A 144,179-nucleotide genomic window follows, 5' to 3' on the forward strand; every position below is an offset into this window, starting at 1 on the left:
ACCATCTGCAACTGAGAAAAAAACAAATACATACAAATTTTCATTCCCCTTTTCCCAGAAATGCATTTTCATTTGTTAGTCACCACGTTTGCAAGCACCTGCGCACAAATGAAAAGTACCTTCGTAATGAGATTTTAATGGTTTCGATATCATAGAGCCGGTAAAAAATCTCTTTATTTTCACACGATCATTATACAAAATGTTTACCATGCAGATAATTATTTACATAGTACGCAGTACTTACATACGGCACAAAAATGAATTAATCGATAATCCGAACAAAATTGATTTAAGCACGTGTGTGTCTGATTACAGTAATTTGTTTTTTTCATATTCCGCAAGACTATATTTCTAAAAATGTTAATAATAATTTAGATAATAATTATAATGTGTCAATTAACGGAAGATGAATTAAGTGTGTATGACCAAGATGTTAATAACAATTCATAATACATATTAACTATATTAAAGTGGAAACTCATATTTTTTCTAACTAAAAATTCCACGCACCTAATAAAAGAATGTTTACATTATTACTATATTATATTGTGTAATAATTTAAATAACTAAAAGCTGCTTTGAATTCTTACGGTAAATATCAATTTATATTACCGAATATGGTATAAAAGTTCAATGAAATTAACAGAATTGTAAATTGACTTTTGTTTGAAAGGATGCTGTTAAAAAATCATAGTTATACAAATTATTTACTACATATTTTCTTTTTTATTTTATAGTATTAAATGCATTGTATTATTAAGTGCAATAAGACTTAATAGTATATTAATAATTCCAATCATATTAAATTAACATGGTAGGTTTCGTCCGCCTCAGAGTTCACTAAGGCCTCTAAGGCGGACGAAACCGGATTTAATATTTTTAATGACAATAGTATTTAAATCAATAATATGTACTTGAGTATTCTTTCATCAAACTGTTTAAAAAATAGATCATGTTCAAAAATCAATGATACTATTAATTTAACTTACTAGTAACTAGAGTCTCATGAATAGCCAACGGATTAGTTGGTTGAAAACTTTGAGGCCTTCTAATGTGGACGAAACAGGTCCAGTTATATAATAACAGCCAAATTTGTATAATAAAATTGCATTTAATTTAAATCAATGATACAATGAATTTCTGCCATAAATTATTGACGATTAACACTAGTGAATACAATCCCGAGCCAAAATCTTGATCCCGGAATTTCGGGATTACGATTTGACGATCTCGGGATTGGCATTTTTTTTCAATAATTAATATAAAATTTCTAAATAGGTATACAAATAACGTTGATAAAATCGGCAAAAAATAAATTTAGTATAATTTATACCATTGACATTTATTGTTAATATAGTGTACGTTCAATCTTGGAAATACATAGGTTTAATGGAGTAAATTATATTGAAAATGTATAAATAATAAGGTGAAAGTAAAACAGTTTTATTTATTTATGAAAAGATAACAAATACAAGTTCAATTAAAATAAAAAAAAATGACAAATGCATTAAAAAACATGGTGGAATCACTTTGTTAAAAGTACGAAGCATTGTTTTTTCCAATCTTTCTCATTTTTATTAATTTATGTGAAAAAATAAAATGAATTGGCAACACATGGGTAATAAATCAAACTTCATTCAAACTCAGTTTATTTCTAATGTATTTGTATGTTATTAAAAGTATTTTTTCTGTTATATTTTATTTTCTATAAAAATTGATAAAAAACTCAATCCCGAAAGTTTCGGGATTATGTTTACCAATCCCGGGATTCATAGGTATCGAAAATAGTTCAGGATCCGGGGATTGGAACCCTAATTAACGCCATAAAAGAATATATATGCACCCGGTAGCTTAATATTATTGTCCAAACTGATATATATGAAAATATCGTGAAAAACTTTTCACTTAAGTAAAAGTTGAACAATTAATATTCGTTGCGTTTTGTAATTAATCACTAAGTAATTTGGTCTCTTTTAGTTTATACATTATAATAATAAAACTAATACGCAACCATATTATTTAACCGAGTTGATCAGGTGTATAACAATTACTTGTAAAATAAATTTCGTTATACATGTTCTATCTCAGAAAAGTTCTGGGACTGTTAATATACTTACAGGTATTAATTATTAAATCATAATAATACTACAAAACTTAAAAAAATTAAATGGGATATATGTACCTACATAATACGAGCTTTGTACTTGGTTTTGCAGAGAAAAGTATCATATATTTCCAACTTAAACTTTTTATTTGTTTTTTCACTGATTCATATTTACACAATTATTTTATTTGAACTAAGATAGAGTCGTACTTTTCAAATTTTACAAAAAATCCGCTAGAGAAAATAATATACATTCTTCATTCATAGATGCTAATTCGATATTTTACTACAAAGCTAGGTATTGTATGTCCAGTTTTGTATGTTTTGATAAAATAATTAAGATGTGAGATGCATGAGAAATGGATATTTTATAATGTATTTGAAAGATACAATATCATCTAAAATATCCTATTTGGACGTACAGTATTTTAATAGCATAAAGATACGATGCAGACGACGTTTGTGTATGTTAACCCGATTTCGAGAACAAATGGATACACAATATCTTTGCACTAAGCCATTGATTGAATGTACATATTTAAAAATCAGAGTTATCAGAATGCATAATAATAATATTATATTATATAGATTTGAAAACTTAAATTTCGCGTGATATATATATCGATTAAATTTTATAAAATAATCTAATAAATTATTCATTGAAATTGACATGGACCACTCTCAGTTAAAGTGTTCAGAAATTATTCATTTTGATATTCGAATGTCATTTTCGGGGCAAAATTTTACGTATTTTTAGACGCAAAACCTTTTCAGCGGAATGACAATGATAATTACATTTTCATAATTTGACACGATGTACCATAAAAAGGGAGCGGGAGTAGTAAAAGTGTATGGGACGACCTCTGTAAGGAGAGTTTTAATATTTTTAAGAAATATGAATGAATTGTTATTATTTATCATGAGTTGCTAAAAAAAAATATATCTATGTTCATTGTTTTCAGATTTATTGGTTTAAAGTGGATACATATAGATAATTAAGAGAAATTTTTTTAAAAGAATAAAATTTATTCTATTAAAAAACCTTTTCTAAATAATTCTAAATAATTTATTTATATTATATCCATACTAACATATAATATAATTTTGTGTTGTACTAAAAATTATTCAAAAATAACTGAAACTGTGTTGGTGTTTTATCGAATGATGAATGAAAGATATGTGTACCAAACGAGTGCAAAATAATTATAAAATGTTTTTCAAAATAATAACAAATAACTAAAAGCCAAGCTTACATATAAGGCCATGATGGTATCAATAAATTAAACTGACGCTACTGGTAATATTATAATTAGAAAACACAATAGTAAAATAAGGTAGAAATAGCTATTTTAAAACAAATAGATTGTCATTTTTTGAGTTGCTTAGTAGAAGTCTATTTGATAAAATTAAATTAAATTCAATAGGTTTTTTAATTAATCGGTAGCTATTTTGGTTGTAACACATTCGTTTAGACAGTTAGTTGTCGAACACAAAACAAGTAAGGTGACTGTTTTCGTATTCCCTGATTTCGACTTATAAACCAATCCGAGAACCGAGTTTATGTGAAGTAAATTGTTTATTATAATAATTGTTCCTCATTTCACCCATACCTACTACAGCAATATTAAAATACTTTATTTATGAAATAATTGAAAAAATGGGTAAAATAATATAAATAATCCATAATTTTGTCGACGTTTATGCGAAAAGAAAAACTTCTACCTTTACTATAATTTACCTAATAAAATTTCATCGAAATCTTACAAAAAAAGTATCGTTTACTCAATAAATTATCTTTGTTCATTGTAAATACTTTTATTATTACAATATAAATATGATTCCGAATAAGTAGAAGAAAATATTTACTGGTATGAATGACGACGTGTGATTTTTTAAACCAAACAAAAAAATCAAGAAATTATGTCATGACGTAAAAAAGTGAAAAGGACGACGTGCGTATGTTCTCATACATCATTGCAAAGATATCGAATAGTAAAGTTTATGGCTGAAGCAAATTTATAAAACCACCGGATTTAGTAGGGAAAATGGAAAGAAGGGAGGAAGCTCATCCATTGTGAATCTACTCATAGAGTTTGGATGGAATTGTAAATTGAATGACGAAGCAATAAAGTCGTTATGCGTGTTCCAATGATCAACCTAATTCCATATCACGCGCTTTAATAAAACCGCTTGTGCAAGCCCACTATTATAAAATATGTCAAATAATAATGTGTAATATTAAATATCAATTTGAGGAAATATACATATTTTGTTCATAATATAATATGCGGTCACATGGTAATATGTTCATATTCAATAATGTGACTTAGTATGTATTCACGTTATATCAATATTTCGATAATATTATATTATATTACACGGGCAATCATTTCGCTGTAAATTAGTTATATTGCGTACCCTTTAAAAAGTTACACGGTATCGAAATTAAAGTGCTTCTTATCATTATGAGGATTTTATTAATAACTAGCTGACCCGGCGAACTTTGTACCGCCTCAGAATCAATAATCTTGTGTTAACTTATTAGCTGAATTAAATTCAGTTTTTTATTAAGTTAAAATGAATACTCAAAATGAATAAGTTCAATAAATGTGCAAAAATCAAATTAAAATGAAAAGTATTTTAATTACAATGAACTGTACACCTACGATGGCCGCGTGGACTAAGCGCCGGTCTATAGTGTCGAGGGTCCCAGGTTCGAATCCTGGGTCTGGCAAGTTCACATATTGTTTTTCAATTTGTGTATGAGTCAGCGTATGGTCCTAATACGTTGAGCAAGTGGCTGACATCCATTTCTCGTAAAAATAAAATCTGTTAATACAAACCTCCACTCTGTGGAGGCCCATATGATTCTATTAGGATCGGACATGGTCAAAAGAAAAAAAAGAATGTAATTCACGTGGCAGCAAGGCATTTGCTTTATTGAAGCGAATCGAAATGATTTGCGTAGCAATTGTTGCACTACTTTCTGTTAAACTATTTGCTGGATGGGTTGCACTCTGGTGGATTCCGTTCATTGAAGCATCTTGTGATATACGACAATTTTTGTTTTGTTGTCAGGTACGAAAACAAATAAAGCAGATGGTTTGCCGACACATGACCATGCTACGTATAACCTTCAGTTGTAAATTGTGCGGTGGCAAGCCAGGCAGATCCAATGAGTTTAAAAATTCAGTTGGATAGTTGGTTGCTTCGTCTTCATTTGTTACACAGTCGATCTATTTGAAGGAATGCAGTGGACCAACGATTTGATTTTGAATTGTGAAGTTTAAGTGATCCACATCTTTGTTCTTTGCCGCAAGAATGCTCGTTTACTCAACCAATTGTGATTTGTGTGGTTAGCAATGATGTTTGGTAACACATTGTTGATGAGTTCGTTATTAGTTGAGACGAAATTGCAAAAATCCAGCGGAAATGAAATCAATCCGTTCGATTGATCGGCCGTTACCGATAGTCAGCAATTGCTTGGAGAAATTTTCGGCAGATGGATCGTTTAGCAATGCAACTCGCATGTTTGTCGTCAGCTGAAGTTTCTTCACATAGCACCACAGAGTCGATGATTTGAGGCAAGCATTTATTTCATCGGCAGCGGTCGATCTAGGAATGACTGGTAGTATTTGGCGGAAATCGCCAGATAGTAGAATCACTGCGCCTCCAAAACTTCTTGAGTCATTGCGCAGATCTTTCATAGTTCGATTGAGTGCTTTCAATGCGCGTTTGTGCGCCATTGTGCATTCATCCTAGGTGATGATTTTACTTGCTAACAAAACTTTGGCCATTACTGAGTGTTTCGTTTGCACGTTGTTTCTTCGCACTTGCACGTTGCTTCGTTGGCAGATTTAAGAGCAATTTCAACTTTGAATGAGGCGTTCAGCATCCTTCTAGCAACGTGGCCGCTATCCCAGAAGAAGCAACTGCTACAGCATTTTCGGATCTCGTACGCCAAAATCAATGACATGAGGAATGTCTTCCCAGTTCCACCGGGCGCGTCGAGGAAAAATAAGCCACCATTTTCATCATTAATTGCCTTAATTAATGTATCGTATACTTCTTTCTGTTAGGGGTTCAACAGTGGTACATTCGTTCGAGCTGATTGGTTCAATGCATCTCGATAATATTCACGTTCACGTTCCAATTCTCGATTGAAAGCGTCGTTCATTCCACGATCTGGCGTTGGCATTCCTAAATTGACTAACAAACTGCCGCACATGAGGTAACACATTTATTATATTCGATCAAAAGCAAAGCCTGGTTATGTATCTCCTCATTCACCTTGAGATCGGGATTCCCTGAACTGACACGAATTCGATGTAAAATGTCTTCTGACATGGCATCCTTGTACTTGTTTCACAGTTCAGGTGGATTCGATGGGAAGCATGTCGAAATAATGATAGCAAATAATGTGCGTATCTGATTTGGAGATGTAGAAACAATTGCTTCAGCGATTGTCATATCCCAATGAGTATCGTTTTCAAGCAAATTGAGCTGTTGACATGAAGCACGAAATGTTGGACACACTACACTATTGACAGTTAGGCATTTCGACTATCATTATTTCTTTTGTTTGTTTGTTTCTTGTTTATTGTTTCAGTAATGTATCAGAGATGGCGTTGTATATGGATTTAAATTTTTTGTGATTTTCTTTTATTTTCGAATGCGCGAGGTTCATTGTTCAAATGTCAAAATGTATGAGAAAATTAATTTTCTTTATAATTTATTTTTTCCGTGATTTATCCGATATTTTAATAGTTATTCTGCTATTCCGGGCAGAGACAAATCCAACAAAACAAAGATTATAAAAATCTGTCCAGCCGTTCTTGAGTTATAAATGGTGTAACTAACCCGACTTTGTTTTATATTTATACTAGCTGACCCGGCGAACTTCGTACCGCCTTAGAATCAATAATCTTGTGTTAACTTATTAGCTGAATTAAAATACTCAAAATGAATTAAGTTCAATAAATGTGCAAAAATCAAATCAAAATGAAATAGATTACATAATTTTGGTTGGTTCAGATTTCGAAGCATGATAAATACCAAGTCAATCTTCAGATGTAAATTGTGCGGTGGCAAGCCAGGCAGATCCAATAAGTTTAAAAATTCAGTTGGATAGTTGGTTGCTTCGTCTTCGTTTATTACACAATCGATAGATTTGAAAGAATGCATTGGACCAACGATTTGATTTTGAATTGTGAAGTTTAAGTGATCCACATCTTTGTTCTTTGCCGCAAAAATTGCTCGTTCACTCAACCAATTGTAATTTTTGTGGTTAGCAATGACGTTTGGGAATACTTTGTTGATGAGGTCGTCCTTCGCTGAGACGAAATTTCAAAAATTCAGCGGAAACGAAATCAATCCATTCGATTCGTCGACAGGAACACGGCAGTTACCGATAGTCAGCAATTGCTTAGAGAAATCTTCGGCAGATGGATCGTTTAGCAATGCAACTCGCATGTTTGTCGTCAGCTGAAGTTTCTTCACATAGCGCCACAGAGTCTATGATTTGAGGCAAGCGTTCATTTCATCGGCAGCGGTTGATCTTGGAATGACTGGTAGTGTTTGGCGGAAATTGCCAGATAGTAGAATCATTGCGCCACCAAAACTTCTTGAGTAATTGCGCAGATTTTTCATAGTTCGATTGAGTGCTGCTAATGCGTATTTGTGCGCCATTGTGCATTCATCCCGAGTGATGATTTTACTTGCTACCAAAACTTTGGCCATTGCTGAGTGTTTCGCAATACTGTTTGTCAGTGTTTCAGTCGTTTGAAGGTTTAACGGCAATTTCAACGCTGAATGAGCCGTTCGGCATCCTTCTAACAACGTGGCCGCTATCCCAGAAGAAGCAACTGCTACAGAAATTTCGGATCTCGCACGAACAGTGGCCAAAATCAATGACATGAAAAATGTCTACCCAGTTCCACCAGGCGCATTGAGGATAAATAAACCACCATTTTCATCATCTAGTGCCTGCATTAACGTATCTTACACTTCCTTTTGTTGGGGGTTCAACATTGGTACATTCGATCGAACCGATCGGTTCAATGCATCTCGATCATATTCACGTTCACGTCCCAATTTTCGATTAAAAGCGTCATTCATTCCACGATGTGGCGTTGGCATTCCTAACTTGACTAACAAACTGCCGCACATGAGATAACACATGTCGTCGATCAAAAGCAAAGCCTGGTCATGTATTTCCTCATTCACTTCGAGATCGGGATTCTCTGAACTGACACGAATTCGATGTAAAATGGCTTTTGACATGCCATCCTTGTACTTGTTCCACAGTTCAGGTGGATTTGATGGGAAGCATGTCGAAATAATGTGCGTATCTGACTTGGAGATGCAGAAACAATTGCTACAGCGATTTTCATGTCTCAATGAATATCGTTTTCAAGCAAATTGAGCTGTTGACATGCAGCACGAAATGTTGGACACACTACACCATTGACAGTTCGAAGTGATTCAAATTATGTCGGCCCACAAACATTTACCATCAACAACTGCAAGTAGCAGCATTCGTCATTCTTCGGATGAACTGTGTAAATGCGACCAAGAGTATCATTAGAATGCACATCCGGATGATCAGGAACCGCATTGCCTTGCTTCCGACGTTAAATTTTCTTCGATGAAGCGTTCCAAGTGTAATAACGTGGCATCTCAGAGTAGAGCAACGTTCGTGCAAACGGATCGCTTTAACAAATTGAAATGAAACTGGTCAATGTTGTCGCTGGCGTTGACCATTCTCCAGATGCACGCCAAATGTACAGCAGTGGGATGACGTTCATGAATGGGGATTGAGAAAATACGGCAAATTGCTTCATTGCAGCTCACATATCGACAAACTTGATAGTGCGTGATTTCATCGTTGGTATTGGGAGTTTGAACGCCAAAAACCACAATATCGCTGCCTTTGGTGACATATTTGCACATGTATTTGATGTACTTTACTGAATTGCAATACTTATGTATCAGAGATGGCGGTGTATACGGATTTTTTTTAGTGATTTTCTTACTTTTCCAATGCGCGAGGAAGCTTCTCGAAGCTGAGACGAACAAAAAAAATTATCAAAATCAGTCAATCAGTTCTATATCATCAATAGACATCATCAAAAAAGCCGTTCCATACAAAATGTATAAGAAAATTAATGTTCTTCATAATTTCTTTTTCCGTAAATTTTCCGATGATTTAATAGTTATTCTGATATTCAGGCAGAGACAAATCCAACAAATTAAAGATCATAAAAATCGGTCCAGCCGTTTTTGAGTTATAAAATAAATGGTGTAATTAACCTGACTTTGTTTTATATAGATTAGATCTTCTGGCTCGCGGCATTGTAAATAACACTGGAAAATTAATCACACAATTCAAAATTACATAATGAAGCAATTATCGATACGCGCACATTCAAAAATTTGATAACCTCACAAAGTGAACATTTTAGAAGGCAACTTATCGTTTGAAAATCACGATCAAAATCGCTATTTGTCTACAAAAAAGTCTTTTGGTATTATCTGAGGCTGAACTGAATCAACTGTCAAAAACGCCATGTTCATACTTTCTTTTGTTTGTTTGTTTCTTGTTTATTGTTTCTGTCATGTATCAGAGATGGCGTTGTATACGGATTTAATTTTTGTGTGATTTTCTTTTGTTCTCGTATGCGCGAGCTCCATCGTTTAAATTCATCGATATCAGTCAAAATCCGCTCGATACAAAATGTATGAGAAAATGATTTTTCTTCATAATTTATTTTTTCCGTGATTTATCCGATGTTTTAATAGTTATTCTGCTATTCAGAGCTGAGATAAATCCAACAAATTAAAGATCGTGAAAATCGGTCCAGCCGTTCACGAGTTATAAATGGTGTAACTAACCCGACTTTCTTTTATATATATAGATATATAGGTATATATATATATATTAGTGTTTGGTATAATATGAAGTTTGACCAAGAGACGCTGTTGAATACTGGCTGTTGGATGGAGGTAAATCATAGGTATGCCAAATGAAAAGAATAACAATATATTTATTTAAAAATCAAAATTATATTTTTTGAACTATTGGATTTGTTCAAACGGATATTTTCGATTTGTTCGTAGCAAATATTTTTTGAAACAGTGTATATATTTATAAAAAAAAGTTCACGTACAACTAACTATACATGACATGTAGGTAATAATTATCTATAGTAATGCACATGCATAACCGAACAAAGATGAAGCAATTAAATCAGTTTAATTCACCCTCAGGAAGGCTAATAACATAAAGTTACACAAATAAATATCGTGATAACAATTAATACACAGTGACCAATTTATAGGTACCTATTTGCTATATCCATAGTAGGTACCTACTATCATCTATAGCGCGGCGATTTCTTCAATATTATTTGATTTAACTTAATTAAAAAATAATCTGAGGTAAGTACTTATACCTATTTCAAATACATTTTTTTGGGTAGATAATTTTAAACTTTTCTTATTTCTCCAGTTTCATTAGCTATATTTTTGAGTATACAAAATATTAATATGTTTACATAACATTCCAATAATTTCATATTATTAGTTCCTCAGCTTGTATTATCATTACTAACTAATTTTACGATTGATATTATCGGTTTTCGTAACCCTGAAAAAAGCTCATGTATGTCCATAGTTTTTAACACTTTTTATGGTTATTTTACAATATTTAACGTATTAATTGTTCCAATCATTATGACGAGAGGCAGTGAATGATATAAGTCTATGATATTTTACTTAGCTCAACTTTGGTCATAAACACAAAATTATAAAAAAAAAACAGTTAACATCAAAGAAGTATCGCTAAAGCCTCAAACTATTCTAGCTGGTTTTTAAATTCTCTGTAAATAGCAGAACGTTCTTCAGAGAAGGCAGACAGAGTGCGTCTTAACAACATGCTCAGTGGTTTGGGTTTGTCCGCAAGTATAGAATAGAGAAATTTAATCCCGGCATATCGGCAGTGTATGCATTTTAGGATTATGATGTAATTGCGAAGAAGTTGCTATTTTGAGAGATGTACCGTTGGGTATCTATGGAGTTATTCATCCCATACGCCCGCCATTCACTGCGCCAAAGTTTTATTGGTTCGTCATTATTTTGAATCAGCTCCAAAGCTATCTTGATTTTAGCCTACATATTATGGACGGAGAGATCGCGTTAGGTATTTCTTAAATATATAATTGTGCACCTTAGAGAAATCCTGCGATGCTGGAGTACGAATTATTAGTCAAAGTAATTGATAAATAATGATGATTCACATTAAAAAATATGTACAATAATTTATGGCCCGAATAATGAAGACTGAATTATATTTAAATATAGCCCAATATTAACGCTGGAGCAGGTTTGGTTATTTTTTTAACTGATATGCCGCATTGGAAATTTAAATATTATAAAGTACTGATATAATTTATTGCTATAATACTTACCATAAAATAATATAAAAAGTCAGATAGTATAATAATAGTACCCAATCAATGAGATGAATGCAATATTAATTATTGTAAACTACTTTCATTTTTATAAGGAATTGATATTTATTGTATTATTTATAATTCAATATTATAATATATATATTTATTAATTCTGGTATATTTTTCACATTTCCCGTAGATAGATAAATTTATCTTGCTGGTCATACAAAAATACATACCCATGCCTGCCCTACAGTAATCGATTACACTCCATTCCCCTTAGGAACTTCAAAGTTTAGTTAGGGATATCAAACTTACAAAATACATGTGCGTAGCGTGGTATTATCACAAATAAAAGTTGTAAAATACAAACATTATTAGTGATATTTGTGTTAACATTAAAGGTGACATTTTAAAATAAAGTAGTTTTCTCGCTTTAAGGAGCCAATTGGAGAGCGATAGTCGAGCTGTGAGCACGTCAATTTGTTTTGTGATGGCGTCGGAGGAATATATTCTTAAATCATGACTAAAAAAATGCCGTGCGGCCCACGGTGGCCGCGCGGCATAAGCGTTGGACTATCACGCCGTGGGTCCCAGGTTCGAATCCTGGGTCTGACAAGTACACATATTGTTTTTCAATTTGTGTGTGTCAGGGTATGAACCTAATAGGTTGAGCAAGTGGCTGACATCCATTTCTCGTAAAAAACAAAATTTGTCAATACAAACCTCTACTCTGCGGAGGCCCATATGATCTTATTAGGATCGGACATGGTCGAAAGAAAAAAGAAAAAACGTTACGCATTTAATCGAAAAAGAAAACATGTCAATGAATATATTATTATTATTAATAATATAACAATAAACATAAAATTAAATGGAGGCATGTTGAATTTTTATGACAACCTACGTTTTGTTCGTCACGCGTCGTTTGCACAATCTGCGCGTCGCGTAGTCACGATATTTTTAGACTATGCCTCAGTTGAAGTATAGCCTTAAGATTTAGTTTTAGACTCATATTATAATATTATAATATGTGCTCATTAATGGAAATAAAAGTATTGAAGTACCTATCAGTCAAAAATTATCGATAATATAAACAGATGTTGTCGATTAAGTATAAAAATATTGTATCTTCTGAACGAATTCATAGTGTGAGATAGCTAGATAATATAAACTGATTTTGAAATGTCATTTAATTCGTAATTGACATCTAAATCTCTTCGAGATCGAGATAGGGTCTTGTGTCGCGACAAGAAATACTGCACTCGGAACATCGCTTATCTGCCATCGCCACTCTGTCATAACTCAACTTTCTTTCTTATCCTGGCCTCTACTCTGTGTGTCCTCGGGCATCTTAACTATTTGAATCTGGCGTGATTTAAATATGGAAACTTTCATTTGAAATAGAAAAAATCATCATCATATGAGCAGTACCTACATTAAATTTAGAAAACTATCCGAAAATAAAATATTATTTGTGAAAATAACTATTAATAATAAATAACCTGAAGATAAAAAATAGTTTTAGAAAATATATGAAAATATCGTCAATGTTATGGCAGAAGACACTAATTCGAAAAAATGACATATTGAGTTAGTTATACCAAAATATTCCTTATACCAAACTTTACCATCTGGAAATCTTCTTAATAAATAAACAGTCTTTATTTTAAAGTCACTCTTTTTACGATTACTTAATAAACTCACATGATAGACCATTTCAAACATTTTAACAACTTCAAAGTCAAATTACTCAAAACTAGTATTCTCCAGTTAGTGTGTTCTGCCAGAACAGAGACGATATCGCACCCCTAGTTTTAAAGTATGACAAGTCAAAAAACAGCATTCTGAGATAATTGGATTCAAAGATTCAAACCCTCTCAACTAAATCTAAAAATGTATGTACAAAACCGATTTTCTTGCTCAATGTGTATCAGGGCTTGTATTTTTGTATGAAATAATTATTATATTGAAAAATCATACAGAAAACATATTTTTAGTAGTATTTTTGAAATGTCATAGTCTAAAATTGGACTATTTTGATAAATTTTGAAATAACCCACCATGCACACAATACAAACTAATATGAAACAAAATAAAATCTCTTCAATATATTATGCATATCAAGTAAAATAATAAACAAAATGGTTATTTGAAATTTGTATTTCATAATAAAATAACTGGGACAGATAAACCATCACATATCCACCGATTTTTTAAAATATATAATTGTATAAGATTATCATTACCTATTCAAGATTCTTGACATTATGTAATGAAAATTATTATATAATTTAGAATTAATCAGAGTAATTTCCATCACTCTCTTCGTGAACCAAGTCATTTCTTGCCACTAGAGTACTATTAGCGACTTTCAAATTATTGTAAAAAACGTGGTACGTCATCGGTATCAATTTTTCTGCATGGTTATTCCTGGTGGCTCATTATAAGCTTTCAGTATAATTATCATATTCATGGGAACCGGACGACCCGTCATGCGATGCCTTATATTAATTTCCTTGTAGGAAGAATCATTAAAATTGGTTTTAATGAAAAAACTATACAGTAATTATTTTTTTAAATGCATGACTTTGATTGCTTGCCATGTTACAATCGTACCTATGGTAGTTATAACATAATTTTGTCTCAGCTCATTGGAATTTCAAGTCAAATATTATTATATATATCAGTTGCCATTGAATTTACTCTATAAGGTTCACCATTCTTTTCAGCCATGGTTATAATGGGTATCCATTGAGCTGGTATGAAGACTGGAGCACTTTTAGTTTTCTCTTTTTTTCTTTTTCAATGAGTGAGTGCATCGCTATCCAGTATCCACTGATTTTGGGTGTGACCCGTGATCAAATATTTTTGCGTTATAGACTTTATATTTACTGTTTCCAATAATAAATACAACGCAACTAAATATTTATTCTTATTTTGTCCAGCACAGTTATCGGACCAAAAATGCCCATTCTATTTTAGAATTCCCTTTTCAAGTAATTGTATATAAATACAACTACCAATTTCATTAGAACCTCTTTTAGCAGTCACTTCGTTCCAGATACAACAAAACCCTTTTTCTCAGCAATATCAAAGAGAATAAAATATGTTGCAAGTATTTTGGTGTAATAGAAGTTTGAGACTTCACCACAGGGTTATGAAAGAACTGCTTGCAAATCGAAGCATGAAACTATTATATCTGGATCAGGCATAGCTCCATTTTTCACGTATTTTTTTCTCCTCTCGTGGTTTTTCTTTGTTTGGGATATGATTATTGAACGAAGTTAATTGCTTTGTTTTTGTGTATCATTTAAATTTGTATATGCTGTGCTGACCATTGATCTTTTTTTGACTGAAAGCGCCCAATTTTAAATTCTGTGTTAGAGATCGTAGAATACTGAGATAACTTCACGAAAGGTCAATCATTTTGTTGGCACTTTCCTTTGTATAGCCTATAGTGTTGCTAAATTTAAAAAGCCATCAATAAATTGTCTTTGAAGTTAGTCTGGTGTAAGCGTCGGACTATAGCGTCGTGGGTCATAGGTTCAAATCCTGGGTCTGGCAAGTACACATATTGTTTTTCAATTTGTGTATGAGTCCGAGTATGGACCTAATAGGTTGAGCAAGTGGCTGACATCCATATCTCGTAAAAAATGAAAATCTGTAAAATACAAACCTCCACACCGTGGAGGCCCATATGATCTTATTAGATCGGACATGGTTGAAAGTTTGAGCTCTCAGGAAGTGGGATTCTACCCTAGGAATGCAATTGATGTGATCTCTAACATATTGTTTTAATTCGGTATCAATTTTCTTATGATTTTCATGTGTTCCTCTGAGATCCATTTCTATGATTCCATCACTGTTTGTTTTATTTATTACTGTATTTATCAACAAACTACCGTCAAATTGTCAATGTTTTCAGAATGACCAGTCACCAGTGTGACCACAACACAAGTTTTATTTACTTTGTCCATTCCTGACCTATGATAATTCAAGATGTCATAGTCTTAAACTCACTGAAATTTTGAATCTTAATTTAAGACTATAACAACTCAAAATAGCATAGTCTTCAAATATCACACCATACTATTTATAAAAATTATAGACTATTCTTTCTGTCCTGTATTTATGTAGAATTTATTTAGACTTGTGATAGTCTTTGACCAGATAAATAATGATATTTTGAACCTTTCTGCATTAATAACTCAAAATGTCAATTTTTTGACTTGTAATAGTTTAAAACTAGGGGTGCGATATATTGCATGGAAGATTTGTAAAATTTGGCTATCGTCGATGAGTATGAGTAGTTGGTATTATAATCACTGAACAGCATCATAGGCTACGGGTCTCAGCCTTATCAAGTAATTAATAATTGCAATGGTTCTAAACTGCTTTTATAAACTTGTTTATACGGCTCGCGGTCATCCATATGATATATGTACGTGTCCTGACCGCAGAAGTCGTCTAATCGAGACATTATGTTTGTATTAATTATTGCTCTTATTATTTTGCGATGTAATTATTTGTATCACTATTTTTATATATTAAAAGTATAATCAAGTAATTTGATTCTGTTTACGGGTTGTATGATAACTATAATTAGGTTAGATAAAATAAATTAGATATACCCACCTACTTAAATTGTTATTATTTTACATAGTAATCAAATGAAAAATTGTCATAAAGTAAAAATATTTCCTTGTTTTCAGTTTTGTTTACTCGACGTTGTTTATGAAACACTTAAATAATTAAAATAATCTATAGCTTATAGTGAGATAAAAATATTATAAAAATCTTGTTAACATAGAAAAATGATATTTATTTAATAATAATATGAATTGCCGTCCAATGTGTACTAAAGACAGTGGTGGCGATCAATTATAAATTTCGATACAATCCATGCCGAACTATTACGGATTGCAATCTCGAACAGAATTTTTAATCCTGGCTTTGACGAAAATATGATTTTTCAATAATATAAAGAAAATACCATTTACATAGATTATAATAAATTATAAATGACATGTATTAATTATTATACTGCCCTGCTAAGTAAAAAGTTATTAGACTAGAAAAACACAGGTGTACATGGTATTTTTTACTAAACTTGTAACTAGAATGAATTACGTGTTTTAATTGTCTAAATATTATATAATAAGGATATGCTATACCTATCCATTAAGGTTTTAAATGGTTGGATTATAAATAGTATTTATAATTATATTATAATCTCTATGCAAATGTCACATGATATTGTATTAACTTCGAAAGTGTTTAAACCACAATTTCGTCTTGTTTATTATAGGCCTAGTTGCACTTCTTTGATTTAAAAAAAGAAATTATTTCTAGAATATATAGAGAGCATGTTGGGCATAACGAACAGATATCCAGAAATATAAAGATCAATAAGTGGGCGAATAAAAGTCATAGTCATAACAAAGTCTAAATATCTTGAAATGTAAATGGGAAGCCACATCACTCAAAGAAAAGAGCATCGCTGGACAAATATCAACGTGCATGGTACCCAAAAGATACCAAAAAACTAACAGGCGACAAACAGGTTGCTGGTTTGATAGCATAATTGACTCAGAGAAAATAGGTGCGTGACAAGGAAAGTGTAAATAATGAGAATAGTGGATACATCACTAATAAACCTTCACCCAGCAGTGAATCGAGAAAAACTGGCATAATGAAATGAATCGAGATATCAAGATTGTAAATATTACCACAGAATTAAATACCATAATGAGTAATATTTAAGTAGGCAATCGTCATAGTAATCCAATATGTCCCAATTAAAACGTAAATATTCACACAATGTATACATATATTGGGAATACATACTGTTTCTTTCTGCCTTTTAAGGGTGTGCGATTAATAAGTTTGGAGACAAATGTTTCGAAAGAAAATTCACTCAGCATAGCATAGCGACATTTTCCTTAAAAAAACACATAGGTAAGTAAATTTATTTTTGCATTTCACATTTCACTAGATACGAGTATATTATAAATTTGCAAAATTAACAATGTTATATTAAATAAATAATACTAATCGCATAAAATATGTTTACCTTTTTAATATGTAAATATACAATAATTACGTAAACAGCAACGGAGATACCCAAAATTCAATAATAAAAACGGAAATTGAATTGGTCAACTTATTATCCCTACCCTTTTGTCAAAAAACAAGGACGCGCGCCGGTCTCTTAGTGTTATTAAAAAGTTGCGCAAAACAGCCTACTTTTTTGGCGTCGCAACCTACGCTTAAAGTCGCCCATAAAACGTGTTAGCAATAAATATTGCCGAGAGGCACATTTATTCAATTTACAGCAGCCGATAGGACGATGGCAGGTGAGCTTAAGGAAGCTTTATAACCAAATTCATAAACAAGTAATGGTTTTTTTATGCAATGGAACCTTATTGTAAACAATGGAAAACACTCTGAGTTTTTCGAACGCAATTCGATTTTTATTATGGGCACATTTATAGTAAACGATTTTTTTATTATGGATATTGGTGCCTAAAATGATCGAACGCAATATTGAAATATAGAAGATGTATATTTTTTAATGAAATAACCTTTTTATGCCATTTCATTAAAAATCTTTTGGAAAGACACGTTTTTTACAACCAATATTTTTAAGGTCTTAAAAATAATGTTCAAAATAGGTAAGTTGGTATGTAAACTGTATATAAACAGTTTAAAATAATAATACATGTGTTACTATGACGTACGTACGATTATCTATTGAAAAAATATTGCTACAATAGAATCAATCAATATCCTGGCTTTAAATCTTATTTATAAAACTTCGCAGATTTTTTTTTCCTAAATTAGTGTTCTTGGAATACGTGTAGTAAAGTAGAGATTCCTTTTAATATTCATGTACATACGTTTGAGGTCATGACAATTTTGTTTTCCTATTTATAATAGACCGACTTCGAATGGAGTGAAATAAAGTTGTGCAATATATATGTAGGTATACTACAAAATTACATCGAATATAAACCATTTCATAGTTTTTGGATTTTTATTGAATATTCCTATACTCACATTCTACGCTTCGACTCAAAAATATGAAAAGTTTGATATTGCACTGCATTGAATATTATTTAATAATTATATAACTATTTTACAATACCTACACATTTTATTTATTTACTCGATTATATTACAGCCATAGTTTCAGGGCTCGAAATGGATCGGAACGCACCGGAGCGCCGTTCCTGTTCGTGAAATCGGTACAATTATCGCTCCGTCTCGTGGAATAAATAATTTGACCGTCTGAGCTGAATTGGCCATATAATAGAAAATCTAACACACTTATTTTTATGAAAAAAAAAACACATAGACTTTGATAACTTTACTATGTAAAAATCTTCAGAAAACTGTCGAGCGCTCCGGTTCGTAAATTTTTCCATTTCGAGCGCTGCATAGTTTATTTATGTTGGAGCCAATTAATATCCTATTCACCTTATCTATCGACAACCTACCTAACCGTGGACACAGAGAAGTAACTCAATAGAATCGGACTGGGTGTCATTCATAATATGGTACAACATTTATAACCAAACACCTATTTCACGTAATAACTTTTTGCGACCGATAATGTATGCACACATATACAGTACAGATCATTGCAATTTTATCGTATAAGACGCTATAAAATAGATTAAATAAATAATATATGTCATAATGAAATAACAAATATCTTCTGTATATAGTATTTTACATATTGAGGTGTCAATATGTAAAATATATCACCCTGTGCCACTGATACCTCATATTAGTAATAAATAATACACAACTGAAAACCTATCGTAAGCACTGGTATAAATATTAAAGCAAACATGGTAATTCATTATTAATTAAATGCTGTAATACAGTGCTTCCCAATGTTTATCCATGATGATGCTGTTACTCAAAATCAATTACCTAGTTAGGTGAAAGAATATTTTTAAATATGGCAAGATCATGATCTTTGACATTCCGTTTATTATAGTACGCATTGACAGTAGCTTCACAAGCGATGTTCAGATAATAAATAAAATCGTAAGAATCAAGAGATAATAATATGTATACGTTTAATTTATAATATAGGTATTGGAGAAAGCTGAATAAAAGTATATGTGTATAAGTATATGAAATAGTGGCGAATAATCTTTTATAAACATTTAGCATCTGCCAAAATTAAAATTGTTAGTTTATTGTTTGATGGTTTTTGTTTATCTCAATTTCATGATGTATATCTACAATTATTTCAAATAGTTTGCACATATTCAGGGTTGATTTTGTACATTACTATTATACTATAAATATATTTATCATTACTTAAATGTTATGTAAGTATCGAAGGGTACCTACTATTGCATACGAGAATTAATTACAGATTGATACATATGATATCGGATTCACTACATGACACATTGTTAATGTCTATAATGTAATACTTTGTTACCTATGAAAGATGCCTATTACATTCATGAATAATTTTAGTGTCAACATACATTATAGTGAGGGTGTGGCATTTGAGTAATTTATTCACAGTACAGACACACCGGGATTAGAAGTATCTACTCAACGCGGTTTTTTTAATTACATCTCAAATTATATGCATTACGTATGTGTCATGATAGTTTTATCTTGGTATCATTGTTTTTATCTGAACTGGGTTGAGGTGCATCATGTCTTAAGGTAAGTATGCTGATATTATAAGTTTGGGAAACACTAAGTCACTATTGTGTAATAATCCCACCAGACTATTTCCAGAAAGCGCCAGATAATGCACCGAATTCCGCGCATATTTTGTCATACAATAATTTATATTCGATACCTGTTGTATGGGTTTATATATAAAATACGCAAGGAATTATTGATCTTATGTTAGAACAATGTTTACGAGAGATAAATGTTATGAATATTATCAGGATGATCATAATATTGACTCATGCAATTAGAATGGAAATTAGGTAAATTACTAATTATTAGTAGCAATTACAGCTATCATTAATTAATATTACAATATTTCATCAAATTTTTGGAATTGTTACGAAAAGCTCTTTGACTAATATAGTGTCTTTTGAAAACAGAATTATTTATAGATATAAAACACTCATTATGATCTAATCACTATTTATATATATTTTTGAAATCTCACAATATTTATTATTTTATTAATTTTATATAAATTTATTTGAAATATTTTTTGAATATAAGCTACATTAAATATACTAAAAGCCTAGGGTTTGAATATAATTTAAAGAAATACATATTAAATTAAGGCAGGTATATACGATGTATCTATACAATATAGTATATTATACATATATTTATACATTAGAGTTCGCCAGCGAGATATATTACCAATTATTTGGAAACAGTACATTATAAAACATGCAAACACCAATGTAACATCATCGATATTTCGGTGGAAAAGGCGGAAAGCATACTAAAAATTTAACGAAAATTTATTACCAAATTTCCAGAGAAGCCTATTCCCATGACAGTAAGTCTCACGGAGCTCAGCTAACACCTCAATACGAAAAAATTACAAAACTCTACAAATCACGAGAGCTTTTGGTCCGGCAAGTGCGAGCGGGAAATCGGGGAACTTTTCCGCTGGCAAAGAGGGAAGGGGCGGGGGCAGCGGGAAATGCCGAAAGGCGCTAGCGCCAGTCTCGTCCCGGCGGCGACGCGGGAAACTTCTCGCGAGTGACGGACGTCGTGCAGTATAACCTCTCACCCTTCAAGCCAACTTTACTCACACTGTGAAAGTCCGGCAATGCGTCACACGCACTGTGCGCGCTCTGAATTTTTATGTGGACTTAAGACTTATTAATGGAATAACCCTTTCAAGTATAGAGTGGTGAATTAATGATCGGGGTGAATGCGTGCCTCTACTATTGAGCGGCGCATGCCACCGTCAGTGATAATGATAATTTTTCAATTTGCCTAATCGATGTTTGATGATTTAAACTGGAGATTTATCGAGTACGTTCAAAACATATCAGTGTTGTGAAAAGTGTCAGTGCGTGTTAAGTGTGACATTTATATGGATAATCAATAACTTATAATGTGGTAATTATTTGACATAATAAAATTTAACTTTTCAATTATACATCACCTTAAAAAATTATATTGAAATTTTTCTAAAAGATTTTTTATTGCATTTGAACAAAAAACCGTTAAAAATATTCTAATTAATCATGCAATTTGTTAAAATCTTTAAATTTTATATTAAAAAATAAATAATTTTTCTGAATAGTCATCATAAATTAAGAATTAAATTGATTTGAAATTATGAATAATTTCATAAAAAAAATTCAACACAACGTTTCCGCCACAACTTTTGTACAAAAACACCAAACGATCCAATTTATTTTTATTACTATTTAAAACTGATAACTCAATTTCCAAGCCAACAAACTCATTATGATAATGGCCCAGTTAAAAATAATGCCGCATGTTAATGTAACGGCAAATTTGCAGTCGTTCTGCTCACTTTTGTGGTCTCTGAATAAATGCTAAAATTTAAATATAACTGTGATAACAACACCCTTGAAATAAAACATCACACGAATTTCACATAAAAATTTAGATAAAGCCATTTTATATAAGATGTAATGGTTTATAATTTATAAAATACACTTTGAACCGAAATTCATGATATCAATGCCGATAGAATAATAAAAAAAACAAGATTCATTCAATATATTAAACTTCACCGTACGCGTAGAATCTTCTATCGAGATATCTTATAACAAATTATCTTAATATGATTATGGCTGCAAAATATCAGAAACACATACCTATTAATAATTTATATAATATTTTTCATTGCTATAGAGGAGGTAAATGTTATTAAATGTTAGAGCGAATTTAAAATATAGACACGTATATGAATAAAACCGATTGGTAAATACTTCATAGATATGACGTTATGAAATGAGTGAACATTTTAAATGAAAAAAATATTACAAAATCAGTCATGTTATATGAAAATAAAATAAACATACCTACATATCTTAATGTATTTATCTTTATAATGACGTTCAAGATTCCCAAAAATATGCACGCCAATCTCAGATTAATGTTACATTATTAGATTTTAATATCCATAATGCATCATAATATTGAAGATTTATGAGTGAATATGAGTAAATATAAATGTGTTTAATATTAAAATGTAGGTAGGTATACAAATAATCAATGAAGGTTCATTGTTCATTATTTTAATTACCTATATGTGATATGCAGACGGTATGGTATATTTTTTCAGTCTGATTGGTATAAAAAGGGTTATTATAATATTCTAATATTATATTAAACTTAGCTAAAAAATTACCAAAAACTCTTTTCTCTTAGAATTTGAAATTTTCACGATTAATTTCATTATTTTTATTTCACGGATATAATAAGAAAAAAGCGCTTCCTCAAAATGCTCGCATTGAGTAGAAACCTTAATGAAAGCGATAAAGCGGCGAGCTTCTTTTGTAGGTCGCCAGCGAAGCTTTTTTGTTCTCCAAAATTTTTGTGGTTTTCACATTAAACTTATCGCCAAAGGTTAAAAAAACCTTTATTTATTATGAGAGGAAACTTTTACTATATATTTCTATGAATATTTCACGAATATAAAAGTAATGATAATTTTTAAATTTTTTGCCGCGGGATCCACAATATTTCAGCGCTATTTTAACAGTCATTGGACATGAAAAATTTAGTAAAGAAGAATTTTTTAACAAAGAAAGAATTCTTTAATATCAAATTACCAAATAAAGTGGCTGAGGTTTGTTTATTAAAGGCAATTAACATAATACCCTTCAATCAAAAAGAATTTATTTTCATGCTTATAACAAAGTCTTTATTTTTTTATAAATAACCTGGAATCATATATTTAATATAAAAAAGAGTAAGTAATGAGTATAATATAATATAGTTAAATTGCACTAAAAAGCATTGTATTGACCGTTATATTAAAAAATAATTTTGAAAGATTTTTCTGTTTCATATAGAGTTATACTTATTAACTGTTTAAAACAAATAAACTATAAAATTTCAGTACCTACGTCAACAGAAAAAGGCTTTTTAACTTTACCTTAATTTTGAGATATGTACATATAAACAACGAGCTTTTTTGAATATTGTTTAAATTAAATACAACCTATAGTTATTAAGTATAATTTGAAGAATCCAAATAATGACGGTTGTGCATTTTAAAAATATAAAAAAACGCCTTTGCTTCTCATCTACTCGGTTATCAATTTATTAACAATTTATTACGTTGATACTTGTATACTTCATAAAAAAAAATATTTGATCATGTGCAATTTAAAATATTTTCAATAATGATATAAAAAATAGTTATGAACACATAAACAATAAAATTTGATAATAAATGCAAGAAATGTAAATAGATCAAGAATCTACAGAAGTTTACCAAAATGTGTGTGAATTTTTTTGATTTGTTTTATCGAAACCATAAATAAAACTGAATTTCAGGTCATAAGAAGGATGTTGGCATAATGGTAAAGTTTACCAAAAATATGGTAAATTTTATTGCCGTCTAGCATAAAATATAACCGTCGTAAAATGCAGTGTCGTTGTTGTTGTCAAAAGAAAACTTCCACAGACAGACATAAACCAGCGATGAAGCAACAAAACAAGTAATGGAAGGCTCCAGAGAACATTTCACAGAGTGGTACAGAGGGGAGCCCAAGGAAATTCTACATCGTCAAACCACCCGTCATCTTCCGGCATGGCTTACGACGACTGTTTTGCTGTGTTGCAGTTCAGGTAATAACATATTTTTTGCATAATCTTAACATTTGACTTTGGCCTTTATAGAAAAAATATAATCGTTTATCTACAAACTAATAAACTAATAATGCAATTGAAAGTTTGAATAGGTATATAAATTAAAAAAAAAAATATTCTCAATCATCACTTATTTAAAAATAGAATATTATTTTTATTTAAAATACATAATCTATAAAAAAACCTCAAACAAAACCTTTCATAAAAATTTGAACAGAGTAGGATTCACTGATATTTGAGAGATGATCCCCATTGTTTATTAAGCTACTGACCCATCAACCATTCTTCCAAATAAATTGTACTAACTACGATATCTGCAGTGCTTAAAATTTGTAAAAAAATGGCTACAAACTTATAACTTCAATCAATCAATTCAAATCAAGGTAATAATATTAGGTTTTTGGGTTGATCTACAATACATCATAACACTGCGAATACTAGCATTAATATAATAATGAAGTATTATAATTGGTGAAATACGTTGGTATTATGAATAATAATATTTTCATAGTTATGTAATGTCGTATGGAACAGGTAGGTAGTTGATATATTATTTTTGTATTAAAAACAATGAAGTGAAATAAAATTTATAAAATAATCACTGTTTTTTGCTTAGGAATAAATTATTTATCACGTGTTATTTTCCTTAATAGCAGAGTAATTATTTTCTAATTAAGCAACTTACACACACAATATAATTACTTGTTATGTATTAAACCATAAGGTCATCATATTTTGTCGTATATTATTACTATCGATCAACATTCACAACCTTTAATGAATATATAATGAATAATAATATCAAATTACGAGAATTAAATATATAATAATATATATATATATATCTAAACGTATCTAAATATACTTTTAGAATTCACCTACTAAGTATTTTTTATACGGCGTTGTGATAATATGATATACTCTGCTTGTATTTTTTTAATGACACGTATAATTTTTATAATAATTAATATCGTGTGACACTGTTATATGTCATAAAAATAGCTTTATGCGACTTTATTCATTCAAAGATACATAGTATCGCTCATTTAAAATAGATCACAGATCTGAAAATGACGTAGCTCACACTGGCAAGGATATAAATACTTTCGAATCCAAAATAAATCCCAATCGAAAAAATAAAAATAAAAGATATAAAAAATATTTATATCTTGACTGAATGCCTAGGCCATAGAACCTGGGATAAAATTGGACGACTAATAATTAGTGAGCGCTACCAAGATATTATAGGCATATTTTATTATTTTGTTTATGTTGATCCAATTATTATGAATATTTAGTAGTTTTAGAGTAATATTTTAATTTACCTAAATAATATATAAAATGGTATTTTTTAATTGTTACAATTTTTTATTCAGGACTGAATCACAAGAATGAAAATATACTATTCTTTACTAAAAATAACATAGAAAAACTTTAGAAATGTAGGCCAGTATAAAAGAATTCCAGAAAAAATCTTATACCGAGAGGAATTCTCTGGTATTCAGAATTAAAATCAGTATAAGAAATTATCGACAAGTTGGAAACATGGTTGGGTAGCTTTACAATCAGTAATTTTGTCTGACAAGTGATAGATGTATGTTTGAATACCACTACGTCTATTTTTTTTAGATTGTTTAAGAGGTTTAATTTTGACGATTTTATAAATAAACTATTTTTAAAATCTGTATTTATCTTTTTGGTAAAAAATATATATATGACGTAGTGCTCACTCTTTAAAAAGTGGCTAATACTTCATCTTTAACTAGAATTCATATGGCATTATGCCAATATACACTTAATTGACTAATATGTCTTACTTTATTGTTGAAAAATGTATTTCATTGACATTTCAAAATATTTATTATATAAATAGAAAATCAAGGGTGAATTAGTGTATGAGTAGATGATCTTTAATTGTGTTAGACGAATGTGTCGAAAGAAGACAGAAATATAAATGAAGGCTAATTATTAGGTATATTATTAAAAAAGACATTTAAATTTTTTTTTCTTTATTTCATTTAAATTATTATTGATTCAAATCACAAAATTTTATTAGGTCGTTCGTTTAATTTTAAAATATACCACTATTTACAGTAGGTATTTGTATGAAATCATAATATTTTCAAAAATCATCAAATACTATTTTAGTTTTTATTTAGTTCTTAACTGAAACTTGAAAAATATAGTTGATTTGATAACTTATTTACCACATTCGCCTAGCAAGTGATGGATATGTATTACAATTTTATTTAGTCAAACTTTTTGATATGACTCCTTAAAAATAGTAGTAATATTTCTAAATTTCGATAAAACACTATTCATTATATACATTTTACATTATATACCTACATAATTGTATGACCAAATGAACGACAAACCATTTTAATGTAATATAATGCAATAGCTATAAATAATTAAAATATATACGTAGGTTTATGATAACTATAATCCTATATAATTATGTAATTTAAAATTACATTAACTGTGATAAAATCATTACTGTAGTAATCTTAGAGAAAACTGCTGTTTTATCTGAGGTAGAGAGATATTCAGTTTTAATTGAAAATATTTCTCCAGTAGACATCGCACAATTAAATTTACACGCCTCATTATTCTTGGTTTTCTAAATAATATATCACCAAACTTTTGTTGTTCTACTATTTACCTGCTATATAAGTAAAATAGCAGAAAACTCTCAATATGTGGTGATGTTTTACAAATAAGTCGTAAAAATAGTATTAATAAATATACTCCAATGTAATAATTAAAAAAGTAGCATCTTTAGTACAACATATATGGTATAAAGAATACAGCATAAACATATTATATAAATTAATATACTTTTAATTCAATTTTTCAGTAAGTCCTTATTTAAATAATGCAAGCCTTCTATTGTTGGACTTTATAGTACTAGTTATATTATCATTTAGGTTTAGAAATAACGGTCATGTTGATTTTACTATTTATGAGTCATTCATATTGACATCGGTTTGAGGACGTATAACTTTATTGTAAAAATCATAATAAACAGTAAGATTGAATAATGAAAATATAAAATTTCTTATTTATTTAATAATATAATATATCTTTAGCTAGGGAATGAGGATTAAAAATGGGAATGACAATCATATTAAATAATAGCTTTGATCTTTTTTAACCATTTCTGATTCAGATGTCGGATACATGTACCTATGCCACAATGAAAAAAACAAGTCCTTGACGCTCTAAAAATTCAATTCTAACAATTCATTGGTAGTTAAACTAAAAATATTCTTTTTTATATAATGGCTTTTCCACTTGGTTTTACATAATTTTATAGGTAAATTTCGATAGTCATACTTGAGAAAGCTCTTTCTACTGCGATAAATTAATCTTTTAGTGCTGGTTCCTTATCATTCCACTAGTATGTATGCATTATCAGAATATCCGATGAGCTGGCTGGCATTATTGTATATAATATAATTCCTTGTTCGATTTGAGAGTCTTTGATGATTTTTCCAGCCCAATATTGAATAATGGACAGGTACAAGTATGACCTCAACTGCGACCATCATGACGTATGCGTAGCATATCAGAACGTTATGATGGAATCAATAAATCACATTCTTATACATTTTAACCAGTCTTATTAGTTTAGATATTATATTTAAATACTTAAATTGGGATATATATATATATATAGCTTTACGTAAAACTTCTAATAATTTTTACACATTTTGTGATACCAGACCAACTGTCTTTTAAGCGCGAACCAAATTGAGGTGCATGTCGTGGACTATCACGTGACGTCACAGTAAGCTTCCGCTACGGGAAAAAAGTGTTATAAGAATGTTGTCTATTATCTATGGTCTGCAGGTTGGGTTCTGTTCAAAATATTATCTATGGATGTCATGTTGGAATTCTTTTTATGTACGCATACGTAGAAAGAGTTAAAATTAATTGAAATTAGTAGGAATAATTATTAATAATTCTAATGACTAATACATTATAGTTGGCACTCTTCATCAGTGTCTTTCTTCAGTGAATTTACGGAGATGGTGCTCGTTCAAAATATTCTTCAAAATGACGAAACCATAGACTAAATTTATCGCCGCGATGGTGTGACAGTAGGCGACATGCACCTCAATTTGATTCGCGCTTTATGTTAATTAAACTCTTATAATATGTGTAAATAAAACAACCTCAGAAATTGCATGAAATCAATTTTACAATGGTTTATATTTGATTTTTTTTAAATTTAATTATTATTTTATCATCAGATTGATACAATAAGCAAAGATATCTGCTTGAAAACTTATTATTTCTGGTATTTGGATAAATAAGATTTGTTTGTATTAATACAATATAATACTTGGCCGAAATAACATTTTATTTTCCTAAAACTCATCATTGCGCAAAAGTTTTATCTAGATTCTCAAAAACACCCGTTTACGTAGATTGAGAGACATTGCGATAGGCCAACTAGGTCCTAGAATCGCCGGCCACCTTTTGTTTTCATTCGCAAGCAGAGTACACCGCAATTACGCCAAAGTATAATCGTCGGGAATACAGCGCCAGGGTCGCTGTTGTAAGGGGGGCTCGTATAATTAAAACTAGATGTTTTCGTCTGTTTGTTTAGCGAGCCGGGTTTTGTTTTTGCGTTTAATTGCGCTAAGCGGTCGAAGATTAAGCAGAAAGTGAAGGGGGCAGTGGAAATCCGAGGCCTAACGATGCAAAACGATCATGATTGTCATGAAAATTCATTTTTTCTTCGCTGAAGATTCTGGCTCTCATTATTTTTATGGAGAATTTTTTATAAAAGAATTTAATATAAAATACCTACCTATGCAAATTGGAACTAGGGTTAAAAAGCGTTTTGGTAAATTGTCAGGTTTCATAAAAAAATATTAAAACGTTGAACTTATAATAAAGATAAGAATTTTCCCTTTACTTTTATTATGAAATTCTACCGTAAGTAGGTATATACGAATCTACCCAACGCTGAGTGAATTGATAAAGATGGGTATAATTTTATATATTACACGTATAAAACTAGCAATATACTTGGTACTTAAAATATATACGTATATAAATTTATTTGACTATTCCAAATTTAATAAAATTTTGTTGCTCTTCGTTAATGTCATAGATATTATTAAATAAACTATTTTTAATTAAAAAAAATAATTCAAAAGATTTAATATCGTAACATTCTTTATTAAACATACATAATATGAAAACACCTCATAGAAATATAAAACTACTGGAAAAAATCTTTTCGACAAAAAAATACGACACCCAGCGGCATTACCGCCCATGTGCACTACCAACTATAATCTATGTGTGTCCCTCTGGTTAGGGGTAAAAGTATGCTGTTAAGATTTGACATACATGGTGCACAGTCAGTCATACTTATATGATTTCATTTTGCTAAGAATATAATTTGCAGATGATGCTGATTAGTTTTTAAAATTTAATTAAACCCTGTCTAAACCAAACCATAATAGTTATGGTATGCTATGGGAGATCTGACAAATATGATGCACACCTTTTAGCTATACTTATTTGTTTTCGTTGAATTTAGAATACATAATGTTACAGAGGGTGTTAGTTAGTTTTTTTTTAATTCTTTAAGTTCTGCAATGCCAAACCATAATCGATAAAAATATTTTTCTACCTATAAAATGTTTAATGGCAAAATTTTAGGTATTTTATAGGCAGGTAAGTGAATATTTTTTGACTGTTTCTACTATGGTTTGAATTTGACGGGGTTTAATTGAATTTTAAGAACTAACAAACAGTATCTTCAGTAATGAAAACAAAATTAATATGTTTGACTGATAAAGTTTTGTATGCACTGTCTAGTATGTATGTCAGATCTTAATAGCCTACCTCCACTCTTCACCACTAGTGTGTCTTATATTGCGAATAAATTAACAAGCAGTTTTTACATTTTTTTCTAAAGCGCTTTCTAAATTGCGTTAATTTTTGGATTTTTTCTAGTGGCCAAGATTTTCTAGCGGTTATATATTTTTCTGATGTATTGTATATATTATTTTGACTTTCACATTTTGGGAAGATAGTTTTTTAATAACCTTTATCGATGGTAAGACATATAAAAAAAATCGTAGCAAAATAAAAGTATGTAATAAAGTTTTTGTCTTTCGTAGAGTATTATTATTTTATCTCACAAAGTTTATTTATGACCATAATAATATATGGGTGCTTATGTTGACTGGTAGCTACTCTGTAAATAAAAAAGGCAGAATGATATTTAACAACAAAACTGGACAAAACTTTGGCAGTAAAATAAAACAGATTCAAGCGGATTTTACAAGTAATTATGCTAATAACCAATGTTTTTGTCCAGAGACCTGAAAACTTATGAAAATAAGCATATCTACTGTGATTTGTTGGAACAAAAGAACTCGGTCTGCTTCGAAATAAACAAGCGCGATCTGTTCTCTTCTCACTCGGATGGAATAAAACAAAAGGACCTCCCGTGGACAAAGAAACAAGAGTCTGAGTAACTGAAATCAGAATATGGAAATATTATACAAGAGCGAAGCCTTCATTTCAGATCGCATTTGCAAAGAATAATATAAATTGAGGAATGATGAGATAATGTTCCCATTTTTCATTTTATTATTATATATAAATTCAGATAATCTGTTCTAATATAAAATGCAATTATTTGTACGTTTCTTTTAGTATCACTTTAATCTGTCACTTGCATCCATAGTATTCTAGTTGGTAGAATACCGGTATCTGTGGGTCTATTCTATTAACAAGGTGGCTATCGACCGCTAAAGTGATAAAGAGATAGTATTTATTACATATTTGTATTGAGGTATTACAATTGTTACAATAAGTCAAAACTGTCTATCTCACTCTACATTTTATCACAGTCAAGAGAGGTGCTGTTAAAATATAGCACTTATTTATTTATATTTATTATTTATTTATTTATATAGGTTTTTTGCGTTTGGTTCAAGTGCAGTTGTATTTACCCCAATATACAACAATGATTCAGTGGAATGTGATGGGTTAAGTGAGCGGATAACATGTTAAAAATGTGATATTAACGCTTTCGCTGCTGAATAGATAATGAAATTTTAATTGCCCCCTTTAAAATGCACGTTAATTACATCGATCGGCCGCCTGGTCATTACGCACCGTGTGCGTCTTCCGCGTCCAAAGTATTAACCGTGTTGAGCGGAATTTGTAATTGACTATATTTTATTTACGTCATTGAACAACTCGGATCAATGATGAGTAGGTCATCATCATTATCATCAGCCTGAATCTATCCACTGCTGGATGAAGGCCTTCATTTCATCGATCCAGCGGCCTCTAGGTCTATCTTGCGGACGTTTTGTACTTCTTGGATACCACTGGATGATTAGATTTGTCCAACGATTGTCTCTTCTTCGAAATATGTATCCAGCCCATCTCTATTAAAGGCTTTTAATAAACTCTATTACATCGCAAATCCTTGTCTGCTTCCTTATCCACTCATTCCTCTTTTTGTCCTTTCGCGTTATGCCGAGTAGGTAAGTAGGTATATTTATATTTTTATGGATTATTTATAGCTTATACTATTCCATTCATGCTAATAATATATTGGTTTACACAGTTTGTTTATGAGAAACGGTTGTTAACAGTTCGATACATAGGTACATACTTTAGATTCAAATTTAAAGCGGAAAAAAAAATGTCAATTTGATAGATGGGAGACTGAAGCTCGCAACTTATAGGTTCAGAATCGGGCATCCTGCTACTTGTCTATCAAGGGGTCTATTTTTAGAATCCTCAGCTGAATTTAAATATAAATAGTACCGAGTTCTTTAACTAATCATTTATAACCGGTAACCGTGACATATAATATTGCATTTTACAATAGAGATGTAATGTTGAGCTGAAACGGATGTGTCGTCTGTCGCTGTCTTATTTCACAGTAACCGGATTCGAACCGATAGCATTACAATGAAATGATAAAATAATCTATCACAAATCGGAAAATACTTTATTACTAAAAATTAAATCAGTTTTTATATTCGAGTGCAGTTCATAATGCAACATTTTTTTCCCATTCCCATTTCATTAAATTGTCGTCAAAAGAAAATTATTTCATTTTCGAATACCTATTTATTATATTTTAACGTAAATAATGTTATATTAAGTTTATACTGGCTTTATGATTTACATTGTTACGACAATAATAAACCGACAAAGAATGTTATTAAAATCTTTATGGATTTAAGTTGAATGTTGTTTGAAGAGAGTTTGAAAAAAAAATGAATACTTTCATTCCATTTATCTTAATAATTTTGAAATGCTTTTGTTTGATTCAAATAGTTTTTATGCAAAAACTTTGATACCGCTACAGAGTGCCTGAAAAAGTGATACCGGCCTCGCGTTTGTTATCGCTTATTGCGAAACTTTTCCAGATTCAATTTGCCCGAAACACCGAGCCTTGCATTTTTTTTATTTTCCGTCCGGCTCCCTAGAAAAATAAGGAGAAATCCGCTGCTGAATAAATGTGTGACATGTTTTGTTCTCGTTTACTGTCATACTTAGTTTTTCGCTCAGCGTCCCAGAAGACAGGAGCGATGTTGTCGTCGCGGCGCCTATTTATTTCTCCCTACAGCGTGGGAATAAGACATCAATCACATTTTTTTATCTCGATGCTTAGCAGTCAGGTTCTGTAATCTGTTTCTTTTTGCCGAACAAACCGCATTGCGTTTGCGGCAAGCGATTGCCCTGAGGACAATCTCCTCAAAAGACACATTACGTTAGTTAAGTCATTTCAAAGAGATCGGAAATTGTTGCCGTTCCTTCTATTTGTCCTGTTCATTTTTTACAGTTGCTTGTTGTTTTCAAACAATCTCAAACCGCCCCTTCTTATTGCGGAGAAATTTTCTGTAAAAATTGTCTCCCAATTACATTATGTTTGTTTGTCCGGATCGCAATCTTCTTAAATGTATTTTTGTTGATATCATTTATCATAAACCTGGTCTACGAAAACTTTAACATGTTTTCACTTTTTATGCTTCTTATTGAAAGTCAAAATTTATACTGGTGTATCACTGAAATTCAGAATCCTAGAATCCTATTTAGTTACATTCACACTATTCATATGTAGGTATGCTGTGCAGTATACATAAAGTTATTAGATTATTATTAATGCAAGGTTAAGCACACAAAAATTAACCCAGTAATATGAATACGCGAGAATATAAACTACGGTATGTCAAAATTTGGTGAAAATGAGTAATTAACAAGTTGAAAGTTATTTTTCTTTCATAATGTCTCTAATATCACAAAAAAATAGGAGATAAATTTAAAAACAAATAAAACTAGAAAATAAATAACACAAAATAAACAAAATATATTAGAAAAAATTTAAGTAATGAAGTATTTCAAATCTTATCCCTAAAAATTCCAGGTGCCTATTAGTGCAAAAAGTCTCTCATGTGAAGTTGTCAATGTGGACTTAGGTACCGTACTTTACCTCTTACTACAGATATTATTGTTATTATTTATCTATACTCATTTTAAAAATACTTATTTATGAATGATATTATATTGACATATTGTAATTTTCGATAATTATATTGAACTTTAAGGAAAATTTTACAATTGACTGCTCAGAATATTTTTCTTTCAAATACACTAATTAGTATATTTCGATATTAGTAGAAGTTTTAGAGATTTTTGATCAGAATGAAAAATATTAATCCCAAAATCGAAAATACTATTCAGATTAAAAATTCTTATTTGAATTCTATCTAAAAACTATACTTACTCTTTATTATATCAATGTCATTAATTGAGTTATCATTTTGTAAAATTAATGTCCGTTAAAGCGTTAGATGTATAAGAGTTCTTGTTTTTTCTAATAATTAATAGGAAGCTATATGATACGTTGAACAATACAACAGGTAATTTAATATTACAAGAATGGCTGTTTTAGACAGTGATTGCTCACACGTTTTCAGTCATTCTATTTAAAACTATTTTATTTTTCTAGAAAAAATAAAATAATAACCCATGATATTTTTACATTGTCTAGTAAATATATTATGTATTGTGTTGTGAAGTTTTATTTTTCAACGACCAAGTGAGCAAATAATCAATAATCGTTTTAAAAACATGAAATTGAAGTCGATTAAAATAAATATTAATTATAATAGGAACGCGCAAACAATTCCAAATAAATTGTCATTGTTTTCAAAAAAGGAAACTGTTCTATAGTATGAATTAATTGAATGTTCAAAATAATAAAAGCTCACAGTTCAAAAGTCTTCTCAGATATGGCAAAATAAACATTCAGGGCATGTACTTGTACTTTCATTAAAATATTATGAAACGTTTTGTATATTTTTGATGTTTTATGTAAATACTGAAATTGAATAGATCCAAGGTCATTATTTTTATGTCAATAAAGGCCTTGTGATTTAGTTTTATTAATAGGTCGATTGGCTGTTTGCGAAAATTTTCGCGATAGGTATTGAAAATATTTTAGCGAACAATAATTTATTAAAATTGAAAGCTTTTGAATTTATGAAAGTGCCAGATGAAGTATTTTACCGTTTTTTTCTGTAATTTTAAGATTATAAATAGTTTTTGTTTGGTTTTATATTTTATTTACTCCAATCACTAATGTCATGTCAAATAATCATGTCCCATTTTTAACAAATATATTTTTTTTAAATAATAAACTTCAAGCTTAAATGGGTACGTATACTTAAAAAATCAGTAACATACATATTGTACTCAAACAGAATATATTATTATTTAGGTGCAATCAATCCAATCCAGCTAATGAATATTCCCAATTCATTTAATTTATAATATTATCCAGTGAATAATTGCCCAAATAATACGGTAGGTATTAAATAATATAAGTTTGATAAAAAAAATCATTTACGGTAAATTGGGTACCTAAACAGTATAAAAAAACATATAAAACTACACTTGATAGTAGGAAATTATACATATTGTAATATAAAAGTAATTATAACCTTATGTTCCTACGATGGACGCTAAACCAGGAGATGTTACAGATAATTTAGGCTTTCGAGATTTATGTCTATATAGTTGCATTTTTAAAATGCCTTCGACATATTGGGTACTAAATTTTAACATTTTCATGCGAATGGTGGTGGACTAAAAAGTTTTTCGCAGTATCAAAACGAGAAAACTATAGTACCTCAGTCGTATTATTAGTCGTATCAAAAGTACAGAATTTTCAAACTTATCGTCGAAGAAAAGGTAACCATAACAGACGGCGTATTCTGTGACTTCTGATTGGCTCCGTGATTGGTACGAGTGCAGCTCTACCGTACGCTTCCAGGTAGCAAACGATAAAGTAGATATTGCCCTGATGATAACTGACCTCCGGTACGAGATGGGATGAAAATAAGTTGAATGATGATATCGAATAGATCGATCGCACAACGGATATCGTCATTAAATACCACGGAAATCTTATGATGGGGATTTTGAAGGCCACATAATAATTATGAATAACGTTGATGCACATAGTACGGTAATTAATACTGGTTAGAATATAATTAAGACGTAAGTGAAGTCATAAAGACGTAGAAAGAGATGTTTTAAAATAAAAATCTCATTTTAATTATACAGAGATTGTAATGATGACGGCCCAAGACCTCAAATTGTTCAAATAAACCAAAATTAAAAACAGTTTTATAATTATATGTATTTATTATAAATACTAATATATATATTTTTACGTATAGTTCAGTTTTTAGGGTGTTTATACGTATTAACCACTGGGCAACTAGTACAAAAAACATATATTTAGCACATAGGAAATAGCAACTAATTGTATATAATTTAACATATATGAACTGAAAAGAATTTTAATGAATTATACTACGACTACATAATATAAACAATACTTAGAAAGACTCACCAGACAATATTTTGTTGTTTTAATTAAAATAGTGTAATTTTGCTTGAAATCTCTTCAGTGACAGCACTCAAAATATCTAACTTCATTACAATCCTTTAGGTATAAATCTGTTTTTAGATCATGAACTTTATTTTTCATACATATATGACTATATTGTAAGTTTATCATTATAAAAAATGTGGCTACTAAAAATTAGATGGCAATGGCAGCATACAAATAATAGCGGGTGGTTTCTCAGTGAAACCACTGGGCAGCAAAGGGCTAGAAAAGTATATTTTTATATCAGGATTTATTATAAACAACGACATATTTAACGTAATTTTATTATCAATACTATAATCTATATAATATGTAGGTAGACAAAAATGGTATACAGTATTCATTATAAAATTACATAATTCACTCAATATGTGTCTTAAAGTATTTTACATGGCAATTAAAAATATTTGAAGAGTTCTATACTATTTCCGCAAAATTAAAGGTAAAAAAAACTTTCTTCAAACGATTATAACGATGTCTTATGGATACGCAATTAAAGGTAACAGTGAATATTATATAGTATGCAGAAATAATGCGTAGGTAAAATCTTTCATTATAAAGTTCTTGCCATCAAGGACGTTACAAAGGAAATTCGAGCGTGTCTTGGTAGAACGAGGCTTATTTTTATCCCATTATATTTTGAAGGTTCCCTTAGAGTTTGGTTGGTACCCTGATAAAATACATTGGTTTATAATATTATAATAAAATGATAAAAAAAATATGTTATGTACACATATGGATTATAAATTGAATGACTTAAATTTTTAAATTGCCGAAACGAAAACATTCTTTTCGTAAATTCGTTGATGGTTGAAAAATAAATGACAGTAGAAATGACATTGTTATATAAAGACTAGCTGACCCGGCAAACGTTGTTCTGCCATATAAATTATTTCTAGTGAATATTTTGGTTGTTAAATAAAAAATAACGAATGTATCGTAAGTGTGTGGGGATGAGATCTATGACAGAAAGAGGAATAAAGCGCTGTAGACGATGACCGCCGATAAAAACAAAAAAAACATCAACCATTCATTTTCTCAATTCAAAATGAGTAATGATGTTCATAATGAATGAATTACCTGTGACAGGATCTCGTTGTTTAATGTTTATGCAATATCCGTCTTGTCCCTTCCAGAAAATTAGCGGATATTGGAGAGCGTCCTATGAACGGTGTGTGTCAGCGATGAACTCCAGATTATTGTTTCTTCTTTGAATCACGATTTCTCGCGTCGATGTGCGGTTGCCAACCATGATTCCAGCAATGTCGTCAACAACAGTCGCATTGAATCGACGTACGTGCTCTCCAGCTGGTGTTTTATCAGGATTGATGACAATAGCGTGATTGTCACTTTGCAATTGGTGCATGTGTGCTTTGAAGAATTTCAATAATTCATTGTGCTCATTCAACAGGGCGTCCAGTTCGCCGACGATGAGCCTGGCATTAGGCGAATTGAGGCTATTGTAGCCGCAAAGTGCATCCACATGATTGATGTCCTCACCGCCGCGCCCATGAAGTAGATTTGTAAAAATGTATGTGGTTCGTTTGGCATTGGCAGCAATGAGCCTACTTTGTGGTATACTTGGCCTTTGATTTTGAACGTAGAATGGAATTGTTGACCATTTGCCGCAGTATTGTGAACTATTTCTGTTGCTCCAAACGAAGTCTTTTGGAAGCATGAATTGAATGTGCGAATGGACTTCAGGAACAGGTTTGAATCTGGAACTGTGCCGATGAGCAAGCCGTTCAATGGTTCTGGTGGTATCTCAATTTCTGGTAGTGGCACTTTTCCTGATGCGCAACACATCCCGGCTGACTCATGTTTGAATTTGAGCGCATGACAATGGGGACATTCTTTGTCCATAGCACCAATCAGCACTTTCGGATAAGCGGAATATTCAATATCTGGCTCGTACTCGAATGCGAGACGAAGGAACGAAGCGGATGTAAATGTTCGATGTACTTGTTGGCGTTGTCGGTCATTTGCTCTGCGTGTGTTAACTACGAACCGGCGCGCTTGGCTCCGTTCCAATTGTCGTTGTTGATTTTGTTCAGCTCGTGTCTCTTGTGATTGAGATGCACGCAATTGCAACATGCTTACACGCATGTTTTTGTTATTTTGTTGGATTTGTTCGTCTGTTCTTTCTGCTCTACTATTTCGCATGTTTGTTGTTTTATTCGTTCGACGGCCCAAATGGCCCCCTTGCGTCTTGCTGGCATTGTGCACTGTAATACACGCACATAAAAATAGATAAATAAAATAAATCGTACAAAATTTTGCACGCACTGCATTGTGGTATGCCGAATGAAATGTCAAAATGACGCGACGCTTCTCTTGAATTCTTCTCGGACGTAGCGCCATCTGTCATTCAACAACATAAATAATTTCGTTCTGTTTGAAATACGAACGACGGTTAAATTTGTTCATACAAAAATAATAAAATCGCGATAAAAAATGGGAGGGTGGGGGTAGGAAGGTGAAAGTTTGGGGTTATAGGTATTTTTTTATGCCAAATAATAAAAAAAAATACAAAAAAAATGGTCAAAAAAATAAAAGAAAATTTTTCTGCATAGAGATACTCTAATCACCTAGCGGTATGAAATATACTTGTTGACCTATTCTCACACCTAACAAATATACATAAAAAAAATCATAAAAATCGGTCGAGCCATTTCGGAGGAGTTCGACCACAAACATCGTGACACGAGATTTTTATATATATAGAGATATTAATTTAGTCAAAAAGTGCGTTTACTCAATTTGGTTAATTGTAGATATTTATTAAGTGTCAAAAAATAACATAATGTCGCTTTAGTTAAATGAACATTTAACATGGGGAAATTATCCTTCAGGGCGATTGATGACATTTACAATAATAATGGTTGCCATGTTTCCAACATTATTTTTATGGTACAATTAATTTAAATTAGAGTGTATATTATAATTATATAGAATTCAAGTAAAAATAATAATACAATAAGTTTATTAAATTAATATGGTCATTTTGAGTAGCTCTAACCTTTCTATCTTATTTTGACAGATATTGTTTCGTTAGATTCAAGATAACGTAAAGTAACGTATCTATAGAATCTAATTTTTTGTATATCGTAGTGTTACTGTCAAAAGTTTATACGTCCCAAACCATGCTATGGCCCTTTTATATATTGACATCTTCGATTAAATCAGTCTTAGACTAAATATAATTCATATTACTTATCATTTATTAATTTATTGTGTTAAATAGACCACATTAAAAAGAATTACACTTGTTTATTTATTAAATAAAGGTCAAATTTAACAACTTTCGTCAGACAAAATTTTACATATTTGGATAGTTTTTGTGTATTTCTATTGGAATCAAGGAAGAAAGTCATCAATAGATGTGTCGCTGTGTTTCCGTTGTCAGTGCATTTATTTCAATTATTTTAATATAATCATAAAAGTTACACCAACCGTGTTATAATACTTCACTTATCCACTATATAATGTAACGAGAAATTTATTTCATAAAAAAATACCATAATGAATTAAAAACGGCATTAATTTATTACATAACAACACATTGTACGTGTATGTAAGTATAGTAACAAACCTTTAGCAAAACATTTTTTGAAATAGAATGCTATTTTTGACACCGAGTATCATTATAAGAATTCCGTAATCAGTTTAACAAACCTTTTGCTGTACATAATATGTTCCTTAAAGGTTCAACAATAATTGAAACAAAGATATTGTAAGTGTTGACTTATAAACTTTTCTCTGACCACATATTGAAAAATCAGTAGTTACAGACTTTATCAATATTTTTTAATTTTTTTTACACATATATTTACCTAAATATACATAATTATTGATCAATAACTCAAAATGCCTAAAATATCGACTCAATAACAACTATTTTCAGCAACCTTATGAAATCACTGCCTCGGTACAAGGGTATTTGACAAAATGTAAGTTTTGACTTATGAATTACAAAATATGGAGAATCAGTTGAAGTTTATGGGCAAAACTGCACTAATTTTGTAGAAACTTATTTTACCATAATATTTCAGATGATTTTGTATGAAATCAACATGAATATGAAAGGAGTATAATTGTTTTAGTGCACTACTACACTGTATTACATAATAATTGATTTAATTTAAATATGGGAGGGAATTTAAGGTGGTTCTTTATAATTTTAGATAAAATGTTCATTTTTTAAGATATTTACATAATAATAATATATAAATATATCTAATTACATTCTTATTGCTATTAAAAAACTCTGACAGCCATTTTCTCCTAACAGGTTTTTGTCAAATAGTGTACTCTTGTACTGAGGCAGCGATATATTATTACATACAAATAATTGAACGGTTCCTAAAGTGTAAAATATTTTACTGTAAACTGAAATATATTTAGAAAAGATCATTTTAAAATATACGTTAATGCCGATGAATTGTATGACTTATGTGGAAAAATCTATCCGAGCCAAAAAAGCAGATTAAAGAAGTTTCCCGACATTGTGTTCGTTGAGCCTTTTATAAATGTCTCTTTAGTGAACTAATGATTTTGTCTGTTTTCTTGAAAAAAATATCTCAAAACAAGCAAAAGTTCTATTTTTATACGCCGTTAAGAGTTTTCGAGTACATTTTTCATGAAAATACCGAGTATAATAGATTTTTCATACATCAGGAGAGCTAGCTATCGCTAAAGTAAAGCTTTTACAAGTTTCTAATGTTATGTTTGTGTGTTGAAATAAACTAACTTTTCAAAATAAAAAGAATATTGAAGAATACAATAACAATGTTTACAGTAATTAAAACATTATTGAATTTATTTTAATTATTGATTCAAACGTATTGACTAGGTATCTGTAAGTATATATATTTAAACAGTGAAAATAACTGGATGGATAATTATTTTTCAGATTCTATATAAAATTAATCTTTAATAATTTCATATCAATGAAATATAAAGATATTTTAATGATATAACAAAAGAGTATGTCGTTTTCTATTTTGAAACTTAAAGTACTTCCTAAAATAATTGTCGCAGTCATTCAGTCAAATTATATTAATATAATATATCCTAATAAATTTAATATACCTCATAATATGCACAAATATAGTTTTTTGATACTTTATTTAATCGCAAACATTTAAAAACGTGTGATATTTAATAATATTAGTGTTATAATTTTTAAGCTGCAAGCATTCAAAGTGCCAACTCATTGTCATTAATCTTGTTTACCCTAAAGATAAATAATCGAGACAAGAAAATCAAAATTCCCCTTACTTATATAATTTAATTATATTAAATTCGTTGGGTTAATTAATCATATGACTTTATTGTGCCCCGCGTTAATCATCGTAAGCCCGTTGGAAACGTATACAGAGTGAATGAGTTATTGAAATGGATTTTGTCTCTTTTATTTTTTAAATTAAAAATTTAGAGTCGTTCCATAATGTTATATGAGCAAAATTACAATACATTTAATCAAAGCATCCGCAATAATAACAAATATACTTTTTTTTATCATCAGTTAGTGCCTAATCTAATTTGTGTCTCGTTCACCTCTAGGAAACATATTTACTCTTCTCTATCTGCCAGAAGCTTCCTCTTCAGAGACATGCTGTGTCTTTTATTATACAATCCAATGACCATAATTGACTTAGGTCTCCAACTTTGCATTTCCCTTTCGTGTTCGACGAACCTTTTGAATACTTGGATATCTTCCACCCTGAGATATCGCCTGCCTAACGAACCCCATAAAACTTCAATAGAATCAATAAACAGAGCGTATTATAATTCCTGGTTGTACCATCGTACTAATTAGGTGCAATCTTCACTTTATACGTTTCCGAAAATACATCTTAATACCATCATTTTAAAGATATCCAACTTCTTCTCATTTTTTTAATATTGCATGCAGTCTGATACGTAGGATATTGTTTTGATGAGGGTTGTGTGGAGATTAATTTTAATTTTCTTTGGGAGTTATATCGATTTAAAGTATCTCGGTCAATGACATATTAAATGTCATTGATCTCGGTAAACCATCATAGTAGATTCTTTTTAGTAAGTCAGTAAGTGTAAGAAAGATTACATGACAATTAATTATTATTTTCCGTTCTAACGAAGCATAATAGGTGCATTATGAATTTTGTATTCTATGAGCCTGATCTAAATGTATATTATGTTGATTAAAAAAGGACAATATTCCTAAATTTGATATCGACGCGAAATTTAAATTTTAATCCTGTAGAAAAATATGACAAGCGTTGGAGTTTCTACTTAATTACAATAATTTTCTAGTAAATGTTATACATGTTGAATAGTATCTACGTTTTATGAAAGTAACAACATTTTTTTAAATTGAAAAACATACTTAATTGGAAAAAACATCAGATCTATTAAAAACAAGTTTTACCAAATAGGAAATCTTATATTGATCAAGGATGTGATGAGAAATCAGGGATGTGATTTTTATTGATGAGCCATCGATATACTGACTTATCTTACGGAAATTTTTATTTATTGAATAAAAATATAATTAAATTTGGTGTGTTAGTTAAATTCCAAACAAGTTTTAATGGTCTACACCTACGGTAGCGTGATTGATAAACCAGCCGTCTGTAAAGATAGTCATTGCGGGCTTGATTTTGTGGTTGGACAAAAAACATGAATGATGATTTTTCGAAGTGTGCTTGACCATACTTTTACTTTATTTTCTACAAAGAGTATTTTTATATATTTACACATTGACAACTCAATCATGCAAAAATCTAATAAAAAATGTTAATACGATTTCTGAATAATATTGATGAAACTTACATAACAATATCAATACCATTGTTTTGTCGACTTCGATAATATTTCATGAAATTAATTTCCGAATATCTAACACATTTAATACATTTACGGAGTTACTAAGTTTCGTTATGAGATATGATATTGTTTTGCTCTCACCCTTTATACGTTTCCAGTAACTAACTACAGACGTAATATCGAACAATGAAATTTGAGAGCAAATTCAGCTCAAATTTTCATTAAGAAAACACTCAAACACAAACGGAAGCAATATTTCAAAGGCTGTTTTATTAAGACTAGTAGTGTTATGGTGTGCTTATAATAAATCAGATAATGAGGAAATATTACGAGATATTAGAAATTGAGCTATTTGGATTGAGAAATCTTAGTAGCGAAATCCCTTTCTTAGTCTGAACAGTTCGTTGATAGAATTCGGCGTGGCCTTGTGATTTAGTTATTAAACTGTCAACGACCTACTTATAAGTGATATTTATTATTAATTTATTTCTATAATAAAATAACTGTAATCAATAATTTATTACACTGAGGTATAGAAAATAAAGACAAATAAATAAAAATATGTCATGATCTAAAATAAATCATAGTTTTCCATTTTTTTGCTCACCGCCGCCCCTAATTTGGAAATAACCCGGAAACATGCGTCTCACAAAAACACTTTATTGTGAATTTATTTGTTGAATAAAAAAATAGTTTAGTACCTAATAAAATTGTTTTTGTTTTTTTTAATTTCACCAAAATATGTACTGTTTTTAATAATCAATAATAGTTGTGTAAAATTAAAAAAAAAATACAACTCGGGAGAAAGATGAGCTTTGTTTTATGAAATATGTATAAGGCTCTATATCAATCGTCAAAAGCGTCACCAACAGTCCGCAGTGAACTATTTACAGTCGGTTTCTGTTCGTATTTAAAAGATCTTTGACCACACTTAATCCATGTTTAACGTAATAAGATTTTTTATTTACAACTTTCTGGCTAGTAATGATGCTCCCTCCACCCCAGGAGAATCTTCTTCTTCTATGTCCGTCCCTTAGTCGGAGCATATGGACTCAACGCGGCGCCTCCAAGACTCCTTGTCTCTCGCCAGTCTTCTTGCTTCGTTCCAGGTCAAACCAGCATACCGTAGATCCACCGTATACACTCTATATATAGTGTTTAGCGGCTTTCCAAGTCCGGTCGGCTTGAAGAACAGGCAAGCCAGGTTTAGTTTCTATTCTGGCATCCGCAGCACGTAGCCGAGCCAGGTCCAACGTTGCCTCTTCGCTCTCAGCGTAGTGAGAGGCTGCTTGGTGCGTTTCCTTATCCCTTGTTCCTAGAGAGCGCTGTCCAAGGGACTGGGTGAACGGTGAAATCATCACACCTCACAAAAAAGGTGACCCTCTTAGCTTCGATAATTACCGAGGCATTTCGCTACTCAGTGTTCCGGGACAGATTTTGGCAAATATCTTCTTGATGAGAATAAGGGACCCAATAATGCACGTTCTCAGGAAAAAGCAGGCCGGGTTTCTACATGGACGAGCGTATGCATACCAAATCTACAACCTTCGATGTCTTCTCCAGCAGAGCCATGTGCTGAACAGTCCGTTGGCCTGCTGCTTTGTGGATTATGAGAAAGCCTTCGACTGTCCATACCGTCCCTCCCTCTGGAGGATACTGGGAGCATACGGGATCTCTCCCGAGATCATTGCCATAATCAAATGTCTGCATGAGAATAGCGAGTGCTGTGTCAGAATTGGTGACACTGTCACGCAATGGTTCGGGGTCACGACCGGAGTCAGGCAGGGTTGTGTCCTTGCTTGTCCTTCATCATCCTCTTTGACTTCATACTACGGAAGTCAATACCATCTGAACGAGGCATATCTGTTACCTTCACGGTGAAGCTATGCAACCTGGAATACGCCGATGGCGCTGTCTTATTCGGCAACTCAATCGAGGGTACTCAAGAGACAATTCAGGTTGCATGGCAACTCATCTCGCGTTGGTTTGAAAATCAACGCGAAGAAAACCAACGTTTTGTGTAATTGCACCTGTTCTGATCTAGATTTCCCTCTGATTAGCGACGGGAAAAACATCGAGATCGTCGACAGCTTCAAATACCTGGGGGTACACGTCACGGGAGATGGCATTTTGCAGAGAGAGCTCGCTATCCAAATGGGATTGGCTGGAGCAACATTCAACTCGATGCTGAGTGTCTAGGACTCACGATTGTACTCGGTCAAAACCAAATGCCGCCTATTCGACGCTTGCATTTTGACGGTGCTGCTTTACGGTAGCGAATCATGGCACCTTACGAAGGCTCAGAGCAACCGTATATTGAGATTCGAAAACAGATTTTTGCGACGATGCTGAAAGTGCGATGGGGTGGTATGACTTTAGGAGCAACGAGGAGATAAGGGAATGCACCAAGCAGCCTTTCATTACGCTTGGAGTGAAGATGCCAGGAGAATCTACCTTTTTGAAACCCTGATCTATATTATACATGTTTTTAAACAGTTTACTCTTAACTAAAGATAAAGATAAGATCATATTATTAATAGTTTACCCTTTATGAATATTCTGCAACGTGATTTAATTGTGCGTCAAAAAAAAAAATAATCTGTACATTATTAGCCCATTGAAATATATCAGAATTGACGTTTCATTATTACGTATTTATAACAAAAGCTATATATTGTGATTGTTCATCTAAATATTGTAAATAAAAATAAGGTTTAGCTCACTGCGTTTTTATGCACAATAATAAATTCAATCCTTTCACAAGCAGATATCGCTACATCTTGTGGTAAAATATAAATGATTTGATAATGATATAAGTCAATGCAATATCTAATTTATAAAATTTTCTAACTGAATGAATCTGAAATCTATTTATAATTTTTGACAAATGCGGGCGATAACAGTAAAAGGTTTTGTATAAATGAAAACGTAATGAGAAATGACGTTGAACCAATTTAATCATGAATGTATTATTCGGTACCTAACAGCTTTAAAGATATATTCGATAAAAAAAAAATAACGAGAGAGCAATTTGTTTTTAAGTTTTCACCATATATCTATATTTCAACAATTATTAATTATCAATTTAAAAATGTTGTAACTGTCACAGATAAATAAACAATTGCTGACGTACTTTTATGATGCTTCATATGACATAATAAATAATATAATACTATAAATAACTCTTTTTAATGTTTTTTTAGTTAAGTGACCTCGATACTACCCAGAAAATAGAAATAACTGATTTTTTAGTGTGTATTATTTGTAAGAATTAAAGTTTCTTTTTCTATAAAACCTCAAGTAAATTACCAAAGTTGAAAAACTGGATTCCATTATTCCCCTTTGCAGTGTTTTATCTGCATTACAACAAAATTAATATGAGCAAACAAGCGGTATAGTCTTTTAAAAAATTACCTCTCCTTTACGATTGATGGGGTCACGTCGGTAATGGAAACCTTTAGGAAAAACCTTATTGTAAAAAAGTAGACGCCAATATGCTGGGTGGCATTCCTTCAACCCTTTTTATGTGCGCGACTGATAATTTAGCTCCACGGGACGTGCGGAGGGAATGGAAACATCCTATTGCATACGAATTCATCAAAATCAGCTCGTTGTTAGTACCGTGAGCATGAACATTCTGTGCGTGTGGTGAATACCAACTAGCATTGATTCCATTTGTCCGGAACTCATTTATTCCGACTATAAAAAAAGACATATTGTGACAATTTGTACGTTCCGAGTGTTATTATTCGTATCAATAATTACGCCATATTTTTATACGATTTATACCAAATAAATCGTATTTAACCTTTTCTAACCACAATATCAAAACAGACATTAATTACTGATGAACATTATATTTTTACTTGTCATTCTTTTCAAACAAGTAAAATCTAAATATTGATTTTACTGAGGACTATAAGACGTGTTTTTGTTATACAACATTTCCATATAATATTTGACAATATTATATGAAAAATTGTGTTAAAAGACGGCATCATCAAAAACTTTTTGTTTACATTATATACTGGACCCATACCGTCATACAGTGGTACCCAATGGGCACTAAACGCCCACAAGAAGACCGTAAAACCCGCTGGGTAAATGAATTCATAAAATTATGTGAATGTACGTGACAGCAAAGCGAGAAGACTGAATGGAGCTAAGGGAGGCCTTTATACAGCAGTGGATTAACCCCAGATGATGATGATGATATAATTTTTACAATCCACACCCTTAAATTTAAAAAAAGAGATACGGAGAAATAAGGATTAGTACTGATACTAAATTTACCAGTATTAATTCACAATTTGAGAAATTGAATCGTTTTCTGAAGTACATTTTAATGATCGAATACAATATTTATATATAACTCGTTAAAAATGTTATGGTCAATTACACGCTTACAGAATGAATATTTTGTTTTTTTTCTGTTGCGTTGGGTTTACATTTTTCCCAAACCAATTTTTATTGAGTATTAATAGGGTCATAAAAAATTGAAATACATCAAATTATTATTAATAATGGTAGGTACAATATTTGTGTTACAAAATGTTAATATAATATAAGTATTGATAATATTACTGTGTTCATGAGATTTTTGATATAAAAATATAATTTAGCAGCATACAATAATATATTATAGTAACTTATGTAAAAAAACGCGAAATGTGGTAATTTATCTAAAATCACGCGTCAATTGGAATTTGCCAATGGTATTCTCCAATGGACAACTCCGATATAAATTTTACTTAATATTTTATTATGTAATTAATATTATTTGATAATAAAATTATTGGTATTTTGCACAAGTCTATAAAAAAGCAATCTCAATTTGAAACGACATCGTTTACAATGATACTGTTACTTGTATATTTTACGTGATAATCAAATTTTGACTTTTATGATGAGAAAAAACAGGGTATCATAATGACAAGAAAATTTTCTTTTTACAAAATGTGTGGATTATTTATGGTCCCAAAGAGCAAAAATTGTTTCTATGAACATGGATATTATTTAATGATTCGTGAAAAAATGTCCATTACCTTTTACTTGCTCTCGACAGCTGTCGGGCCGCGCGTCGGTCGCGCTCAGAGCCGATGTACCCGCACGCACCACAAAATAATGCCAAAAACTCATCAGAATGGCAGTGCCAGACTAAGCTCTTAGCTGCGAGCCCCGCTCCCCGCTCCCCTATTTCGCCCATTCGAGCATAGTCTATCGAAAATGGTACTGCATAAAATCACGCGATGCCTCACTTTCTGATATTAGTATTGCGGTGTATGAAAATTATTTGATGTATCGGTGCGCGGGCAAGCTTAACACACTTAAATAATATTGATATTCTCATACAATATACATAAATTTATGTACATTTTTTTCAATTTGCTTGGGGGTGCTGCAGTTTCGCATTGCATATGGACGAGTCGCCACTGGATATAAATAAATTTGGTAAGCTACTCAACGATTATGCCCTTTCCTGTTACGTAATTTATTTATTGATTCGCGTAAATTTAATTTATAGTAAAAAAACTATTACCAAAATATATGAAGTATCAAATTATTATTAAAAATAGTCTAGTTTTTGTGAAAAAAATGTACTGAGTGAGGTAAAACCAAAGCCAATATTCAATTGACTCAAGCGTGTGTTCAATTGAATGGAATCATTCCTATTGCCAATCATTGTTCCAGCGAGCACACTTTTTCGAAAAAAGGGGTTGATTTTTGCTGCCTGCCTTATTTTCATCAAACAATGAGAGTGACAAACAATGAATATGATTTCAGTGAATAGGACTGATTTTTATTTGATTGAAAAAAACTGAAATCAACTTAAAAATTTCATCACACCGCGGCAATCAGTACCTATTTATAATTTATTCTTCATTAACAGCATTGACGTTTTTGAGAGAATTTTAATATTCGCTAAATTTCAATATCAAAATTGTCCACTACATAAAAAAGTAATTAGGTTTTAAAACAGAATTTCATAACTGATATTTAATATTCAATTAAATTATCACGGACTTAATTCACAAATTCTTGGTACGCTCATAAAATAGGAAGCAAATTATATTCGCCAAAACTTGCGCGCTGCTTTCAAAGAACGAGGAAATCCGCGAGATTATATTTTGGCCAAATTATTAAATAAATTGTCAATCTATTTTTATTTAAAAACACTTAAATTGTTAATTAATACTATCGACTGAGGATACCTGATGGATAAATTATAATTGAATTATCTTTGATACTTATTTTATTTGAGTCATTTTTGAGACCCACGTTTTAACTTTCGGTATCATCATGCACTAACCAATCATGTAATTGTATTTAGTGTGTACTTACAATTATTATTATTGCAAACAAACACCAAATATAGTTAATTCTCGATTATATAACAAACCAATACAATAAAAGACCATGGGTACCGTGAAAATATCGAAGTAATAGAAATAAATTGAGCACAGTTGCAGTTAAATTTATATTATGCAATATAGTAGCACTGGCATTATTGTTTATAAATAAAAATGAAAATAATGACGCCAAGCTTTTGTTATTTTCTTTCGTAGGTATAATGATTATGTGATTGTACATGATTGTTAATTTAACTAAAAATAATGGTGGTTTGATGTGTAAAAATGATATTTTTGAATTGTCATATTCAAACCCATATATTTCTAAAAACTAATCTCCTAAACGAAATATTTTTTACCTTTTCTCAGCTTTATTTTTTTATTTACTGTAGCACCATATTCATTAGAGAAACGTTTACATTATGTAATATTATCGATACGACTTAACTGATAAAAAAAGAAAAGTAATGTTTCTTTTGATAACTGTGAAATAATATGGTTTTCATTTACTGTATTATTGAATAATGTAATAGATAAATAAATGTTTATATTTTAACGATATCATTTTAACAAAATTTGACCACGAAAAATGATTTTACCTCGTAAATAACGAGATAAAAATAATGCTTTCAGAATAAAGTTCATCTTACCCGCGATTTAACTAAAATATTTATATGTAAGCCCTGTTTTGATTTCCCCCGAGGTTCATTATTTTTAGAGCTGAATTGAAGTGTGATATACGAAGGGTAAACACCTTTCGCTTCATGTCAAGGATACGCATATTAAATTTGAATTTAAAGCGTGATTAGTCTTCTTAATGGTAATTTTATAGAATAAGCTATCAGTTATCCAAAGATTCGCGTATAAGCTTTGTATATTCAACTGAACAATCTTTGAATACCTAGAAATCACGATTTATCATGCTTTATTAAGAAAACAATTAAAAATGTATTTAAAATAATAAATAATAAAACATAAGTATGTATAAATAATAAATTAAATAAAATGTACATTAAAACTATGCATTATTTAAAATATTCGATAGAATTAATTAATTAACATAAATTTATAAATATGTTATAATTGCATAAAAGTCTTATATTAATACATTTATAATAACAGCATTTTAAAATTGTAATAATTTAATATTTTAATTGAAAAAATAAATGTAATTTATTTTATTTTTAGATAAGTGTCTAAGTATATACGATTATATTATAATAATGATTTATAAAACACAGTTTAGTTAGTTTCAACAATGTGTGATGTCAATAAAAAGTTCGTTTAAATACACATACTGCGCATCTTGAGAAATAAGTATGTGTCAATTTTTTCGTATTTAGTAGTTTCGTAGTTTAGAAACGAATGTCAAAGCAACGAAGTGCGGAAAACTACTTAATTGGTTGCATATTTTGACATATATTGTTGCATTGCTTAGAAGGGGTTGAGTCAATTTCACATAAAATAATGTCACATAAAACACTAAAATCCACAAAAACATTCAAACTTCCTTTTTATACGTTTTGGTATAATTACCCTACACTGGCATGAACTGCGGCAGTTGCGCCCGTCTGAGTTCGCGAACACACTATTTTTCATGCGCACCCACGAACGACTAATGTGCGCGTCACAAACCATTTGAGTTTTTAGCGCAAGGTATGAGCATCTCTATACTAGAAAATAAATATTGGAAATCATGTCTTCTTTTTTTTTTCTTTATTCATATCACTCTTTGAAGGCGGCATGGTCGGTTCGCGTGACAAAGTGATTATTTAGCCCGCCTACACTATAATGAAATCCTTTTGTGTTTGTAATAAGTACTGGCTCTAAGTGGGAATACGAAAAATTCATTTGGCATGCATTCGCTGTTAACTAAACACATCGAAAATTCTGCCGCAGCTCACTTTCGGCTCGCGTATTACTAGCAGGTGTGTAAAAGCTATTAGACTTCCGTTGTACACTTGCAATTTTAAGTACGTAATTTTTTAATGATTTTTATTCATGTGATGCCTTTTGTCCAGTTAGCTTGACTAATAGTTTTCTTGGTGTTCAGTTAGCGTTGTCCACTTGGCAACATCAAGCTCAAAAGCATCGATATGTTTTTATGCACATAAACATAATATGGAAAAGACCAAGCTTACGACAATAATTTTCATAAACGTCTATTTTATGTTATAAGCTTTAATTATTGTGAAATAGACCCTTTTGTTACTTGATTTAATTTTAGCCGTGACATAATAACTGATATAATTAATGTATTCCGTGTAAGTATATTTATAAAGAAAAATACCATCCGCCTACAATATTGGATGACGCTTTCATTTTTGATGTCAAAACGAAAGCACCGAAAGCATACACATTTGTAAAGCATACAAAAGTTTGTTGACATTTTTCCTTCACTGGATTTTCCATACAGAAGGCAGGTATATTTGTCATTTGATTAATTTAGGCATCAAATACTCCACCCAGTACCCCCTTTTATACAGCTCCAATAATTAAAAAAGGAATGGTGTATTCATTGTGACATGTTAAACAAAAAAAATATCATACGCACAACAGACGTAAATTTTGCAAACTTTTCCTTTTCTAAATAAAAAAGTGGCATATTTATATTATTTTCATATTCATATAACAATTATCCTAATTAAAAAATAAATTAAATTGCTGTTTATCTCTGCTATATAAATTTCGGACCAATACTTCTAATAAAAAAACCTTGTTATTAAAATTGTCATTTTACAATCTTTTCTTTCTGAAAACTATTTGGTTATATTGAATAAAACCAAATACCCTCTACGATAGAAATTTGAAGAATGTGAAATAATTGAACGATATTGTAAGAAAATAAATATATTGATCAACGGGTTCATTTATTAGTTAGTTGCTGATTAAGTTTTGTTTTTTTATAGCGATTTTGGTTACTATTAATATGTTGGTTTCCTTGAGGCTTATTTTTCGTCAAGATAGGTCTCCAATCTCGTTATATTTTTTCACTATTAAATTTAACCCATGAAAGTAAAAATACTGTGCCAAGCACTGTGTAAATAATTAACATATTATAAGATTTTCATAATGCTTACAATCTATTTTATAAAGTATGTATATTGACAATACTTTTAGAATAGAGTGTACGTTTTATAACTTTGCACTTTTTGTACTTTTTACCGCACTGATACGCCTCTTTGCCTGATTATCTCGCATAAAATTAGATCAAATGATATAAATTTGTATTATTATATGTAGTAATAAATAAATAAATAGATTATATATGTAAAAATCATATTTTTAGAAATAAAACAGCACTTTCATCCTAGATCCGGAGTGCAAAATTGTGAAGCGTATACTATACAGATTAAACAATATAAGTTTTACATCCTTATCGTACACTATGACGAGTTTTAACTTCCCAATGATTTTGTTTTCAAATTTTTGTATTGGCTCTCTATTACTTTTTACATTACCATATAACCATAAAATATTACGATATAACCATCAAAAGAATTGTGTGAAATTGAAATAAAAAAAAAAAACTTATTTAATTATTATAAAATGTGAATAAAACAAATTACATTAAAAATATACTGGTATGAAAGGTGTTAAAATAATAAAAAAGCTAAAAAGTGTTTTAGCTGTGGTAGGGTAAACAAAACACGGCCACGCTTCATCACGGCAGCAGATGAATGATGAGTCTCGGAAGGCGGGTCCCGGGGCGGTCCGGTGCACGGGACCGCGACAAGCCCCGGACCCGGATGACATTTGAATTGCTAATCCACCGGGGAGTCGTATGGGATGGCATTAACCCCTCGGCCGCCGGGAAATTATTTTGTATGAAACTGTGAATTATTAAACAAGTATATTATTATTTTATAAATAGTAATATTATAAGCAAACATTATGCGTTCAATATAAAATAACACCTCATTTATATCAATGTATATTGTGTATAATAAAAAATGTTTTCTCTTAATAAAAAATCTTGTAGAAATACTAATATATATAATTATTGTCTAAATTTAAAAAATATACATAAATACCCAATTAATGTTAATTGTAAAATAATTTTTACTGTGTCATTTTTCATAAATTGAATACGTTTAGTTTTATGGACATGATACAGTGTACCTAAAAAAATAATTTATTACATACTTATTCACGAAAAACTAGTAAATAAGTAAACGGTAAAACTTTTCATACATAAAAATGATTATACAGAATGTTTTTTAATGTATCGTTTTAATTTTGTTTTTGAATAGTTACCTAGTAAATAAAATGCTTTTTATAAGTACATATTATGTATAGATCATTAAATTTATTTAATTTTTGGCATAAATTATAAACTAAAATATTACTAAATGGCCATTATAAGTTCTCGCTCGAATCGGTGCTCTTTAAAGTAAAATTTTCCATACATTTTATCATATATTTAGGAATTTGGTATATTTCATTGGGAATGTTATATTGTTAGTAGTTGAATATATAGTTCATTTATAGTTATTCCAAAAATACAAGTTTATTGCGGTATTCCACCATCCTGTTGAACCCATAATACATTATATTATTCTGCTGCCATATATCAATTGCAGGTAAAAAATGTAGTATAGCATCCTTCCATATTGCTCACCATTCATATCATTAAGAGCATTTTCGTTATAATTTTTCAATAAGAATTATAAAAATATGATACCCCCCAGCCAAAATTGCATGCAAAAAACTCTTTCTATGAGGGTGAAAAGGTTGTTTATGAATTAAAATAATCATCCGTTCTCCATTTCCCCCAACTGAATATTCTGATTGTTAACAGATCTACTGAGGTCGAAATAAGCCTCGCTGCATATGATTAAATTGTCAAATAAGTGGCGTCTTAAATAAAGTACTACGTATTTGTTGATAAAAGGTTTGTGTAACCATAATACGTTGTTGCCATATTATTATAATCTCCCATAATAAATAATTACGAGTGTCCAAACTAAACAACACGTAAATTATTGACTAAACGTGGTTTTCAAACTTATTTGTTTTACGTTCAATAAAAAAACACCAGATAGTAAGATAGTTGAGCATGTTATTCATCACACAGTCACATCACACATCACACAGAGCCGTTTCTTCGCTGCACTTTTGTTAATTTGAAGCCAACTTGGATTGTAGTGTCGTAAGTAACTTACCTGCCTGCTGTCGGGACTGGAGATAACACCATTTAAATTTTAAATCTAAAATCAATATATTATACTAAATTATTGAAAGAATATTTGAAACCAATTGAAACCACGTACTAAGTAATTTTAATATCGTGCAAAAAGCATTGAATTTCACCAACTGAGAAAGCAATAGCCTGTAGTATTGATTGTGATTGTACATCAGCGCATTAAAATTAAAATTGTCTTCATGTTTTTTTATATAGCCTGCAGGGTATCTAAAATTAGTTACGGTGGCCAGTGGGTCTATTCTATGCTTATCGACCGCTAAAGTGATAAAGAGAAAAATATTATCAAACTTAGGGTAGGTTTGTATCAAAATATTAGCACTTATTGTAACAATTACACGAAGCCGGTTTTTATTGTTGCAATAAGTGCTATATTTTAACAGCACCTATCTTGCTGCTGTTAAAATATCGCACTTATTGCAACAATAAAAACCGGCTTCGTGTAATTGTTACAATAAGTGCTAATATTTTGATACAAACCTACCCTAAGTTTGATACTATTTATCAATTTAGTGTTCGATAAGTATAGAATAGACCCACAGGTCGCGGTTAATAGTTTATACTACTGGACAATATTGACTACTCACTAGAACAGAAATGGCGCCAAAATAAAATCTGTACCTTACACAAAAAATACCCGTTAGAAACGCAATAATAATAAAAATAACAGTTAGGTAGTGAATTATGATAATTTATTTCCCTATATTATATACCTGTGGGTCTATTCTATACTTATCGAACACTAAATTGATAAATAGTATCAAACTTAGGGTAGGTTTGTATCAAAATATTAGCACTTATTGTAACAATTACACGAAGCCGGTTTTTATTGTTGCAATAAGTAGGATATTTTAACAGCAGCAAGATAGGTGCTGTTAAAATTTAGCACTTATTGCAACAATAAAAACCGGCTACGTGTAATTGTTACAATAAGTGCTAATATTTTGATACAAACCTACCCTAAGTTTGATAATATTTTTCACTTTATCACTTTAGCGGTCGATAAGCATAGAATAGACCCACTGATATCTATACATTTTTCTTAAAGTTCTATTTTAGCCAAAGTCTAAATTATACCGAATAAAATGATGTGTTATATTATACGGCCCTTCGCTACCGAATATAGAGAGACCTTGCAAAATTGGGTGGACGTATTACACATTCAAATAAGCATAGGTACAACCTACATTGTGTTCTATACCCTATATCTTGTGGCCATTGATCCTGTATTAGTGGAAAAGGAGTTATTGATCCCTAACTCCTTTGACATATTTATGGATGCTGAGAGATAAATGAATGAATTATTATCTTCATGCATGTAGGTAAACAATGCTTTATAAATATATATATAGGTAGACACATTATGATTACATGGACGTTATTTTATTCTAGTATTTTACGTCATTATATAGTAAATAACTGTCATACAATGTATACATCTCGATAACACCTAAAGATAAAATACAACATAAAATTATACATTTTTGATTAGTTAATAAATAACATTCCATTGAATATTATGATAATGTATCTCACTTTAAAACGTGTCTTATAAACGAAAGATAAGATAAATTTATTTAGCAAAATACTTAGCTTTATTCTGACTGACTTTAACTAATATTCACCTATCAATGTATCTTATTTATAATGCCACGTAGGTCAAAATGGAGATTTTATAGTATTTTCAGAGCATAAGCCTGGGCATTCCTAAAACGTTGTAGATAATATATTTATATAATTTTGAAACCTTATTATCCTTTATATTTATTTTAAACATTTGATGACTGCATAAAGTATTTTTATTACATAAAATAGTATTCTATTAAACCTCTTGGGCATTCTCAACCTCAAGTAGACTGCTCTAATATCCACTATCAAAACTGGTAGTAAGGTATTAAGCTCTCACATTGTCATTATTCAACTTAAACAATCGTATTGTATTTGGGGGAGGACACTGAGCATTATAACTTTTAAGTTTTCAAACTATTATCTTACTGTCAAAAGAGCCTATTGCAAAATGGTAAAGTAAAACTACGCTTCCATATAAAGCGCTGGTATTCATATATTTTTCTATCACTTCTGAGGTAAGTGACATAACACAAATCAAATGATACAACGAGGTCACACGGAAATCATCACGGTCAATGAGAAGTGGAGACTACATTTCAACAAAGTTGATCATGTTGTAAGTTTAATTGAATAAAATTAGAGTTCTTTCTACTTTTAGTCGATTAAACTGTGAATCACTATTCGAGTGCATTGGCGCACGGATGAAACTTGTTTTGATTTGAATACGATCAGTTGGCCGCTGTGTGTCATGGAGAATAGTTTTTTAACCGGTGGTCCGCGAAGATTTTTGGGTAGGCCGCAAAAATTTTCTGCTTTTCAAAAATAGTTACGTAGAAACCAAACACTTGAAGTGGGGTTGTATTATATTTCGGCAATTGTTTCAAAAATAGTGTAGATATAAAAAGTTTATTATTTTATTTCAATGTTGATGGTCCGCAAAACATTTTTTGATTTTTTTGTGGTCCGCAGATATAAAAAGGTTAAGAAATATTGTCATAGAGTGTGTCTGTGTTAGATTCTGAATTAAGTATGACATCTTCGTTTAATAAGTTTTTAAGAAATAAAATGAAAATAATTATATTAACTCACTGTGTCACTTATTCATTTGCCATAATCTTGATTTAACGTACATATTAATTTATTGCTTAACATTCAATAGACAATAAAATTGATTAAAAAAATCGATATGTGAGAACGTGGCATTACTGTAGTAATTATTGGGTTAGAGTTTATATGGGGCAAATCATTCAATGTAATAAAAACACAACCCCCTGAATGTCTGCAAATATTACCAATATTGATCGCGCGTTGCGTTAACGCAACAAATTGTAATGCAGGTGTGAAGATTGAAAATAATATATTCCTTAACACAATATATTTATGTACACCCGATATGTACCTTCTTCCAATCCAACTTACCATCCATTATTTTAGGGTTAACTGGTTAAAAAGTAGCTAAAAATAGTAAGAAAATAACAATTTATATAAATTATTTGACTTATCAAATGATGTCATTCGCATTGTAAACGCTATAATTATTATTAAGGATCTTAATTATTAAGGATCTTCAAATAGGCTAATTAGCCAATTATATAATAATATGTGCTAATTACAATAGGTAAAGCCTGAAACTTGAATTTAGTGTGAATTCAACTTAAAGATGAAAAATCAGGTAATATTGCAAAAACCGTATGTACATAAGATACTAAACAATATAAGAAAGCCTTATTTTTGTGATTCAAGCAAAAATTAAGTTTTTTTACAGTGAAACATTATTATTTAAAATATTCAGACGAAAAATCACAAAATATCGCAACCAGCATTATGCTATACGTACTGTATAATAACAAAACGTGATAACAGTCCGTCAAATGTAGCCGCTATAAAGAAGAGTTTATAGTTGCCATCTTTCGGTGCGCAAAAGTACATTATTTTTTGGCTAACAATTCAACCGTATAAATATAAAACGATCAATCAACCGGTCGTCGGGTGCATAATAACAAAAGGAATCAAGACGTCTAAAAAGTTGCATAGTATTTTTGGTCTGAATGTACCTTTTTTATAAAGAAATCCATACGTACTATTATTGCGTGAAAAAAATAATTCACTTAGAATGTTTCACTAAATGGTGTTGTAGCACTTATGCGTAGAAAATTTGGGTATACGGGGCAAATATTTGACAATAAATAAATGATAAAGATCTTTTGACTGGTACACAGTACTCGAATGAAATAAAAATAAGTTTTTATTAACATTAACCAAAACAGAATGAGTTTTTTATTATCACTTTAAATGGTACAAAAAAAGTGGGACGTGCAAGATTTTTGGTTGATTTTATAATGTCAAAGTGACTTTTGAAGTACCTACATTTTTTTATATTACACAGAAAACCATGTTTAGTGTGTGTCAAAGAAAATTCAATTTAATTATTGTTTGGCGGCTAGACGTATATAATACAAAAACCTAATTTATGGTTCGATTTTGAAAAGTTGATCGTTGATCTTTATTATCAAAAACACTATTTGTTACAAAAGTATTGACATTTGAATTCATTGATAATACTGGTTTTACCGGGACTTGCACCTAGAAAATTTACATAATATTGCTATTTAAATGTGTTTTTTATCCCGAGGAATGTTCAAATATGTTAAGCAAATGGCACAATGGCTAAGTGGCTTATGCATCGGTGTATAATCTCGTGAGCAACTATAAATATTGTTTTTAAATTTATGTTTGTAGTCAGAGTATTATGGTTGAGCAAGTGGCTGACACCCATTTCTCGTAAAAACAAAAATCTTTGAATAAAAACCTGTATTTTATGGAGGTCCATAATATGATATTCTTAGGATCGGACATCGTAAAAAGAAAGTTGAGCGAATATCAGCTAACGACCATACTTCGTAAAAATCTTGTTAATGTAATATCCACTCTGTGGAGGCTTATAAGATTTGTTTAGGGGTGAAAATGGTAATTTCCTTATTTTATCTAATTTATAATATATTTAAAATCTTTGTTCTTTCTGACACTGAAATACGAATAAATAAAAAATCTACCTGTTTCAGATTAAGTTAAATACATAAATGCTACGAAATAGGTGGTCATAAAATTTAAGCTAATTCTGAGAGTCGTCAACATTGAGAACGTCAGAAGACCTCATGGTGCTATTTTTTCTTAACGAAATGTTAGTCATTAGAAAATTGGAATACTAAAAGTGGTCTAGTTTTCAATTGATCTTTGCACTTACCTTGGTAGCTGGTATACCGATTGTGAGCATACTTAATTTGAAAAATAAAATGTGCATCTGAAAAAGGGCGTAAGAGAGAGAGAGTAATAAAGTTACGTGAACTGAATAGAAAGATCGAAGACAAAAGTGATCTTATATTTTACCATTAAAATAAAACGGAAACAAACGCTTAAAACGGAAAAGGGTCATAGTCACAATACTCGCAATACCACCCTTTTGTATTTTGATGTTTGTAAATGTTGTGTAATTCTGGCTTTGTTACTATTTATGATACTAACATTAGCTGGACATTTTCTCAGACATGATATCACTTTCTATTGAAATTCTTTGTTTAAACACATTTTCTTTTTAGAGCCATAAGATAAAGTATGTATATATTATTATATATATATATTTATTTCTATACATTTCACAGTAGCAGTTGTTGTATGGTGGAACCACATTTTTTTGTGTGACCAATGCATACCGCATACTTACATACACATATTCTAGTGCAAGAATGTAGCAATTACATTATATATCTGATAATCAATACGTTAACGTAGTACCTATCTATCTAATATATAAAAAATAATATTTGTTTGTGGGTTTGTTTGTTTGTTCGTTTTGAATGCACTGCCATACCGTTCATCCGATTGCGATAAAACTTTGTCAACTTATTGCTTGCACTTTCGCAAAGAGTATAGGCTATACTAATATGAATGTCTGTCTGTCTGTATGTCTGTCTGTCTGTGTGTCTGTCCCGTATGCGTTCCTATACCATTCATCCGATTGCGATGAAATTTTGGTAAGTGGTTGTATGCATACCCATGAAGGTTTCTAAATTAGAAAAATCATTATTTTCTTCTTCTTCTTCATTCTATCTTCTTTTATTCGTATTGTTCCTATACCATTCATTCGATTGCGATGAAACTTTCATCGGTTGTTGTGGTAACACCCGTAAAGGTTTCTGAATTAGTACAACCATCTTCTTCTTTTTCTTCATTCTATCTTCTTTTATTCGTATGGTTCCTATATTATTCATCCGATTGCTATGAAACCTTCATAAGTTGTTGTGGTAACACCCGTAAAGGTTTCTGAATTAGTACAACCATCTTCTTCTTCTTCTTCTTCTTCATTATATCTTCTTTTATTCATATGGTCCCTATATCATTCATCCGATTCCGATCGTCAGTGGTTGTGCCAACACCCGCGAAGGTTTCTGAATTTGTACAACCATCTTCTTCTTCTTCTTTATTATATATGTATTCTTTTATTCGTATGGTTCCTATATCATTCATCCGATTGCGATGAAACCTTCATCAGTTTTTGTGGTAACACCCGTAAAGGTTTCTGAATTAGTACAACCATCTTCTTCTTCTTCTTCTTCATTATTTCTTCTTTTATTCGTATGGTCCCTATATCATTCATCCGATTGCGATGAAACTTTCGTCAGTGGTTGTGCCAACACCCGCAAAGGTTTATGAATTTGTACAAACATTTTCTTCGTCTTCTTCATTATATCTTCCTTTATTCGTATGGTTCCTATACCATTCATCCGATTGCGATGAAACCTTCGTCAGTTGTTGTGATAACACCCGCAAAGGTTTCTGAATTAGTACAACCATCTTCTTCTTCTATTCTATATTCTTCTATTTGTATGAGTTCCTATTCCATTCATCCGATTGCGATGAAACCTTTATCAGTTTTTGTGGTAACACCCGTAAAGGTTTCTGAATTAGTACAACCATCTTCTTCTTCTTCTTCTTCTTCATTATTTATTCTTTTATTCGTATGGTCCCTATATCATTCATCCGATTGCGATGAAACTTTCGTCAGTAATTGTGCCAACACCCGCGAAGGTTTCTGAATTAGTACAACCATCTTCTTCTTATATTCTATCTTCTTCTATTAGTATGCGTTCCTATACCATTCATCTGATTGCAATGAAATTTTGATCAAGTGTTGTGCTCACGCCCGCAAAGGTTAATGAATTGATAAAACTATTTTCTTCATCTTTTTCTTTAATTCTATCTTCTTCTATTCGTGTGCGTTCTTATACTATTCATCCGACTGCGATGACATTTTGACCAGTTGTTGTGCGCACGCCCGCAAAGGTTTTTGAATTAGTACAACCATCTTCTTCTTCTTCTATTCGTATGCGTTCCTATACCATTCATCCGATTGCAATGAAATTTTGATCAAGTATTGTGCTCACGCCCGCCAAGGTTTCTGAATTGAGGCAACCATTTCTTCTTATTTTTCATCTATTCTATCTTCTTCTATTCGTATGCGTTCTTATACCATTCATCTGATTGCGATGAAATTTTTGTAAGTTGTTGTGCGCACACCTGCAAAGGTTTCTAAATTAGTATTATATAACATACAAAGTTCGTTTAATCCAATTTTGGTTTGTTAGTGCATATTAATAACATTAATAACGTTTGCGTATTTTGGATTCGATTTTAACTTAGTGTTCTTTTGTTTGACCTTTACTCCTATTAGAATTATTTTCATATTGATATATTGTATTACACAGATATTTTAATATTAAAAAAATAATTACCTCTTATTATTTTTTAAATATCTAAGATAAATATAACCACGAAGCGACCCTGTGCGAAGCCGGGTACTTCAGCTAGTATATTATAAAAAATAGATTATAAAAAAATAACAAAATTATGATAGAATTAGTAAGTAAACACAAAACAATATAACGTACAAATTACCTAATGTTCACTCGATCTTAATCGAGCGTATCACGTGGCTCTATGTTTGGATATAAACCATCACCAGTGGTTTACGCAGGAGCAGATTCCCAAGAACGAGGTCACTACGCACTTAAGTGTGCTTTGACTGAGTTTACAGACTTTTTAATAAAAGTGCCCATAGGAAAAAGGGAGCATGAAAAAATAACAAAAATAATTGATTCTAAAAACTTTCTATATAATATGTAAAAACAAAGCTACAATAATACGGACATACTAAACTATGTAAAGAGATCTTCACATCCGAAATAAGACGCCGTAAATTTTTATATAAATAGAATGTAGATAATACATTCATTTATGTGTACGTCGGTGCTTGTATGTTTAGTGTAAATATTCTGAATTCACTTACCTACCTACTCTCGTGTGCTGTTATATGGATTTAAAAAAACCCACTTGGTCAGCTGTGAGTAAGTCGATTAACGTTTCACTGGGTTTCAGGCATTAGTATTAAAACGGGGAGTTTGCAAACACGTACGCTTTTCAATAAAGTATAATATGTAAACCAGTAATTTACTGGGAAGTTGTTAATGTTTGGGGCTATTAATATTATACATCATTGCGTATGGAATCAAAAAAATAAAAATATATATTCGATAATAATATGTAGGTACCTATATCTACTACAGATATTAATAAAAATATATGGTAAATAAGTTATGAAGTTCATAATCTTACCTCTATTAATGTGACTAATGATATTTTTATTTTATTAAAATTGTATCTAATTATATATTCTATTGATACATTCAAGGCTATTACTATTTCTGTGATACATTAGCACAAAATATTGTTTCTCTATCTTAATTTTCGTCTGTCTGTATGTTTTATAATTACTCAAAAACAAGTGGACCACAATATTGATGAAACTTTTATATTATAATACATTGCTGGTAAGTATAAAGTTAAATCTCGATAGCTGAAAACAGAAGATAAATCTTTTCGAAAATTACGCACTTGCAATAATTATTCATCACGACTAGATAAAGTGGTCATATAGCAGCGATAGAGTGGGCAGATGAACGAAGATAGAGGCGCGCATATATCCAACCGTTGTTGAATTAGTTTAATTATTTTTTTCTGCATAATATCTATTTTACCACGTTTTTATTAGCTCGTTTTCTTGTTTGTCCCGTACAGATTTATTTTTGTGTGTCCAGTACATTTTTTTTTGTTTGTCCAAGATTTGTATTGGACGATTGAAGATTTTTAACCAACTTCCCGACTAGCTAGACATTTGAAACTTTTAGAATATATCAGAACACGACGACAATGCATTTTTTTAATACTTTAAGCCATTTTTAAGCAGAATTGAATTCATTTTCAGTTAATTCTGTTTTGTATGGAAATTTATTATTGATGATTGCTAAGGGGGTCCTAGCAACTAAATTATTAATATAAACGTGCGTTACTATGAAAATCAATATGAAATGTCAAAATGACATTTCAGTATTCTATAATATTATTTATTCAGTATTTCTATCAAGTACAAAAAAAAGTATTTATTAATAATACATAGCATTGTCAAGTTTATATGATTCAACAGAAAATTTAAAACGTGGTAAGTATATAAAAAGTTATTTTTATCTTGTAAGTATTTGTATGTCACAATGTCGAAGGGTATTTCTAGAAAGTAATAATTTTATGAAATTATGACGCTAACAAAAGATTTTTCAAATGAATCTATATAATATTTTATAAAAATAATAATATTTATATAGTAAATAAAAAGTCAAAATTAAGAGTCCTTGCAGTAAATATGTGTTTTAGGAACCAAAGCAATAGTTGAATTATCGCTTGCTATATAAAAAAGAACTGATCTACAAAACACTCACTGGTCAGTTCTTTCATAATATTTATGTTTCGGAGTGCTTGACACAGGCAAATGAGAATGCATTGACTTTTTTAGAGGGATCGATGGTGAAAAATCTATGCCCCAACTCAGGTTGATGTGTAACATATAGGCGATACTTCACTGCGATCATATTTTTTTTACATTATAAAATTCTGAAACTATTCGGTACACATACGATAAGTCGTTTGGACGATTTGGATTATTTGGTCAGTAGGCATATTACTCATTAAAAGGATGACGACTTGCCGTAAGAATCAATGAGCTAATGTTATCAATGCTTAAGTCAGTCGTAATCAGTGCATCGCTATGCAAAATTCTTTTCTTTTTAGAATTATTAATAACCATGTCCTTGCTTTTTCGTACAAGGTGGTTGTTAGTACCTAATTTTGAACAATCACAAACACCCAGGCTTTGAGAAAATCACATAAATATTGTGTCCTCACCGGGAATCGAACCCAGAATTCTCAGGTGGAAGGTCAGCGCCTTACACACTGCACAACGAGAGCCGCCCGCTATCCAAGATTGGTGCTTGGCAACCACGGATCTCCAAGCTTAGAATCTAGTACTTGAAGAGATCGAGACATAAACCGATGATGATGACCATATTTTACAGTTGCGCAAAACTGAAATTCTAAACAAAATAGCTGATTAAATTTAATTGTAGCGAAGCATAGTAATATGTATAAAATATTTCGTTTTTATTATGAAAAAGAATTTCAGCAGTTAGAAAAGGCCATTATTTGATTCAAATATGAGATTGCGCTGTAAATTTAAAAAATTATCAGTTCAAGACCATTTTTTCTTTAAAAAAATATATTAAACCGTTTTTCTCATATTATATTATTTTGGTCACGACTTTTTAAGTAATTTACAAATTTTTGATCCATTTGTGAGATTGTGTTGTATAATTAGTCATTATAAATTTTATTTTAGGCTATATTTTACTATATTATAAATATTGCTATTTTGAAGTAAATATATTTATCACATGTACCTTATTTGTTATATTATAGGTGGTAGTAGCTAGTTATGGTGTACCGCGATACGGATTATTATTTATTTAAAGTACCTACCTATATTTAAATTGATATATAAAAATTAAAAATAAAACTAAGGTAATTCAATGATTGATAACTGCACGATAATGTAAAATAATAATTATTTTTTCTCGAATGCTTATATTATTACGTGGTTTTTGGTGGAATAGTGGTATGTTAAATGGAGAAGTACATCTTTCAGTGTTGGTGAATTTACTATAATTTATTGTAATATATTGATAGCATTTAAATGAAATAGGCATCTGGGGCATTTTACCTTTGATATATATTCTAGTGGCAAGATTCCACTAACTTTTTATTTATATACTGAAATAATATTGAAAGTTGCCGACAAATGATGAAAGTGCGTGGGAACTGAATTGTTTTTTTTTTACACCTGGTCGTTTGTCACTTGATCTAACCAGTGTATTCCAATAATGCTCTGTAAAAGAGAGATGCCGAAATTCAGACAGATGTAGCACATCAAACCGACGTGTCCTGTGTTAAAATTTTCTCTTTTATTTTCTTCATGTGAGACGAGGGTTTTGTGAGACAGGCAAAAAGGGCCAAGAAATGAATCCGACAGATTGTTCTACAAATAACAAATAAAACTAAACAAAATATTTGACAAAATGTATTTCTTCGATTGTTTATTTATTTTTTCATATACTTACCAACGGTAATTCATGCTTTACAAAAACAATGGTGTATTTTTTTAGTGAATAGTACATAATAAATAGTAAACGTAGGAAATCGAATGAAAAATGGTCTATTTTAAAAATTTATTTTTTACCATGCTTAATAAATCTTAATACTTAAATATAATCAATCTCCAATTATTTAAAATTAATAGTTAAATAATTAATAACAATCCGAAATTTTGAGACAACAAACTCAAGCAGAATTTCAAATTTATAGTATTGTTATTATAATGAATTATAAAAAATAAATATTTATAAACAACAAGCTATTTTATGTTAAATTTTATAATGTATATTCGGTTGAGAACATAACAAAACAACGACGATAAGTATTTTTGTATCAACACAGGTATTTACTATTGATTGCAAAAAATTAAGTCAAGGCTGTGTTAAAAATATTACGACGGTTTGTTATCGCACATTTTATCAACTTTTTCATACCGAGGAATTGATTTTCATTAATTTTCATAATATTTTTTTGTATACGTGGGCGATGTTATATTAAAACAATAACCGTACCGAAAAAAATTACTTCATTATTATTTTTCAGGCAGAAAAGCTCGATAAAGTCAATGCCCAATCGATGTCATTTTGATTATTAGTCATGTTCACAAATTTCATACGATTTTATGTAATTTTACTAAAATAAAGTTTTTCAATAACCGGTTTACTGATTGCAAAGTAAAGTATTTAGTAGGTATATTCTTTATACCAAACATATCCAGCAGCTCGATCACGGTATGGATTTTGGTCAATTGCACTATGCCTATAGGAATTTAGTGAATTTGTTATAATATAATATCTTTAAGTTTTCGAAAGAGAATATTGACTATTGCTATTTATATTTGCTTTATCAGCAATGAAAGTCGTTTTCAAATTAGCCACGAGGAAGCCTGCATAAACTTGTCGTATCACTTGATTCGGATGTGAATACTCCCCGTCTACTACCTGAGTGAGAGAAAGAGGAGATGTAAATAATCTTCGCGTTTTAAACTGAGACGTAGTTTCCTCCTCACCGTTGCGCATTATAAAAGACTTAGTAGGATAAAAGTATGAGTACAATGGGTGCCCGAAAGAAGATTAACATTTACCATTTTAACGATGCATGGGAAATTGAATATTTCATTTTGATGGTGAAAGATAATTAGTATTTTTTAATTTGTAACATTTGAGTATCATCAGAAAAATATAATACGTCTATTTAAGGTAAAGAATGACAATGCGACAAGGCCATATTAAAATTATCATGTTTGATCCCAAGCAGAGCATATAGGCAGAGTGGAGGTAGTAGTTATAAACAGTTTTTTCCCAAACAATAGTTGGAAGGTATTCGCCAAAGCTACATAATGAAAAGGTAGGTATGTCTTAATATTTGTTTAGAAAAAGCGTTAAAATTTCAGGTACCTAACATAATATGTAGACTATTTGAAACCTCTTTGATACTTTCACACATTTCACAATTATTTTGGACATCTACCTTTAAAAAAAACCCTTATAATTATTTTAGTTATTTAATAGATTTAACCCTCTGAATGACACAATATTACTGCTATAATAAGCGATATGCAAAAGATATATATTATTTTATTCTATTAATTTTTCAAACAATCCGGTTTTGGCAGTTAATTCCGGTATTAGAAACGGAACTTCAGTTAAACATATTGGTTATTTATGATTTTGTTTACGATTACTATTAAACGTCTTACAATATTTACCATAATAGAATATTATTAATATCACGAGAACACCCACAAATCTTCTACGTATGTATGTATTAATTAACATTGTGCTTACTTTTGGGTAAAATCGTCTGGCTTAAGGTTCTTAATATTGTGAAATATTGTCCAGTTCTTCTATAAATCAAATTAAATAGTTTGAATACCCATTATTCGGGCGCAGCTTTTGATTTATAGCGCTTGTTTTGTTATTTAAGGGCTATTCATTATTCTTAATTACATTTATTACTATTATTAAAGCAGTTAAGGTATTTTGCTGACTTGATTGATTGCCCTTTAGTATATAATTTTGACAAACAATTAAAAATACTTTGGTCCTATTTTGTGCGAAATTGTTGGCTGTTAACGTAATTTTTATTGATGACAATTATTATTATTTTATAAAAAAACTAATAATTTTATTGACCACATTAAATAAATGATAATACTATTCCATCACACACAAAAATTTTTGCATTTTATTATTCAAAAATACCTATATCAGTTCATATTATTTTAATTAAATTTAGATCAATGTTTGTAAAAGAAATCGGTGAAGTCTATCTTGATAAATTCTTTCTATCTGTTTAATAATTTTAATTAATATTCTGCCTCTCAAATTGTATGAATATAATATATATTGTATTACATATTGTTTCTTAGGACCTTACTTTTAATAAGTCGTTTTAATAAAGCATAATTGCATTATGTGCATTCAAAGCACGCATAAAGTATGGTCTTACTTATTCAAAATATTATATATATTATAATTAATATAGAGTTAGGTACTGCCTGCGTATAGACACACACATGCCTCATGGGAATATATTAAGAAAAATGAATATAAACAATGTTTGTCATGTATCTTTAGATACAATTTAATTTCTTTATTAATTAATCATAAATAGTTGGCGTTTTTTATACTTAAATTAAATTTATAAAAAAATACGTAATATTATAAGATTGTAAAAAAATATATTATATTTACACAATACAATTTATTAATAAAAAGAAAATACATAAGTACTTAATTCTAGAGATGGGTAATATTATTTGCCACTACACAACAAATTATCAATTTTCATTATGAAAATAACAGTTTTCACTTATCGATTAAATGTTATAACTTAATACCCATAAAACACTAAAATCAACAGAGTTTTTGCCAGTGAGCTTTTTTATGATGTACGCGTTACCATGTCGCCACGTTAGTTACCATGTTAATAAGCTACGAGTAACGTGGGACATTTTTGTTATTTTAAGAATATTTTTTTTATTGTTCACTCCAACTTGCGCTATTTATGTGCATACAATTTTGAAGTTAAAATTGTTTTATATACTTTTTTAAAACCAACTATTCTCACCCCCACTAATGTATGTTGACGATAGTTGGTGACAATAAAATCAGCTATGACATCCAGAACCGACTGATTTCCCGATTCTACCGGTTTGTCGCATAAATCTTAATTCATTATAGATAAATGCGCTCAAATCTATATGAGGGTACAAATATAAAAGTATTTAATTAGGTACCAACTTACTATTCATAATTGATACAAGATTTGTTTATAAATCATTTGTAAAGAGTACGTTAAACTACAACTATGGATTGGAGATTGAACAAAAATGATTATTCTTATCTTGATAAAATAATTGTAAATCTCTAGTAGACCAAGGCTTTTGTTGGTGCGATCTTATAATGCTAAAAGAATATTTACGATAAAAGCAAAGAGATTATGGTGCACGAGAATGCTCCAAGCATCCTTAAGTTGCTGTTTATGAAATCACGTCGGCTGTAACAGGATAATTTAGGTTATGAATTTTACGACTGCTAAAGCTTATTTTCAGGTAACGGATGCAATACATAAATACCGCATTAACGAAATATAGGGTAAATATTATATCTTAGAAGTTATAATGGATTTAAAATACAAATATTTTTTTGGGATATTGCAAAATGATATACATTTTTATTTATTATATTAAAAGATTAATCTTATACTAATTATGAACTCAGAAAGTTTTACTGTTGTATAGTTTTTTTTATACGAGTATCAGCAGGAAACAATCCACTACTTCACGAAGTCTCTACAAGATGATTCCATTTCTCTCGGTCCTGTTAGTTGTCTTGCTACGTAACTACTTCTGAAGAATCTATCGGCCTTCAGGTTTTCTTTTTGTATATGTACTTTATACCCATTGAAATCCACTTTCTACCTCTTAATAATATGCTTTAATACTCTATTTTTTAACCTCCCTTTTACCAATCGTCAATGTACCTATCACCAAAAAGACATAATATGTGATTACGAAAAGTACACATTAGTGTTGTGCGTTACTGGCATCATATTTCATTACTAATTGCAATACTATTTCACTACACTACTAGCATTGAGTCTCATGGCCCGTCGTTGTGTTAAAAAGAAAAAAATATGTACATTTTTAATCTTGGTTAATTTTGAAGACGATGTTCAGGTAGTCAAAGCAAGCGCAGTCCAAATAAACTATCATTTCGTCCAACATTTATATGAAAAGGTTCAAATATTTAACCACTACCTTGGTTATTTGTTTTTATTTAAGCCACCATTCTGCATTAAATAATTTTTAGAGCATACTTAATTTAACACACCAGAGAAATAAAGATGGTCTTAGGCTGTTGTATGTTACTTACCATATTCCATTCAAAAGCGACATCCCATTGTCTCTGAAATGTGGTTAACCAATGTGTTCTTTCCCATCTAACGTATTGCCTAAGCTTCAATACTTCGAACTACGAATATATTATTAGATAAGTACCTACTTATACATAGGTGTGACATGGACTTTAATTCCAAAAGATGTAGAAACTAACTAAACATAATAGGTTACGAAGAGCTGGTGTATATTGCAAATATAGCGTAATGATCGAAAAAAAGTAAATGGATTTAAAGTTAAGAGACATAGATATAGAGATGAATAAACCATATTGCTCGATAACAGATCATCGGTGTACAATTCATATTAATCTAAGAGATATTAAAATACCTACAATGCATTCAAGTACTCGATGGATCGATGCGATAATGAAGTTTGACGGAAGTATGAGGCAGCAAAATATAATGGATCGAGAACAGTGGAGATATCAGGGAGACACCCTCGCACAGCCGTGGATTAAGAATGACTGAGACAATGATAATATCTCTTCACCAAAAAAAAGTACCTATTTGTATTTTAATACAATGTAAAATAAAATATTTTATTAAAATATCTCGGTATTTGTAGTCGTTTTAATATTATATGAGAGTGGAATAATACATAATTAATCGTTAAATTGAGTTAATAACATTTAGCTTGTCCACTTCAAATATAATTTTGTTAGATGGCAATTCTACTAAATAAAAGGGTTTGGGTCGAAATCCCGAAGGCCGGAATCCCGAAGGCCGAAATCCCGTATGCTGAAATCCCGAATGACCGAAATCCTGAATGGCCGAAATCCCGAAAGCCTAAATCCCGAAAGCCGAAATCCCGAAGGCCGAAATCCCGAAGGCCGAAATCACGAATGCCGAAATCCCAAAAAGTAAAAAAATACAAACAGTAATCTCAACAACTTACTACCAACTCGAACGCAAAAAATACTACTTTTCATAAAAGAAAACCCTAAATAAACATGTATTATAATATGTCGACAGAGAAAATGTCTCAGGCACCAAAGTTATTTAACTGAATCAATAATACCATCACATATCTGCAGGTAGGTCGAATCACTTTGATATAATTGCATATTATTTTTTCATAGCATTTTAATTTCTTTGAAGTAGCTCTTCTCGATATGTTAGTAGAAGCTGCATAGCTCGATAGTCTGCATCTCCGAGCTACCTCGCTGCTAGTGGGCTGCTGAGAACTGATGTATGCATGTGGCCGTTTGTTCTAATAGTTCAATCATTGGTCTACTGGCCACTGAAGCAGCGCTTTTTCGTCGTTGGTAAACAGTGGAAGCCAATTTTGCTTAGTCTTGTGGATATAAACCCTTAGACTGTCTGTCATAGAAAATTGTCATAATTATACCTAAACGTAGATTATATACAAGTGACAAAAGATCTTTAACAATTTGAATAAAGGCAACGGAAGTAGTTACATATCGGAAAATATCGCATGTTTTTAATATTAGTAGGTACTTGATAGAATATATAAATATACAGTTAACATAAAAAAATCACGAGTATTATGTCACATAAATTTACCGTATAATTTTAGAATTCAGTTTAATTAATTATTTAAGTATGATAATTAAAATATTTCCACTAAAGTTACTGAGTTATCAAAACAAATGCGATAGACAGCGAGAGCTGTCGCATTGCTTACAATGATTTATGGTAACGGCCGCGATAATTGTAATCGCTTGCGGTATCAAAAACATGAATCTGCAATTAAGGCAAATTAATGCGTATATAGAATAGTTTTTAAGCAGCTTGTCATCAAAATAGAAAATTAGAAATAATATATTTATATATCCGGATATTATATTAGTATTAATTAAATAATCATCAGAATATTCAACCGATATCAAAATACTTCCTGGCAAAGGTCCCACTAAGCTTTTTCCACTTCTCTCAGTCATAAGCTTTTCGCTTCAATGCATTTCTGTTGAACATCAGTTCCTCAATCCACCAAGTTTCTTGTCATCCCTATGGCCTTTTAAGAACCCTAGTTATGTTTCAGTATGACTGTCTTTAGCAACTGATTATTCGTCGAATGACATGCCAGCTATCTCTCTTGTTGTTTTATCAGTTTTTCGATATTTATTAATTTAAATAATATTTTTGATATCATTATTAACCCTTAGTTTTTCTCCACATAAAAACAATTTAAAACTATAATTGAGATCGCAAAGAGTGCCTATCGTACAATGAAATTCTTCGTTAACAATAAACACTGAAACTGTGTATGGTTTTTTGTTAGGTTCTCTCAATTATTGTATATGGTATATAAGTGTATATGTACGCTAAATCAACAGATGTCACGGAGAGTTGAGGCTTTCGGGATGTGGCTGTATAGACGCATCCTTAATATTTCTTGGACTGATCGGGTGATGAATATTGAAGAACTCATCGAGAAGCATAAATCCTTAAGGTGAGCCTGTCCTTGGTGACTTCCAACTATCAGATCGTCAAAATGTCGAGGATAACTGCTACGTCTGCATATTCCAAATCACACAAATTTGCTAAATTTATATACCTATTGTTTTTATTAAGACGATTTAATAGAGAAAAAAATATTAAATACGATTTATCAAAGAAAATTAAAGCACAATTAATTATTAACTAGAAAATTCCAATGCTTCCTTTCTAAAATAGCTACCACACATCTATGATTTTTTGTTGCCTGCGTATATTGTGATATTGAAGTTTTTTTTTAATTATTATGGATTTCAGTAAGCGGATAAACAACTGTGAGGTAGGTATACACATTTTAAGGGGAATCTCTAAGACTTACTTTGTAAAGTGATTTCCTCTTCAAGAACTTGGAAGATGTACTTTTGAGAGTAAAAAGTGTTGGATTAAAACAACTTTCCTTTCTTCGCCGATACTTCAACGAAGTACAGATTTACAGAGCACTTTGAAACCCAATAACAAGTAAAAGCTACAAATCATAATGTAATTTCCGGTCGCAGTGCCTCTGGCGGGAGCTCTCTGTAAGTGTGTTATTGTGAACAGAACTTCCGCTTAGGACGAGGGCCATTCAGAAAGAATTGGGCCAAATGTTATTCATTCAAATGTGTGCGCAGCGTTTTTGGAGTCAAGTGTGATAAACGTTTGAGTGTTTTAACAAAATGATTAGCTTTGCAGTGAGGGGACCACGAGTTTCATGAAAATGTATTATATCTCTGACAGGACGCGCTAGCAACAACCCTTACATTGACACTTCGTAGGTTATTTAAATTTATAAGCATAATATGTAACATATTTTATAGACTGTATGGGTGCTGCCAAAACACATTATTATTATTATTATTATTATTATTATTATTATATTTTAGTTAATTAAAGACCGGCGACGATTATTATGAACGCATATATGAATATTACAATTGTGCGAAGATACAAGGTAAAAATTCAAGTTAAATCACGCAGAATAAAATATTTTCATCGGTCAGTAGAGAGGAAAATTTTGTCACTGTTCTGGCAGAAGACACTAATTCGAAAAAGTGAAATATTGAGTTAGTACCAAAATGTTCCTTATTTCAAACATTACCATCTGGAAACCTTCTTAATAAATAAACAGTCTTTATTTTAAAGTCATCCTTTTTACGATTACTTGATAAACTCACATGATAGACCATTGTTTCAAACATTTTAACAATTTCATAGTCAAATTACTCAAAACTAGTATTCTCCAGTTAGTGTGTTCTGCCAGAACAGAGACTATTTATTCTTTTAAAAAGTTTAGACAAAAATTCTCATTCATACAATGTACAGACTGTCAATATTTTTGAGAAATCCCCATTTTTTGGTAAATATCCTTAAAATTATTGGACATTTTTCAATGTTACATTATGTTGGAATTCTAAAATTTCCATCTCTAGCTGGATTGGAACGTCATTTGTGTCTATATGAAACTGGTTTAAAGCCATTCGTATTTCGCAGTTAATTAAAAAATATTTGCGATATTATTTTCAACAAAAACATATTGTCTTTTTGTTTAAATAACTCAACATACTGGTCGCATGTTACGTTAGTAAGGTCAACCGATTATAGGTTTAGAATAACATTTTATATTAAAAATATATTTTCGGCAACAATTTTTGATTTATTAAATATCCCTTACAGAATAAACGACGGTGTTTATTAAATTTTATTATATTATTTTTTGTATGTAAATAAACAAATTGATAAAAAAAACTCTCTATTGAAGCGTCGTATTTTTCATACTTCCGTAGCTGAACACAACTCGCCGTAAGCAAATAGGTCAAAATGTCACAAAGCTTAGTGGAAATAGAAAGAATTACAACATCGCTTTTATCTTTCAAAGAATTGACATAAAACTTGTTCGACCGAAGAAGTTACACGTGTGACGTAGTTGGTTTTACAAGTGAGAAAGTTTACCTTTCAGCTGGTTTTAGAATAAAGTCATATTTCAGGTATAGGATAATATGACATTTAAGATATTTGATGAATTTGCTTCATTATACGGTGACAATTCGTTCATTATTTAGGCATGGTTTATTTTAGATTTTTTTCTCATGAAAAAACGCAGTTTTCTCTTTTATTTTTGCCGAACCCGAAAAATCATTCAGCGCCTTAAAGTTTGATATGCCCTTGGGGAAAATGAAAACGGAGTCTGTTTTTTTGTTATATACTTAAATGTTTTTCGATATAGACCGGAATATAACATATAAACGAAAGTAGGTACTTACATTTTGGAATATTGAGAATAATTATTGGTAACATTGATTAACCAAAATAGCAAAGGAAAAAAAATACGGTAAGAAGAGTTTAAAAATTAGTCATCCATGGGCGGTTTTGGGTTGAATTTTCTCTCTTTGGGACATGTGCTATAGTTCTTTGATAAAAAAAATGATGAAACTGGGCCGCGTATTCTTTTATTTGAAAATACTATATATAAAAAATGGAAAATGAAAAGAAAAAAATGATAGTTCAAAACATTAAAAAACGCCTAAAACTATATTTCACCATATGTAATGACATGACCATATATGTAATAAAACGAGATATATGTACAAGAGAATTTTTAAGAATATTTTAATAAACTTACAATCATGAATAATTATCACAACTTTTTAATAATAATTACACTATGCTAAAATAAAATAAATATAGTTACATAAATATTATTATTATATTGATCTTATGAAAGAATGCAATCATATATTACATACGAGTATGTTATGAGACTAAAGTAATGATATTATTATAAATGCAATGTCAAATTATATATTATTATGTTAGCTCATTGATTTAACATATTTACGATTATAAAATAATTATAAGATAATATTTATCAGATTTCTTACTATTTAAAATCAATATCAGCAAATTATAAATACAAAGAGAATATACATATTAAATAGTTGGATTGATCAGGTAAAGAAAACTTAAGCTTCTAGCTACCAATGAGCATCTGAGCTGGAAAGTGAGTGGAGAATAAAATGGACGCGGATCATCGTGGTAACCGAAGTGCTTTAGGAAGAGATAATATAGCAAGCAGTATTACATAGTGAAGATATAGAAATTGTGAGGGGCGTAGGTACCAATTTAAGACCACCTACAGCATTTTGAGGCTTAATAGCGATGTCAGATTAATTATCTCAGAAAGTAGGTCAATAGCATATTTTTAACAGTTTCGTCTAGGAGCTAATCACGAAAAATAGTTTGTTGACGATTGCAGATTGATATGACCTATAATAAAAAGAGGCTAGTGAGTGAGAGACACGTACCAACAGAACATAACGTCATGAATGCCTGCATTCGTATTGTTGCGCTACACTTGACTACACTGCAAAATTGAGGCTCGTCGTTACGCCGCCTTTTTTGGGCTTTGTGTCTTCTTATCAGACCAAGTCGTAAGAAAAATTATAATATCGTTTATTTAATGTACTCGTATATACATTTTTTAAGTTCTGATCAGTGAAGCAATAATAATTATAAAAAAAGATAATTTATTTTTTGTAAGTTAGAATAATGGTTTAAATAAGTATTTTTTTTATATAAACTAGATACTTATTCGGTACTGTTGAAAGCACAAACTATGTTTTTCAACAATACGTCGGCATATAACTGAAAAAAATACAATATATTATTATCTTTAACAAAATCATATCTAAGATATTTCTGCGAAATTCTGCCTTACAAAAATAGTATTGTTCTCTCTTTTCACAAATGACATACTACCTTCATACTTATGTTTTATATTTCGAGTAAATCGATTCTGTTACTTTTTGTTGTATGAACGCCAATAGTATGAGCATAAACAAAAAGCATATTCAGCCAAGCACGTTTTTATTACAGAGCAAAAAATTCTATTGCAGATTGCAAAAAAACCACTGGAGATTTCTTACATAACGCACGTAGCAAATCGAAAAAATGCTGCTGGTTGTGAATGTCTCCTTCGGCCATATATATCTACATACGTTCTTCAAATCGGAAATAGAAAATTATTGTCTTTTTCTTTTCTTTAACTAAAAAAATGCATTAGGTATATGTAATATATTGTAACAGGTATAGTCAGCAGTGCTGAAGGGTAGAGGTAGGCTATTAAGATCCGACATAACTAGTGCACACTAAACTTTGTCAGTCATACGTATTTATTTTCATTGAATTAACACTACAATTTAGAGATTGCGTTGGTTTTTAAAATCTAATCAAACCCCACGAAAACCAAGCCATAATAGTAATAAATATCTAATATAATATCTAATAAATATCTAATATAATATCTAATAAATAGTCTATCTATAAAATATCGAAAATTGTGCAACTAAACCATACATAAATTTGAATATTTTATAGATAGAATAATATTTTTATATAGTATAGTTTGTTTTAAGCAGAGCTTAATGAGTTTAAAACAATGAACCAACAATATAATATCTAATATGTATTCTTCATCCAACGAAATAAACAAGTATGAATAAAAAAGTGTGTACTTACCATTTTTTCATATTACTTAAAATGTACCAAAACTATTAAACTTTGATTTGGGCAGGGCTTAATTGATTTTTAAAAACTAACCAATACCATTTGTAAATAATAGTATTTGTTCAATAAAAGCAAATACGTATGACTGACAAAGTTTAGTCTGTACTATTTACGGCGGATCTCAACAGCCTATCTCCACCCTTCACATCTGATAGTCGGTATATTTAAATTTTAAACATTTTACAAAAAACACGGTAAGTATCCAGTTTATCTTATTTCTTACTTTGAGTTAGTACCAAGTAGTACACTGTGTTTTCGTGTACATATTCAATTTTATTTGCTCAATAATCATATTATCATACAATTTACATTAGGATGTTAGTAAGTTTATGAACAATAATATGACATATATTATCTAGTGTTGCCAACTGTAAATACCATGTAGGATACGAAAATAAACTAATTGGTTGAAAAATGATAGATTTTTTCAATATAAAAATTACAAACTAGCATTTTAAAAGTAAGTTATAATTTTATTATGGACATTATTTTTACGAGACCAAAATATTGAAGATTAATTTATTTATTTTGTAATTAAAAAAATAATAAATTAATACAGGTATGAAAATTAGTCATCTCTTAAAAAAATATCGTATGTTATTTTTGTTTTATTACTAAGTTACACCAGCATTTTGATTTTTAAACAAAGATAGTGTAATATTCTAGCTTTTTGTGAGAATTTTAAAGCCAATTGTGTAAAGCTAGATCTAGCCAAAAAAATACAGTTAGCAACTCTTTACATTTTGTTTACACTTTACAGAAAGGAATTTTATATTTTTTACGTAAATACATTAATTAATATGTTGAATTCTTTTGTCCAATTTAAAATATCTCTCTTTAAAAACCGTATTTTATTATCTATTAAATAATCTATGTAAACTATAACTACCTATCTATTTATTTATTAAGAGTATTTTTATAAAATGATTTTATTATACAAACAGTTTTTATTGAGAGAATTTTAAATGCGCTGGCTTGCTAAATAAAATTAATGACCACAGCGTAGGGTTCTAAAAAGTCGTAGGGCATCAGTAGATTTATAACAGCTGATAGAGATAAAAAAACCGTTTTCCACGGGCGTTATAATAATAAACTATCTTGAGAAAAAGAAGTGTACATGGTGGATATAAAATTTTACTTCCGAGAAACCCTAAAAAACTGTAATATCAATACTCTTTTATTGCGTTATACTTATTAATAAAAAATCGCTTGTGGAAGAAATCTGAAAGGGATGATGTAACAGTGGATATCGCCTTGAGGGCCTAAGCCAGCCTCTCGGGGGTGCGCAACTGCTTGAATAAATAACAAACCCTCAGAGCAGAGGTCATTTGCTTTTTTTACCAACTGATTATTTGGACGCTGAGAGTTCGTCAAGGAAAAAATGTATCTCTACAAATGATAATATTTTATTCCATTTTTGCTAGCAAGCCAAATCATTTTCAAACGATATTCGTTTTATATTGCTAATACAATTCTTTAGTAAATTCATTTGAGCATTACAAATTATAATTAGTAATACGTAATGAAATACCACAGATGTTCGGTATCAGAGTTGTTTACAATTATGGATTTACATTAATTTATTATTGGCCAATAATCATATCATGGACCTAAGAATCAATCAAGAAGATCATATTTTTTTTTGTTTTACCTACGTTTTTATAGTTCATAAAAATAATTTTATTATATTAAGAGTAAATTGTTTGAAGACCATCATTATTAATTAACAAAAAAAAATTATTTCCATAAAACAAGAAATTTAATAAATACGCACGAAATAAATTAAAAAAAGAGTTGATAATGTGTTTTCAAAGCATTCGAAAATTGTTCTGACTTGAATAATATAATGTTTAATTTATTAATTCAATTAAATATGTTGTAGGTAGGTATCATTTAAACTGTACATCACACATCACACATCTGTACAAAAAATATGAGAATAATTTTCCGATTTTTTAAGATAGATAACTTGATACGATTTACGGTATACATTAAACTTATATCTATATAACTTACATTATATGTATAGACTATCACCGATACTAATAAGATAATATTATGGGCCTCCGCAGAGTGGAGGTTTGTATTAATAGATTTTTGATTTTACGAGAAATTGATATTAGCCACTTTTACAACCTCTCCATACTCTGACTCCAAATACAAATTGGAATACAATGTGTGTATTTTCCAGACCGAGGACTCAAAACTGAGATCCACGATATTATAAGCCGACGTTATGGGCGTTTAATTGTAACTTCACCTAACATATTGTTATTAAAAAAAATATACAATTAAAAGTACAGCATATTATAGTCAATAGAATAAAAATCCGCCTTACAATGTAAATATGACAGGGCACCTGGTACCATTTTTGTTAATATACCAAAAAGGACAGAAAGCTTGGGTATGCTAGCCTTCATAATTGAATTATCTTATACTTCCTAATTAATTCCATGGAGACAAATTGTCTACGGTCAAACGTACTAATACTTGCATCATATTATGTGTGTGCACTGGTGTTCGTATGTCCGCACTGGCCGCTTGTCCCAGAAAAGCGTCGCTTAACAGTTCGTGAATTATATATTTTATGCGTTACACTTGCTAGCTCTACTTCCACTGAACCTTTTTGATATGATACCTTACCGGAAAGTCCTTTCTTTTCCGGGCCGAGTAGCTTTGGGTGCATGACATAGAAACTAGCAAAAGGTACTGCGGGCCTTTATACACAACATTAAATAATGTGTTATGAATAAACACAAACTATTATGTTTATGAACTTACCACGCTACTAACCGGATTTGTGTTTCTAGTTTATTTTACTAAGTAAAGTCACCTGATAATTTGAGTTAGTTTTAGCCTGAGTAAAATGTTTATTGATTATAACTCTTTTATCTTTACCATGTCCGTCCGTTAGTTAGAGCCGCCGATATGGACCAGGATATGGATAGGTACCAGACGGCGCCTCCAAGAATCCCTATCGCATCATGCCAGGTTATATCAAGTCGTCAGTTCGTAGCACTGTCTTATATATTCTGTAGATATTATTTAGCGGCCTGATAGAATTCGCTTGGCTTGAAGGTTATAATTCTCTTGAGTCGTTTGCAGCACGTGACCGAGTCACCTCTTTACTATCAGTGTGACGAGGCTGCTTGGCCCGCTCTTTTATCCAGAGCATTGGAGCGGAGCTTGGAGTAGGATCACGGAGCTGTGGAGCAATGGGGTTTTAAATACTTATAATTGACACTTCACAACACTGAAATTATTTGAAATACGGCAACACTGCCGAGTGATAAATAACATCACTTTTTGACAGAAGAAGCAGATAATGAAAGACGATTTGCTGTTGGTATTTTGTTTAATAGAATTAATAATGAAAAGAACGGATAATAAACCATTTCAAGACCACTTGTTTTATTTAAATTTTTAACATTTGTATACATATAATACCTATTAAAGTTTTACCCGAAGCGGAGTAGACCCTGGAGCGCAACTGGAATGTAACAACTTAAAGAAGGGTCCGCTCTAACTCTCTGATTTTATCTCCTCGGTATTCTTAAAGTCATACCGCCACCGCGAATCAAGAATCCATCATGGTTACTCTGAGCATTCGTAAGGCGCTAAAGGCCGGTCCGGACCGGCCAAGTGATTTAGTAGAGTGGCGAGTGATTTAGTGAATTACTAACTGAAAAGTGTCCGAACATAGTGCATTAGTGAGTGACGTGTCAAAATGAACAAAGCGTCGAGAGCGACGGATATTTTAAAACGGACACCATTCGCGCGACACGAGAGTGCTGCCGTCTGTCGTAACTAATGTCTGTAATGCAAATGACACTATATAAAAACGGTGTTGTTGAATTGAATCGATTTATGCTCCAAATTCCTATTGATGAATACTAATTTACATAGGATACCTACCTATTATATTTTTGTGGTTTCATAAATTTTTGTATGCTTACCTATGTATTTTTGTAGTTTGTTTAGGTAATAAATAGGTACTTTATGCACAATATTAAAACCACACCAGACATCTATCGAGCCGCCAAAGAAATATCTTGCACATTCCCAAATGTAGAAATATTTTTTTAACAATCCCCTTATCTAATGCATCAAGTGAAAAATCGTTTTCTGTTTTAAAGCGTGTAAAAAAATATTTGAGAAGTACTATGGGAGAAGAAAGATTAAATAGTATGTCCATTTTGTATATAGAGCAAGAAATTTTTAACCGAATTGACACTGCCAAAATAATTGACGAATTTGCAAGAAATAAAGCAAGACGAAAATTTATTTAAAACATGTTTTTTTTTATTTTATTTCTATTAAGTAACTTTGTTATATTTTATGTTAATAAATTAATGAGAGTTTCTACGTATAAAACTTTCTTTCTAACTTTAATTTGGGGGCCCTGAAATTTTTACCGCTCAGGGCCTCCGCTTGACTAGATCCGACCCTGATTTTATGCTCCAGTATCCTTACTGACTATAAAAAATAAACGGAATGATACATGAATATAACTTGTAATTATTCTTATGAACACTAGGATAATGTGTACCTACCTCTTTACCTACTCTCAATAACAACAAGTTTTCTGTGAAATATTGCCATTATTTATCAAAGTATTAATCAACAAAAAAATTATCCACACTACCTACCGACATGATATAATATCCTTCATACTGAGTGTACAAAGTAAACGGAATAATAAATGAATATAATAATTATATATAATAATATAATATATATAATAATTATAAGATAATGTGTACCTCTTGACCTATCCTCAATAAAAAAAAGCTTTCTGTGAAATATTGCCATTTATCTACGGATCTATCAACACACGTTTGCGACTTATTGTCGCATTGAAGTATAATAATTATAAGTTATATTATTTCGAGTAGTAATCTTCGTTTCAACGCTTTGCCATTCCTGCTCGCCTGTTCAGACTTGTTTCGTGGCTTGTTTAGTATATAGTGATAGGTGGTGGGGATCGCTACTCGGCCGAAATAGTAGAATAAAATGGATCGGCTTGACTGACCATTTTACTAAACTACTCGACTAAATTTGTCTATTCAGACACGGTTTTTTACCAAATCACTCGCTACTCTACTAAATCACTGGCACAGTCCGAACAGGCCTTATGACTCGCTACCGTATAGCAGAATTATCCAAACGCAAGCGCCAATTACGCGGCATTTGGTTTTAACTAATCATACACTCCGCATTGAGAGAAATTTTACTCCAGCCATTCCCATTCGGATAGCGAACTCTCTTTGCAAAGTTCCATATACCTTGATGTACACCTCCAGGTATTTCAAGCTGTTTCTACCTACCTACTCTGAGAGTTATTATTTTAGGTATTTATCTAAAAACATGTATAAATTATATATCGAGATAATACAAGAACAAGTTTCACTACTTAATACAAATAAACTGTTATATAAGAAATACGATGAGTTCTCAGAACAGTAAAGAGTCTAGGTACCTATTAAGTTAAATACAATGAAAACAAAGATTAACACTGAAAGCAAAGAATATATACGTAAACATTTCAATATTATAATAATATGTAGGTATTAATTTAAATAAAACACATTTCGTGGTGCTTCGTTCATCTAGTTTAATAATAATCAGGACCGATTTCGTCCACTTCAATGAAACATCATTAACTAGTTTGTCATTATACTAAAAGCGGATGAAACTGATCCTGAATATTATTGAACTATGTCGAATAAGTACTACATAATATTATAATTGTGTTTTATTTTGATTAATACATTTTTTTTTACAGAATTGATGGTTAACATTGTTAAAGATATACTATAGACACAGAGTAATGAATAAGGAGAAAAAATATAATTGAAAAATATCAATGAAGAACTCTACAAAAATGATCGCATTGATTAAATGGTAGAGCCCCCTTTCTGGTGCTGATTATTTATTAATTATAGAATTAATTAATTAATGTTGTAAAATAAGACAAACATGATCATCAGTGATCTCATACAGTAATTACTACCGTTGGTAACTGAAAAAATGTTAGTATAAGACGTGGATACATATTAAATAAAAAGCTAACTTAATAATATAATAATGAAATGCTGAGAGACGTATGTTCTATGTCTTTATATTCAAGCATCTTGGTCCGATCACATTACTAAAGAATAAGTGCAAAAATGAGAAGTCGACAGAATTCACAATTATTAACGTCGGATACGGTAAATCTAAAACTGATGCCTAAGCATATGTTTATTTATGTCATAAAAATGCCAGGCACTTCCGCTTTGATTAAAATTTTACATTTAATTTATTGATATTGTAAAAATTATAATCATTATCAAAACGAGACCATTCCTTGTAATATTATGAGGAGATGGAATCAAAACATTATGTTTTACTATTCCATACCCACTGAGTGCATTGATTGAAGATGAGCAAAATTTGGTGAGTTTATGAGCTGAATGAAGTTATTAAATTCTTTATAATACTGTCATTATTAATTTTTTTTTTTTTTTTTAAATAATATGGAAATAAAATGAAGAGCGTGCCATGATGCATAAAAAGTAAGTTAATCCTATAAATTAATTAAAATCTTTAATTAAACACGGCACCCAAAGAAGAAGACGATGATAATGAGAAATATAAAAAACAATTTTTGCAATTCGATTAGATAGGTACATTAAATTACGTATTTATTTTTATCACATTATTATGCTCTGCAATGGCAGTATAATATAAGGTAAATCAATGAAAGCACAGTTTAAATTTTGCCGCCATTTTGCACAGGTTTTACTTTGTAATTTCAAATTTGACATACAAATTTATAGTCTAGCTAAAGTCATAGAAGTTGTATAAGTTATAGAGATGTATTTATACAGTATAACATCGGGTATAAATCGTAAAAAAAATATTACCAGAATAATAAGTAAACTACAATAAATTATTATTGCGCAACACAAATTATTTGATATTTTCGGATGCAATCTAGTGTTACCGACTAATCAAAACGGTTTCGTTAATAAGCAAAACTTCCGAAATTGAGAATTTAAAAATATTCAAGTCATTTATGAAAAATGAACACATCCTGATAATTCTACGGTTAAAGTTATAAATATTCCTGTTTATTTGCTTTTTATCCAAAAAACGAAACAGTCAGTTCTTATTGAAAAACTTTATATATCTCAAAGCTTTCTATAAGGTTTTGTTTTATGACGGTTATTTTCTTTCCTTAAATATATGAAGATCTTTAGATAATTCAGTTTCTCTGATTTCTTTTCATGTCTCTTAACATTAGCTTAAAATTCTTATATCATGAGTAGGGAAAATTTAAATCTTGGCATACTTATAACTTTTTATACTGTTACTGAAAATAAATATGGAAAAACTTTGTGTATTACAAAGGTTTGTAGGTATATTAGGGATTCGTTTTCAGTACTCAAAATATAATTGTTACACAAAGTTTTAGGCGAGAAACGCAATTCTAGGTAAAAGTAACTGATGTTAGTAAAAGTTAATCTTGTAGCATGATGTGAAAATTATTATCTTATTATGTATTACCCGAAATTTCAAAATTGTACGCTTCCAGAACGCAAGAGATGAGAGCCACCGAATTACATTCTGGTTAATATTTATAAGCATTTTCAAAAAAGCCTATAGCAAAAGTTGCAACATTATTTAATTAAAAGTTAGGGTTTTTTAAAACAAAGAAGAAATATTATTCATTGTTCCCATTTTCCTTTTTTTTTGGTTAAAATATTTTTTTCAGAGGTCTCACAAAAAATCACCGAGAATTTTACATTATAAAATTACCTCGTGTATATTCATTCATTCATAAACTAAAATAAATATAATTAAGATGGAAATAAGGAATTAATTAAAATAATAATTATATCTAAATACACTGTAAATTTTAGAGTTTTAATAATTATATTAAATACAATATAACTTTGATAAATATTTATTTAAAGTAAGTATTTTTGCATACTAACGTGAATTTTGCACACATTATAAGTTCAAGACGTTTACAACATGATATAAAAAGTATAATAAGATAGAAGTGACATAATTAGAACAGGGCAATAATGCATGTTTGTATATTTCTTAACCTTAATCATGATTTTTTTTAAATCAAATCATTCGATCAAACACATTTTAAATATTAGCTAAATTGCGAAAAAAATATATATAAAAAATGTACACGTTTGTATTTGAATTCGAATGTAAAAAGTTAAGGTTTGAATATATTATAAAATTTTAATGTATTATTTACATTATTCATAATAATATATATATTAAGTAAAAGTTTGTGTATAAGTAAGAGAGTAAAAAATACGAATCAAAAAATATCCGCTGCCGAATTTTACGTAAAGGCTAACCTATTGGAAATCAAACAAAATGCCACAAAACTCGTTATACGATGTATTAAGCTCAAAAAATATTTTGGCCATTTCTCATAACATGTTTTCAATGTAAAAAAAAATAAATACATTTATTGGTGCGGTGAATACAGCCAATCGAAGAAATTCCATTAAAGGCTCCTGACGGTCAATTGAAAGCCTTCCACAATCGACCCTAAGAGTTCCAATGCCAGTCTGACATGATGAATGTGCCTGTGTTCGGCTTTCCTACTTTTTCTTGCCCAGCGTTTCTGCACAAAACTTACAAAAGGTGGAGGGGTGCCCCCTTACCGCCTTCGCCAAATAATGAATGGCTCCCACCCCCTTCGTTTTTATAGGCCATGTTTGTGGGGATGACGGAAAACTTGTTTATATAAGAAATGTGGCAAAATAGAATTGTTTAAGTTTTTAGTAGAACAAAATATATATATATTTTTTGCAGACATAAATCCATGGAAATATCAATTCTGTTTGAATCAACAAATAGTGAAACGCTGAAAATACAAATAAATAAACGAAATATAATAATTTTATTTGTTTCAATTTCCGTGATGTTGAAAATAATCTTATTGATAAAATCTTGCATATAAACACTAGGTGCCTACTCGATTTAGACAACTCATTATTACTTTTATATATTACTCCATAAGTATGTGAAATATTTTTTTTTCAGAAGAACAATACCTAACAAAAATTAAAATAAACTTTATTTTAAAATACATAAAATACAATGTACACGAGGATGTATATTTGTACAAAACCAAAATAAAATAAATTTGATACCTTCAATTTACAAGTATGTTTATAAAAGCGTATGATTACTTTTTATGTCCATGTCCGTTCTTTAGGTAGAACATGTGGATACCACATAACATGTTCAAAAGTTTCTATCATTCGTTAGTTATTTAGTATCATGGTGGCATCCCATAGCTCCGCTTTAAACATTTGTGGATAGTATTTAGCGGCGCAGCGTTCCAAAATACAAAAAAACTAGTTGGATTATACAAAAAGCAGACCATGCAACCGGATTATGTAACCGGGCCAGGTCTAAAATCTTGTCGTCACCTTAAATGGGGAAAAAAAACTGCATAGTCTATTCTTATCTCCTCATTTTCGTCAATGCTGCATGACTCTATGATTTTCTCCGTCGTCTGAATATTACTATACTTGCAAAATGGGGACTTCTTCAAGCCTCATTTTATGCATCAATAAGCACAATATCTGAAATGCCCATACTGGATTTGCTTCAGACTTCAGACACACGCGATATTTGCCCAGAAGCTTAGTCGAGAAGCTCATTCAACTTGTCCAAAATTATTATAAGGGAGTTACTAATAGTCGTATATGACAAATAAGCCCGGACACACATAGTAACGCATCTCGACTGCAGCACATAAAATTTGTCGATATAGTTTTCTTGTCGTTCACAAAACACATGTAGCTTAATATACTACCGCACAAAGCGTCGAGGGGACATTTTAGATAAAAACATTTGCTTGTCGCGTGTAATAAATTTTACTCGACATTAGGTGCAGGTATAATATCAACATATATAACATCAGCGCATGTGCATAAGCTGATTTTTTACTAGTATCAAGCACACGTTCCGGCATGGGTTTGTCTGTGCACATACAAGAGAAGAGTATTGGAGTTGCATTATTCTCTCAAGATTTTTGGCAATTTCTCCGTGCTCGTGGCATTTCAGGAGTTTCGTCGTAGCTTGCTTGTAAATACGTTTCAACGTTTTATTATGTACCTAACCACTTTGACTAGTTCCTCTTTCTGGTCTTGTTGACAGTATGAGTGAACGACGTAATACCGCTCCAACCCTGTAAATTTGATCAACAGTAGTTTCAAAGTTTAGCAAAGTTTTACCTCCGTATAAATATTTTTGTGCATCTGATGTCTTACCAAACGACTGAGTTTAAATATTATATTGTCAATGAGTATCTGACGGTCATTTTAGATGTCAGCATCTTTGAAGATACGTAAGTAGAGAATTTATTTTTGGTCCTTGGCACTGAACAGGAATGGTCAATCTGTTTGTCCATTATTTAGTATTATCGTTAGGGAAGTCGACGCTATGCCACAACTGCCCTCCATTTTTGCATTGTTATCATCCATTACTATCACGCGGTCTCTTCGGGGGATGCCCAAGACTGCTGCATACCTCAGTGGGATGGAGTAGTGAAAGACAATGTACCAGTTGTTATAGAATAAACATGTTTTAATCAATTCGAGATGAGTTTTCATTGAATGATGTAACTGAATGTTTTTTTTTCAAGATCAATACAACAATTTTTGAAGTATTACACCCTATCAGAATATCTATAATGATAGTGTAGAACTAAACCAACCTCTCCTGGTACCTTGTTTAATCCTTGAATTGTTACATTATACTTATGATGCAATTAACATGTATTCATGATTAACCTAGCATACACGAATCATCCGAGAGTATATTTTAACTTTTTAATTTTTTTAAACTGTTAAAATTTTTATGTTAACTAATACATTTTGTTTCCAACTTCAATTCCAAATATACCGGTTTTATCTGATTTTTGAAACTGGTATTTCGGTATCGAAAAATACTGGGATAACGGTGTTGAAATACCGGTATTGCAATCCCTAATTACGTTACCAATTCTATAACAAATTTTATGATAGTAGCATTATGTATGTATTTATAAAAAAGACATTGTTTCTACCTATTTCATTAAAAACATAATATAAATTGCTATAGTTAGAATACATATTGAAAAAAATATAATTAAAAAAAAATAGCAAATTTTATTAATTATTTTTAGATAGAAGTGCATAATTGTATACATTTATTTTCTAAAACAGACTAGTATTTAAAAAAAAATAATAACAAACTGGTTTAATTAGTTATGTACCTTTTTTGCTGTAGGTACTCTATTGGTTTTCAAAATAATTGAACACCAAATGTTTTTCGCTCATTAATATTCTTATAACCTTTTATTGTTTAGCTCTATTGCGCATAAGGGTCTATTTTATTAATAAGGGGAGAGGTTATTAATTATTTTGAAACTCAAACTTGAAACGAAATTTTAATAACACTTCTAACAAATAAATTCAGCTTACTTGTCTGCAGATGGATTGAGTGGAACACAAAATGTGTCGCAGAAGTTTCAAATTTAAATGCAAATGAGCGCAAGTCTACTGGCATTATTTTAACATTTCTTTCGTTATTGAAATTCGAAAGTCGGGTACGCATAATAAATAACCAACCGTCCGAAGGCTCATTCGTTCGGCTGGAAAAACAGAAAACTCTTACTAACAAGTGAAAAAAAACTGTGGAAGCTGCGCCCTGCTAGTGTCCCGACGCCGACGTCCAATTGATTCGACGCCGCGGCGCCACATATTTAACAAATTAACAATGGCAGAAACGAATGTTTTGTTATCCTGAGAGTCTCCCTACATATTTCTCGACTCATATTACAAACGCCCTATCATTAATTACTAATTTGTTTGTTTCTTCGCATTTTCTTCTTATTGTATTTTGAAGTGATCGTTATATTCGTTTTTATTTTGTTTATCAAAAACTTGACAACGATAAAAAACGTTTGTTATTAGCTTAATATTATTAATTGCCTTTTAAACAATGTATTTATGTAAACAATCTCTTTGATATTTGATTTGATTTTTGGGATCTTATTTAAGATTTATTTAAAAGAGACATTTAATAAAATGTATTTTAATAATATTATCTCATACGAAGTGTAACGATGGATATTTATTTTTGTAAAAAAAAGTAAATTTTAAAATAAATCGATGTAAATTATAAAATAGTAAAGGAATATACACGTATTTAGTAAAAATAATATAAAAAGTGAAGCACGATGGCCGAGCGTTATTGTGGCATTGGTTCCGAGTTCGAATCCAGAGTCTGGAAAATTCATATGTTATTAAATTGTCAATGTGTGATTAGACACAGAGTATAGGGTTAATATTATGTTTAACAAGTGGTGAATATACATTTTATCATACAAATAAAAACCTGGTAATACAACCCTTATTCCATGACTAGAACCGAACATTCTGGTATATAAAGTACATTATATATATATAATATTGTACTATATATAGAATGTATTAGTTACTATAAATATTATCATTGCGGAATTTTATTAAATATTCATGTTCACATTTTTATAGAAACATAAACAGATAAAAAAAATATTTTTTAAAATAAAAATTAGGTAACTACTTGGTTTTTTGATGTTTTACGAATATCAACTACATAAAAAACTTTAGGAAAATAAAATATTCTATTTAAGTACCTAAAAAAAAGACAGATGACAGAGATAAATATATTATGTGGCTCTCGTTTATTTGCCTAACAAGCAAAAGAGACAAATAAAAACATTGACCAACCCTTACTCTACACATTATGTATGTAAATATTATATTAGAATAACTGCACATCTATAAGAAAATATTTAGTAAAAAATAAATTGTATAAATACAAAACATACTATAATAATAATAGAAAAAGCCTCCAATAGATAAAGCCTCCCTTAATACAATAATTTATATAATTGTATTAATGAAGGTAGATACATTGTTGAATAATTTTAAGAAGTCATTCATTTAATTAAAAGAGTATAATTTATTAAAAACATATATTCTTATAATCTACTTTGCACATATCGTAATATCGTAACTTAACCTATCTCCAAAAAACAGGTCTACTCTTTAACGAAAGCGGAAAAAAATGTTCAGAAAATCCTAAAACTCTGGAAATTGATAAGACTTAATTTTTACTAAGCACTGATTACCGTAACTAATTCCATTGCCGGCAAGTAACCTTTATATTATATCTACTCATAAAAAGAAAAGTCCAAAATAAATGCCCGGAAAAGCCTAACTATTTATCAGAATTAGGCGTTTTCACTTATCATCTTTCTGCCATAACTTCCGACAGGTGATCGTTTTAATCTCACAGACAAATGATTTCCGTCTCCTGTTTTATTAAATTGCTTATAAAGGAATATCATAAATACCCGTGAGTATCCGAATACCAACCCTTTTCATTGAGGCATGTACATCATATTTTATAATCTATCATCAGATTAAAATAAAACCACCACATCAGTGAACAAACGTTTAGTTTATTTTAGTTAAAAATCGCAGTAAACATTTGTTGTTTTTTGGTTGGACGTAAAACCAGAATATTTTATCAGTCCAAAAAGGCCTTAAAATGAAATAATAAAGTTTTTATTATGCCCTTGTACCTACTATATTTTTTCAGGAATACTTTAGATCAAATATTAATAATAATAAACAACTCTGATATCTTTAGCTTCTACCACTCACTCATGTACTACTATAGTTATAATATACACTACTACTACTACTACTACTACTACTAATAATAATTACATAATATATACTATTTTTATATCTGCTAGTATGTTTTACATTTTAACTAACCTTAAATTAACTTCAATATGTTTCTCCTATTTTTTGTGTACTTGTTAAGACTTAAAATTCCAAACAGATGTGCAATTGCGATTTTTCATGAATGTATGTGGTATTTCAAAACAAGTAAAATATATTTACAATAATTCGTCAAGCACCTTACATAAAGCGGTCATATTATATATCTAACTCATGATTCTATCCTTGTAAATCCATGTGAACAATAATTTAATAGCCATCGACCGTATGTTACAGTTAGTTGAGACAAATAAATACAAAATAAAATAAGAAATAAAGAGATAATTTAATTAATGTGTTACATATATTATAATCTTCAGTTAAAACTGTTTTAACACCCATAAATATTAAGTCAATTAAATTAAGTACATAAAATTAAGTAAATATATAAAGCAATTTTTATCAGTATTGTTCTCAAGATGGGTTAATATAATAGTCGAATATAGCAATCAATATAAATAACGCAAATATTGCTGAATAATTATTATTTTTAAAAGTATTAAATATATAATTATAATAATATTATTACTATTAATATTATAGTATACAATTAATACATATGTATATATTATATACCTATCTATTAATTGTATATTATGGTATTTATAATAAAATATGCAATAATTAACATAGTACGAAGGATAATGCGCATAAAAGCTGATACACACTATCTATATAGTGTATGTATACGGCGGAGCAACGGAATCCTGGTTTGACCTGGAATGATGCAAGAAAACTGTCGGGCGACAGGAATTCTTGTAGGCGCTTCGCGCGGCTGTGGCTGATGAAGAAGAAAAAGAATAATACTGCTCAAGCATCCTTTTTCATGACAAGACTTTATGAAAAAATCAGAGTAGATTTACTTAAAGTTTTATCAACGTTGGGAGTATTGACAAATTTGAATTTCACAACCCTCCTGTTTAAAAATTCTAACGATATTATTAAAACTCCTCAATTTCATCTAATGAAAATGTATAATTAATATTTTTATTCCGAAAAACAAACACTCATTTCAAATTTTCCATCTTTTGTCGGTGGTTTCGAGCTGATTTCGTAATAACGTTTTCAGAGCTTTATTATTCCGTCCACAAAAGGAAAAGAATAAAATATTTAATCATGGAGAACTTGGAAAGAGTAACGCTATATCAAGCAAAGCCTTCCGGTCCATCGGTCGATTTTTATTAGTTGAGAGATTTCGCCCACACCTGCCAGTGACTTTACTCTTCCGCTCGGATCCAGTCTGAGCCATACCTTTTAGCATCGTGGCCTCACTACCTCTACACTGTAAGCTTTGAGCTTAAATCAGGGCGTTTGAAACTTTAAACATACCTAGCTGAAATATTTAATTTTCGAACCTACTGAATTCTTTGAATTATAATACGTGACTTACGTGAGTCGAGCATATCGAGGTTGCTAAGACGGAAAACGTAGTAACACTGTTGCGAACATTATTATTTATGATGGATATAAAAATATGTCGTCAATAGATATTACGATTATTAGATATATATATATATATATTATATTTTTAACATGGTAGTTTGGGAATGATATAATATGTCGAAAGTCTAGGAACGCGATCATGGATACATCGTATCAGTACTTATTGGTGTATTGAGAAGGTTGGATGTTCGAAACATGTCGGCGTCACCATTGTGAGATTGGTTTGATAGATCAAATGTGAAACACGTATAGATACTTGATAATTTTTTATTTGGGTTGATTAAAGAATATTTTATTTTTATCAACGTATGAGTTCGAATGCAGGACAACTTTGTATGACGGGTACACGTGCGTGTTCTTGATGCCAATGTCTACAGTGGACTAACCATGCTGGTAACACAGTCTAAACCTGGGTTTTAAAGAAACAAAACATGGCAAAGCTGTAGGTTTTTGAAATCGGCTTGTTATGAAATAAATACATTTTTTTTTTGATTCTCAAATTATCACCTTTTTCTTAGTAGATGTTAATTGTGCTAGCTAGTATAGTTACATATTATTCTTACTAAAAATGCATTTTCAATAATATTATAATTATTGAGACTATTCATTTCCTTACGATGTCATGATCTAGCAACAAATCATGCACGATGTCGTAATATCTCACTCGGTCGAACATTACGTCAATTTTATTGTATCTTACTATGTTAAATCTGCAGTACCTACTGATATGTATGGGTTTATGTAGGGTATTGATTTATCTTTTTACACTTATTATAAACACGGATTCAAGGACATTACGTAAGTATATTTTGCTTTTAGACGAGTAACAATTTATTAATTATTACCAACATTTGTAAACGCACGCTTGGCGTGAAAAGGTGGCAAATTATATTCAGACGCAACGTTCAAGGCTCGAGAGTAGGTTACCAATTGCACGTAACTATTTTCGGTCCTTCGTCCGCCCAGAAACAATTAACGGTATTTTTTGTTTGTTTGTTTGGCTGTGTACCCTGGCCTGGCTTCGACTCATTTACAGTTTCAAAATATAATATTATTATAATCCCAACTCTCTCGATTACAAGATTTTTGATAGGGGATTTAGTCATTATGATATTTGGTATCACTACATAGATAGCCATTGTAGGATCGGTGCATGACGAGGAAGAGTTTAGGGGTATATTATTTTCAAAGTCAATTTGATCCAATTCAACAAATTTTTGGCAAACTCCAAAAAACTGTTTACATAATATATTTTTTGGTACCTATTGGACTAAGTTACTTTCGTAACTAACACCGATTTTGAAATTGATTTTTTTACTGGCTTGAATGATATTGGTTCATCTATATAAAAATATTTCTTTAAATGTTATCCTTTAAATTCTGTCATTCTCGTCAAGTAGTAGAATAAGTTCACTTTGAAAATACAGCCCTCAGTTGATTACAATGACGAACTTCGTACTGTTGTTAAACTACAAGTTGTCGAAGTATCACACTCTGGGCACAACCGTATGAATGGCCTCTTAATATTTATGATAATGATATAATACACACAATAGAAAATATAAATCTGTTTTACTGTATTTTTTTACGCAGCTCGGACATATATATTTTTTGTGATATATGATAATATAAAATTAATAATTATTGTGACAACGCTTAGCTGAAAAATACATTTACAATGTAAATAAATTAACTATTTTATGTTTGGCATAAAACACATTTAGAATAGGTTCTCCTTAGCAAACTCGGTGTACTTCTATTAAACTAATATAGATGTATACTAATTATTGTATTTTCACTGTGTTTGTAGGTTTATATTAGGTTTTCTTTTTATATTTTCATTTTTATCCCTTTTATTACTTTTTTTTCTTTTCTTTATAATAAGTTTCATTTTTATGTTGTAAACGTCTTAAACTTATAATTTGTAATGTCCACAATATGTAAAATAAGTAAATTGAACTGAACTGAAAAAAAAATCACTGACTTTTTTGGAAGCGAGAAAGCTCATGATAATATTATGTAACAATATTGATGGCATCTAGTATTTTAGAATACACTTATATAACTTAGAAATGCAATATTACTCACAGAAAAATATATAAGTTTACTGCAACACTACTCTGAACTACTAATAGTGTACCTTGAAAGTTTGTGCAGAAAGGAAAGGTCAGGAATAAAGGCAGCGCGGCAAAATTGATTATCGCTATAATTTACTAATACAAGGTTTCAGATCCCTGTTCCGGCAAAGGAATAGTTTTCATTTGCAGATGTGGGCTTGGGTATGGTGCGGGCGACCAGTTAATGGCGCGCACGGCAAATGGCGCGAGCGTCGGCGTCGCGACGTTGGGGTTCGGTCGGATTACCGCCGCGCCGAGCGGGATTTTATTTAATGTCTGCGGGAGTACGGAAAATCCAGATTCTCACGAGAGGCTGTGCGCCACCGCTGAAGACTGACGATGCTTTGTTAGTACTGAGGTGTATATTTAAGTGCTAGATGGATCGGTAAAGCTTCCCAGAATTCCGCTAAAATCTCGCTTTACTTTTGAGATTACCTGCTAAAATATTTATTTAAATAAATCACGCACACCTTGAATAAATTAAATGCATATTCCTTATTGTACCTTTAACATCAGCGGCGGTAGTCAAGTGATGTTATCAAGTTAGTATTTGGTTGAAATTCTAGAGGAATTACTTACCTTTATAATATTATTATCATTAACATTTATGTTTCTCTTTCATACGCAAATTTATGTAAAACCAGATTGAAAGAGTTTCTTCGCTAGGTGTTAATAATTTTATTAATTAAATGTATGAAAAATAAAAATAAAAATCAATAATTTCCACTATTCAAATAGTCAGTGACGTCCCGTGGGGATAGGCAGATTGAGCGTCGCTTAGGGGCGGCAGTTACCCAAAGGGCGGCAAATTGGGGAGAATCACTGGATATAGAATAAATAGAAAAAATCATAAAAAAATTCAGCTCACTGGTTGGATACAAAATGTATTAATTAGGTACTATACAAGTTATATCAGGATTTTTTGTCGGGTTCGCGATGTCTAGTTAACTTCCGTTCTCCTTGGACATCCGTTCTTGGTGAACAGCATCGACAAGTGCATACCTAATTTAAAATGTATCCAAATATGTTTGCCAGTCACTCACGAGTTTTGGAAGTTGTCAAGTATATTTTTAAATGTACCTATCTGAAACCGTAGACACGCAATATTGTCTATTGAAGGAGATATGATATTTAAATTAGATTTAGTGAAAGACATATTGTTAGTAATGTATCCATACAATACATTTCTTAGATATTGGAATCATGAATGGATGATAAAGTACCAACTCTATAAAAAAATGTGGCGGCATTTTGGCACTGCCTAGGGGCGGCATTTTGACTAGGGACGTCACTGCAAATAGTGCAAAATATTTTGTCTAAATAATTTTTAATATCTCAGTCAATAATATTCACATTTTAATAATAATGATGGTTATGTACGTATTCAATTAAAACTTCTTGCTCGTCTTCGTTTTTCCATATCCACATCCATATCCATGGATATGGATAATGTTTTTTACTCGATTGGTCGAGTCGATCAAGTAGACGATCTTTCTCTTCCCTGTCGATTATCAATATTTTTGCCGACGATGAGCCTTTCCAAATTATTGTTTTGCATTCTGGCTATGAGACTAAAAAACTTGCAAACAGATATTTGGAGATATTAAAGAAAACCTAGTAGGTATTTCTTCCAGTTCGGAGATACTAGTCTTCTATGGTGTTAATGATCTTCTTAGATACGCATTTTTTATACATTTTTATCATTTGTATGCATTTTTAATATAATAAAGATCATAGGTTATGAAAGCACGGTGTCGCCTTATTAGCAATGGTTATTAATTATGTAATCAATCTAAAAGAGTATACTGTACCAACGTTATTCTATCTATAAAACGTCGGTGTACAGTGAAATAATTAGTGTAGTGGCCGATACACATTCACTTTGGATCTGTGGAAAAGTTGGTATCTTCAGCGAAAGTGTAGACGGTATCACGAACATGGGCCAAACATTTTTACGGCCAGTCAAGTTGCTGGTGGTGTTTTGGCGAAATCAGAAAGAGATCTGCGTTCGTTTTATGCGCATGGAAAATAATTTTGTTCGTTTGTTGCGCATTCCGCAGCTCGCAGGTATCTACGCACAGTAAATTTACGACTTCACGACTACTTTTCACTATTAAACAGACAGCCACAAAGGGAGAATTCAATTTGAAGTATTAAGCGGTCAGGATTTATTTATACAGGGATTTGATAATAATTATACCAAAATTGATAGAGTTTTGATTAATACTTTGGACGCTGAAGACGCACATGCGCGTAATAACCATGCGGCCGATCGATGTAATTAACGTGCATTTTAAGGGTGCTAATTAAAATCTCATTATATAGTCAGCAGCGAATGAGTTGATAAGTATAAGAAAATTAAAAGCTGACGAGTGTTGTAGAAAGGTCTAGTTTCTCATTCTGAAAAGATAGCAAAAATATTTACTTATACGATTACATTGTATAATAACAAATACAATTTTTCATTATTCTTAGAATATGCCTCGTATTGTCGGATTACGAATAAAGAATAAATAATTGCTTGATGTAGTAATTTTTTCAATCAAAAGGGGTCTATCAACATCACTGACAATTCAATAATAATTTTTAGTGAATATAACCTATGAAAAATATAAAACATAAAAAGTTATGTTTTAAAAAACAATCATTATTTAGATCAGTTTACTTTTCGTATTATAATCTTAATGTAATAATTAAGATCGCGTTTTCTAATATTAAACTAATACTCAGCTGAAGTAGACCAATAAAGTAATGTAGCCGTTGTGCCAAACACATAATATACATATTAAAGTTTTATCTTGTCTTGCATAGGAAAGATGCTTATTGAATAAACATTGTCCTCTATAAACAACATAAAACGGAATTTAAAACAGTTGACCCACTTTAAACTTGTTACACATTAAGAGTCTACTGCCTGACATCAATATTACTTACTACAAACAAACGACTAGCAATGTCTTTGAGATGCAAAATGGGGAATCGTTAAAATCTCGAATCTCGTATTTAATAGATACAAAAGTTTTTAGAAGACGTAAAATTCAAATTACTAAATACATTGTTACATTATATTTTTATAAAGTCAATAACAAAAGCACATAAATAAAAGAAAACTTTGCTAGAATACGACTTTGGCTGCCTTTGAAATATACTCATCGTGGAATGTTTATTGTATTGAAAGCATTCTATTTGAACTTATTTTAAATTGAAGTATTTTATTTCTTCAATTTCAAACTGAAAATATATTTTAATGATAATAATATTTGAGTTAGACATAACAAAATTATTTTAAAAGGTTTTAGTTAAAGCCCAAATTTAAAGAGAAAAGATTTTTGGACATAATATCTTTTTGTGGGCTAAAATTAATTAACGATTTTCTAGTTTATTTTGATACTTAATATTTATTTTATATACTTAGTATTACAAAATATTAATTTTCAGTAGAATCTATTTTGTTTAAATATAATCATTTATTAGTATAAAAAAGAGAATTTAGTCTACTTTACATTACATCACAATGTTCGATCGTAAAAGAATTATAGACTTTCATAGAGTGGAGATTGTATTAACAGATTTTTGTTTTCACGAGAAATAGATGGTAGCCACTTGCTCAACCTATTACTCTGGCACCATACACACATTGAAAGTCAACACCTGAATTTGGCAGATAGTATTATAAATTGACACATCACCACTTGGCCATCAAGGGCTACTTATGACGTCTATGTATATGTTTAATATGGCTTTTTATATGTACTTATTTTTAACCTTCATATTAATTTGTTCTTCATAATATTATTAAATATGAAATAAATGGAGTATTTTGTTTTTGTTTTAGGGCTATTGAATGCGGCATGGGCAGGTGTAGCAAGCGGAGGTTCTGGAAGCCAGAACTCCTTACCAGTAGGAGGAAACGGTGGCGCAGGAGTAGCCAGGGGGCAGCCGTACTTCGACGCAGTCGCCCCCAGAAACGTCACGGCGCTTGTCGGAAAATCCGCTTATCTTACCTGCAAAGTGAAAAACTTGGGAAACAAAACGGTGAGAGATTTCGCATGAATATTTTATTTTTTACTCTCAGGAAGTGGAAATATATAACGGAACGGATAATTTGAGCGTTATTGTAGATTGAAGTTTATTTTTACAATCAATTACCAGCGAAAAATGTGAGAGATAAAAAATAAAAGTTTGCATGATTTTATCCCCCTTTTTGTATTGTTATAATATTCATGTACCTACCTACTTATTGTTGAATGGTTAAAAAGCTCCTTTGTATTTACTATTATCGTATTATAATAAATGATGATATTAATTATTAGTGCACAAAAATATTAATAACTAAGTTACTATAATGTCTTGCCCATGGCGGAAAGGTAGCATCTATGATTGTGTTTGAACACTGGGAATATGTGTAATACGATGAGAAAATGTGAGTTCAGAACAATATCTCGTAAAAATCCTACTGTTAAGTAATCTCCATAGAAAATGGCCATACTGGAAACCTACTATGACTATTATTTCAACTACTTGTATTCTACACAGTCCTTCACAATGATGAACAGACCAAAAACATGGTCGCGATTGAACTGCAAGGACTGTATTTGACGGTAATTCAAATCATTTCAAGACAGAATTTGATAAAACATAAGTCCATAACTACTCACTATTTATAGTCCAAACAACAACTAAAACAGCGGCGATATTTGTCATAATAATTTAAATATCAGTTTTGTCATTTGATAGGCAATGACATTTGATTTTTGGGACTGTACAGAAATTGTCATGAGATCCAACTTGAAAACTGCAAATCTGTCTAATTACGAAAAATAGATGCATGTGTAAACCCGCAAGCGGTTGTTGGAAACAAAAATAATGGGCCGAAGAAACAATCAGTTGATGTATACAACCATAATACGGCCAGTATTAACTTATGGTTGTGAAATATGGTTCCTAGCGAGACCGTAGAAAATAACTTAACATGAAATTTTATGACGAACTGAAAATCTTTATGTAACAACAAACCATTGGATATCACTGTAAGGCTCAAAGACTGCAGCCGGTGGGTCACATTGAGATAGTACCGAATAACAGGCCTCAAGATATTCTTAAGATAAGGTGGGTTTCTCAGTGGAAGTGACCTAGAGGGAAGCCATAAATGCGATTGATTGACCATGTGGAGTATAGGTATATCATTCGACAGTGGCACCATGGCACGAAAAAGACGATTTGCAAAATTGTAGTTGTCTTGTTTGATAGCATTTAATTAAGCAGTGTAATAAAAATGGTAATATACTTATCTATATCGTTGAATGTGCTACTATAGATTAATTTAACTCTAGGATATGAAGGCTTGGAAACTGAAAAGGTATGCTGAGGAATAAAAACTAGAGGAGGCCAAATCCAGCCCCGTTGAGGACAAAAAAGGAGAAATATTGTATAAATTTAAATTAACTAAAAGAAATAACCAAAAATAAGAAATCAGTAATGCTGCCAAAATGTGACATCTGGATAATATGCTGGTTCACGCAGTGGCTTTTTTGGATAGTGTTGCTGTGAATCCACTAGCTTCCAATCAATGAAACACTCACCTTATTTACATGGTTTACACTTTCAAAGGCTTATATCTTCTTGATCTCATGATAACGTCGGAGCATTATTTTGAAGAAGTTCTTGTACAGATAAGATTTCAAATTTGCAGCATCATCAGGTAAATTACATTCAACTTCAAGGAGTTTATATTCAAAAAATCATTGTGTTTACTTATGTACGCGCGTTAGAAGTTATACTTCTTTGGCGTAACAAAACAAAATAACCCGTTACGTGAGTCTATTAATATTACAGTGGATTAGGTTGATGAAAACGTACGCGATTCATCTGTGTCTCATAATATAGCACATGGTTATTTTAATTTAATTATTAAATTGGACCAAAACTAATTTTTTCCATACAGCGGTTATAATCGATTCAGAAGTGCCCATGAAGAATTAAAATTATTTACCAATATTCACAAAATTTATTTATTTCTTGATATATAATTTTCCTGACAAATAATACTTACATAAATATAGCCTTAAATCTTGATACACAATCTTTACAATGAAAAATAAATATACACTCCAATATAAATAAAATTTTATGAATATAAAATAAAAGTATAGAATGTTATTCTCCAGAAATTTGTTTATAAACATATATATTTATTATGACACAATATTGGTTATGTTTACAACACGTGCTCTTTACTTGGTTGTATTGAACGATTAACTTAATGACACTATGCGCATGCGCATGTACCCTTGAAACCGAAATGAATATAATCATAAAAATTATGTGTTAAATCGGCGCGCGCAAAATCGCTAAAAATACACTCTGACCAAACGCGCCAAAAGAAGTATAACTTCAATATATATATTTTAATATCTGCGCTGGATTGTTCCATATCGAAGAGGATTCTTAGATACGTCTGCAATTTCAGCAATTAGTGAGACAAAGGATAATATAGAAAATACAATAGTAGATTTTTTCCTCCTCGTAGAGTACCTATCAAATTAAAGCACATGCGTGAAAAGAGTAGCTGGAAGGAGGCAAAAACCTTATTCATACAAAAAATACATATGCATATAATAATATGTTTTATGTAGGTGTCCTGGATACGTCACAGAGATCTTCACATTCTGACAGTGGGTAGTTATACGTACTCGTCGGATCAGAGATTTCAGACCACACTCCACAAAGAAGCCGGGGAATGGACGTTACACATAAAGTGGGCCCAACAAAGAGACGCTGGCATGTATGAGTGTCAAGTTTCAACGCAGCCCGTCAGGAGCTACTTCGTTAATTTAAACGTAGTTGGTAAGAGAAAAATACCAGAATTATTTATTATATTAAGTTTAAATTGAAATTTAAAACATAAAGATAGTACCTGGTTATATAGACAAATATATTTTTGATATGTGGTACTTAACATTATTGACTTCAACCGTTATACATATATTATAAAGTATGACGATCTTGGGTTATTTTTTTAGAGTCTTGACATAAAATCTAAAATCAGTTTACATGTTTTTTTTGCGCGAAATATAATTAGGTCACTTATGTGACGTCAACGCGTGCCAGATAAAAAAGTTTTACAAGAAAGCAAAGATATTCTAATAAAAAGATATTGATGTCACCATTTACAAATAATTGGCACACAAAATTTCATAAGATGTAAAACTATTTATGTCACAAGAAATGAAAATATAATTAATATTAAATTCTACAGGTGTAGAATTTAATATTAATTATATTATTTTCATATCTTGTAAAATGGAATTCTACCAAGTAAATGCTAACTCAATTAATGTTTATGTCACATTTTTTTCTACTAAACATTAATATTCTCTCGACATAATTCGGTCCTGATAATTCCATTGAACTATTATTAATTATTGTTCTTTGTTGAATATCGTTCACCATCAGGGTGGAAAAGTTTTGTTGACTTGCACTCGTACCAATCACAGATATCCTCTGTTACGTTTGCCGTTGATCTTTCCTTCGATAACGAATTGGGAAATATCGTACTTTTGTCCTTTCATAATGTGACCGAGGTAATGTAATTTTATATTTTTGATATGATGCAGAACATCTCAGTCTTTTCTCATTCGTTTGAAGACATCAGAATTTATCACCCTGCCAGTCCAAGGAATTTTAAGGATAAACCACGTTTCAAATGACTCAACTCTTCGTGATATCTCCTAGTTTAGCGTCTATATCTCATTGAAAATGATTGAGAGAATATAAAAGCGTACCATACACAGTCTTGAACTTAGAAAGGATTCGATAGCTAAGGAGACGTCTCATTTTGAGAGAGGCAATTCTTGTTATCTCATTCTTGTTTTTATTTTATGAGACTGGTCCTATTTTCCATTGACCTATATTCGTAAATATTTCTATTGCTTCACAGATTTATACGGTGTCCTGTTAATTATTTATTAACGAGTTTCAAATTATATTGTATTTATTAAACTTATGTTCTAATATACTTAGTTATATATTTTAGGATTTATTCATTTCCTAACCAAATTTATGTACCTAGCTAAGTTCATTCGTTGACAATTATTTAAGTACCTGTGAACATTATACTAGGGAAATAAATATTAAATACATACTTTTTAGAGTGGCCTGTACTTAAAGAAATGATGACACCCAAAAGAACAACGACCCTTCCTACTTCTACTGAAATCCCATTTGAGGTTCCAAACATAGTTTACCAGATGTATGCCGATCAAGGTTTAGAAAACTTCATAAATTTCATCGTTTGCGTGTGAGAAACAATTTTGAAGTTCCGTGTTTACTTAATTTATACTAACTCGATGTTTGGATTGCTTTACGTAGCTTTCACATGTTTTCGTTACTTTAAACTCCATGTATGCCATATCTAAAAACTACGAATATTATTAATTTACATATAATTGTACGCATATTAACATAAAAAGAACATTACTAACTGCACTGAATATTCAAATTGGCTAATTAAATTACAAATTCTTTTCCTTTTACAAAATAAAAACAAATAAAAACCAGTTAAGGTATCTATTCAATTATAATTAAATTTTAAATCAATAAAAATAAGTTTTCATGACTAATTTTAATTAATAATCAAAACTAATTTTGCTAGAATTTATAAAATAAAACCGTTAGACCGTAATGCAGATATAAAAATAAATCATATTACGTACTAACAAAAAATATAACAATACTAATAAATACTTTGCATGTAAAATTTTTATTTACAACAAGGCTTTCTAATAAGAATAATATAATAAATGTTGTTTTCACTCAAACTTGGACGCCAATTTCGGCATCGCAAGTTAGACGTCTATATTTTCAATGTAGTATGGTTCTACATTAAGCAGTTAATTTAACCTATTACCTATTTAGAATGTGGCCTGTAGAACATTGAATTATACCAGGACGCATTGCCTCATACAACTCTCAATATTAAAGTAGATAAATTAGAAAAATGGGTTATATAAATTAACGATAACTTGAAATATAATTTTACATCATATGACAAGCAGAATAGGGTAATTATACTGTAAACATATGCTATGGGTATGTAATATCAACTTTATAATTGCATGAAGTTACAGTTAATTTTTTTGCCAATATTCTACAGTAGGTACACAAAATAATTCAATTTAAACAGTGTCATTTACAATGCCTATTCATTAAGTCAATAGTATAACTATATATAAATTAATAAACGAAGGATCAATTAGTAATAAAATAAATTTATATGGTAAAAATGTAGTCAAGATCTTTTATAAAAGTATTAAAATATTTTCCGTCTACAATGTCCGAGCGGGTATCGCGCCAGCTTATGATGTCATGAGTCTCAAGTTCAAAACTTGGGTATGAAAAATATATTAATTTTTTTTTTAATGTGATTTTGGAGACAGAGTATGGATCTATTATGTTGAGCAATTGACTAACATCTATTTCTCGATTTAAAAAATCTGTTAATACAAACACTCCACTATGTGGAGGCCCATGATATTATTTTTTTGGGATCGGACACGGTTAAAATCCCATGTGCCATCTCTTTAACATATAATAAAAATTTGTTGTAGACAAAATTATTGACATACATTTTTGACTCAAAGTATATTGCTTGATATAGCCGTAATAAATAAATAAAAAAGTAGCTTGATGAAAAATTCAATTCACCCAGTAAAAAATATTACTGATAACACAAATTATATTGAAAATTCGTGCTGGTATTTCGTATAACACAATATGTTTATTGCATGTCTTCTTTGATTAAACTAACTACATTTATATTGTGTTACTCCCATTCGTATCTGGTGATGAGTCGCCGACAAAACGATAAGCGAGTGGGTGTGGAGTAAGTGTAGCGGGAAAACAATGATTTATGACAGAATAAAAAAGGTAAATGTAAGACGATTCAGGAACTCTTGGATAACGCATGGGAAAAATATATAAGAAGACATCTTTTTTTTAAAGATAAAAAACATGTACTTATTTTTTTATGAAAATTTATAGGACATGCCACGATAGTTTTAAAAATAACAATACATTATCGTTTCGTGAAAAAAGTGAAAGCACGATTTTTATATATTTTCTTGCAAGAGTTATATTAAAATGAAAATATAATATAATTTAGCATTATCAAGAGTTATCGATAAATTCACTCTCTTTATAAAATCAAATGTGATTTTTTTTCAATACTTACAAATAATTGAGGCCTTTAGTTTTAATGTTGGTAACCTCTATATTCCGTCATTTTAATGTAATCACAAATAACATTCAAACACATTTAGGACTGCGAATACAATATTTTTCTTTTGCAAACATAATATTAGTAATTTACGCCCACGACAACAAAAAATGGTTCCAGGTGCCTTGTGATAATTAGGTTGTAAGGCGGGTTTTCAATTTCATACTATAATAAAAGTTGTACTTATTCTATTGACTACATTAAAATATGCTATATTTTTATTAATAACAATATGTAAGGTCACTTAATATAATTTAATGCCCACGATAGCCGAGTGGCTTATGCGTCGGCTTATGATATCGTGGTTTTTTATATATTTTTTATTTGGTGTCTATATTTATATTTGGTGTCAGTGTATGGACCTAATAGGTTGAGTGGTAGTGGTTAACATCCATTTATTGTAAAAACAAAAAAAAAATGTTTATACATATCTCCACTCCGTGGAGACCCATATTATAATATTATTAGGATCGAAAATGGTAAAAAAATATTGGTAAACGATTGAAAAAAGTGAATAGCAAAAGGAAATTTTCTTATAGTTATTAAAATGCTGGCTGATGAATATCTATGACTAAGTAATTATTTTCCGGCTTTTGATTATAATTAAATATTCAACTAACAAATGACGCTGGATTTGATATTTATTTTTATTAATATACATACGTTGAAAAAATAGCTGATATAGAAATATAATCAAAAAAAATATCAAAACAGTAAAAATGGAGGTTACCGACATTGAAACTGATGGCTTCAAAATATTTATTTTTTGCTATTATTGTATAAATTAATCGATGTTATTTAATTATTTATTCTGTAGCAGTGTTTTAAAATACAAAAATACTTGATGGTATACTATACGCGGATGATAAAATAATAAACGGATGAATATTTTAAAATTCAAAAATGTTTAATAATATACTTATATATTATTACGTGTATTGATGATATTAACTCATATCTAATATAGCTTTTATCCGGTTAAATCAATGTCTTGAAAATGCGAGCCTCTTCGTAAACTTAGGAAACACGATTATATAGATTTCCTTCAATATTTTATACATATATTTTATTATCATATTTTGAACAGTTCCAACTGCAACCATACTAGGAGGACCAGACCTGCACGTTGACAAAGGCAGCACAATCAATCTGACATGCAGTATCAGATTTAGTCCAGAGCCACCCGCATTCATTTTTTGGTATCATCATGATGAGGTAAGTAATAAATGACGTAGAACGGGCTTGCGTAATAATATTATATGGAATACTAACATATTATAGCACAAAGAACGTACTCAATCAATATTACCTACCAATAAACTGATTACTTTAAAATTTATCATCTATTCTTCATTTTGTTACGTAAATTTATATATATATTAGTTTCATTCATTCAACCTTTATAATTTATATTTGTCTCTTTTATTATAAAACTACATTTATAACAATTTTTACACTTATATTCAAATTCTTCATTGTAAAGATTGAAAAAAACAAAACTAATATCGTTTGATGAATAATAAAAATAAAACGGCTTGTTACTTTGATTAGTCAATATTATAGGACGAATGACAGGTAGTTTTATTAGGTTGGTATAACTAGTGTCCATAGACAAATAAACTAGTCAATACATATTGAAATTACTTAATATTTATTTTATGGCTAATACTAGGTAGTTAATATTATAATAATGTATATTTTTAATGGTCATTTATATTAATGCTATTGCTAACATGACCATTTATATATATATATATGAAAACCTGATGTATCTTTTACTTGTAAATGAAATATTTTAACGTGAATTTCTTGAATGAAGATTAAGTTATCAAAATGGTAGATATAATTCTGATAAAATATTTTATAGATATAAATAAGATTGACATCTTCAGTAAAAGTAAATACTCTTAATAATAAAAGAAGAGTAGGTAAATAAAATATATTTATTTTTATTATCCATCCGGTGGAAGTCCCGCTGAGAGACCAATATTGCTCTCACCTCAATAAATGGTATCATACGAGGACACACATACACACACACAAATATATATATTTTTTTGTACGTCGGAATGGACGGAATAAAATCTAATGATGATTGGATCAGGATCTTTTTGTATGAATGAAATTTTTATTGTGTCAGATTAGCACCATGAATATTATGTCTATCTACGCATATGAATTTTTATTGTGGTCACAAATAACACGTTCGATTTTTGAAAAAATCTAATGAATTTTCAAAATTGTTTCCATTTGTAGAACTTGCTTGTATAACTTGCTATCATTGAATGACTTTTATATTTTATTTTAAATTTTACAATGATAATTTTAAAATGTAGATTTTTGTAGTAAATACGTTTTTAAGATTATATCTTGGTAAGCAATAAAACAATAATAAAAATATTAATATTATTATAACTATTTTAATAATATTTGAGTAGATACATACTAACATATATAAATTTTCCAACAAATAGTAGCTTAAATGTCCTATAAAATTATTATATTAAATTCGCACCTAAAAAAATATACACAGTTATTTCATATAGTCATTGAAACTTAGAAAACAATAAAAACTTACCCTTCCTATTTAATGCATTGCCATTTCTCAGTTATGGGCATCAGGGTTTGATTTTAGTTTATTGTTACGAATATATATTTAAGTTCCGCCAGTCTTCTTATGGTGTAAATATACTTGAACAACTATTTTTGTAATGATTATAATATATTACAATTTGGAAACTATACCTGCTGAGTAACTGCATTAATGAATTGAAATGTATGTGTTTCCTCAATAGGTAATCAGTTACGATTCAGCAAGAGGAGGTGTATCGGTGGTCACAGAACGAGGTGATATAACATCTTCTAGACTCCTGGTTCAGCATGCTGACCTTCCGGATTCAGGAAAGTACTCCTGTAGTCCATCAAATGCGGAGGTTGCTAGCATACGAGTGCACGTTCTAAATGGTAAAGTAATTTTGAGAGGAGCACATATTTTATTTATTTATAAATTATTTGTATGTGAGAAATTGGTATGCCTTAAAAAAATATAAGGCCTTGTAACTGATGTATGTAGGTACAAATACTGCAGTAACATACGAAACTATCACAAAACAAACAAAAAAGCTGCACTTCGTTCCCAAAGTTAACTGCACGGGTTATTGCTAAAGAATTCTTACTAACGGTTAACTGGGCTACGGCAACCAGAAAAATTTACTGTTTGCCTCAACTTCGTGCCTAAATGCTAATTTCCTTTCTTATGTTGTCTGGTTACTGGAGACTAATCGACAGTGAGTAGTATCCTACAAATACAATAACAACTACATATCCAGTTACCATGCCGTCTACCTTCAATGTTTAGTAGAAAACCGAATTAGTCAATTTATTAATGCTTTTTAATGAACTATACCAGGTATGTCCAATTTCCAGTAGGCTGTAATCTATGTAGTATCGTAACTGAAAACTTTTACCTATTGTCATTCTACGACAATTAAACAACAATACTGTATTTTACCTTTCCAAAGGAATACACAATTTCCCATCTGTCGTGAAAATAATATTCGTGATGACATCATCAACATATTATCCTACTGTGTAAAGAGCTTGCTGCGCAACGGTAAGGAAACTACGCCTCAGTTTAAAACACCGGGATGCACATATACTCTTTCTCTCACTCATGCGACAGACTATGTGTGATGCAATATGAATTATCGATGTTACGTGCGCTTCCTCATGGGTAATTTGAAAACGATTTTTAGGTGAGCAGGTTGAGGAAGTGAAAATATGAATGATTAATTTCTGTGCTAATAATTATAATACATTAAAACTAAATGTAGGTAGTTACACGCACATTTTCATGACTTCATTCCTATGGGCACATGGTGCAATCGATGCTTTGTACATGCATGAACGTCATCATCTCATCGTGAAATTCTTTCAAAAAGTATTTTTACATGTTTTCTTTTTTAATATTTTTCATAGGAGAACGACCGGCCGCTATGCAAACTGGATCAGCCGGATTATCAAGTAGCGCTCGACATATTCTTCCCCTTCTTCTTATGCCAGTTTTACACAACAGGCTCAGATGGCTTGACCGGTGACAATAAAGCATGAAAATTCAGTTACCTAACACGAACATTTTAAAACACTACGAATTGAAGAGATTGAGTCAAAATAAAATTGCTGTAAGCAATATAAAGTGAAAATAAAACAACAATATAGTTGTTAATATTAAAAAAAATATTAGTGATGGATTTTAAACATTACGCGATGTGATTCGTCAATACTGTTTTAACAGAATAAAAATGTTAAGGTGTATTTAAAGACAGTAGATATCGATAGAATAAATAAGGTACGTACCAAATAAAACATGAATATTCACAGTAGACTAATAATAACATTTAAGTCGTCATTTTACTATGTAATTTAAAAAATAAATAGAAAAAACAACGTGACGATATAACGGAAAACAATGTAAAAAAATAATTCTATTGAATGTTTTAAAGAACATAAATTTTAACATTTCTGTACTTACTTTACCAAAGTTTTTTTGGTTAAAAGGTTATCAACGTGAATTTTTACGTAACACAATATCGGACATTACTTTTTTGTTGTTAATTGAATTTATATGATAAGTAAGTATACATTATAAGTCAACAGTGGTGTATGTATAAATAAAATAAACTTATTGTTTATTGTATTACTCGGGAAAAGATTAAATACTCGAAAAATAAATTAATTTGTATAGGTTTACATTTTATAAATAATACTCTGTGAGCACAAAAAGTAACGATGTAGAAATATAACTAAAAGTAGCTACATACCATGTTAATGTTTCCAGAATATTATAATTTAAAAAAAATACATTTCAAATTTCATCGCAATTACACGTCATAATAAATATTTGTATTTGATACATTTTTTGTGTTATGTTGTTGCCTATGTAAATATTTTGTTACTTTTAAAAACGATTTTATAATTAAATAATTACTTACCTTATTAATAATTTTATTTATCTAAATTAAGAAAGTATTTAAATGGTCGATGAAATTATTAAAAATTTATTTGAAAAAATAGCGAAAAATAGAGTGTTTGGATATTATAAATTCTACATTTACGTTGAATTGTAAATAACCAATTTTATGTAAAAAAAAAATGTACAGAGAGTAAAAGAGGATTTATAACGTATTATGTAAACAATATTATGTTAAAACTGAGTAAACTGTATATAAAATAAATATTAAACGTTTTATACTGAGTTTTATTTAATTGAATAATTATGAAGACATCTACAAGCACCTACTCTTCCAAAATCCAATTACAATTTAGCATTAACATATATATTATTATAATGCCGAATCGAAAAAGCCAGGGCGGCTTTTATACATACGACTGAAAAAGATACTGTGTGACCATGAAATAATCTTTCAAAACAGAATGAGAATTGCAAGATGCGAGGTCACTTCCTGCCTCTTTCCACGAAAAGGAGACAAGGACCACCACAGATGCAATGATCAAAAACATGACATTTTTGAAATGTAGGTGTATGTAGATAAATATTAACTATCAGCTGGAAGGATAAAATGAAGAATGTAAGTATCTAACCAAATAAGCCCATGGTGAAATGATGCGATACCGCTAGAAGAATCTGCATCATATGATTCATGAAAATATTTCCGATTAGCGATGTCATGGCCAGTGACGTCCCTAGACAAAATGCCGCCCCTAGACAGCGCCAAATGCCACCCTATTTTTTAATACAGTATTTTTTATCATCCTTGCATGACTCCAATATCTAATAAATGTGTTGTATGGATAGGTACACTACTAACAAAATATATACCATTAAATCTAATTTAAATGCCATCTCTACTTTAATCGACAATATTGCGAGTCCACGGTTTCAGATACATTTAAAAATACTCTTGACAACTTTCTGCGTTTCAAGTGACTGGTAAAAATATTTGGATAAATTAATTACGTTTGTATGTACCTACATATAATTCATATTCATATTCGCAAATCATCACGTGTCAATGCTGGTCATCAAGAACATGACGTCCAAGTACAACGGAAGTAAACTAGACATCGCAACCCCGAAAAAAAAATACAGTCATGTTACACCTTTTACGTAAATTTACACATTTTGTTTCCAACCAGTGAGCTGAACTTTTTAATTGAAAGATATAAGATTAGGTACTTATTTCTATATACTATTCTTCTCGATTTGCCGCCCTTCGAGTAACTGCCACCCCAAGCGATGCTCAATCTGCCTACCCCCACGGTACGTCACTGGTCATGACAGAAGAAGAACGATCTTGCTTATAAATTTTGGAGAGCAGTTTGAGTTAAGCACAGTACACGCTATGGTAAATATATATGTAGACACCTAATATCATAATACTGCAAAATTACGTATATTTTTTTCATTTTATTGAAAATATTTTGTTCATTTTAAAATATATATAATCGAATAAAACATACATACAAATTATATTTTATAAGTTTAAGTTTAAGTTTCGAAACTCCCTGTTACTTTATGTGAGATTTTTTATGTGTTACACTATTTTAATATAAAGAAGAAAAACGCGGGTTAAGATTTTTTTAATAATTAATTTTCTGCTAAGCAGGTTGGCGGATTTCCATTTAATTCTAAATTTCAATTAAGCTAAAATACGTTTGCCAAGATTAAGAAAACCAAGAAAGCTTTAAGCTTTGAAAATAATGAGAACTCTAAAAGGTTTTCGTAAGTTGAAAAAAGTCTTTTAAGCAAATACAAAGCTCCGTATTAGATTAGGAAAAAGCCGGACCGCGGTTGTAGGAAGGATACTTTTGACATAAATCTTTTACCATCTTTAAAAGGCTGTGAAAGTTTTATCATTACTAAAGATGCCAAAAAAGCATGTCAGCGGAAAACCTGCTCACGATATACCATTGGTCCTTACGTTATCAAATTAATTAAAAGAGATACAGATACGTTAGATAATTATACGTCCTAATTGACTTGTAGTTTAGACGTATCTACCAAAGTTACTTCAACTCTGTCATTATTGTTGAGAATAGAGTTAAATGGATACATTAAATATACTGGGTATATAATATTAATTATTGATTATACTTTTATAATATTATATATATCTCTATATATATAAAAATCTCGTGTCACGATGTTTGTGGTCGAACTCCTCCGAAATGGCTGGACCGATTGTTATGAATTTTTTTATGTATATTTTTTAGGTATGAGAATAGGTCAACAAGTATATTTCATACCGCTAGGTGATTAGGGTATCTCTATCCAGAAAATTTTTTCTTTTATTTTTTTGAAAATTTCTTTTTATATTTTTTTTATTATTTTGCATCAAAAAATACCTATAACCCCAAATTTTCAACCTCCTACCCCTACCCTCCCATTTTTAATCGCGATTTTATTATTTTTGTATGAACAAATTTAACCGTCGTTCGTATTTCAAACATAACGAAATTATTTATGTTGTTGAATGACAGATGGCGCTACGTCCGAGAAGAATTCAAGAGAAGCGACGCGTCATTTTGACATTTCATTCGGCATATTACAACGCAGTGCGTGCAAAATTTTGTAAGATTTATTTTAATTTATCTATTTTTATGTGCGTGTATTACAGTGCACAATGCCAGCAAGACGCAAGGGGGGCCATTTGGGCCGTCGAACGAATAAAGCAACAAACATGCAAAATAGTAGAGCAGAAAGAACAGACGAACAAATCCAACAAGATAACAAAAACGTGCGTGTAAGCATGTTGCAATTGCGTGCATCTCAATCACAAGAGGCACAAGCTGAACAAAATCAACAACGATAATTGGAACGGAGCCAAGCGCGCCGGTTCGTAGTTAACACACGCAGAGCAAATGACCGACAACGCCAACAAGTACATCGAACATTTACATCCGCTTCGTTCCTTCGTCTTGCATTCGAGTACGAGCCAGATATTGAATATTCCGCTCATCCGAAAGTGCTGATTGGTGCTATGAACAAAGAATGCCCCATTGTCATGCGCTTAAATTCAAACATGAGTCAGCCGGGATGTGTTGCGCATCAGGAAAAGTGCAACTACCAGAAATTGAGATACCACCAGAACCATTGAACGGCTTGCTCATCGGCACGGTTCCAGATTCAAACCTGTTCCTGAAGTCCATTCGCACATTCAATTCATGCTTCCAAAAGACTTCGTTCGGAGCAACAGAAATAGTTCACAATACTGCGGCAAATGGTCAACAATTTCATTCTACGTTCAAAATCAAAGGCCAAGTATACCAAAAAGTAGGCTCATTGCTGCCAATGCCAAACGAACCACATAATTTTTTACAAATCTACTTCATGGGCGGTGAGGACATCAATCATGTAGATGCACGTTGCGGCTACAATAGCCTCAATTCGCCTAATGCCAGGCGCATCGTTGGCGAACTGGACGCCCTGTTGAATGAGCACAATGAATTATTGAAATTCTTCAAAGCACACATGCACGAATTGCAAAGTGACAATCATGCTATTGTCAATCCTGATAAAACACCAGCTGGAGAGCACGTGCTTCGAATCAATGCGCCTGTTGTTGACGACATTACTGTATTCATGGTTGGCGACCGCACATCGACGCGAGAAATCGTGATTCGAAGAAGAAACAATAATCTGGAGTTCATCGCTGACACACACCGTTCATACGACGCTCTCCAATATCCGCTAATTTTCTGGAAGGGACAAGACGGATATTGCATAAACATTAAACAACGAGATCCTGTCACAGGTAATTCATTCATTATGAACATCATTACTCATTTTGAATTGAGAAAATGAATGGTTGATGTTTTTTTGTTTTTATCGGCGGTCATCGTCTACAGCGCTCTATTCCCCTTTCTGTCATATATCCCATCCCCACACACTTACGATACATTCGTTATTTTTTATTTAACAACCAAAATATTCACTAGAAATAATTTATATGGCAGAACAACGTTTGCCGGGTCAGCTAGTATATATATATAATAAAGTCATAATAATAATATGTAGCTTAACATAATTAATTATCATCATCATAAGCTAGAGTCGATCCATTGTTGAATAATAATAATTCTTAGTTCCCTTTATTTTCTTGGGTTTTTATCTTTTTATGTATTTCTCAAGATATCAATCAATTCGTCAATCCACGAATTTTAAGGTAGTGTATTACATTTATATTCGCAATAATGTGTAAATTATTGAGGTGGATTATAAATATGAAATTACTATTATCAATTATAATATAAAAAAATCTTGATGATTATCAATGAACTAATTTCAACAGAACGGAATATAAATAATATAATAACGGATGCCAAATAATAATTGTAAATTGATAAAAGATCATTAAAAAAAACACAAAGAAACACATATTGTTGACTTTTTATCAGGTGCTGTGTACGCAGCTTAATATTAAAAAAATATTGAAATAATAGTGAAGGAACGATTGTAATGTATCAGCGTTTATATTGAATGTTCTTTTTATATGTAAAACGGCATGTTATATTTAATAAAAATGAAAACTTTATTTTTGTATCGGGTATTTTCAACGACTCCATACAATTTTTTGTAAAAGTTTTCGCAAAAATCGCTGTTCTTTAATGACTCTTGAATATAAAGCCGCACGGTGCTTCCACATTTTCGCCTCATTTCGTATTTGGAGGAAGAGTATTTGATTGAAGCCCTTAAATTGATTGTTTAAGATTAAGCAATTAATAAATGTACCTATTGATAAATGAAAATGTTTTGCGTTTGACATTCGCTAATAATAATTAATGGCCAATATTATATTCGCCTGTTGACTTTAGCTGAACGTTTTGACATACGAATATTGATTACTACTACCGTATTTAATAAAAGAGTCAAGTATAATAATATAGCACAGTGTTTACAGTTGAACGGAGACCTTCCTAAGTATTACTGATTTGTGATATAAATGTGAAATAGGTATAGCTAAGAGTTTATTTATCATGATAAATAGAATATATTAATTTACATGACATATTATATGAGTATTATACACACATACAATTTGTCTTCTTCTTCTTGAGGCTATAGGTCTATATAGGTATTGGCCGTTATATCACCAGCATTTAAGTCTGTCTAAAGCCACTTTTCTTCAGTTTTGGATTCACAATGTATTTGAATCTTACCTAATACTATCACTCTTATACGAGGTCTATCAGGATTTTGTTTACCTTGCGGACTCCCAAATGTATATATTTTTTGTCATGCATGATCATCTTGGCATCCAATGAGTATGGCCTAGCCATCTAAGACACCCCAATTTAAGCGATTATGTGATATAGAGTCTTCTATTGAAAACGTTATTGTATCTCTATCTCAACCCCGACCATGTGTAATTAGTGGATCCAAAGAGTCAAATGAGTCCAGCATATACATAATATATACAAGCATAATATGTATGTATCATAAATACATAAACAAGAAAATGGTATATCCCCGGTTTTTTTATTTACAATATCAAATTTCATATGCAACAGCGTGTCACTCCAGGAGTTATACAATTACCTCAACCTGTTGGGACTCGTTGAAATTGAATTTTAGTTAGTGGTCATATCATGTATAAAAATATGTGATCCATGTTTCATATTATTTTAGCTATCATAGAACACACACACAATATAATATAAAGGAACATACAAACATATTATATTTCTCGTATCATCCCCTCTTTTGATTTATAATTTGCTACCAGCTTAACAGTTTAGAGGAGCTGCGAACTTACTAATCACGGAGGTTCTTAAGCCACGAAATGTGCCGTTTTCCGTTCATCTTTCCTTGGATACTAATTTAGGGATTGCGTTTGTCCTCTGATAATGTTTCTGAGGTACTGCAGTTTTCTGTTTTTGATACTACGCAGAACTACAAAAATATATTATCATCGAATTTGAAGAATAGACAAGAAAGAATACCGTTAGCTTGAACAATATAAAAAACGGAAATTATTACGTAGTTTCATGAAATAAATTTTGTGTGAGTATGTCAAATGCTACATTTTTTGATAACATGCTAGATATTTTTTTTAAATAAACTTTATAGTTTTGTGGCTAATTTATTTTCATAAATTTCAAAATTTGACACTTTGTAATAATATAACAATTATGTCTTCTAATAATAAGTAGGTAAGTAGTACACAAATCTTATATACCTACCAGAACATCAAAAATGCCGGTGATGTTACTATACAGACACCATGGATAGGTGAATACTTAAATGGCTTAATGGTGCAGAATACATTGATAGCTATAGCAATATTATCACTAAGCAAAACAACATAGTACAACGTCGTTGCACAAAAAAAACCTCCGATGTGCAAAAATCTTGTTTTGAGATAAAGACAAAAAACAGTTTTAAAAAATCAAGAGAATGATTTTTAATGTAATAGTACTGCAGTTTATCGGAATAATATTAATTACACTATTTCAGTTGTTAAAATGATCGATAATGTTTATCAGTTTTACAATAAAAGAAATAACATGTTTACACTGTCACATAGGAGGTAAGTGTTGCACAGTTTTGGCACATTGGAGATATTTATTATGCGTTGTCATCGTTGTACAACACTTTATACCATAACTTTATAAGAAGAATCGATGAGAAAATTGAAAAAAGCCATACTATTTTTTAAATTGTATTATTACATTATCTTTATTTATTCGATAATTTGGAAAGGCTCATTGTTAGCGGAAATAAAGAGGGTCGACACGGGAGAGAAAAGTCGCCAACAAGATGGTCCGACCAAGTGTAGGACACTACGCGGCTTTCAATACCTTCAACTATGCAAAGCGCAGGGATCGCTGAAGGGATATTACTAGGACATTTCCAAAGAGTTACGATCTTAAACAATGAGGGATACGAAAACGAAGAATGTGTTACCTATTCAAAAGTATTGCTCTCAGTGTTAAAATTGAATAGATACTAAAAGAAAAATTGAAAATGTGAATTTGAATATTAAAAGAAAAAATCTAATATGAAGTTATCTATTTTTTCTTATCTGCCTTATATTTTAGAGTGTCATAAAAGATGTGATGGTTTCTATCAATTACATCCTTCAACTCTTGAAGGTGCTTATATTTTGATTCAGATATGGATAGAGGCGCAGTATACAATGCAGGTGACTCAACAATTGGACATAATTTGCGTCTTTGAGATAAAGTTTGCCACTCTTCAGAGTAATTGAGTTTAAATAAAATATTTCCACTCGGTAGATATTTTAAGCCACGAATGTCAATAACTGCTGGATCACCAACTTTCATTGCTGGGCGAAGTGAAGATAGATTTGTTTTTAAATCGTCATATTTTTTTGAAACAATCGTAATGTGTACTTTTAGGTGTGGTCATAATACGACCACAACGGCCCACAAGCCTTCTTCACGGTATATCTTCTGTTTTTTTCCCTTCTACAACTTTCTGTCCGGTATACGATTTTCCGAGAAGTCTTTTCGTTTGGTTTTTATTTTACTTTTAAATTAAGCATTAAAATAAAAAGAAGGACGACGAAATTGATGAATAATACATGTAAATCATAAAAATAACTTACTTCAAAGTGTCTCTGCAATAATATCTAGAATAACAGCTTATTTATATCACGAATAACACACATTTAGCAACTGATAGTTTACCGGCGCAAAGTTAGCGTATACTTAACTCATTAGCTCCGATGTGCCAAGTGCGTGCACAACAATACCTCCAATGTGATAAGTCAGCACATCGGAGTTTATCCACTTTTAAATATGGGACCCATCACATTAGAGGTTTAGTTTTTCAAAAATAACTTTAAACCAAAAAGTGATATCACATTGGAGGTTCTTGTCAACGAAGCAGAAAAAATCGTAGAATATTTTTGCATCAAAAACCAATTTTCGTAAAAATGGCACATTGGAGGTTTTTTTTTGTGCAACGACGACAAGCTATTGACTTCACAACACTCATTGAAATCAATGGACTAAAAAGTTGTTTTTTTATAATATAGCTTGAGAGAGGGCTCGACGGAAAGGAAGATAAAGTCTTTCAAATTTAATGATTTTTCACAAGTGTCACAATGTTTTCAGAGTATAGTTAAGTAATATATTTCCAAACATTTACCCCAAGATTTTTCGAAATATAAAAAAGATATACCTAATAAGTTTTTTTAAACATGCGACATGGTGTAAACTAGGTAGTTAATAAATTTTCATTCTAGATAGTACAGTATTGTAAGTTAAAAAACGAAATCTAATAAAGAATAACGATAATGAAATCATTTATTAGAAGAGTGTATTCACGTGTAGGTGCCTACCACAAGCCGTATTTTATTTTAGAAATAACTATATAATACCTATCAATAATTCGCACTACCTAATAGTTCCCTCCAACCCAAGCCGCCCCACACGATCTTAATTGAGCATGACACGAGGCCCTACGTTGGGATGTAAAGCACCACCAGGAATATCTCAGGAGCAGATGCCTAAGACTGAGGTCATCAAGCACTTGAGTGTGATTTGACTGAGTTTACAGATACTTTCTAATAACAGTGCCCATGAGAGAGAGGAGCACGGAGAGTTAACAAAAATAAATGTTTCTAATTAATTTACATATACGTAAAAACTAAGCTAAAATAATACGGACATACTAAACTATGTGAAAAGATCTTCACGTCCGCAATAAGACGCCACAATTTTTTAAAAAGTGTTATAGTTGGCCTTTATGGCAACCAGATCGGACAACCTGATTAGCCCAACAGTTGGTTTGACCGACTTAAGCATATCTTCCCTTTTGGAGCACATTCTCGGACATTCCCAAAGGATGTGGTTTGCATTCTGTAGTTCTCTGTCACATGGACATGTTGGTCGGGTGACAAATCCAAACTCAAAGATAATAAAAATTCGCACTGTAAATTCTACTAGATTAGGGATAATAAAACGTATGCTACTGGAAATAATAAGTTTGTATTATCATCATTCTTGTGAATAATATAATATCATAAATGTGAAAGCAGCTGACATGGTGGATTGCTTTGAGAGAAAGATTCTGAGGCGGATATACGGACCCATGAATGATGGTGGGGAGTGGAGAATTAGGTACAACACGAAACTATACCACTTATACCAAGATTCAAAACTCTCCACCTTCATAAAACTCCAGAGGCTGAACTGGGCACGCCATGTCCAGCGCATGCCTGAGTCACCGATACCGAAGAAGATCCTCGAAGGAAATCCAGGGGGGAAAAGGCCAGTGGGAAAGTCACGCACACGATGGGGTGACAACATTACAAAAGATGCCAACCAGCTGCTAAAAATCATGAACTGGAAAAGACGTGCGGAGGACCGTTCCGGCTGGAGGACGGCGGTGGAGGAGGCCAGGGCTCGACTTGAGCTGTAGCGCACATCGAAGAAGAATCATAATTCTTGGCTCTATAAATCTCAGCGGGTCTTGGCCTCGTCCAGAAACTTTACCATCGTGAACGATCCAGTTTCGAGTATCTTAAATTTCATATGGCGCAGTTCAATCGGTACACTAAAATAATACACGTTTGAAAATCAATATAGAAAAAAATGATATTACGACATACAGTCGCTATTGACACGAGAAATGTATTATACTTACATAATTCTGAAAAAAAAAATTTCGATTTCAAAGGTCAGATAAGCTTACAAAAGAACTCATAATATATAAAATAAAATCAATTGGCTGCTCAGAAGATACGAGTAAAAAATATAATTCGTTATCATACGTAAAGAACACCAAGAAAAATATATTTCTTATACTATTGTCTAGTTGTGGATGGGTACTGTAGTTACTGTAGTTTTAGAAACACTGGCATAAAAGATTATTACCTAATATTTATGAATATGTTGGCCTGTAAATGGCCCACGTGGGAAACATCAGCATTCTTTTCAACATGAAAGGATACTAGTTTTTTTTTCCATATTTTTTCTGTCAGCTAAATCCGCATCTCAAAATCGCTCTCTATACGTTTTATTATATTTTGGTTGATATATCTCGATTTTTTTTTCAAAATTTATACAATGAAAAATGCCATCCTTACTTACGGAAGCTAAATTTTGGGATGTTATTAATTATTATTTTGGTCAAACCTCTTCTAGTAGCGTTCAGTTTTACTAATAATATTAAGATAATGTTACGTTGTATTCTTAGTTTTCTCTCCACTATCTGCCACGACGTATCGTCAACCCATTATACAACAGGCGTATATTGTGGCGCAACAAAAGTTAGACTCCTTCAAATTTGTACTGAGAGTATCTCAGTTGCACTTCCCAACACCTTACACTAAAGTGCGCATGATTGATGTTCTGATATAAAATTATATTATGGTCAATCTTCGATGAAAAAATACCCTATCGATTGCCGTAAAATGCTGCAAACTTTTTGAAATGTGAAAAATTTCCTCTCGTAGAAACCAAGCTGTAATAGCCGACGGTCGAACAGTGGGTTGGAATGACTTATGAAGATCTATCCTTTCAAACGACATATCAGGACACTCGTAGAGAATCCAGCATCGGTATTCTGCAATTCGCATGGGAATTCTCACAAAGGATGTGAGCGGCATCATGCAATGAGATTATATTAAACTATTTTGTTTTAACGAAAAATTTACAAAATATGGGAATGTAACAGTCTTTATTGAACAAACATCATTTGAAAACGCCTCAGATATATGAATACTAATGTACTTTACCAAGCCAAGCTGACTTAGCTTTGAGGTAGAACTACCTTATCCGGTTAAAAATTGAGAAGTCTTGAGTCAATCTGGTTATCTCCATGCACCAGAAGAAGAAAAGCGTTTGAGTACTCTTAGATATATTATTATATAGTGCCATGGGAATGCAAAATTCAATTGATATTAATATTTGTTTAGGTACATACAGAACTAGCAATATTATTACTGAAGTTTATTAAGACCTGATTTCTTTGTGAATTAAACTGTTAACATCACAATGTTCATGAATGCATGGAAAGTAAGACACATAACTTTACGTCAATCTATTAAATATTGCCTCTGTTGATATTGTGTTTTATAGTTTTCGATGTCACTCTCGTAAGGTTTACATTTGCCTAAGACGCGCTGCATGTAATCCGCTTGGAAAGATTTAAACTTTGAAATTTCAAAACGTCAAAGGCTTTGTTTGCTTTACCTAGTTCATGACTCAAGTAACTTTATCTTCAAAATAAAACGTTTTGTTCCAAAACAATGTGAATTGAACTTCGTTTAAAGGAGAACATTATGCACAGTAAACATACTGTAATGTATCAAAAATTATTTCAAAAAAAAGCGCTTTAAAGTTATGTGGTTAAAAAATATGAATTTAATAATTATTGTTGGAGTCTATCAAAACATACGTAGGTATTCAGCATACATACTTTACAATAAAAGAAGTTTTTAATTTTATAAGTGGGCAAAACAATATTATGTGGTGAGTACCAAGTGATTTTCGATTATATAAATTATCAGGAATTACCACTAAGTAAACGCTGAATCTGGAGAATCGATCGTATTTAATTATTCCAATGATGACTGTCCACTAATGCCAGATACTGAAACTCATGATCTAGGTATCATTTTCGACCAGAAGCATTATTATTCTTACTTCTTCTTAAATAAAATATTTGGTTTTATTATGCGGTGCTCTAGAAAGTTTAATACATTTTTACAATATTATGGTTCCCGTATTAAAAAGTTCATATCAAAACTATTGAAAGATGTCAATTTAATTTACAACGTTTTAATAACTTTAAATTTGGTATTCCCACTGAATCTATTGTCTGTACTTATTTATTGGAGATAACTAATCTGTACACATTAAAATCGCTAAAATAGCTTACATTTTGTTTGTGTTTAGAATTGCAAATTCAGATTTTGACAGCCTGTTAAGTATGATCCAGTTTCATGCCCCTACTAGGCAAAATATTTGCGAGCCCTTTTACGTAGCTTCTCTGACTATTCTTCAATACCAAGTGTTCATTCTATTTCTAATGGTTGTTTTATTGCCATTTTCAATACCTCCGTTCAAGTATTCAAGCACTGGTTTTTTTACGGTGTCTACCTACTCAACTTGTTTTTATAATTAGATATGCTGCTCCACACGTTATGGTCGTTTTTCTTTTCGTTATCGATTGTATTGTATTGTATAAATTGTACATGACTGTATTTTTTATTATTGTGACGAGTGTTTTAGTGTTGTACCTATACTATATTTATAGTGTGTGTCATAAGTGCATGCACCATTTATAAATAAACAATAATTATAGTACAATTAAATTCTATATAGTTTTAGTAATAAAATGTTAAAAGTGTCAAACAATAACAAAGAGTTATTAGTATTAGAAAAAAAACGTAGATGGTAAAAGTAAATATTTTCATTCAAGTCTAGTCACCCTATATGTATATGAATGTGTACGTAATTTGAAAGTAATCTTTCCAACCTGCACCTGCACTTAGCGCAGAAATATTCTTGCCGTTTGACAGCAAGGAGCAATTTGAAACAGTTAGAGAGCAATTTTCTCCTTCCTTTCGGAGTACCTTTTTTGAATTTAACAGGATCATAATAGCCTCCGGGCAGATGTCGCCGCAGTGTAAAGTTCTACGTGTACCGAACTAATGACAAAACCTACCATACAAACGACAACTAGGTACATTACCAAGGTTGTACATGGTACAGTTTACATGGATGTAAGGTTCCTGTTAAAGGAAATTCTGTGTTTACGTTCGTTTAATGGTTAATTACAGCATAGAGTATATTGTTTTAATATATATAAAAACATTAAACACTGATGATATTTTTAAGTTTTCCAATTCTCTAGACGTCAAATGTACCCATTCATAATAATTGTTTTTGCTTACTAATTTAAGATACAAGTAATTATGTATTTTATAGTCTAGGGATGGTAAGCTTATGATGTTCATGTCAAAATATTTTATATCGCATATCTCAAGTGGACTATTATTTTATATGATAGTTTGCATATATTTTTTTAATTATCTTCATATTGAAAGATTGGATTGTTATGTCGGTATCTTAACAGATTAGATATTAATTTTATCGATATATTTTTAGCAATATATATTAGGTATATATTTAGAGAATGTCTTTTTATTTAAAAGAAATCATTACCCGGTACAATTAAGGCAATGTAAAAATATATGATGGATTAAGTATATAATTCGTAGATATACTCGTATCAAATTAAAAGTAAGACATCGTCATTTTAACGATATAAATAAAGCATTATCTACAATAATTGAAAAACTTAAATTATTAACTGAAAATAAATTGATTTCAGACAAAAAACAACAAATATCTCTATAAATTACACGTATTGGAACTTAAAAAATAATTTGTGGACAGTTCCTTCTACATACTGAGATTTTAGCCCCGGCCCTATTACATTACAAGCATAATACGTCAGTACTAGACTATGGGATTGTGCCAACAAAATATTCAGTGAGTAGGTAATTGTAAATACTATTGAAAAATTAACATAATTATTTTGAATTGGACAAAAAAAGATAGTGGGTATTTCACGTAGATAATATATTATTTATTAATTGAAATATAAGTAGTATAATAACATATAAATTATTGAATGACCACATAACTTCAAAATAATGCCGAAGAAAATAACATATTTTGGTTAACTTTACATTCTGTACGATATTTTTTACGTACGGTGTAATATTATTGTATGTATAAAGTTAAATAAGCGTGAAAATTATATGAAATGAAATCCTTTTCAGGAATTATACAAACATTTATATAGATATTATATTTTATCGTTTATTTGTTTGTTTGCGTTCAGTATCCTTAACGACTAGCAAAAAAGATGGCTGTTGTATTTTTTTCCTAAAAAGAGCCCGGATATTTTTTGATAAAAATATTATATTTTATGAGCTCATTTTGAAAAAATCCTGAACAAATAGTCATATCCTAGCGCTTAAGGTAACAGAAATCCTAGAAATGAAGAAAAAATCTGTGACATCAGAAAACAACGGAGCTTATAATGCAATCAGTAGCAAAAAGTGGTAAGTAAGAGAATTTTTCACAAGATAAGGCTCTCAACTTGAAGTTGTTTTTTAAATAATAAATAATATAAAAGTCCTAAGTCGTTAGGTGATGAATAATTATTAATGATATTACAAATATTTAGTTTGATTCATTATGTATATATATTTAGATATGTTACTTAATATGATACATTGTAAGTCATAAAACTGGACTGACTACTAATTTCAATACAATAGCAAGTTTCTGCATAGAAAGTTGGTGAAAACATCATTGAGATATAGTTAAATATTGTATGCTTTGGCGTACGAATTGGACAGCAACTACTCTGGATACTGACAAGTGGAACAGTTTATTTGAATGAGTGAAAAAGTCAACATCAACCACTGGTAATCGCATTCTTGCAGGTGATGATTGATGAAATTGATTATTCTTAAGAGGAAAACTATATATATATATTTGAAACGTAAATATTAACTTTAAGATTCTTCGATAGTAACATCAAAATTAAAGACTGAGTGAACGACAAAACTAAAACTAACCTGGATATAGTATAATTAAGAGTAAAAAGAGAAACTAAACAATAAACCTAAGTGGTGATTAGGGATCATAGAATAACGGTATTAAAATATATTCATTACACTAACAATATTGATTACAGGACAAAATAAAAATATAATTAATAATATGTATTATTAATTTACAATAATTATAATATAGGATTATTTTATGTTCAATTATTCTGTGTGATTGTAAAACTAAACAATGTCTGAATATACCTGTAATATTTTTTTATAATATATTATAATACATCAACTATCAAGAAGCACGACGAGTATATGCACATACAATTAGTAGGAGTTACTTCATTTTTCTTTTTACTTTTTCTTAGAAGTAACACAAATTTTGTGTTAAATTGTTTGACGCACTCAAATGCGGTCACAGAAACACTGATACAATAATGAACTAAATGGTTTAAGATTGCAAATTGTTACTACTTAATAATTAATAATTTTATTTTTACAGTTCATTAAGCATGCCTGGCGTGGTTCAAATCATAAAAAAACGTTAAAAATCAAAATTCTGCAGGTAAATGCTCTATCTTTCATAATCGTCTGCTTTCATAGTATTCTATTCACTCTCGAACAGAACAGGCATAATTATTACGTAGGTAGTCTGCAACGCGACGCATAAAAGTAGTATTGTTGCAGGACGCGACGGTGTCTCAAAAAGATTTGATGAGCACCGTCAGAAATAATGTTATAGTAATCTACTTTTACTCAAGTTTCCGTTAAAATAGAACTGAAGATAGTATTACCCGTCCACCATACGAGTAAATAATTAATGAATCAGTAGTTATAGTCGATCCACTGCTTGATGAAGTCCTTTCTATCGTTTCTTCATTCTTCTCAGTCGGTTGTATTGTGTAGTGATAAATCAGCAACCTATGATGGCTGAATCTATTCAACGATAATCACACCTTGCCCATCATTAATTGTTAAAATTATTCACATCACCTACTGTGAATTTTTTCATCTATTGTGTCCTTTTTGTCGTTACGTGTCATGCGCGCCCACGCTAGATGTGGACTACCTCGGAAAGCACCTATATTATACTCTCTTTACAGGTATAAGATAGAATATTAAAATGTATTCTCAGCAAAAAGTACACTTTATAATATATTTGAGGAATTAGTAAAAATAAAATGAATTTTCATACAGACTGGAAATACGCAAACGGGAATTAAGTCTCCGACCCCCTACTTCAAGATCTGAGAAGTCCTAGAAGGTTTTAGCAAAGTCAGCGGTACGTGTTGTTACCTTAGCGGCGGCCAACGGCCCTCGGCTGAGTACCCTATTCGAAATTGATGTGATTGTATTACTCCGATCACTTTGTTACTGCTTTCGTCTGATGATTTTGTCATAAATAAAGTTTACATTGAAATTAGGATTATGCAATACGGACACAAAAAACTAAGTTAAGTTAAGATGTGATGGGTCTACCTTAGTTATTTCTATAGTTTGACGCATTTTATTTCAAATTTTGAATTATTTTGACATGATATCATGCTACCATTATCTTATTAAAGATATCATTGTTAAATAAATAAATAATTTGCCTTTTTGTCATCGAAATAGTGTTTTTTTTTTATATTTAACGTCAGACACAATATTAATAAATTATTAATTGCATTATTGAACACACATAATTTGAAAACATCTCATGTACCTATACCCACTAGAAAAAAGATTAGAAAAAATTACGGGTGTCGTGTAGGTACATGAGATGTTTGAAAATTATGTACATTCTGAAATTTTGTGAATTATTGGTTGAATAAAAAAAATAGTTTATTGAATTGCCGTTATATTTGGCTGAATTAAAATCTATTCACAAATCGAAATAGGTTATGATAATATTTCTTTTTTTCGACGTTTAATAAGTTGTATTTAACATTTAACAGATTTGTAGAGTAATATTATCATGGTTATTATTTAACTAAGTTTCAATAACAATCTCCAAAGGAAATTTTAACTTAATAATTAATAAGTATATTTGACATTTATTGTTACTTATTATGATTTTATTTGATTACCATTTTAGCAACGCCATTTTTTTTGATAGAGATGATGCAACCAATTCACAAGATTTTAAATGAGGCCTAGAAATAGATTCAAACCAGTCATATAATAAAATAACCAAAATATTAAAATATGAGTACGTATTACTCACGAATTAAGTATACAATATTACCCATAGCATAGCAAAATATTTGCAATTACCATCAAAGGACCCGTAATATAACCTACTTGCTCAAAAAAAAAAAATAACCGCTAGTTTTCTTATACTATCATCACTGCCATCCTCAATAATCATTATTATTGGTTAAAGAATGTAATTTATGGTTTATATTTTTTTTATTTAGTTAAGTTTAGTTAGTTTTAAAATTACTCCGTCATCGGGCCTCTACGTACTTACACCACTTGCAACTGAATTTTAGCATAACTTATGACAGGTACCCACTTAGTATAAAATAGACAATATAAAATAATTAGATCTGTACTGACACCGACAAAAGAGTCATGGCCCAAATAACGCCTCTTCTAGATCACAGATCGACCAACCCATCGGTATCCGGGTCAATCCTCAATCAGATTATAAAAATCTTACTTAAAAAACATTTTTATGGTGTTAAATATTATAAACCTATATAGTTATACAAACTCACTGTGTATTTCTGTTCACTGGCCACCCCTTGTTTAATTGTCCCGGCATTTGGCAACTTTAAAGAAGTGATCAAGCACCCCGGTGACAGTAGGTACTTCATATAATGTGTGTGTTATGTTATATTGAAAAAGAAGATTCTGATATTGCGTTATTACGTTAAAAAGGTTCATACACTGCTATGATTGTTACAGGGAAGGTAGATAATATAAACGAATCGGTAAAAACAATATTTTTTCTCCCTTATGGCAGTAAATTGAAAGATATTGATCAAAAAGCAAAACTGCGCAGACAAGCCATTAAAACTATGAGAGTTACGTCACAGTTTTCAATAGATTCCCTCTAGGCAATGTTGCCGGAAATTAAATGATGATTTATTGTCAAGGGCATCAAACGGAATGTCACTATTCGGGAACCGTTTGCTATAACCAACGCTATCAATTATCACTTTGACATGTGAGATAGGTGAGCCGTAATGTGGATTTACGAGAGTCAATAAACGCCTATCCTAATACGTTATGATAACTGTACTTGTTCTTGGCAGCATATACCAAGTTATCTATAAAATAGATACAAGTCAAACGTTGCTGAAAAATAATAATATCAAAGGAATTCTGATTATGACGTATATAAATTAAAAATACAATGAAACATAAAATAAAATAACGATAACTTTTAAGAGATTTTAAATCGAAAACTTTACTATTTTTAAATTAAACAAGAGTCGAAGTAGCTCAGTATACTCTATTAATATAATAAAACTTAAAATGTACTTAACTAAAAACCTCTCAAAACTGTCTGTTTTAATGTACTTATATATTACCTAAATGTGTAATTGATAGAGAGAAATCACTTTGCTTTTGACGTACTCTTTTGTGAGTTTAAAAAAAATACATTGTGTAGTCGATATCGGATTGTCTTAACTATGCTTCAAAGATATACATACGTTAAGATAGTTAAAAAAATGAGCAAATCGCCTAAAGGGGGTAGAATAAATACATAGCTAATATGTTATTAATTTTATAGGATCTAATTTACTTCTATTAAATATTCTGCTAGTATGCTGATTAAATGTAGGTATTTAAAATTAATTTAAACATGTATTTTTTATTTTCAAAAACAATGTTAGGTATACGCAAAAGTCAAAGCTTAAATTATTCGTTTGTGTTTATAAATTAATTAGCATTTTCGAATATAAAGCTCTTTGACTGCGTTAATTAAAACATAACATTTGTTTTATAAATTTTATACTAAACGAGTTCTATAAGATTTAATTCTATTAATAAATTACAAATTTTGCTAAGTTACAACATAATATATCTTCAAAATTGGTAGGTGTTTAAATTTATGTATGGAGCTTTTTTATTAAATGCGTATATTAACACATTCTACTAGCGCAGTCGGGTAAATAAAAAAAAACTGTAATTTATCTAGTCATCGATAAGGATTGTTTGATTTTTTTTGCATAAAGGTATTATAACCAAATAACTTAGACATCTGCAGATAATTACATCATAAAGAAATTGGATTTTATCAATAATCATAATTTTAATTTAAAGATAACCATAATGTCTTTTGGTGTCCCATTACCATTGGCTCAGCTTTATCTACTGCCGTTATTTTCTTATAAACTAGTTATTATAAGTATATATACAAATAATATATACTTAGCTTAATTTTCATAAACCTACATTAACTAAATTTTCACAAGGTTCATTCTATCTGTCAATCAAAAACTACTTCGAGTGACAAACTATTCACATTTTTTGGGAGCATATGAAAATAAATCGAAAACACCAAAGGTAAATAGTTACAAATCGACTAAGTAGCTAAAACTTGTAATTTATAGAATAATAATTAATAAATGTATTATCAAAATTACGTAAAAGAACATTCACTTAATATAACAATCTTACATTCGACTTGAAGATTGCATTTATTTGATAATTTGATCTGCTATTTTAATTGTTTGATTATTTTAAAACGTTGGTAAGCGTTTAGAGTACCTAACTGAATTCAAGCCGCAGTGAATATAACATACTTATATCGCATATACATTCGCTGAAAGTTAGAAAATCTTCAGCAACCTTAGCTGGAATAAACTTGCCGCTCTAAAACAAAATGTGGGTACGTAGTCGGATATTTTATTGTTATACAAATGGATCTTCATCCTCCATTCCTAGATTTATATTGGAGCATATCATGTATGCCACGTGGAACCTTCGTGGATTCTCGTCGCTCGTCGTCCGTTATGCGCTTCTCAGATTGCGCTAGCATACCGTAGCTTCACTGTGGATGGTATTTAGTGGCTTTTTAGGATGACAGAATATGGTTGACTTAAATATCAGGCAGGCTAGGTTAGTAATCTCCTCCAGAGATTTGATTATAGCTACGATCTTGGGAGGAATCCCGTATGCTACCAGTATCTTTCAGAGAGAATGGCTATGCATACTGTTAAAAGTCTACTCGTCTTCCATGAAGCGGCATACCAATCGAATATTTGGTTAAGAATATTGTGGATTTAGTACGCACACGGTCGTTAGGGTAGAAAACCGGTCTGACTTAATTCATCAAGAGATCTTAACTAACTACAATTTAAAAATCTAAACAAAATTAGTAGGTAATTATTATTTAAATTTATTAATACCTTTGCCTTTATGCGGTAAAACTCAATTTTAATGGTTTAAAAACAAAATCTAATAATAATTTAGATGTAAACCTACAAAATTATTTATTAATCCTTTCTTAAAACTGTTTAAAATGAAAATAGATTTCATAAAAAAAAGAATAAAAAAAAAAGTAAATTCACCTACGCCACTGGTGGGCAAAAGGAGATACATAGTTTAAAACAATACACGTTCTCTTTTTGTCATATCTTGTTATATACATTAATAAATATTAAGGTTAGGACATTTCAACTTAGTATTGTTCTGAAGATAGGTTCATGACCTGTAACATATGCCGATATAAATGATTAAATCATATCGTAGAATTTATTAAAATCTTTGCTTTCAAACCATTATTAAAATTAAGCCGTTAATATACAGATTCATTGATCGTGCACCAAGAGTGTGTTTCTTGCGGGATAGTATTTATATTACTTATTGGCTTTTTTATAATGTGTTTGTTTAATAACTAAATGATCGCACTGTTTTATACTAGTGTTTAATTTTGAACAATAGCAATGGCGGTGTTGTATGTTTAATTGCTGCCCAGTAAGGGTGGCGCCTCATTAAAGTTCCACATACAAATGCGATGGTAATCATTAGAGACACTTCTGAAAGCAGCTCTTATAAATTATTTACCTACCGAAGTGGTGGAATAAAGTACGTGACAGTACCGTAGTTGGAACATAATTTATATAAATTTTATAATTTAAATTATAATTATTTCAGAATTTATTTAAAAAAAAAAATGTTAAATTGACCAAGCCGTAAATTATTAAAGTATAGGTATTATATTATGCATCTATAGAGTAAATAAAAGTAAATATTTTTTATCCATATAAATTAGTTTATTAGTAATTCATATAAATCATTGAGATTTTGCTGCAAATGAAACACAGATTGAAATAAAAACAATGTAACATATTTTTTGTTGAACGTGAAATTCAAACCTGCCACTATCATAAATACCACGAGACCTTTAATATTCATTTATTACACTTACCATTTTTTAAATGAAATATTAAAATCTTAACTGTATCTAATGATAATGAAAAAATACAAAACAAAAATAAAAATACATAAAGTTATCACTACAGTACAATGCTAAATAATACTTATAGAAGACTATTTCGATAAGGCTCGGCCACGTGATACTAGAGAGTTTCAACTTGTCTTAAGGGGGGACATGCTCGTCGAAGGTCAAAATTGAGTTTTTATTGTATTTTCAAACCATGATCCTGGACACTCCTTAAACGTTGTAGATAATCTATTTATATAATTTTGAAGCCTTATTATCCTTTATAGTTATTTTAAGCATTTGATGACTGCATAAAGTATTTTTGTTACATAAAATAGTATTCTTTTAAACCTCTCGCTCTAATGTTTTAGAATATAGTCATATTTCGGTACATAACTGTGCAGTGGTGTTAAGATTTTTTACATTTATTAATTTTTAAACCCATTTATAAAACTATTAGCATAATTTATTACGAGATAATTTTTGTAAAATATTCACGATAAAAAATTATATTGATAATCTCTGTGATTCCAAATTTGACAAGAATTAGGCATTTTATTATTCAAAAAATCGGCAAGATTAACACATTTGAAGATGATTCTAAAGATATTTATTATAAGCTATGTATTTTACCATTCACGTGTGATACACATCTTATGAATAATGATTGTTTTATAATAATTATTGACCTAAGAATAAGGTAGTGTTTTTTTGAAATACGCCATTTCTTTTGTCATTCCCTAGTGGTTGAGCTACAACATACGGCCGTAGCCATAAATTGACAAACTATAATTAAAGTAGGGAGTAAAATTATGTTAACGCGCGTGTTTGAACATGTACCTAACCGAATTTTTTTTTATTTATTTTTTAAACGGTACATGTTCAAACACGCGCGTAAATATCATTTTACTCCCTACTTCAATTATAGTTTGTCAATTTATGGCTACGACCGTATGTTGTAGCTTAACCACTGGGGAATGACAAAAGAAATGGCGTATTTCAAAAAAACACTACCTTATTCTTAGGTCAATAATTATTATAAAGCAATCATTATTCATAAGATGTTTGTCACACTTGAATGTTCAAAGACATAGCTTATAATAAATATTTTTAGAATCATCTTCAAATGCGTTAATCTTGCCGATTTTTTGAATAATAAAATACCTAATTCTTGTCAAATTTGGGATCACAGAGATTATCAATATAATTTTTTATCGTGGATATTTTACAAAAATTATCTCATAATAAATTATGCTAATAGTTTTATAAATGCGTTTAAAAATTAATAAATGTAAAAAATCTTAACACCACTGCACAGTTATGTACCGAAATATGACTATATTCTAAAACATTAGAGCGAGAGGTTTAAAAGAATACTATTTTATGCAACAAAAATACTTTATGCAGTCATCAAATGTTTAAAATAACTATAAAGGATAATAAGGCTTCAAAATTATATAAATAGATTATCTACAACGTTTAAGGAGTGTCCAGGTCATGGTTTGAAAATACAATAAAAACTCAATTTTGACCTTCGTCGAGCATGTACCCCCTTAAGTGCCTACTGGTTATTCAACCCAACGAGATTTCGTCGTCCAGAAGGCTGCTAAAAATACTATCCAAGTAGTGTGCACTGTGAAGGTACGCGATGCTGGCATGGCCTGGGAAGATACAAGAAGACTGGCGGGTGTCATGGATTCTTGGAGGTGCCTTGTGCTGTCCATGTACTGTAACTATGTTACAAACATGGTCGAAGAAGAACATTTTATTATTTTATAAATTTGATTAAGTGTGAAGTTATATGATTTTAAATTGGTTAAAATACGTACTTAATAAATATTATTCAGTATAAATTATGTATAACGTTCATAACAAGTCGTGCTTTTAATATAATTAATTCTGAGAAATAATTAATTTTCTGACGCTTTTCAAATGCTAATGGTCACTAGATGCAAAAAAATATCCTTTGACATAATGTCAGCCTGGCGAAGAAAAGTACTACATCAAATACTTGGATCGGTTAAGGGTGAATATTTAATTAGGCTGTTAGGGTTCATTAAAAAAGTGTAATATTTTTACGAGGTTATACTAATAATATTGTCTACCATAGAGAGATATATTTTTTTTTAAATAAAATACCTGCGTAAAATATAATTAATTGCTATGTACAAAATGTTAAATATTGTCTAAGTAGAGTCTAATTCTATCACGCGTTAATTATTAAATAAAACCTTCCAATATCACATCTAGTGACATCAGTTCGATCTATTGATACAAGATACATGGAAACGATATCTACTTGATTGGATAAATTGTATAGTTTTTTTTATTAGAAAAAAAACGCTCATCTTATTAGATTCCAGTTTCGGTACTGCCAGTGGTAACTAATACTTCCAAGTAATGTACCCAATGAATATACCCCAACCATTCCATTTTCCATTGAAAACTAAAGTGCTGGGGTAAGAAGCAAGTTGTTTGTAGTTTCACGCTTAGTGAGCACTGCGCTAAAGGTTTTTTTTGTACCTATTTCATTTTAGATAGAAATAGGTAGGGTATTATTTAATGAAAAAAATTAAAGCACAATTAAAAAACTAGGTAAATTTATATCTCTAGTTACAATTTTTAATTGTTAAAAATTCAGGTTTTTAATCAATATTCTTTAAATTAATTGTCAATAATTTCCTACTCGATTTATCAATAACAATAATTTATTATAAATAAACTATTTTTTATTCAACAGATTTTTCACAAGATTTGAGAATGTAACATTCTATGTTCAACACGGTTGAATAAAAAATATATTTCATTAAATTATTAGCAAGTGCAAGTAGGCTCCGGGTAATACTCCGGTAATACTCCGGATCTCTTCAAAGTGTAGTCGTACTACACTTTGAAGAGATCCGGAGTCAGCTATGAATCAAGATCAAATTAGTACCAATTATTTCTGGATTCAAGCCACAAAACTTAGTTGCCAATATTAACACTGTTTGAGAAGTATTGCATTAGCATTAATTAATTACGTTGTAATTAGGTATACCACAGGTAGCTAAATCGGTATAACATATTAGCTGAAATCAAGATTTTTTTAAATAAGTTTTTTTCTGAGGTGATTTTCATTGCTGATTTGGTAATATACATAATTTTGTGGGATCGGTTTGTTAGGTGATTAGTGAAGCATATGTGAACACTTTTATGTTTATTTGTGTTGATTAACGATTATATTAATTATTATTTTTATGAAGATAATACTTATTTTGAAAAATATGTTTTCGTTTTCAATATTATTTCATTACTAAAATATTTATTCATGTTGAAGATATTAGTACTCAAGAAAAGTAGTAGGTATATGAGCATATTACTGTGTTTTTTAGAAATACTGCTGTCTGAAGTCTGCAAGTTTGTTAACTATGTTAATGATTTCATTACGCCACTATCTTACGCAGAAATTAAATCACAAATTTTTGTGCAATATTAAATTATATGATGGCAAATTTATATGATGATGGAAATATTACATTAAAAGTTACCAACTCATTTTTCTAAAAAATATCAAAATCATTTATTTTTCACCATTATCATAGAAATTTACTACGTTAAAGTCGTAAATACTTACCAAAGCTCTTCTCTTTATTTTAAGGAACGCGTCTTTATAATAACTCCGCTGACATTCTATACATGTCACCAATCCATCGCAATATCTGCATTTTTATATGCCTCGTGATATTTTCGATCATAAAATTATTATACCGCTCCTTGTAATGCGTCAACTCAAATGCTATTAAATCATTTTAATTACTTATAGGTTTATTTATAAAACATTTGAAAGTTTATGTTCTGTATTCATTATAAATCAGTAATGACAGCTTGGCATTATATGAATAATTAATAACAAAAAAACAATTTTATGCAAATTCCCGACAAAAATCACGTATTCAAATTCCCCCTCCTACTAAGTAAACAATTCGCAAGAAGATTAACGCCAAAAAATATTCTTGAATTCATAAAACGTCTCACCCCAGAGCCTCTACTTGAAGACAGTTTCCAGTTGCAGCTGCCACGACACTTTTCCGAGAGCTTTGACTACGCAGCCTTCGAAGTGAACCGCTGGTTGATTTAATGAGTCTGACGTGTTTTTCCTGTATTTCATTAATTTTAATTAGTCTTTCTCAAATGAAATGAAGTAATTATTCAACAGCTGTGGAAACACGCCCCAGGCAGCTTCGGGATTTTTCCATTTTTATTTTTATGCGATCCCTTTTCTTTATTTTTTTTATGTTTTCATCTGCGGTTGAAAAAATATTTTTTACCGCTTGCCTATTTGTGTCTGATTTCGTTAAAGGTCTGGAAGGGGGGACGGTTAAGTGTTTAATTGCTCAATTCTAAAGAAAAATAAAAACGATTAATAAAACCGAGTTCAGACGTTGTATTTACTAATATAGTTAAATAAAATTTACAACATTTACGGATACACATCATCCAAGTACAATTTAAACATTATATTATCAATTCTTTTATAATATTGTTATATAAATAACATATTATTAATAAAAATTCTGTTTGTTCTTCTTTCTTATGTAGGACATAATATGGAGACCATGCAACGCCTCCAAGAATCACAATCGCACACTAGCATCCCGTAGCATTGCCAATACATCGTGGTAGTAAGCAGATTTACAGGATGCCGGAATCCAATTGATTGGAGAAAAGGCTGGCTACACAGAGACGCGTTGGAGATATTAGGTAATAGTTTATGATTGAGCCAGTTACAATATTGCACCTCGCAACCCATGATTTTCTATAATTTAGTATTATCTATAAAATATTAATTCATGGATTTCTTTAAATAATAAAAGCGTATTTATAGTATTATCCTATAAATTAAGTTATTGTATACAAGAGTTATAGTTAATAATAATTATACGATGTGGGTATTCACGTAAGCAATATTATAACTGTAAAAAAGGTTTATTAAAATAAAAATAATATACATAATATTATTGTGAATTCTTTTTAACACTACAACGGGATACGAGGCCCAATGACAGTATTATATTGAAACAGTAGTGCATTTAGTAATATAAGAGAATCAATTACACACACTAACGCTTTGATAAAATTACGTAAATAAATTGTGACCTCACCGAGATCGAACTCAGGGCCCCCGGATGAAAGACCAGCGCCTTACGTACTACACTACAAGGGCCGCCAATGTGTCCCTTGGGTACCATTATATGTCGAGCCAAACTTTTCCAGAACTTGGCCAGACTTTTTCCATTTCATCCGCTTAGTGACCTCAGTTGATGATAATAGCATTTTACGTTATGCAGTCTCGAGCGGTATCTGAAAATGCCTGCCATGCAAGTAAATCATCTCTTTGTGATCAGATACGTCACTAAAGACTGGTCAGCTCGCAAACTAGTGTAATGTTGCATACATTTTGTTGCCGTGGCGACCATTCTTTGCCCTGCAATGATGCTACAATAAAAATATACACACTGCAGAAGGCGCAGGAGGAGGCGATTGACTCAAGGAAATGGCGTAATGCGTACTTGCACCGATACTTCAATGTTGGATGCGACCCAGTGAGTAAGTGATAGTAATTAAACTGGATACACTTATATTGAGCAGTTTCTAATTACTCTGTTCAATTATCAATGAAATTTTATTTATAAAATATTTAAGAATGTAGCTTTTATTATTGAGTAAACACACTTTGTAACACATCAAAATTATACCACTAAAATATTTTATTGATGTTTAAAGATGGTCTTCAATATTAACAGAATTTGAGAAAACTAGCACCTTGTATACACTCGTCAGTAAAATTTAGCGTGATTACGGTTACACAATATGTTGCTTAATTAATAAGTATCTAATATTGGTCGAAATCTAATGAATGTGTAGCTGTCAGTATATTATTGATCATTATATCTATTTTTAATGTATCAAATTATTTGACCGCAATAATAAATTCCCAGCGACTCATATACCGGTAAATAACTGTTTTCCTGTGTCAGCAGATTGATTGGCGATATTAAATACGGTATCGCAATGGAAAATTAGTCTAATATCCATTCCCATAGTATCATATTATATTATGACTGTAATAATCAATAAAATTCACAGCTACTCGTATTTAAACCGCTGACTTGTTCAATATAATTATGTACTGGAATATAATGTTTTGGTATTACTTTCGACTGTATAAATTACGAATACTGATTTATCAAAATGTCACTCGAATATGTATTGTCATTGTATTTATACTATCGTACCGACCGTTACGCTGCAAATAAAACTCACTCCTGGATACATCTTCGACTTCTTCATCATCATCCTCAACACCATAACCCACACATCGAACACCACAAATGCAAGATGATATTTCTGATGTTTTATAAGATTAGTAGTGTCCGGTGGTTTTTTTCCTATATGGATAGGTACCTACTATTAAAAATATTTATGTATTAACCTAATATTTGCAGGTTACTTATATGAAAATTTCATATTTTTATTATTATTAATAACCATGTACTTGCTTTTTGTACAAAGTGGTTGTTAATAATTTGGCTTAACAAGCTTTGTAAAAATCAGATAAATATTATGTCCTCACCATAAATCGAACCCAGAGCTTCCGGATAGAAGGCCATCTTGCTTGATGACCGATAAAGTAGTACTTATTGTGTATGGTGCTACAGCCTGTTATATTTAGTAGGTATATTTAAAAAAAATACTTAACCATGAAATATTAATAATAATATAAATAATATAGTGCATTGTAAATACCTACGTAATATTTTAACAAATTGCTATATTGATTATTTCTAGAGATGTGGAGCATTTAAAGCATCTATTGTTCATACACCACTGATTAGTAGGTATGCTTTGAAGGTGTCCCAAAATAAATAATATTATAATGAGCAGTTTTGTTTACATTTTAAACTGATCTTATTATTTCTTTACAGTTATTTTACGAAATTCAAAAGTTTTTGTATTTTTTTTACACAAATTTATCACACCAGTACTATTTTATATTAGAATAATAATATATTCTGCACACGCTGTATGGAATATACGAAATGCTGGGCCATAAGCGAATTGCATACAAGATGGGTCCTACTAGAGATGTGCAAACAAACGGTGGTTGTATTTGCTTGCAGGCCATTTGATATGTGCAACGACGTTACCGCAACATGCAAAATGTCTTTTTGGATGACGCCATTGGGAATCCAGTATTGCCACGATCAACTCACGAATAAATGAGTCTATCTCAACAGAAAATATTCCCTCTCATCGGAGAAATCAAACTATCTGCTATGGGGAATACGAATGATATGATGAACCTTGGATCCGTATCGTGAATATTTTACAATTTTCAGTGATTCAGACGAAAAAGTTAACTCAAAAATATTTTTGAATTTTTCGACAAATTGTTTCATGCCACAGTGAGATAAAAAATGGTTATTCAATTATTAATTTGTGGAACTATGGAATAATATAAATAATGTAAGAGGTATATTATGCAATTTGTAAAAATATTATTGATTGTTGATAGGGAAGAAATTTGATAGTAAATACATATGTAGGTTAGGTATATAAGATTATTGGTTTTCCACGTATCTTGTTTCTTCTGTTGGCTCTTTTCAGATAGTATGACGTATTTAATGGTATTATTAAGTGTATGAATTCATTCATTTGACACGCTAATAAACCATCCATGGACTGAAACCGTATGCGGTTTCGAACTGTGTGCCATACTAAGCTTATATTTTCTGTTCATGGACATTATATTTTCACAAAGTATATTATAAGCATCTGATCATATCCGTTTATACCATACACTTACTCTTACAAATTTAGTGAAAATAAATTTTCATGAACAAAAATCATAAATTTAGTGTGGCACACGAAACTGCATACGGTTTCAGTCCATGGATGGCCTCTAAGAGTGGCGTTCGCATTCATTCACCTACATTACCTATTACTCTAGTCATCGACAATCTGTGATTTATTTTGTCGATTAATTTAACAATAGATAATACAATTAAAAGGGTAAACGCCCAGTCATTATTATTTCAGTTATATAAGTCGTGATACTTTCACAAATGATTTTTTATCTATACCGTCGAGTAAATTAATTATTACTAATGTCTAAATCAAGTACACTCGAAATAAAAAATGTCATGATCGGATAAGTAAGCATCACTTTTGTCTTGTACTGAGCGTGATCCGTAAACATCTATATTTTTCCTTAATGTACAAATTTAAAGTTTCAATATTGTGGATAAAAATATAATGGATCTTCTGAAAAAAAATAGAATAAGGAAGGTATAAGGGAAAAAAGCGTTGTAGTGCACTAAAACTTTTCTAGTTTGAAATTTCTAGATAAATTTTCATAAGTATATGTTACATTAGATTTCAGCTAAGAGATAAAACAGAATGTAAGTTATGGAAGTGCATAACTTTAGTGCTGCGGGCTTTTAACACTCTCAGCATTTTGCTTCTAATGAATACTCTCACAGAAGACTTACGTTCTCTCGTAATATAATATAACAATCTACTACCCATGCACAAGTTAGTAAGAACATCTCGATTCTTGTGTTGTCAAGATAGAGTCAAAAACTTATAATAATGAGTACTGTTTTTTTATGATGTTGTGAATATTAAGAGTAAACAAAATATAATATTTTTAAATGTCAATAAATTTACGAATGTTTACAACTATATCAAAGCAATCAATTTATTAATCATTAAAGTTTGATATAGCCTGAGTTAGATCTGGTTTCTTGTAGTTACTTCTATCATTCCGATCAAACTTTCGCTATTCTTTTGTAATCCGAAACGAAGATTGCTTACAAGTCCTTGATGACGCTATCAAACCACCCCAAACACATACTTGATCAGATCGTTTTGAATTAATCCTGACTTGTCGATTAAAGCAGGTGCCATAATTCATAGGTTTTGTTATGTAAAGTATCAAATCTCTTAAATCAGCTATTATAGTCAATGAGAATATTGTCAAAATTATATCATCTGGGAGTATTTCTATAATAAAGTCGATTGAAAATGAAGATTTATCAAGTTGGCCAGACCCTCAATTGGACCGGTTGGCTATTGCAACAAAGTTTTTAGGCCATTACAGCATTTTACGGTCAACGAAAGGTCTCCCATAGAAGGTAGACCATAATAGATTAAAATAAATCAGATTATGAATCACACACACCCTAGTGCACGCCAATCAAGATCTTGGGAAGTTGCTCATGTGAAACTCATACCACAATATTTAAGGGCGCCTAACGTCCTTTACGCAATGGTATATACTGGCATAACAAGTGCTAAGTCTTCAAGTGGAAAGTCAAGTTTTCAAGTGTTTCAAATGATCTCTATAGGTTTCAGTGGCGAAGACTCCATACTAGGCGATTATTTACAGCCTACCTTCTTAAGAAAAATATTTTTTATTAACATATATAATATAATCACATAATAATATATTCAATATTCCCAATGACATCTATCGTATAATTGTCATAATAATTTTAAGATCTTTTCCACTATTTCAATAAGCACCATTTATGGCATGTCTCGAAGGTTTAAAAAAAATAAGCGACATCTCGTTTCGCCTTACATATTGTATGGATTACGTTCGCGTGAATCGAAAATTTTTTATATAAAGTTTGTTTCTCATAATTTCAAGACGTCTGCGGCGGCCCATATAAATTGGTAAGCTATTTAAGAAGCGCTTACGCTTACATATTACGTAAGTGCACATTTATTCAAAATAATTTATAAGATAATTTAAAAAAATAATTTCTAGGGATTCAGACACATATAAATATTGATTGTTGTTAAAAATAATAAATAATTTATCTCGTGATTTTTATTTGTCAGTTAGTTTATTCATAGACTAAGACAATTTATTCAGCCAATTATGTAAGTTGAAAATATCTGATATTGTATCTAAGTCTGTGTATTAAATATAGAAGTATTTTAAAATGTCTAGTTTACGGGTTAAATTATAAATTGTTATGGAACAGATTCACAACAACGGATATTTTCAATATATTTTGAGCGTATCTTGCGTTTATATTTAAGAAAATAGATAATTCAAATTAATTGCTTAATTTTATAACATCAGTGAGCTTTTGAAATTTCATCGGTTTTTTTGTACCTACCTATTCATCAGTAGTTATGTCGGATTATCTTCTTATTTCCCGTAAGTACATCTAACAAGTGTGCTTTCTCCATAGCCTACCTGTTTCCAAAAGTCACCTTTCGCCACTGATAGGTTTACAAATAAATTGATTTAATCTACAACAATTTGATAAATATCTGGAGCTGAATTACAAAATAATAAGATCATTTATATTTATATGTTTAAAATAACGGATTTAATCATAAGTAAAGTTGGGGTGCCGGACGAAATCCCGAATGGCCGAAATCCTGAAAGCCTGAATCACGAAAGCCGAAATCCCGAAGGCCGAAATCCCGAATGCTGAAATTCCGAATGGCCGAAATCTCAAATGGCCAGAATCCCGAAGGCCAAAATCCAGAAAAATAAAAAAATACAAACAGTTATAATTGCGCAATCTTAACACTTAGATATCTTGAATTGCGCAAATTTTACAAGTTACCCATTTTTCCACAAAAAAATGGTTTTTTGCCTCTCTTGTAAAATTTGCGCAATTCAAGATAAGTGTTAAGATTGCGCAATTATCACTGTTTGTATTTATTTTTTATTTTTTGGGATTTCGGTCTTCGGGATTCCGGCCATTCGGGATTTCAGCCTTCGGGATTCCGGCCTTCAGGATTTCAACCCAAGCCCGTAAAGTTGTAAACAATTTTTTTTTCTATGTTGACATAATGTCAGGTAGATATTATATAATTATCATAATTTTGTATGGAATGCTAATTTATTTAACTTGTAATCCGTACTGATTAACCGAATTATAATTCAAAGTTTAGTGAGCTTGCATGAAATTCAATTGAAATTAGTAATTACTATTTATTTTAAATAAGAATATGTACCAATTTCTACATTCATAGAATTATAATGAACGTTTTCTTTGAAAATCAGTCTATCATTGTGGTAATTAATAGTACTATCAAAAAAATGATCGAAGTAGTGAAAATTTAGTGCCTTAATGACTTTATACATTACGATATTACTTACAGCTTTTTGCTATTTTTGTTACGCCAAAAAAATAGATGGCCACCCTAAATAGTAAAGTATTCGATTAATCATGAAGGTTTATGGCGTTTCTATGTAGGTAAGGCTATATACCTATACGGTTTCGGAAGCTTTCGTGCCATATACATATTTAAGTGTGTTTTAGATGTGTAAATACCGACAGTTATTTTTTATCGGCTGTGCGGATTTTCTTTAAGTCTGACCTTACTATAAAGTGAAAAGTACGAATGTTAAAGCTCCGCTGGAATCGCGAACTCCGTAAGGGTTTGTATTTATTTGCTTAGCTTTGGAGTTAGCAACATGTTTGTGTAATAAAACAACACTCTTTTTATATTATTCAAAATGCTTTATGGCTTTACACACCGAATATAATTAAGTTTTTATCGCGATTTGATTGAGAACAGTACTTTGATTTTGTTCAAAATTTAATTTGATTTTTTACTTTTGTTAAAAAATAATATATAAAAAATTATTTCTATGTAAAACAATAAGTTACATTATTTGCCTTTCCTATAGAAATCTACGTACATCGGTCAATCATAATATGATAGTTTAAGCATAAACATAAACAAAATGTATATTTTTTATAACTAACTATAGGCTATTACCAAAATTGATATGATGAAATTCTTTATGATGAAACTATTTAATTTTCTACATAGATATACTCCGTTATGTAACTTTGGTAAATTAATATACCCTTTGTTGAAATTGTCAATTTAGCAGATTTTAGGGCGTCATTATGATCGTTTAGTGCCCCTTGGATACTACTATATGACAGGCACTTGTTCAGCGGTTATTCACTCGCCAAAAACATGTCCATGTCATTACCATTTCATTTGCTTAGCGACTTCATTAGGTACATTGCGTACCCTCGTCTGCCTCTTTAATATTACAATTATACATTTTATCACCGTAGTTCTAATGTATTTCTAGATGCGACTAAGTTGGAGTAGATCGTGATTTATGTTTGAATAAAACTATATGCAATGTTCGTAGATATGTGTGATCATATTTCTGAGTAAAATAAAATAACTGAATCAGCTTTCTCCATCTCTGTCTCAGAGATGGAGAAAGCTGATTCAGTATTCAATTCCATAGTAACTATTCCAGAGTGATCAGCGATCACTATCTTGCAGTCAAAGTCATAAAATTGAAGACGAGCAGGAGACGATAATAACACTTTTGGTTTGTAGTCCCTACTTTAAATAGCCTGTCTATGAAATTTGTAAGTGTAGGTTAAGTCAATACAAGGTTAACAAAGAGTGGGTAAAATAACCAGAATGAATAAATTTACTTTAGTAACTGGAATATTCACAAATATGGGCAAATACTTGCTGAGGTGTGGGGGTAGGCTGAAAATTTATCTCAAAATAAAAAAATATACTGCACCCTAGTCCAATAACAGTTTAAAACATTGTTATTTTTCAATATAATCTACTCACAGCCTGCATATGCAAAGAGGATGTCCCAGTGGCGTGGAAAAAAGCCAGTATCGTCATTCTTCACAAAAAAGACGACAGAGAAGACCTAGCAAATTATCGTCCAATAAGTCTACTCCCTATTCTCTACAAGATGTTCACAAAAATTCTCTCAAACCGTCTGCAAAATGTACTAGACGAGAACCAACCGAGAGAACAAGCCGGATTTAGAGGAGGATACAGCACTATGGACCATATACAAGTCGTCAGAGAAATCATAGAGTGGTGCCAGGAATACAAACTGCCACTATGCATCGGTTTTATAGACTATGAGAAGGCGTTTGATTCGATAAAGAAATGTTCAATACTCGACGCACTCAGAAAACAATGAATCCCTCGGCGCTATATAAATATTTTCAATAATATATACAGTAGCGCAACAGCATCAGCTGTCAATACCCATAAACCATCGCGCAGATTTCCTATCAGCAAAGGAGTCGAACAAGGTGATACAATCTCACCTAAACTATTTACAGCTACCCTTGCAAACTTATTCAGGCAACTTGACTGGAATGACAAAGGGATCCCCATAAATGGAGAATACCTGAGTCATCTGCGCTTTGCTGATGACATAGTAATTTTCTCGCAAGACTCAG

At 30.7% G+C, this 144,179-nt stretch overlaps 1 protein-coding gene across 1 annotated transcript; it reads left to right on the top strand.

Moving 5' to 3' along the window:
• The first annotated feature begins 21,277 nt into the window (after positions 1-21,277).
• On the top strand, positions 21,278-109,156 carry LOC147072107 (zwei Ig domain protein zig-8-like). Its single transcript, XM_085947729.1, has 7 exons — positions 21,278-21,642; positions 24,064-24,357; positions 98,518-98,717; positions 101,318-101,528; positions 106,046-106,173; positions 107,754-107,922; positions 108,937-109,156. Exons 2-7 carry the CDS (start codon positions 24,231-24,233, stop codon positions 109,053-109,055), a joined length of 954 nt encoding a protein of 317 aa, XP_085803855.1. The 5' UTR covers positions 21,278-21,642; positions 24,064-24,230; the 3' UTR covers positions 109,056-109,156.
• Positions 109,157-144,179: the final 35,023 nt, after the last annotated feature.

This window comes from Rhyacophila brunnea, unplaced genomic scaffold (genome assembly GCF_057557595.1).
Source record: "Rhyacophila brunnea isolate RB1 unplaced genomic scaffold, BYU_Rbru_1.0 scaffold_2, whole genome shotgun sequence".
In the NCBI taxonomy this organism is placed as follows: domain Eukaryota; kingdom Metazoa; phylum Arthropoda; class Insecta; order Trichoptera; family Rhyacophilidae; genus Rhyacophila; species Rhyacophila brunnea.

What these genes read in the sequence shown, in the direction of transcription:
- LOC147072107 (XM_085947729.1), top strand. Translation starts at nt 24,231, where the DNA reads ATGGAAGGCTCCAGAGAACATTTCACAGAGTGGTACAGAGGGGAGCCC. An exon ending in TTTGGTATCATCATGATGAG is followed by an intron (nt 106,174 to 107,753) that starts GTAAGTAATAAA and finishes TTTCCTCAATAG; the next exon opens with GTAATCAGTTACGATTCAGC. An exon ending in ACGAGTGCACGTTCTAAATG is followed by an intron (nt 107,923 to 108,936) that starts GTAAAGTAATTT and finishes TATTTTTCATAG; the next exon opens with GAGAACGACCGGCCGCTATG.